We start from the raw sequence: 111,397 nt of genomic DNA on the forward strand, positions 1-111,397 counted from the left end.
ATCAAGGACTGTTTGGAATAAAAGTGTCCCCAAATCCAATTTGTGAGACCTCCGGTGATTCACAGGATTATATTTTTTTAGGGATGTGATGAGACATCTGAACACATTGAACTTGAAACTGTAGGGGACAAACAAAAGCCCTATTGATTTGTTCAAGGAAATGCAGGCTCCAACTGGACATGTGGATTGGGCAGATGGTGACTGGAAACCACTCATTTTCCATTGCTGAGCTGTCTTGTCTTTGATGCATTCGTAGATTTTGAAGAATGCTGCACTATGTTTGGTGGAAAATAAGTTACATTTGTGAGGATTTCCTTCCCTGTATGTGGGGGGAGGGGTGCAGAGGAGAGTTTAGACAACAGGATCCCAAGAGCCCAGGACTGGAGGAGGGAGTCTCTTACCTTAGGCTAGACATGCAGAGCCAGGAATCTGTAAGCCAAAAAGAGCAGAGTAGTAACAGCAGGATCAGAGCCAGCTTTCAGGCCTGAGCCATGCCTGGCAGGTGCCAGACATGGTTGACTGTCCTGCATTCTGTGTAAAAGCCATGGTAGGGTGCAGAGGGCCCAACTGAGTTTAAGGTAAGATGATGGGATGGTCAGGTTGACAAGTGTGTTTTTTTTTCTAATATAATAGCTTTATTGAGATTTAATTCACATACCACTCAATTCATCTGTTTCATAGGTTTTGACTAGTACAGACAGTCTTTTATTTTCACAAACAAACAAAATACAATTTAAAAGACATCTTATGGTTGCCTTGAGAGTACAAATATTGGGCTGTCATTTATTTACTTATACTCTGCCATGACTAAATTATCAAACCCACCACTATCGTGTATCAACATTCAGCTCAGTTAACTGGATCCACCAAGAATTTTTCAGGTAAACAGTATCCCAACCACTTGGGTGGGATGGCCAAGGTCTAGACAAGGTTAAGGTCTTCCTGATGCAGCTGAAGTGTGTTCTCTTTCTTAAAACTAACAAAAGTGAAGCCCTATTGGGAGTCTGTCTTTGGAATCAGCATGAGAAAGGCCCAGACTGAATAGCTCCCACTTCTGCAGTTCATTTTGTTAAATATCAGTGTTCTACTCTCATTGAATCAATCAAAATTGACCAATGATCAACAATAGGCCTATAAATACACACTTTTGCGTAAATACAGTTAAACTTTTTTGTATGCTTTTGTGTTACTGTCCCAACAATCCATATTGTGGAATAGCCGATAAGCCATATTTCACTATCACTATCCATTTATGTGGCCTGTACATAGCTACGTTTATTATTACGCGACCTACAATGGAAAAAACTGTGGACACCCCACTTTAAACAAACTTTCCCAAAATATCAGTTTTCTTGTCTAGATTTGTGATCAGAACTACATGGAAGGTGATTTAAACCTGTAATCTCTGATAAGGGCTTAGAGAACTAGTATTTTATCTCTATTGTTTATTGAAAGAAATCAATTTATTTTGGAAACCAATAGAGGTTGTGGTTGGTATGTTCTCTTATGAAAGTTGAGAAGCTTGACCTCTGGCCTCACCTAAATGGAAGGTCATAGGACCTCTGGAGTAGGCCATGAAACTACTTACAGTGAAGCACGGATCTTCCTCAGAAAGCAGTTTTGACTATTTGCTAACATGTCAAAAAGCACTCTGTTGAGTCCCTGAGTTCCACAATATGGAGCATGGCATTAACTAATAACCTGCCATGGTCATAAAAACCCTCAATACTATTCCAGTTCAGCAAAGGCCACATAAGTGTTATAGGCTCCAGTCAAGGAGGGAGAGTGGGGAATATCATATGAAAGCAAACTTCATCCAGTTGTTGTGGCTCAGTGGTTGAGCGTCAACCCATGACATGGGCATAGGTGATTGTCTAACCACTATGCCATACACCTGAAACTAATACAAAATAATATTTAATGTAAACTCTAATTGAGTAAAAAGATAACATTATCTGTAACATTAAATAAGAACCAAGTTAGAAAACAAGTTCTGACATTAAGTCATAATGAATATTTATGGCTTTTTTTTCTTCAGATAAGCTATACTTGCTTCCTCATTAAAAAAACAACTGTATGAATTTGGAAACCTCATGCTAGGCTGAGTCAAATCTTCACCACCACCCCCTACCATTATAGGTTCTCAGGGCATAATAAACATCCCCTTAATTGCTCTTATTACAGTTATATTTTTGCATTTATGTGCGTGATTATTTGATTATTTGTCTTTCCTACTAGATCATAAACTCCATGAAGGCAAGGACCAAGTCTGTTTTTGCTCACCATTGATCTTCAGCACCTAGTCGAAGACTTGGCACACAATAGGTACTCGATTAATATTTGTGGGACCAATAAATCACTTAGTGAGCCTTTCGTATAGGAAATACATAAAAGTAGGCCAGCTAGTGTTTCTCCTTTTGCTATGGCTTCCAGGAAGCTAAGAATCATATTTAAAGCTTAATCACAACAATTATGTTAATCCACTAGCAATAGCATTTGAATTCTCTTTTGAACCTGATATTTTATTCCTAATTTTTGACCCATAAAGTCTGTTTTGGACTAAGATGTTCTTTGTGTGTATGCATGTGTATGCGTGCAAGCCCTCACGTTCATATGCACATGTGTATGGATACAAAGATAAATCAGTATCTAAATGCAAAGTGTTGAGAGATTGATACAAACAAAGACCTTATTTTAATCAATGACTAATGGTGGTGATGGTGAAGCCAGTATCTCGCAAGGTGTTATTACCATATTTTATCCATCTGTGTCTTAGTTTAGTCCTTTCACAGGGCTTGTGGTTCATCTGTAGAGGACTGCAAGATAGAGACCTTGTTTCTCTAGATTCTGTACCATGTCTATGGGCTGCTGATTAATGTCCTTCAACTCACAGAACTTCTTACCTTTCTTAACCTTACTTTATCTTGTGAAATGTAACACACCCAGAAGAGTTCCTAAAGCATAAAGATATAGCAAAGACCAATATTTATAAAGCAAACACCCATGTGACTACCACCAGGTAGAGAAACAGAGCGCTGATATTTATTGTCTCTACCATATGTTGGACACTGCCTTATGACACATCTGGCATTAACTACTTAACTTTTATTTATTTATTTTTTAATGTTTTTATTGATTTTAGAGAGAGGAAGGGAGAGAGAGAGAAAAAAAAAACATCAATGATGAGAGTGATTGATTGGCTTCCTCCTGTACACCTCACTGGGGATCGAGCCTGAAACCCTGGCAGGCGTCCTGACTGGGAATCGAACTGTGACCTCCTGGTTCATAGGTGGATGCTCAAGCACTGAGCCATGCCGGCCAGACAACTACTTGACTTTTAGTGCGTATCTGTCTAGACTCCCCACTTAAACAGTAAGTACCTTGAGGACGGAAGTCATCCCTTATATTTTTTTATACCTCCCACAGTGCCCAGGGCAGTGCCCTAGGAATAGTAGGTATGCAGTGCATTTTACAGGATTACACATCTTAGATTAACTCTGTGACTCTAGGAAGACCTCTGCGGACTAATTTTGGCAAACAAGAATTGTTTGAGGAAACACAAAATTGTATCATTTGTCTACATCAGTGTGAGTGAATCGGGGGCTAAGGAGACCTAGTATATCATGATGTGGGCAGCAAGCCCAGCCTTCTCTTGAGCTCTGGCTCTTGCCCAATGTGTAAAGCCAGACTAGGGTTATCACAGTAGTCTCCTAACTGGTCTCCCTGTCCCAAGTTTGCCCTCATTCAGCCATACCTTCATGTGGTGGCTCAAGTAATTGGTGTAAATGTAGATCTTGCTGTGTCATGCCACTGCTCAAAAAACCATTCATGCTGTGGTTCTCCAGCTGTGATGTTGCTCAGAACCACCTGGAAAGCTTGTAACAAACCCATACTTCTCCATATGAGTCTGATTTGGCAGGTCCAAGGTGCGGTCTAGGCCTCTGCATTTATAAGAAGTACTATGGGTGAGTCTATTGCAGTTGGTTCAGGCACCATCCATTAAGAAACATGGCTTCACCAGCAGGCGTGTCTCAGTGGTTGAGCATCGATCTATGAACCAGATCACGGTTCGATTCCGGGTCAGGACACATGCCTGGGCTGCGGGCTTGATCCCCAGTAGGGGGTGTACAGGAGGCAGCCGATCAATGACTCTTTCTCATCATTGATGTTTCTATCTCTCTCTCCCTCTCCCTTGGTCTCTCTGAAATCAATACAAACTTATTTAAAAAAAGAAAAGAAAAGAAAGCAAGCTTCAAAGGCTCTTTAGTCCCTAAAGGTTGAAATTTCAGCATCCTTAGCATGGCACACAAGGTCCTTAATGGTGGCCCCTTTTAATGCTGACTCTGTTCCCTCTATGCCACTCCACTCCAATGTCACTGTGACCATCACCATCATTTCTAGCCAGAACTGCTACAATAGTATTCTGACTCCTGAGTTCTAACTGCTTTAATCGCTTTCTGTGTCAATCTATTCCCCAAGCTGGAGCCAGGGTGACCTTTCAAAATTGCAAGTATGTTCCTATCACTCCCCTGCTCAAACCCTTCAGTGGCTCCTTGCCATCTAAGGAACAATTAGTTTCTCCAACTGGTTCAGGTGGTACAGCATTGGGATGCCATGACATAATTGATCTATTAAATCGCATCATGTGAAATGAAAGTCTTTTCAAAAGAACACTTCTACTAGCAGAAAATATGTCTGCATTGTGTGTGTGTGCAGTATAAGATCATAGCCATAAGCACAGATGTCCATGAAAAAATTAACTGTCGAATTAAGCATGATCCATCCTGGGATTGTCTATTTAATATTCATTTGCTACTCGTTCATTTGTTTTGTTGCGTGCTAGCAGATAAGCAGGAGCATCTGTCAAAGATTTAGGGAAAATTTATGGTTAAAATAGAGAAATTTCTACCCATTAACCGATTATTTATTTATTTTTACTGTGAGCATCCATCCCATTTGCACTGGGTATGGTTCCAGAGTGAGCAGGCATTGTCCCTGGAGAGCACGGCTTGAGAACCCCTACTTTGGGACATAAAATCTAAGCTCTTTGGCAGGACCAATGAGACCTTCCAGATCTGAACTCCCCCCCTTTTTTTAAATCTTCATCTGGGGATATTTTCCATTTATTTTTTTTAGAGAGAGTGGAAGGGAGGGAGGGAGGGAGGGAGGAGGAGAGAGAGAGAGGGAGGGAGGGAGGAACATCGGTGTGAGAGAGACACGTGGATTGGTTGCCTCTCGCATGTGCAGGCCGATGCTCTAACCACTGACAACACCAGCCAAGGTGATCTGACTCCATCTTATCTTCCAGCATCATTTACAGCCACTGTGCCCCCTCTAGCACTCTCTCTGGCAGGCCGAGACTTGCAATTCCCTAACTGTTCTCTGTCCTTTTTTTCTGTGATTTTACACATGCTGATCTTGTACTGTCCCGCCCCCTTGCTGGCCAGATAAACCCCTACTCATATACCAAGACTATCCAAATGACTCTGCTTCGAGGTGCCTTCCCTCACCTCTCTGGGTTCCTGCCTCCCCAGGGTCTTGCTCCAGACTGATTATATTGCTTATCACATTACTGGTTGTTTGTGGAGCTATCTGGCAACCGGCCTGGGAACTCTGTCAGGTCACGGTAGGGGTCCTTGTCACCCTTTTTTTTTTTCTGGAGTTCTTTGGCACTTAGCATAGTGGCTAATGTACAGTGGGGGCTCAGGGCATATTTGTGAAATAAAGGAGTAAAACTGCAAAGGAGGCAAAGTTTACCTTTAGAACCCCACAGCTCCCTACAGGGGTCCCCTCTCCACCCTTTTTGCACCCCTTCCCCAGCCCTAGGCACTCCATACCCTTATGCTGCCAGGATCTACCATTACTGTTACAGCCCAGGCTTCAAACTTTTCCCTTGATATCCTGCCAAACCTTATCAGTCCTGTGTCTCATCCCTCCGCGGCTAGATTTCAGATAAACCAGTGGTTCTCAAACCTTAACTTAAATTAGAAACCCCTGGAGGACTTGCTCAAACACAGAGTGCTGGGTCCCAGTCATGGAGGTGCTGATTCAGTAGGCTGGGGGCAGGGCTGAGAATTTGCATTCCTAATAACTTCCCAGGTGCTGCTGCTGCTGCTCCAAAGACCACATTCTGAGAACCACCAGAATAAACAAATGCGAAAGCAAGGGCAGCAGGTAAGTGCACAAAGGAATCCTTAATTCACCTTGATTTAGCCCCTTAACTGGATTTCAGATTCTATCTGCACTGTCTGGATTTGGTTAATCCCAGATCATTTTCCCTCCGCTTCTCCTTGTCCCCCTCCTCCCACTCTTTGGTCTTACTTTTCAGATCATTCTCAGTTTCTTCACTTCAGACCAACTCGACGAATCCTTCTCTTTCCAAAAGAAGCGGTTTTGGGACAAAGCCCTTTCCTGAGCTCTTAGCTCCATTTCACTGCCCTCTTCCCCCTCGCTGCCCCCCCCCTCCAGTCTTAGTACCTCCTACCCCAGCAGTCAGGGTGACCTTCCTAAAGCTTGGCTCCAATTAGGGCCCACTTCCTTTCAGCTGGGGTGGCCATTTCCCCTCCCCGGGGAGTCTGGTTCCACAAACATCAGCATGCTAATGACAGTCACCTGCTGGCTCTGGGAAGTCTGCTGCTTGCTCCAGCTTCCTTAAGGACAGTGGAGTCACTGAAAACACCACATTTACATGCTTCCATTCATTTAGTCATTCAACAAACTTTGATTGAGCACCTGCCAGACACTGTGCTGGGCCCAAGGGACCCCTTGAGGACACATGGAACACGAACACATGTTCTGTTCATGGTAGTGCCCAAGGGTCCACAATGCCTCTTCATGAAGGAGATGTTTTAAAAAATTGATTTTAGAGAGAGAGGAAGAGAGAGGGGGAGAGGGAGAGAAAGAGAGGGGGGGAGGGAGGGAGAGAGAAACATCAATCAGTTGCCTTCTGGATGCATCCTGACCAGGGACAAAACCTGAAACCTGGATATGTGCCCTGACTAGGAATTAAACCGGAGACCTTTCCGTGCACAGGATGATGCTTAACCAACTGAGCCACACCAGCCAGGGCATGAAGTGGATCTTTTGGTCAAACTCATCACGGAAGAAACTGACCACTCATGAGAGTCCTCCTGTCCACTCAGCACCAAAGACTGGGAGACACAAACCCAGTGAGTTTCCAACCTCTTTGTTGAAATAAACATAATCCACATCTCTCAGTTATTGGCCCACTGCATTGAGTGAGATAAGGTATGTGAAGCCCAGAACATAGTGAGCTAAAAACCTCTCTACACATACCCATGCACACTGACATACACACACTGACATATATGCCAATACACACAGTGACATGTACATACTGACACAGAGCAACACACAATACTGCAATACACACCTTTACATACTCACCGATGCACTGAAATTACATGCTGACATACACATTGATACAGACATACTGAAATACACACACACTGGCCAACATGCACCAATACAAACATAGGAGTAAATGCATAGGAGTAAATACACACACATTGACACATACTGAAACAGACACAGCAGACAAGCACACTGACATACAAAGGCACACCTCCTCATACATCAACACCAACCCACACCCCAAGGAAACTGGGAGGCCCAGGCCCCCCAGGGGGGTTGCAGATGCAGGTGGCAGGTCTTGGATTGATGAAAGGGTTGCTGGAGACTTGAATTACACACTTGGTTCTAGCCTGAGAGATCCAGTGTTTCGGAGGAGGAGGACTCCGCGAAGTTCTGAGGGTCCCTAGGGACAGGAGGGCAGAGTGGGGCACACTGGCCGGCTACTAAGGATTCTGCGCTAAGGCGCTGGGCTGAAATCTGTGGAGCTTTGGTTAGCAGGGAGCACTAAAGCGGGAGGGCAGAACACCCGGAGGAAGGCGGGGTTCCCTGGAGCCCAGTACTCCACCAGCCCAGCTCTGCAGACCCTCCCCCACTCTGGGTATCAGCTCTCAGTTCTGGCTTCCAAATGCGTGCTCCTGGTCTCACCACCACCCAACCCCGTGTCCAGAACAGAAGTAGTAACCTCTGGCCCTTCCCGGTCCACGGCGCTCCAGCCTTTGCCAGGGAAGACCAGTCAACTCTGACTCCCCGCCCCCATCCGATCCGGGCCCAGCCTTCCAACGGTTCCTCCTACACAGCCTTCCTACGTCTCTTCTTTCTTTTGTATGCCCACTCCCCCACACGCATCCAAATCCTCTGGCCTCCTGTTCAGGACACGCTTAATCTGTTGCTTCCTGAGTGCCAGGCCCCGAGCTAGGCACTGGGGATGCATTGTGCAGACTGTTCGCTCTCCAGGTGCACTTTGCACTTAAGAAGCTTCCCAAAACAGGGGTGAGAAGCACTGTCCTGGCAGGTGGAATCAAGGGCCAGAAAAGCGCCTCATGTGGCCACCCCATTTCTCTGCAGCCTTTCCTTTCCCACAGGCCCAGGCCACTGGGTTGCCTCCCTTCTCCCTCTCTCCCCCTGGTTCCTGTTTTGCTGCTTTCTTCCCTCCTGCCTCCCCCTCTGCTGCTCCCGCCTTGGGCTGCTGCCGGGTCATCTCCCGTGCCCCCATCCTGGACCCCCTGCGGACCCAGTTTTTTGCCCATAAGCCTGCCTCTCCTCCCTCCGCCCCCCCCCCCCCCCGCGGTCCCACGTGCCTCTCTAGGGTCTGGGTCCCCTTTTGAGACCAGAGCATCTGCCCTTTTGAGGACTGGAGTGTTCCGCCCCTTCGGGTCTCTGGCACGCCAAATCTGTCAGGGTTCGCCAGTCCCAGGGAACTAGCAAGGGGCCACTCCCAGGGGAGAAGGAAGGGGGAATCAGGGCTGGAGAGGTGCCAAGGGTAAAGGAGGGGACCCGCGATGGTGGATGGCCAGGAGGGAAAGGAAATCAGACAGGCACAGCCTCTGCCTTCGGAGGTTCTCCTGGGCTCACCCAAGGTTAGGGGGCCATCAGGGGGCGGGACAGAGCCGCAGGAGGCAGCCCCTCCCCCTCACTCCGGACTATCCCTCTCCACAGAGCTGCTGATCTTCATCCCCAAGCCCCTCCTCTAACTCCCCTTTGGTCTGGGCAAGGCAGGGAGGGGTGGGCGGTCTGAACCTCTGCTCCCAAGCTGACCATCTGGGGCTGGGTGGGGAGAGGAGGCATGGGGCCGGTCTGTGTTAAGTACCTAACAGTGGTGACTCGGCTCCACGGCATGACAGACCACAGTACCCGAGGCTTAGAAATCCCAGGGCAGAAGGGGCGCTTGGTCTCTGGACTGCTGGCCTCGGACTCCGCACGTCACAGCTCAGTTGCAGGGCGGCAGGGCGGCTCCCCCCAGCGTCCCCTTTCTAAGCTCCACTATGGAGCTGCAGGTGCCGCAGCAGCTGCCCCCATCTGGCCTCAGCAACACTCCAGGGCCACGATTGCGGGAGGGGGGGGGGGGCGAGTCAGGTGTGGTGGAGCATCGAGACTCCAGTGGCAGGGGCTTGCATCCCAGCACCCTGATATCTCGGTGGAGAGGAAGAGGGGTCCAGGGGGCTGGGGAGAGAGAGGACTGCAGAGCTCAGCCGCTGAGCTGTGCGCGGGAGGGAGAGGGGCGGGGGCTCCCCTCCAGCCTCCGGGGGTCTGGGGACTCAGGGATGTAAGGCGAGAGCAGGGGGGTGTGACAATTCAGCAGAGGTCGGGACGTACCACGGAACCCAGTGGCGGGGGGGGGGCAGGACGTGGTCACGGAGGGGAGCCCCCGCCCCCCTTCGCAACGGCCAGCGATTGAGGTTGTAGGGAGAACTGGAAGCGCGTGGGTAGGGGGAAGCGGCGTGTTAAATCCGTCCCCTCCCCAGACCTCTCTTCCGAGGGGGTGGGCGTTAGAGGGGAGGTTGGGGTTGGAGCAGCGGCGAGGGGGCTCCTCCCTTGCACCTCCCCCACAGGACTTGGTCGCGCCCGAAGTGTAACACTTTCTCTTTGTCGGAGGAGCTCCACTGTTTCCTGTGCTGGAGCTCCCGTTGCGGCGGCGCCCGTGGCAGCCCTGGCGGACGCAGGAGCGATGGCAGCGACCGACATAGCTCGCCAGGTGGTGAGTGCAGGGCTTGGGTGCCAGCACCCGGACCAGGGGCCTGGGCAGGGCGGGGGGAGACCTGGCCACCGCCGCCGCCCTCGCGAGGAGGGCAGTGGGCAGCATCCAGGTGCCGAGGTGCGGCAGGACTTCTGCTCCCGCGATCAGCGTCTCAGTCCCCCAGCCTGTCCCCAAGAACGCGGCGGCGGCGGGCGGGTGGGAGGCTTGGCCAAGGCTGAGGGCCGGCGGCCGAACTTGAATTGCCCAGTATCTGCAGTGAGCGCCGCCGCTTCCCTCGCTGCAGCCGCTGTCCCGCCAGTGGGGCGTTGCCGAATGAATGGCTGCACGAGCCGCCCAGCCCTCCGCGACTCCGGCACCCTGGCCGGGCTTCTAGAGCGCGGGGCCGCGCCCCTGCGCGCAGCCGCCCTCCGGGACCGGCCTCCTTAGGAAGAGGGGCCCGGGCCTGGGGTTAGCCCCGGGCAGGAGGCGGTGAGCAGTGAGGGGGGCGGGGAGGTGACTGGCGGGGGGAGGGGTCCTCCATATGCATTACATATGTGACTGAGCCTGTGAGTGTGGAGCACTGTGCGCGTCCGAGTGCACGCGCGCGCACTCGTGCCTCCCCGCGGGCGGCGGCACCCCGCTGCCCTCCGACCCTAGATGAGTTGGCCAGTTTCTCTGAGTGTGCTCACCTCAGGCTGTGCGTCCAAACGCCTCTGTGCTTGTGCTGCGTGCCTCTGGGTCCCATTGGCGCGTCTGTGTGGGGTGCAGTCCGCTGGCCTGTAGGTGGCTGGCTGCGTATTTGGGCAGGTTTCTGAGCACCTGACCTGGGCTGTGCGGGCCTCCGGGGGTCTGTGATGGTGTGTGTTCAGCGGAACTGGGCTTGTGTGCCAAAACCTGTGGAGCTGGCTTCTTTCTATGGGGACTCAGGAAAATAACTGTGAGGTTTGCAAAAACGGTGCTGTCTCTCTTTTTGTTGGCAACAGACTCTAGGGGGAAAAAAAAAATCTTCAGTTAAAGAACTAAAGTGTTCCAGCCCGAGATATACACGTAAATCATGTTGAAGTGACCCGAGGCTCCCTGTTTGTTGTTTTAGACCAGAAGTTTGGTTGCAAAGGGAGGGGATGATTCCATTTGGGGGAACAACCTAGCCTTTCTATTCATCCATGGGTTTCTGGAATTTTCAGAAGCCCACAATTACCAGCACCCTGAGGCCAGGAAGGGGAGTGAAATTGAGGTAGGTCAAATCCCATGACACCAAATACTACTTGATGAAAATCTACACACACACACACACACACACACACACACACACATGTTTTAAAACCTGTTTTACTTACTAAGGAAATAGTCTGTGCAAGGCAATTCCAGTGCAAAAAAAAAAAAAAAAAAAATAGCCTCTAGATATTTGGTGTAATTAAAATTGATTTGTTTTTAAAATCTGAATCTGGAATCCATGTGTTTTCTCTTCAGGATGCGTATGCATTTATTCCACCCTCTTGTCCCTGTTTGGAAGGGCAGAGTTATTACTCTGGAACCTCCCCCTAACCCTGCAGACCCCAGCACGGAGCTCTTTATGTACTCATGATGTGGAAGAACTCAGAGTAGATAGGATGCACTGGGATAAGGAAAACTGAGAGAGTTCTCTTTTCCCCAAGCTTGGCACTGTAATATCTATTACTTTAAGTGTTTTGAGGGTTCCCAGAGTGCTTTTCTTCTCCTCGTTTACCTGTATTTTAGACGTGGCATGGCTTAAGTAGAAGAACTAGTCTCCTAGATTACACTTGCCCCATCCTTAGTGACCAAAAAAGGATGCTAATGATTTTTCTTGTCAGCTAATTAATTTGCATTGACCTGTCTAGCTTTCACAAGTCCCCTTGCCTGAATTAGGACTGCAGGGCAGATGTTACACAGGGGAACTTTCTAGAAGGTTGTGTTTCACCTCAGGCACAACACAACGCAGAAATCCCTTTGTTCTGCAGATGGAGGTGGGGGTAGTTTAAGGCCACTCAGTTTGCTTTACATGGTTCCAGTTTGCTCTGGCCGGCCCTGCCGTACTGTGTGATGAAGAACATAATTGTACTCCAGATTCTGAAGCTCAAAGAGCAGCCTGAGCACTTGAGACCTTGTTATCGTGATAAATGGGTTTCTGGGAAAACTGACGTCACTCTCTATGCCCCCCTCCTGCAGCCTGTGAAGCTCTTGATTAATGTGTCATCTGTCTCTCTGCTCTCCTTTGTGTCTGCAAGAAGTTGTAATTCACCAGGGGAAGATGGAATTAACTCAGGAGACCTTGGACGTCTAGTTGCAGCTTGTTTCTTCCAGGGCACACGTATCCAGGGGTTGGGAAGAGAAGACTGGGGAATAAACTTGAGTATGCCTGGCTTAAGAGTTCTGTCTAGTGAGCTCTGAGACATGGCGCCATGCAAGTAGTCCTCTGGTATGTGTGTGTGTGTGTTCGTGTGTCCTTTCCAGAGTCAGTTGAGGGTCACTCTGGCTAGACTAAAACAGGCCCTAGAGTTGTTGGGTAGGGCCCTTATTTGGGCATGCATGCAACTTGCAAGTTCAGTTCTCCTGTACATAATACAATCCCATCCCATCTGAATGAACACTGCGAAGATTCTTCATGACAAAACAATTTCTCTGTTGTTACCCCAGGTGTTTTATTTGATTGACTGCTAAATGTCGCGCACCATGGCTAGCCCTGGTCAACTATATAAAAAAAGGTAGTAAACAGTTCCTGGCTTTGAAGCTTATAGTCTAGTTGGAGAGGCAAATTGTGGACACAATAATTAGAGAACTATAGCAGATTCTTGGGATGGTCCCACCTCCAAGGATACATGACTTGTCCCAGGTAACCTAGCCAGGCACAGTGCATCTGCTGGCTCTTGAGCTGTTTCTTTCAGTGTTTCATTTTGAGTGACAGACTGTAAGTGCTGGCCCATAGAAAGAACCTTGATTCTGGCTTGAAACAATCCAAAATGTGGGAAATGATGCTTTCTTCCAATAGCAGCCAGGCAATGGTCTTTCTCCCTAATGGAAGAGCTTGCAGGGCCTAGCTTTGCCCTAACTGGGGCAAGTGTCTTAGGGCATCTGCCTACAGGTGGCTGCACCCTGGGCTTGCTGTCAAAAGGCACTTCCCCTTGATTCCCTTTGAAGCTCCCTGCCTCAGCCATATCCACCACTTCACACAAAATAATATTTTACCCTGAACAGGGAGAAAAAATCCCAGTATTCACCCACACCTCTGCTGGGGATATAGCACTGAAGAAAATTTACATGGAATCTAAGTCAAGGGTATATGGATGATCATTGTACTATTTCCCAACTTTTCTGTGTTCGAGACTTTTCAAAATAAAAAGTTGGAGGGGAATGACAATACACCCCCCAAATGCACATGGTCCCTTTCCTCAAGGAGTTTACCATCTGGTAGCAGAGGCAGACACCAATAACTATATAATTACCATGGGGTAAGTGCTGCATGGGAGAGCTACTGCCTGCCATGAGAATTCATGACAAGGGGACCTCATCAGCAGTGGGTGGTGTGTGACCAGAAAGGCTTCCTGAGGGCTTCAACTAGGAAAAGGGTAGGTGTGAAGATGGGTGAGATCTCACTTCTGCTACTGGGCTGGGAACATTTCCTTTGTTAATTCACACGCTTCTATTTTCATTCATTTCTTCAACGTGTGTTTATTGGGCAGAGACTCTGCCAGACCCTGTGCCAGGTGCTGGGGATCTAGTGTGGCCAAGGCAAATAGGATGCTGCCCTCCCAGAGCTTCTAGAGGAGAGGCAGGAATGAGCCCCGTTTCCTTTTCCTATCCTAAATCCCGGAAACATATGTTAGCGCTGTTCTTGTTCCAAAACTGCATCACAGCTGAGCGATTTGTCTGTAAAGTACCATGAGATTTTGATCTGCAGTCATGTGCATAGCATTCACTTTGTGGTGTCTCTTCTGTAAATTTTCTGTTAATTGCCGTCTTTGTTATTCAGTACGGCCCCTCCCTTTGTGTGCTGGAAGGGAGCAAAGCCATTGTATTAGCCCGAGCAAAACTAATTAGGAAGCAAAGTCCCCTGGAAAAAGGTATCCGGAATGAAATGGGACTGATTTCTGGACTTGCCTGCGCTCCTGGATTATCAGAGCTGGGGTTTTGTGTTAGCGTGAACAATGGAGTAGGGTTTCTATTGCATGAACATTAAAACCTCATTCAAGAAAGAGAGAAAGAGAAAAGAAAAGGAATCCCACGGATAAGTATAAATGGTTCTTTCAACGCTCTCAAAATACTTCCATCTGTATGATTTCATTTTCCCCAACAGCTTCCTGGACAAGTATTATTGTCTTCTTTATTTTATGGGTACAGGGAGATCAAGTGACTTAGTCCAAAGTGTTATTGCTGGTCAGTGGATAAAACAACAAAACACCTACCAGATGACACAGATTCATTAAAAACCCGTCTGGTCTTTTCATGATGTTTCTAAGAAATAAAAATCCTGCCACGTCCTCTCTTCTCTCTCTTTCACTGCACTTGCCCAGCACACTCATGGGGGTCAGAGGAGAATATACTTGGGTGCTTTGAAGACTCTTGATGTTAAAAAGAATCTCAGCTTAAAACCAGATAGCACAGCCATGGGTTTTTCCTTCTTTTTTTCTCCCATATTGCTTTCAATAAAAATCTTGGAGCCACCAGCTATGTAATGATGGATTATTTTAAGTAACAACTGGAGGGGGGGCGGCAGAATAAATTAGAAACACAGACCCTTCCTCCTCGGTTTGGCAGGAGGAGGCTTCTGCTGCCTCGATTTGGGATTTGAAACCGTGGGTTTCTCTGTTGCCTGCACGGAGGAAGGAGGCCACATGCTCAGGAGGGTGAGACATAATGTTATCCTCTCCTTCAGTGTCTTCTCGTTAGAGGCAGCCATCTGCTGAATTATGCAGTGTGCTCTCAGGCGGCCGGAGTTGGGTCATCCGTTCCACTCACTTAAAGGTGACTGGGGAAAAGATTTGCAGGCCTTCTCAGGGACAGGACTCAGGGCTCAGGTTTCTTCTGCCGGGGCCCTCGCTGACCCCTAATGAAGGCCCTGGGGTAAGAGGAGCAGAACGGCCTTCTCAGCCCTTGATGGCCCTTGATGAGGTGTGAGGTAGCCTTGGGTTTCCTTTCACAGCAGAGGCCCCTAGGTCTGAGCTCTGGCGCTGAGGCAGGAACTAGATTTTTTCAGATCCCCTTTAAATGAGACCAGATGGAGGCAGAGGCAAATTCAGGCTCCCCAGAGGACAGTTGGGCATTCATCCAAAGGCCTGTGAGTAAACCTTTTTTTTTTTTTTTTTTTTGTACATTGGAGATAACAATGTCCAGAACACCTAGAAAACTCGGTTTAAATAGCCTGGCTTGAAGGGAATCTTGTCTGGTATTTGTGGGAAAGTTGATGCACCCTGAGCAGGGGGTCGCCCCTGGACTGCGGTGGAGATATTTTACTTAAGAATTTGGTTTGTTGGGTTAGGTAGCCCTGGGGTTCTTGAGCAGAGCTAGGGGTTGGCCAGGCGAGGCTTAGAGGCTTAGGTTGGAGTCAGAAGGGAGGGAGATGGGAGAGAGAATGCAAAAGTGGAGCAAAAGGCCCTCTGCATCATGTGCTGCCTCCTGTGCCACCCTCCAGCGGGCCACAGCCACCTTGGGGAGCCCATAGGCTTGCGGCTCGTGTTCTGTGAGCCTTCTCCCTCCGACTGAGCATCAAGCCACAAACCCAATGTCCCGGAATTTTAGCAGCATGAAAATCTATATCTGCCCCTTGAGGCAGCTTTTCCATTTGAGAGTGGCAGTCTGCTTGGCAGGGCCCTGGATCCCAGCACCACTCTCCGCCACTAAATCACTCTGCCTCGGGACAAGTCATTTCCTCTCTCTGAGTCTCCGTTTCCCCTTTTGTAAACCGAGCGGATTGGATTAGGTGATTTCTAAGGGCGTTTCCAGCTCAACCATTGTATGGTTCTTATGTTTCCTTGTTTTCCAGCCTAATTTCGTTTAGGTCCTTGCCTGCTCCTGCTTCTGAATGAGGTGACAGAATGTTACTCCACCCCTTCCTTGCTTAGACTCCTTGAGCTGAGTGGAGAGAGATCTGGAGAGAAGGCAAGTCTGGGCTTTTAGCTCAGCAGGGTCTCTATAAGTGGACTAGAAACAAACCCTTCAGATATTGTCTGTCCGTGTACGTGTATATAGCCTTTGTCTTCCTATAAAGGTACATGGCGGCTGAATTCTTGTCTTTTGAGTCCCATTTTAAATGCACAAGGAGAGCTGGCTCTTTAATAGAATCCTGCTGTGGATCCTTTCATAGAATGAAAAGCCACTCTGGAATTGATCTGGTGGATTAAAATCCTGAGTTTCATCTACTGGATTTGCCCCAAATGGGCCTTCTCCCTGTGTGGTGAGGGATGGTCTCCTTTGTGTATCCCCAGGGTCCCTTAAGATGCCCCCTCCATGAACGCCATTTCTGGGCCCCATAAGGGATTGCTGCCAGCTTTTGCAGCTTTATTTCTCCTTGGCAAAGCCCCCAAATTGCTCTCTCCCAGTTCAGGGCATTGCTACTACTGTCGGTTTCCTGGCTTAATCAGCATGAGGGAAATCCTGATATTTGATGTGTGATGCACGTTGGAGGTTGTGTGTTTTTTTTAACCTCTGGGCACTTCTCAGTGTTTTTGTGGTTCTTATGACTGATAATACAGTGGCATCTACGCCCTTGACAACAGTGGAGGCAGCAGATAGGGCTGTCACCCACTTGATTACTTGAAGACTCGCTGCTAGCGTTTCAGGATATGTGATTTTTACTTCTGGTTCTCATGAATATTTATAATAATAAGTTACACTGTATAATAATGTTATGTATATACAATGGTAATATTATGAGGGTAGTAGGGTTTTTTGGATTATTGGTAAAATAAATGTTTTATATTACAGTAAAGCTTCCTGAGAGCTGAGCACGCACCTGAATTTTCTGCTTATCTATATTTAAAGCACCTTTTTGGTTGTAGTTGAAGATTTTGCTACAATATCTGAGGCCAATTTCCTGCCTAGGAAAATATCATCATAGAACTTTTTTTAAAAAAACATTTTTATTCTGATTATAAAAGTGAAATATGCCTACCGTAGAAAATTTGGAAAACACAGAAAAGCAACAACACTTACAGCCCCTCCACCCAAAGTAACCATTGTCACCATCTTGTTGTATTTTTTGAAGCTTTTAAAAATGCATAGAGCCTTGGCCGGTTTGGCTCAGTGGTTAGAGCATCGGCCTGTGGACTGAAGGGTCCCAGGTTCAATTCCAACCAAGGGCACATACCTCAGTTGCAGGTTTGTTCCCCAGCCCCGGTCGGGGTGCCTTCGAGAGGCAACCAATCAATGTCTCTCTCTCACATCGATGTCTCTCTCTCTCTCTCTGTCTCTCTCCCCCTCTCCCTCCCCCTTCCGCCCCTCCCCCTCTCCCTCTCCCTCTGAAAAGCAATGGAAAAAATATCTTCGGGTGAGGATTAAAAAATAAATAAATAAAAATGCATATATACTTTGCCCCCATGATTGGGATGATCCTGTATATCCTGTCTATACAGTTTGTTTTGTTTTGTTTTGTGTGTGTGTTTTGCCTGACAGTATTTGGTAATCATTTCCCCATATTATTAAATATTCTTAGAAAATATTTTTATCAGCTGCTTACTATCCCATCGTGCATCATCAAATTATTCACTGATTTTGATCATTCTGAAGATTTGCAGGGTCTATCAGAGATTGGAGTTCAGGGCTAGGAATAGAGATGGAGAAAGAGAAGGTGCGAGAAAGCCGCCCCCCCCCCCCTTAAGTGACATGTGGGGAGAATCTTATTTCAGTGTTTCTGCCCTTTCCTAACATTTCATGCAAAGGCTAGAGGGGAAGTTTGGGGAAAGCCCGGTCATCGGCAATGAGCTCCAAACTTTTGGCTTTGGTCTCATCCTTCAGAATGACAGCTACTAACCTAGGCACCTCAGTTTTATTTTTATTTTTTTGAATACTTGTTTTTAAATTTAATCTTTTGACTTTTAGGGAGGGAGGGAGGAGAAAAGGAGCGCTCGAGAGAAACATCGATTTGTTGTTCCACTTACTTAAGCATTCATTGGTTGATTCTTATATGTGCCCTGACCCGGGATCGAACCCACAACCTTGGCGTATGGGGACAATGCTCTAACCAGCTGAGCTCCCTGGCCGGGGCAGAGGCACGACAGTTTTAAATGGAGGCAGGAAATTCTCCATTGACACAGATGCACGCTCAGTTCCCAGAGGCCTTGGTACTGCTTGCTTAGCAGACCACAGAGGTCGCAAGACGGGCAGGCGGTGGAGGGGCACAGGGTTCGCCCATGTGGGTGCTTATGGGACTCTTTATTTGCAGAATAACAGCAGTGGGAGAAAGATGCACAGCTGGAACCACCATAATTCATTCTTCATAACATGAACCTTCGACTACTCAATTAAAAAACGAAATTGGTGTGTCCTCGGGGGAGGAGGCGGAAGAGAAAGAGAGCGGTGCTTCTGCCCATGATGTGAAATGTGGTATAACGGATTTCAAAACCGCAAGTGACTGCAGATGAGCAGAAAACAGGAAATGTAATTGGGGAGGGGAGTAGGGCTCTCCCAGGCCTCGGGAGCGCCCTTGCATTTTGCCTGCCTTTTAGCTCCCCTCGGACGCTTACCTCTCCATTGCCCCTGCTGCAGAGCTGAGTGAGAACCCTTTCTTTCTATTAAAAATGTTTTAAAATTACATAGGTTAATGTGCGACCACATTCATGCTGTAAAAGAATCAAACAATAGGGAAGTAGACTCACTAGCCCCCTTAGCAAGCCCCTGTTTCCAGTCCCCTCCCTGAGGTAGCCACAGTTCTTGGTTTGGTGGTGACTTTTCAGTCCCCTTTCCATGCACTCACATACCTTTATGTGCAAATGCACACATATGGGACTTTTTTGCATGGATGGGCTTATACTGTGCTTATTATTCTAGAACTTCTTTTACCTGCATTATAACATGTCTTGGAGATACTCACATCAGCACCTATAGACCTACTTCATTCTAATTAACAGCGGCAGAATATTCCAGAATAGGCTTGTACCATAATATAGTTACATATTTTCCTATTGCTGAACATTTACCTTTCTTCCCTAGTTTTTCAGTATTATAAAAATGGTCACAATGAATTTTCTTGTAGTACATGGATCTTTGTATAGATATATGAGTTTCTGTAGAATAGATTCCGAGCAGAGGTTGCAGGGTTACTGGAGATGGACTGTTTAACATTTTGGTTCTGTGGCCTTTGTCGCATCTCAGTTTCAAGCCTTGAACATGGTCCCACCTGCTACTCAAAATGACAACTTGAGGTTTTAGTGTCAGACATGCTGGGCCAAGTTGCTGGTTCCATCTCCTCTTGTGAACATTTTAATCCAGGGGACGTTCAGTTAATTGCAATCAGAGTAAACGGGGACCACAATCAATCAGGCCGCCTTGTGGAGAAAGAGGAAAGAGATAAGATATCAGAGGTTTAGTGAGGAAGGGGTAAGAAACTTCCAGGGGCTGTTCTCAGATCTGTGTACATTCAGTCCAGTGTCCTGTCCTTTTGACCTTTGCATATTTAGCTCTGAACAATGAGGACTGATATTCATAATGATGACCTTTACATTTTATAAGATTCATCAAAGGAATAGTGAATGGCACTCGCTAGACAGGATTTCCTAGCAGGAACTGTATATACAAATACTACATTTTTGAAGCTTTCTCAAGTACAAGCATTGAGACAAAAAGTTTGCTGCTCAAAACAACAACACATTAACCAGATTCCATGTTCCCTAGTCCCTAGCCTTCCAGTTAATTTAGGTATATTGGACAATGGGTTAAAAAATACCAACAAAATAAGGATTCTAAACGTCACCAGTGACCTTCACCAAATCCAGATCGGCGGTTGTTTCCCTGTCATTCTTCCTGACTTCAACCTTGGCCTCCAGTGATAGAAAACTTTGGGGTCATCTCTTCCTTACCTGATCACTTCTTCCTCTTGGAAGAATCCTCTTCATCTCCCCATTCCCTACTTGTGGGCATTTCCTGCGTTCACTCTTTAGCTCTTTTCTCCCTGTACTAGCTCTTGGGGAACACATCAGTTTCATACCTCTCACTCCTAAATTTATATCCCAGGCCTGAATTCCCCTGGAGCCTACAATCCCGTATTACTAAGTACTTATTGAATTTCTTCCCCTGGATATCTCACATAAAATCAAAACCATCTTATTTTCCTTAATATAGAAAATGCTTTTACAAATTCAGAAGAGAAAAACAAACACCTATTTTTTAAAAAATGGGTAAAGATAAGGGCAGGCAACTCACATAGATATATGCATATACTTTATGTATACACACACACACACATATATATAGTTGAACAATAAAAATAATAATAATATGCAAATTAAATGATATGCCATTTTTCCGTGATTCAATTCACAATAGCTAAAAAGCCTCAGAAACTCAGCGTTGGTCTGTGTATGCATAAACAGGCACTCTTGTATATTGATGGTGGAGAGAGACATTTGGACTATTCTCTCTTGAGTTTCAGTGTGTACCAAAGTCTTTCAAATGTGTGTGCCCTTGGGCCCAGTGGGCTTTAATTCTAGGAACTTAACTTAGGGAAATAATCAGAGATATGGCAATCTGTAAGAACACGAATTATTGTTTATGTTGCTGAAAACTTGGAAGCACACTAGATGTCTAGCAGTGGGAGACTAGTTAAGGAAATCTGGTCAAGTCCTACAATGGAATGCTATGTGATCAATAAAAGTAATATTTTAGAAGTATACTTAATGTTATGTGCTTGTTTGGCCACTATGCTATACACCTGAAACTAATATAAAATAATGTTGAATGTCAACTGTAATTGAAAAATAAATTTTAAAAAGAAATATACTTAATTACTCAAGAAAACATCCACACTATCTCGAGTGTCAGGTTATTAAGTCAGTTTATGAAAAGGATTGTATAGAATTATCTCTATTTTGTAAAAAACAAAAAAGATATACAGACTGGAGGGAAGTCCATTTGAATATTAACAGTGATTATTTCTGGAGAGTAATATGGGTGATTGTGATTGTCTCCTTTATAATTTTCCATGTTCTAAAATATCTACAGTGAACATTGATTGCTTTTATAAAACAAAAACGTGATAAATGTAATTTTTTTTTAGTAGTAGCTTATTTAAAACCAGACTCCAACTTCCCCACTAAACAAACCCCCTTTCCTGCCTTCCCTCTTTCTGGCCATGGTGCCATCAATCCAAGCTCCCAGGCTTAGAATGTTGCAGCCTTAGAGGTCTCATTTCTCCCTCACTCCCTCTGCCCAATCACTCATTGAGTCTCATCCCTTCTTTAGGACATCTCTCGAATTTGTTCTTCCCTCCTGAGTCTCAAGTCAGATCAGTTCACTTCAATAAGCATTTATTGTCACAGTGCCTGGATGCCACTCGGCTAGTTCAACATTATTGGAGTCATGTGCTCATATGTCTTTCTATCCCTACTCTCTCTCCTCCAATCACTTAAGACCCTGCCTCTGGAATGATCTTTCGAAAACGCTCCTTGTATAGCCCTCCCTGCTCAAAACACTCAAAATGCCCTCAAATCTCATGGCCTAGAGAATAGAGCCCTTTCCAGCACTATGCTAGGTGAGAGGGAATAGGTGGGCACATGGGAGGTGCTTGGTAAGTCTGACAATGAAGTAAATCTTTAAGAACAAGGTGTGGTGTTCTCCCCACTGCCCTCCACTGTCTTCAGCTTGAAAATTCCCTTTCCTCGCCTTTTGGCACTTGGACCAGAGGCCTTGGAGCACTTGAAGCTTCATGGTGCTGCATTTGGCGACGGGAAGAGGCATCCAGGGGCGATAAAATATGGCTCAGGAAACCTCAACTCTCAGTTCCTCCCAATTTCTGCTATGTAGGAGGCTCCATCGAGAAAGCATATTGGCTTGTAAGTCTTGTCTCCCTGCAGTGTTGAGGACCAAGAACAAACAGTGGGAAACTTACATCTTTTTGTTTGCTTTGGTAAAAAGAGTAAGGAAAAGGAGGCGAGGGGATATGGAAAAGGTTGAATGTAGAACGAGCCCTGAGTGATGTGGGCCCCTCAGGAAACCCAGCTGTCTTCAGGTGTCCCACTGGGACCCAGAATACTCCAACCTGGGCTGAATGATGGCAGATGGTTGTGTTCCAAGAATACTCCAGTGGGAGTGTGTGGGGGGCGAGATGTGTGAGGGTAATGAACTTGCCAGGTGGCAGTCACTGGCACCTAGCCCTGTCTCTCACTCTTGGAGTATCTGATGGCACCAACGGGAGGGGGATCCTAAGCTGGGTGAAGGGGCTATCTGGGAACCAGTTCTGACAATGTCAGCTGCTGTGAGGCTCCCCCCCCCAGTGCAGCCCATCCTTCTCAGTGTGAAAGTGTACCTTTATGGACCTAATCTTAAAGCAGGTCCAGTCCAGGCTAGGAGCTGCCTGCTAGCAGCCTGGGATGTTGGCGCTGGCCTCCTGGCACTAACCATGTCCTTCTTGGATTACTCTTGGCACCTTTCTGGTTATGGAAATCTTGGTGTTGCCCCACCCAACAGAAACTCTGACTGCTTACCTGGCCCACCCCTCTTGTCTAGCTCAGTGTCTCCAGCTTTCCTTCTCCCCTTTCCCCTCCCTTGCTGCCGTTGGCAGTTAATACATTTTTTTTTAGTACGTGCAGGCCCCTTTTGTCCTTCCCCCTTGCTCCTTGGAAGCCTGCCCCAGTTTGAGGTTCTCCCTGTTTTGTAAAACAATTAACAGTAAGAAGCAAAGGCCCTCTGCTTTCCAGAGCTACAAATGGCTTTGAACCAGAGGAAGCAAGGAGGCAGCTCTCTCTTGCTGGAGTGAGCCGCTGGTGTGCCACGGCGTCCCGCGTGGTATTTGGGGAGTCTGGGTGGAAGGATAACCTCAGTGGAATAAGAACAGCAGCTACTGTTGATGGAATGCTTACCCCACACTCAGAGCTTGAGGAGTATTATCCTCTCTAATCCTCACACCAGTCCTATGAGGTAGTAACCACTAGTTCCCCATGTTGCAGATGGGGACACTGAGAAGTTAAGTAACTTGTCTAAGGTCAGAAGGTGGAGGTAGTGGGACTCTAATTCAGACCTCCCTGAACTCAAAGCTTAGTCTCTTTTTTTTTTTTTCCACTTAAAAAAATGTTCAATTACAGTTTACATTCAATAGTATTCTGTATTAGTTTCAGATGTACAGTAAAGTGGTTGGAAAATCATGTACTTTACAGAGTGGTTCCCCACTGCTTCAAGTGCCCTTCTGGCTCCATACATAGTTATCATGATATTGCTGACTATATTCCCTATGCTGTAATCTACATTTCTGTGACTATTCTGTAACTTGGTACCAACCTGTGCTGCTTAATCCCTTCACCTTTTTCACCCAGTCTCCCAACCCCCCTCCCACCTGACAGCTGTCAGCCTGTTCTCTGTGTTTATGAGTCTGTTTCTGATTTGTTCATGTATTTTGTTCTTTAGATTCCACATATAAGTGAAATCATATGTTATTTGTCTTTCTCTGACTGGCTTATTTCACTTAGCATAATACCCTCTAGGTCCACCCATGCTGTCTTGAGGTAGGATTTCGTTCTTTTTTATGGCTGAGTAGTATTCCATTGTGTATATGTACCGCTGCTCCTTTAACCACTCATCTATGGATGGGCATTTGGGTTGCTTCCATATCTTGTCAAAGCTTAGTCTCTTAACCTCAACATGGTGGCACCATTGTAGATTCCCAAAGTGCCCTAGAGAGAGGAGCCATCGAAATCCCTTTGTAATGTTTCCTGAACATGTATGTACCAGGCATTGTTCTAAGTTTGTTACATGTGTGAGCACATTTGAGTCTCCCAGTCACCTGTAAGATAAGTAATATTATCTCATATGACAGATGGAGAAGGATTTGGAGTCTCCAAGAGGTTATACAGCTTGTAAGTGATTTGAGTTGAGAGTTTACCCAAGTCTGTGAACCTCCGGCGCCAGAGGTCTCATCACCTGGCCCTGCCCTCCCGCCCCTAATAAGACCCTCTGTGGTTTGCTTTGTCTGGAACTCTGGTGATATTCATTATGGAGCCTGGGCGGGTGCTACTTCCTGGCACAGAGATTATTTGAATAGAGAAGTGAAGCCCAGATTGCTTGTAAGCACATTTTCATTTTCTCCCCTTCCTCCCCTTCCAAATTAGGGTGAAGGTTGCCGAACTGTCCCCCTGGCTGGACATGTGGGGTTTGACAGCTTGCCGGACCAGCTGGTGAATAAGTCAGTCAGCCAGGGCTTCTGCTTCAACATCCTGTGTGTGGGTGAGTATTTCCACAGCAGACACTTCTATTACAGAATATGGATGCTTAATGGCTGCATGTGGCTTAGCAGGTAATTAGGTTAAATAGTATGTCATTCTGATCTACTGCAAGAGTGCTTCGCCCCTCTTTCTTCTTTTATCTCTCTGCTTGTTTTTGCAAACACTTGGCTGTAATGACATTTTCCCCTGGTCAGATAAGAATATGGGAGTCATACCTTTCAGGAAACTGAGCTGTGTGACACCCAGTGGAAATTTTGCAAGGGATCTGTCTGGCTCAGCTATTGCTGTCAGGTTCGTTTTGACTGTAGAAAACGAGCCAGGGCAGAACTGGGAGGGAGGGAATGGCTGCAGAAAGGTGCCTGCCCACCAGCTGTGGGCAGTGGTTTGGGTCTGTCTGTTTCCTCTGCAGCCCTGCTGTGCTTGGTGCAGGTGGAGCTCAAGTGCAGTGACCATACAGCCGTATTGCAAAGTTCTTTTATTCCCTTTAAGTATACCTCTGCCTGGGCCTTCAGTCTCAAATGTGGGAACCATATCTTAGTCACCTCTGATATGCTAATCACAGCACACAGAGGGTTCAATAATGTCTGTGAAAGGAACGAATGAGTTAACCCCACAGGAACCACTTACTATGCTTCTCAAATACTTTCCCATATTAGCAGTTTGGGTCCTCACTAGGGCTTTGCGAAGTGAGCACAGTGAGTGGCAATCATATCCTCATTGAACAGATGGAGACCCAGAGACTTGAGGAGGATAAGGGACTTACTTGAGGCAACACAGAATAAGTGGCAGAGCCATGACAAGGACCCGGGTCTGGCTGACCCTTTGTCCCTCCCTCTACTTCTCTAACTGCTGCTAGCTGCCTGTCTTGAGAACACAAAAGCATTCTAGAAACTCAAGCACCAACCAAATATGAGGAACAGAAGTTCCTTGACATTCTTTAAGAATCTCTCCTTAGACCTTAAAAACTCCCAAATTTGCAAACACGATCATAGCATGTAATTTTCACTATACAGTGCAGTAGAGCATACCTACATATTTTCAGTGACCTACCTCCACACCTTAATAATTGTATAATACCACAGTAAAGCCAGTTTTCATGCTGGTTGAAACACCCAAACACTTCTGGTAATTGCCTTTTCTTATTCATGTATAGAGAGTGTGGGAAACTCATTCATGCTGAGGATCATGTTGAGCCATTCCTGAATTGGACATTTTACTCTTTTTATTTTATTTTATTTTTTAAATTGATTTCAGAGAGAGGAAGGGAGAGGGAGAGAGAGATAGAAACATCAATGGTGAGTCATTGATCTGCTGCCTCCTGCATGCCCCCTACTGGGGGTCGAGCCCTAAACCCAGGCATGCACCCTGACCAGGAATTGAACCTTGACCTCCTGGTTCATGGGTCGGTGCTCAACCACTGAGCCACACCGGCTGGGCAACATTTTACTCTTTAATGTAGTCTGTTTTCTAACTACAGTCATTCATCTTCTTGGGCTCTGTTTTCCTTCTCCTCTGTCCCCAGCACTCTTCCATGTCATTTTCTGTGGAATAACTGCATGCTCAAGGGCAAGTGGAAAACAACGTAGTTACTTCTAAATGTGGATGGCAGGCAGTCAGCTAGGCTCGCTCACTAGCTTAATGACTGACTCCCATGTACTAGCTCTGGAACCAATGAAATGAAATTAAGTGCTTCACGGAATTTCCTATCATGAGCCTTAGAGTCCAGATCTAGGCTGTTAATTCATCAAATGCCAGAAATCCTCCGATGGTTATGATTAGAAGAAGGATACAAAATAAATGGAAGTCATGGTGATTGACATCAAGATGAAATGCTATTGCTTCGAATAGGGGCACTGCCAAATCTCTCCAATCTCTGGCTGATGGCCAACTTATTTTACATAATATTTGATTACGGAATATGTCTGAACAAACATACTAGATTCTCTTGGCATTCCTCCCAGAGCTCTGCGTGACCTATACTGAAGTTGAGGAGATGAGAAGTGAAACGACAGGATCACACCAAGCAACCTTTCAGCCAATTGGGTGGGCTAGTAAAGCTTCAGGTGGCGGGTGGGGGGTGGGGGGGTGGGCATGGAAATCAGAATAGCTCTCTGAGGGCGGGCTTGTAGGGTAATTGGACATGTGAGTCCCAGGCTCCCTGCGGCCCAGAGGAAGAGACAGCCGAGCTCATGGCAAAGTGAGTGGGAGAAATAGTAAACCCCTATCCTTGAGTTCCCACCCAGGCATTGTACAGCTATGACTGCTTCAGTGTGCGCCTGCGGGGGTGGCCTGGCTCAACCGCCTGGGACAGACCCCACAAGAGGGGAGGGGTAGGAAGGAGACCCTCCTCTCCAAGCATTCACCCTGTCTCTTTCTGTCCCATCCTGTCAAGTTTCAGAAAATGGCTGTCCTAACAGCTACCCTCTTAGCCCTGCAGGCACAACTTTTTGATGCACCAGCCTGGACTGGGTTAATTTCATTCGTCATCCCTGATCCAAAAGAGCCTACAACTCATGCATTCTGCTCTCTGACTGTGCTTGTGACCCTGTCATTGCTCAGAGAACCCACAATTTGGGCCAAGGTCACGAGCAGCTTAGAGTGGCTCTAAGGCTGCAATCTCAGCCCAGCCACAGGGCTAGGTGCTGCTGCTGACTTGGCGGAGGGTTTGTAGCTTGGCTGCTGAAGGTGATCTTTTCTCTCCCAGGACTTTCAGTGACCATGCTTTCATGCCTGCCTACCGCCTGTGCATAACTGTCAGGTTTACTCCCTTAATGACTGTTTGGGCATAGAATATGTTCCCCCAAAGGATTTTCTTTTCTTTTCTAATAAGGCATTTTAAGTGTAAAATTATGGTAGCACTAGCTGCCATTATTAACAGAGACCAAGGCTATTTTTAGCACAGTATTATTTATCTTCGTGCTGGGCTGCCGAGCATAGGCCCAAGCCCAGCAGAGTGGGTACCCGACATGTACTACATGTACATGTGTGGTGTGTTCACATGTGCATGTTGGGGTTGGGAGAGAGAATTTTTATGAATCCAGAGCCCAATTTATATGTCAGGGTACCAGTAAACGACACCTACAATGATTGTTTTTATTTTTTATTTATTTTTTTGTTAATCCTCACTGGAGGATATTTTTTCCATTGATTCTTTTTAGAGGGCGGGGGGAGAGGGAGAAAAGCATTGATGTGTGAGAGAGACACATCGATTGGTTGCCTCCTACATGTGCCCTGGGGCCGGGGGAACAAACCCGAAACCCAGGTACGTGCCCTTGACTGGAATTGAACCCGTGTGACTCTTCAGTCCACAGGCCGACGCTCTAACCACTGAGGCACGCCAGCCAGGGCTACAATGATCGTTTTTGGAGGGCTAAGCACATGGGTGTGAGCATATTATGACTCCTCTTCAATAGATTCTCTAGGATTGACAATAATTACTGAGTAGGGTGAGGTTCCCCTCCCCCCATAAAAATATCTACTGGTCCCTTAGCTTTGGAATTTGCTAGGATCCCATTATCCTAGCTACAGTACAGGAGGCCTCAGAGGAGCCACCAGAGCCAGCAGTACAAATGTTCTGCTAGGAAAGAGCCCCAAAGAGACTCAGACCACCGAATGTGCCAGCAACAGTAATGCCTGCGAGAAACACAAAGAGTCATAATGATAATATTTACTTTGAGGCTGCTCAGGATTCCAGGCGCAACTGGGCCTGGTTGAACTGGGGAAAAGCATAGAAGAGAAGCAGGATTGAGGCTCACTGAAGTAGGAGGGGAAGGGCAGCTAGCATTCTACCAAGGTCAGGGGTCGATTGCGAAAGGCTGCTGCTCACCTAAGCCTGGCTGCCAGCAGCGGTCACCCTCACAGTCTGCGCTCAGGGGAAACTTGCCACGGTGGGCAGCATTTGCCCATTTCCATAGTGTCGTTCTTGCCGCCATAGCTGCTTTTTGCTGCCAACCTGACGTCACTGCACACGGGCTTGGGAAGAGCTGCAGGAAGCTGGGCGAGCCAGTTCCAGCACAGCACTTTGCTCTGCAAGATCAGGAAGGAGACGGAGCAAGGTCACCGAGCCAGGCATGACCTTGTCCCTGTCCAAAGGCTCCCTGGCCAACTGGAGTTCCTGGAGAGTTTCCTTTCGGGCACCTCCCTTTGGAACTCAGAGCCGTTTCTCTTGCTTTATTCCACCATTCGGAGCTGGAAGGGACTTTAGCTCCATGTGACTGTGAGCTCTGTGGGAACAGGGATTGGGGCTGTCTTGTTCATTGCTGTATCCCCGGCCCCTAAAACTCTGCCTGGCTCCTGTTAGAGGCTTTGTAAATATTTGTTCAGTGACCGAATGAGCCAACATATCATGCCTATGGGATGCGCCAGAGCATATTGGTTATAAGCATGGGCTCCAGTGCCAAACTGCCTCGATTCACGTGCCAGCTCTGCCACTTACTACTTTGTAACCCTGGACCAGTTGCTTTTTTTACACTGTATAGATGAGGAAGGTAAGGTGCAGAGAGGTTGAGAATGCGGGAAAATGCTCACAGCTAGGGAGTAGCTTGGTTAATCCATCTGTAAATTAAGGACAAATAGTATCTACCTCTTAGGCTCATTTGGGGGATTAAATAAGGAAATATGAAGTATTAACAGCAGTGCCTGGCTCATAATGAGTGCTCCATAGATGATAGCTATTATTATTACTACTCTAACCTGCTCGTTTTATGGAGGAGGAGACTGGGGCCCAGAGAACGGGAAGGGCTCTGCTCAGGCCACACAGTCATTTAGTGATAATGTCGCTGGGACTCTGTATTTCATCACTGACAGGAACTTCACTGCACAGGTGCCAGAGGGTACAAATATCAACAGCAAATGAGGAAAAGGGCTAACTAAGCTTTTTTTTTTTTTTGGTTACAGTGTTGTTTTTTAACATTTTTTAAAAATTGATTTTAGAGAGAGGAAGGTGGAGAGAGAGAAACATCAATCGGTTGCCCCCTGCACATACCCCAACCAGGGATTGAACCCCCAACCTGGGCATGTGTCCTGACCAGGGATTGAACTGGCCACCTTTTGGTGCACAGAATGATGCTCCAGCCAACTGAGCCACACCAGCCAGGGCTATTACAGTGGTTTTGAACTCAGGGTACAGAGGTCAACATCGGACTATCCCAGGGAGTATAGTTTGAAAAAGCATATTTCATAGTACGTGCTTTAAATCAAAATTCTTTTTTTAAAATCTGGTGTTTCCAGAATACTATCTGCAGTGAGTTGAAATCCTCTTGACTGGTGGTGATGACTTAAAAAGGGTTAAGAAACTGCTCCACTATGAGGAGGGAGGAGGAGAGAGAAATTGACCCCTAGGGACTCCTCAGGTTTCCTGCTGGAATCTAATTGCCAATCCCCACCTTCCTGCAGGGCTGTGGAATCTGCTGAGCTGATCTGAATTAGGCTCCATGTGCCCTCCCTCCCACTCAGTACTGGGCGCAGGGCAGCATGGGAGGGGACAGCATCCTAGGCTCAGGCTGAGCCTGTGCCAGCCATTGAGAGAGAGGGCCCCCCTCCCCCCCCCCACCCCCAGGCTCCATATTGACAGGAAGGCACATGGGAGCACTCAATAGCCATGGGACGAGCTCACTTGATGTTCTGCACTTTTCTTGTGTTGCATTTATCACGATTCCCTAGATACCTGTGGGTCCTTTTCTTCCAGACATTCGTCATTGGGCATCTAGTTTCCGCAGCCCTTTTGTGCTGGCAGGCATTCGGGTGGTCATTTTCCCTGCTGCCACTCCCTGCTGCCCTGCCCTGCCCTGCCTGCTGGCCTCTATTTCTTCAGCTGTGCAAACAGGGTGGGCCCCTCACTCTGGGTAGTCCTCCTGATGCCTGTGCGAGCCTGAGCTGGGCACTTTCCAGAGTACAGGAAGCTGTCCCCTCCCTTGCTCTCTGAGAATGCTTAGGATCAGAGAACCAGGGAGGCAGCTCTGGGTGCTGGGGAGGCAGGGCCTACCACTCTAGGCTTTCAGCAAAGAGCTCAGGGAACAGAGGAGGGGGTGGAGATGGGAGTGTACAAAGAGAGGCTAAAATGTAGTTTGAACCTCAGCGCCCAGAGGGAAGGGAAGTTAGGGTGTGGCAGCCACCCTTGTGTTTCCACCTCAGAGGTGCTGGCCCCATTTTCAGTTAGCTGCACCCCCACCTTGGGCAGGGAGGGGGTGATACATTCCGTTGCTTGGCCAAGTCTGTCACCTCCCATTGCAAAGGCCTCATCTCACCACATTTTTCTTGGGACCCAAATGCTTCCTGTTCCTTTAGGGAGGAACAAAGGGGCCTCTTCTGGGAGATTCTTTGCTGCTAAGAGGTACAGCAGACCCTGGCTGGAAACCTGATCTGTGCGCAGAACCATTTTCCTGCACCCTGACAATCAAGCCCATTAGTCAGACCTGGCTATGAAATTGGGCAGGGGCCGGGTAGCTGGCTGAATTGAATGTTCTCCTTGTTCTCTGTCTCTCACCACACACAGAAGCTCTCATCAACAGACAGTTTAAAAAGCACCTCCTGCACTCATAGGTCATTTCTTGGGAGAAAACAGTCATGGAAGATCCAAAGCTGGACACACCCAGAGGGTGGAGGGGAGATGGACCATTTGCACTTAAGCCACGGGCAGCTCTGACTCTAGGCCTGGACCGCTTTGTAGATACATGAGGTCAGTCACTAGAGGGGATTTGCCAGGTGAGGATTTGCCCAGTGAAAACCCGCTCTTGACTGTAAAGACAGTCAATGCTCACATCTCAAGGGTTGGGGGGGGGGGGGAGAAGAAGGGCTGATGAGAGCAGAATGGCAGGGTAGTCTAGGTATTCAAAAGGCAGTCCAGCCCTGGCCTGTTTGGCTCAGTGGTTAGAGCATTGGCCCGAGGGCTGAAGGGTCCCGGGTTTGATTCTAGCCGAGGGCACTTACCTCGGTTGCAGGTTCAGTCCTCTGTCCTGGTCAGGGCGCATGCGGGAGACAACCAATCGATGTGTCTCTCTCACATCAATGTCTCTCTCTCTTTCCCCCTCTCTTCCTTCTACTCTCTCTGAAGAGCAATGGAAAAAATATCCTCAGGTGAGGATTAAAAAAATAAAAAGGGAATCCTAGGTAATTAACTACTGAATCTTGTATTCCTGAATTGCTTGGGGTGGGGTGGGGAGCCAAATACAGTTTGGATCCAAGGAGATTGTAAGCAGCTATAGTGCCCAGCCCAGTTGGTGGCCTCCCATCTGATACCTGCCTAACTCCCGTGCCACCAGCTTCCCTCCAATGTTCTCATTTCCTGAACACCCCTTGGCTTATGGCAGTGGCTTGACCTCCCTCAGATCTTCCAGAAATAACCTCCCCAAACCTTCACCCCCACAGCCCTTCCCCCACTTGTCTCCTTGGTGTGAAAGTTAAGACTTTTGAAATTCCAATGGTTTAATTTATGAGTACCCTGCAGCCTGTTAGTTAAACAAACAAATGACTGCTTTGTTTGAAATTTAAGGGGAGGAATAATTTGTGGCCTGCTAAATTCCCTGCCCATTAGCTAAAAATGGTCTCACTGACTGCTCAACCCCAGGGGAGGAGAAGCCTGAGGGCCACACAGTCTCCCCACTGGGACACACATTGGGGCATCTGCAGAGCGCTGTCTGGTCCTGGCAGGAAGGTGACATGGGGACTGAGGGGATATTTATTCGATGAGGGACTGCTGTCCCTCTCTTTTAAAGTTTAAAATAAGCTTTTTAATTTTTAAAATAACAAAAGCTGTACGTGTTCCTCGTAGAAAAGTTGGAAAATACAGAAAAGCATAAAGAAAGAAATGAAAATCACATAACCCCACCACCCAGACATAACCATTGGTAAGAATATGTTGTATTTCCTCCCAGTCTTTTTCTAGGCATAACTACCTCTCCATCATTGCCTAGAACAGTTTCTTTTTCTAACTATAAAAGCAATGTGTACTCAATGTTCACATAACAGAAAAATGAGGAATAAAAGGAAAATTACCCCAATTCCGCTATCCTGAGATGACTGCTGCTAATATGTTGGTGTAGTTCCTTTGAGGTTTTTTTCCCTTAACTGAGATCAAACAGTCCATTATAGTTCTATGTGCTCTTCACTTAGTGTCTTATCAGGTACACTTTCCCGTGTCAATGAATTTGCATCCAAAACATGATGTGGAATGGCTTCACGGTCCCTGTGTGAATGGACCATAATTTATCCTTTCGCTTTTCAGGAGAGACAGGTTTGGGCAAGTCCACCCTCATGGACACCCTGTTCAACACCAAGTTCGAGGGGGAGCCCGCCACCCACACACAGCCAGGTGTCCAGCTTCGGTCCAATACCTATGACCTCCAAGAGAGCAACGTGGGGCTAAAGCTCACAATCGTTAGCACAGTGGGCTTTGGGGACCAGATCAACAAGGAGGACAGGTAAGGAAGGGGGTGGGGTGGGGAGGCTGGTGGGAGGCTGCGGCGAATAGCTCACGGTGGCGTTCTTGGAGAGACCCCAGATGTCATGGTCTTGCCTAGAGCTCCACTGGGAATGGTGTAGGCAGGTAGCAGATCCCTTATTAGCGCCACCTCCACCCAGGGTCCCTGTCTACAGCAACTGTTCTACTCCACACATTTTGCCAAAAGAAGGGTGCCTTTCTGGTATGCACCGGTAAGGTCTCCGTTCCATTTGGCAGGCATTTACTGAGCATTTACCCGCCTTGTGTCAGGTACCGCTGTGCCCTGACTGTCTGAAAAAAAATGACCTTGTCTCTGCCCTTGAGGCACTCCCGGGGAAGACTGATTTTAAACAAATCAGTTCTGTTGAGTGATATGCTCTGTAAAGGACAGGGTACAAGGTAAAGGACAAATTACAATGAGAACATGAAGGAGAGAACAGTCAATTCCATGCGGGGGAGGTCAGGGAAACCTTCACAGAGGAGGTGGCCCATGTGCTGGCCCTTGAAGAATGAACTGTTTTACCAGACAGACAAGGGCAAGGAGGGAAGGGCATTCCAGGCAAATGTAACTGCTTGTACAAAGGCAAAGAGATATGGAAGATTGTGGCATATTCTAGGGAACTGAAGCTTGCTCTGTTTGGCCAGACCAGAGGCAGAGTGACTGACTGTGAAGCTAATGAAACTTAAACTTTGGGGGCCTCACTTACATAAGCCCCTTTCGAGGCCCTGTAACTAATTTTTAGTCATAATGTTATATTATCTTTCTTGGAGGGCCCTTCAAATTGTATAAGCTTAAGACTACACAAAGCCTGGGTTTGTTCCTGAGCTAGTGCTTGGAGTAAGCTGCGGGGAAACTAAAGGAGATGAGCCTGAAGAGGTAGCAGGAGCCAACTCCTGGAGGGATCAGAGAACAAGCAGATGTGGAGCCACTGAAAGGTTTTAAGAAGTAGAATGAGCCCAGCCGGCGTGGCTCAATGGTTGATCATAGACCAGGTCACGGTTCAATTCCTGGTTGGGGCACATGCCTGGGTTGTGGGCTCGATCCCCCAGTAGGGGGCATGCAGGAGGCAGCAGATCACTGACTCTCTTCATTGATGTTTCTTTTTTTTTTTTTTTTTTAAATATATCTTTATTGATTTCAGAGAGAGGAAAGGAGAGGGAGAGGGAGAGATAGAAACATCAATGATGAGAGAGTCATTGATCAAGCCCGCGACCGGGAATCGAACCCCGATCGCCTGGATTCTAGGTCGACGCTCAACCGCTGAGCCACGCCCGGCTGGGCTTCATTGATGTTTCTATCGCTCTCTCTCCCCCTCTCCCTTCCTCTCTGAAATCAATAAAAACATTAAAAAAAAAAAAAAAAAAAGTAGAATGATGTCATCTAATTGGCTTTTGAAGAAGGTACTTTGAGGTAGACTGGAGCGTAAGAAGATCCATTAGGAGACTGTTGGACCAATTGGACGAGGCCAGAGATAAATCAGGTGTTGAGACAGGGACGAGGAGACGGATTTGATAAATATTGAGTAGTAGGGAGAATCAACAGAACTTGGAGTGGGGTTGTGAAGGCAAAGAATCTAAAATGAGGCCCAGATCTCCAGCTTTGGAGAGTAGACAAATGGTGGCAGCATTCAGTAAGAGAGGACAGCTTTTAAAGGAACCAGCTCTGTTTTGGACATGTTGAGTTTGAGTTGTGTATGGACCACGAAGAGACATGATGACCTTCAGCACTACGCAGCTGAATATACAGGGTTAGAGGTCAGGGAAGGGTCTGGGCTGGGAATAGAGATTTGGGTTAACAAAGTATGGGTGATATGTTCCACCCATGGACACATGTAAGTTCACCTAGGGATCAGAATTGAGCGAGATGAACACTAGGCTGAAGATAAAAACCTTAGGGTGTTAAGTCAGCAGATGGAGGAAAAGACATCCTAAAAGAGGCAGTTCAAGAATAAGCAGAGAGGTAGGAGGAGGTCCGAGGTGTTGAGAATGCTGTGTGAATGAGGGGTGGGGAGAGCTCAGAGATGAGGCTGCGATGTGGGCTGGGGCCAGGGATGGGGAGGGGATCAGACACCATCTGCATTTAACTGGAAGTCACATGGTTATCACACGTGCTATCACAAGGCCATTCACCATTTTGAGCAGTCTCTGCTCATTCTTTGAGGACTCCCTTGCATTTTAGATGGATTGTGTCCCAAATTCTCCTGTTTCTCCCTTAAAGTTACAACAGTCATATTCATTTCTTTACAATGAATAAATATATTTAGCTTCTTAAAAATTGAACTGATTTTTGTTTTCCATTTGAAATTCTAAACAAAGGACACCTCTGCTTTTTATAGGCTTGTTTTCTGTGCGAATCTTATTTGGTTGAGAATGAATTAGACCCTCTGGAAAGGGGAGATTTGGGTCACAATATGAGTGTTTAATCTCAGCTGCGCTTCACTCGGGATCTCGGTCAAGTTTCTATCAGTTCTCAATAATACACATTTAGCACATCTAACATTGGAAAATGCCTCGATGATGGTTTGGGGGCATGGAACTGATACAGCCCCTTAGAGGCTAATCCACTCCCATTACATTTGTAACATCCGTATGGTTTTTCCTGATTATAATAAATATGATACATACTCATACAAAATCAGACACGCTAGTCTCCCTTACCTGTGGTTTCGCTTCCTGCGGTTTCAGTTGCCTGCAGTCAGCCATGATCTGAAAATATGAAATAGGAAATTCCAGAAATAAACAGTTCATGTTTTCAATTGCACACCATTCTGAGTAGCGTGATGGAATCTTGGCATCATTCCGCTGTGTCCCACGCGGGTCACAGCCTCCCGTTGTCCGGGGTAACCGTGCTGTGTATGCGACCCTCCCATGCGATCAAATCGACCCTCACGGTATCGCAGTGCTTGTGTTCAGGTCGCCCTTATTTTACTTAATAACGGTCCCCAGACACAAGAGTAGGGATGCTGGCAATTCGGATATGCCGAAGAGAAGCCTTAACGTGCTTTCTTTAAGTGAAAAGGTGAGTACAGTATAGACAGTGCAATAACATATTTAGAGAGAGAGGGACATCACATTGACATAACTTTTATTACAGCATACTGTTAATTTTAATTTTTAAAAAAAAATATATCTTTATTGATTTCAGAGAGAGGAAAGGAGAGGGAGAGAGAGAGATAGAAACATCAATGATGAGAGAGACATTGATCGGCTGCCTCCTGCACGCCCCCCCAAACTGGGGATCGAACCCACAACCCGGGCCTGTGCCCTGACCGGGAATCGAACCCCGATCGCTTGGATCCTAGGTTGACGCTCAACCGCTGAGCCATGCCCAGCCAGGCTTAATTTTTTTTGTTATCCTCACCAGAGGATATTTTTTTCCATTCCTTTTCAGAGAGAATGGAAGGAAGAGAGAGAGAGAGATTGGTTGCCTCCCGCACGCGCCCCACCCAGGGCTGGGGATGGAGCCTGCAACCGAGGTACGAGGTACGTGTCCTTGACTAGGATCAAACCCGAGACCCTTCAGTCTGTGGGCTGACGCTCTGACCACTGCGCCAAACCGGCTGGGGCCAGTATACTGTCATAATTGTTCTATTTTATTATCAGTTACTCTTGTTAATCTCTCACTGTGCCCAATTTATAAATTAAACTTTATCCCAGGTGTGTATGTATAGGAAAAACATAGCACATTCAGGGGTCATCCTATCTGTGGTTTTGGGCATCCCCTGGGGGTTTTGGACCATATTCCCTGTGGATAAGGGGGATCCTGTAAGAGAAACTCAAATAAGTAGGAACGAAAAGCCTCCCTGAAACTAGGCTGGGGAGCAGAGGTTGAGTAAGCTCCAGGGATTTGTAATAAAGAAAAACCCAGTGTTTCCTCCATACTGACAAGGCCATTTGGGCGTAGATAGGTCAGTGCAGCTGCATGGAAATGGCATCAGAATGCCTGCCTTCCCCGGGTACACCGCTAACCTGAGGGGAGCAGTGATGGATGCCATCATTCATTTTCCCTGGAATAAGCCGCCCTAGAAAAGATGCTGGAGCAAAAGGAACCCAAGAGGGAGACAGAAGGACTGGCTGGAAAGGGGCAGACTTAGGAACTAAGCTTTGGTCTCACTCAGGCAGACCTAGGTTCAAATCCCATCTTGCCACTTTTTTAGCCCAGGGATCTTGGACAAGTGTTTTGTGCCAGTCTCAGCACCAGTCTTGTGGCTGGATTGGCCTTTGTGGTTCTTATTATGATTGGAAGACACCCTTGGCATCAACCACCAGGAAACTTGGAGGGAGGGAGGTTTATTATTCACAGGTCTTGGAGAGCACAGGGAGGGAAAGAGAGCACATGGGCCTGGGGTTCTGCTTTGATTGGGGTTGAGGGTGCGAGGCTAAGGTTTTGTGGGCTCAGTGTTTATTGGTGGATATAAAACATAAGAGCAGGGCCCTGGCTGGTTTTGCTCAGTGGTTAGATCTTTGGCTTGCAAACTTAAGAGTCAGTCCTGGGTTCGATTCTGGCCAAGGGCATGTACTTTGGTTGTAGACTCAATCCCCAGCCCCAGTTGGGGCACCTGTGGGAGGCAACCAATCTCTCTCCCCTCCCCTTCCACTCTCTCTGAAAAGCAATGGAAAAAATATCCCCTGGTGAGGATTTAAAAACAAACAAACGTAAGAGCAGGAATTTAAAGTGCAGAAAGAGAAGAAAACTAGTGGTCTAAAAGTTCAGTTTTGGAAATCAACCAAGATCCCTAAAACAAAGGAGCTTGAGGTGGGGAGGCCATCCTGGCTCTTTATCTTTAAGTGGCTGGAGACCTGTTTACTCAGATAGCGGACTTTGAAGTGGCTGCCTTGGCAATCAAAGCTTAAGTCAGGCACTTGCATTATAAAAATGGAAAACAACTGTCAGGGCTTACTGTACTACAAGACACAAATTCTCCATGCCTCAGTGTTCTCACCTGTAAAGTGGGAATGATGATAAAACTACTATCTACCCTAGAGGGTTGTGGTGAGGCATAGTGGACAAGTACGGCATTTGAAAAGCTTCAACAGTGCCTGGCACAGAGTAACTAATGAGCAGAAGATATTGTTATGATCATGACTTTTATTGATGGAAGAATCAAGGGAGTGTTGTATCATGTACCATATGGGAGGAAATGATGAATGGTGTCCAGGAAGATAAAGAATGAAAAATATCCATTGGGTTTGGCAATAAGAAGGTCATTAACACATTTAGGAATAATAATTCCAGGGAAATTGTGGGTAGAAGCTAGATTGCCTTAAGTGGATGGGAGATAAGGAAGTAAAGGCATCAGAATAGCAAAAAGAGTAATAGAACAGAAAAGCGATTCCAAGATCAAAGTCATGTTTATATGGGAATTTAGCATAAGTAAGCCATCAGGGGAAGAATTGACTATTCAAGAAAATGTGCTGGGAAAATAGGCCATGCATTAGGGAAAAATAAGACGAGACCCTCCTACACAAACATCGTTCACAAAAATAGATTCCAGTTGGATTAAAAACAAGTTCTAAAAATATAAGGAGAAAATATAAGGGAATGTTTTTATAACTTTAGGAGTATAGAAGGCTTTTCTAATCGTAACACAAAATCCAAAAATTGTAGAAGAAAAGAGTGACAAATTGAAATTCATTAAAACAAAAACCCTTTTGTATATTGAAAGACACCATAAACAAAAGTAAAAGCAAACTACAGATGGGGAGAAAATATTTGCAACTTGTATAACAGACAAAGGATTTTTCTACAATGTAAAAAAGCTTCTATAATTCAATGAGAAATAAACCTGTCATTGACAGAAGGAAAATATAAATGACCAATCAACATATGAAATAATGCTCATTTGACTTCACCATTGATTAGGGAAATGCAAAATGAAACACTGAAAAATTTTTTATCCATCAGATTTGCGAAAATTAAAGATAAAAACATATCCATTAATACCAGGTAATATTATTCATTTTGCTGGGAGTGTAAATCGATGCGGCTCTTTGGGGGGCAAATTTGGCAGTATCTATTAAAATGTAAAATGCGAATACCTTGTGATCCAGCAGTTCCACTTTTAGGTTGGGGTAGTGTGAGTCTGATGGCCCCAATTTTGTTGGTAAAATAGGAGGTAAGACCATCTTGTGAGAGTGAAGGGGTTATGAATAAGTTTTGGAGCTTGAAGAAAGTAGTAAAAGTTTGGAATGGTCCATGAAGGTAATGGGAAGGGAGCCAATGAAAGCTGAGTAAAGGGATTGTCATGTTGCTCTAAAGGCCCATATGAGGTTGGAGGCCATGAATTTGTAGTGGTGCCAAGACCCACAGTTTTGTGATTGCTTCTAGCCAACTGCAGCAGCAGTGGTGTAGGAGCAGAAAGAGCAGATCCTGACATTTAGTCAGCACAGCAGTTTTGCTAGGCAAGTAGGATAGAAGGCAGGGGTACAATGGGAATGAGGGTGTTGGTAAAAAAGTGGTTCAGGTCATCAGTTATGGGGTTGAGCCTGGGCTGAGAAGGAGATGAGGCCAGGAAGAGGCTGATATCCTGTGAGATAAAGGAGAGGTTAAAGTACCAGAGGACTCTACGGGGTGAAAAATCAGGCTTAGGAGGACTGAAGGCAAAAGAGAGCTGGAAAAATGTGAGGTTGTGGTCAGATAGTGTGGGCTGCCCGAGAGAGGATGTCTTGGATGAAACCGGTTTGGCCAGTGGTAAGGCGTGTAGGCAGCTGAAGTAGAGAGAGCTAAAGGTTATGAAGTTGAGGCAGTCAGGGAATAAAGAGGTTGAAGGCTGATGGGTTGTCCAAAGCACATTGCAGTCACCCAGAATGGGGAGAAACACTATGGGGTCAGGTGCCACCAGAAGAGAATGGAGGAGGTCTCACATGAAGGAAGGGCTTTATATTCAGGCAGAAGGGTGACAGTCTAAAAGTGGCTCTGGGGCACCCTGTGAATGCCTACCCCACTGACCCCAGCGTACACCAATTGTGGGAAAATGAGACTCCTACACTGAAGAGGGCTTCCAAGTATTGGCGTCCTCAGGGTTGTGGTGTCCCCAGGGAAGAATGAGGTTTCCATTAAGGCAAAGAGGTAGACAAGTTCTATAAAGAGGCAGATGACATAAGCCAGCACTTCTCAAACCTTCATGCTGCACCGAATGAAGCCTTGGAGGCGTTTAATAAAATGCAGATTCTGGTCTGTAGGTCTGGGTTGGGCACTGGATGGAGATTTTGCATTTCTAACAGGCTCTCGGGTGACACTAGTGCTACTGGTCCAAGGATCACACTCTCCTACTCCGAGTGGCAAAAGAGCAGGCATTTTCATTTATCATTGTACAGGGGTTTCTGAGGGCACAGTGGAAATGTTTATGAAGGAAGACATCTGCAGGGGGACGAGTCCGTGGAGGGTAGAGCAGAACAGGGATGAGTGTAGAGGTGACTGGAAGGATGGTGATAGAGTGAATTAGCTGTCGTCACTTTTGGCATTGTTCCGGTAGACCTGGCCTTGTGGCGTCTTGGCTTTGGTGCCTGAGATGGTGGTGTTCAGGTACAGTGTCTGTGACCAGATCTTGTAGGTTTCCAGCAGGGAACCTCTGATGGCTGTGTTGGCAGAGGGCTGGCACATGGGGGAGGAAGGACAGATACTAGGATGATTTCCAGGTGTCTAGGAAGTGTGATAGGAAGACGGTGATAAGTGAGGCCATGGGAATGAGACCACCCAGGGGCAATGTGCATGTAATGTGTAGAAGGACAACAGAAGATGGTCCAGGGTGGAACCACAGAAACAGGCCAAGAATTTAAGGGAAGGCAAGAGAGAAAGAAGAGATACAGAGGTAGGATATAATGGTGGCAGTGAAGCCAGAGGACAGTGTTTCAGGAAGGGACTGCTCACCATTATCAAGAAAGATGAAAACTGAAGTGTTCACTGAGAGATAAAATTATTATTTTTCTATAATGTGTTTGTTTAGCAAACCCAAGGTAATCAAGTGAAAAACAATTCCAATGAACAATTGTTCAGTAAGGTAGCCAATTTCAAAATAAACATGCAGAAAGCCATAGACTTTTTAAAAATATGTTTTTATTGATTTCAGAGAGAGAGGAAGGGAAAGGGATAGAGAGAAAGAAACATCGATGAGAGAGAGGCATCGATCGGCTGCCTCCTTCATGCCCCCTACTGGGGATCGAGCCCGAAACCCGGGCATGTGCCCTGACTGGGAATCAAACCGGGGACCTCTTGGTTCATGGGTTGACACTCAACCACTGAGCCATGCCGGCCTGGCAAAAGCCATAAACTTTTCATCATCCAACAATAACCAATTAGAAAACATTACGGTCATGAAATCTTGGGTACTGCTAAAATTACTGTAGAGTGTTGCCAATGTTTGTACCTGAAGAAAATGCTAGACTTTAGTTAGAGTTTAGTGAAAGAGATGTGTGCTTTTTCCTGTCCAAATTCATGTTTAAGAATTCCTGCCCTAAAAAGTAAAAGATAAACAGTAGTGATGAGGAGGGGTATAGGAAGCTGGAGCTGGGTTTTGTAGTAGATGGAAGAGATCATAGTAAGCCAGGAAAGAACTAGTCAGAAGAAAACTCCCTTTCCTCCCTCATACCCTTGGAACTTGGGTGTGAAAGAAGTAGCAATTTCCAGTTGAGAAGGATATGAGAGAAGCAACGTGTTTGAGGAGACAGGTATTACTTAGGCAGGGGTAGGGAACCTTTTTTCTGCCAAGGGCCATTTGGATATTAATAACATAATTTGCGGGCCATACAAAATTATCAGTTTAAAAATTAGCCATGAAAAAAGCTTCTAGATTTATTGAATTTCAAGTCCTGCCTGTGGTTGCATTGGCAGGGCCAGATCAAATGATTTCGAGGGCCATATATGGCCCGTGGGCCAGACTTAGAGGAAGGAAGCATTTTGTGTCACCTATGGGAGTACAGGATTTTGTTTACCGTGGACTGGAGTCTATTGAGCACAACAGAGTGGGGTGGGAGAGATGGCCACTGTGGGAAGATGAGCCACTGGGGAACCGGGGTGGAAGCCTTACTCTATTCCAAATTCCATGCTGGACCCTGAGGAGACAAAGATGAGCCACTTATTTAGGATTAGACTGAACCAGATCCTGTTGGTTGGTGGGCTAGTTTGGCTGGTCTGATTCATACACCCCTTTAGAGACCCTTAGAGCCAGAGGTAGCAGCAGAAAAATAGGCCCAGGGTATCACTAGAGATTCTAGGGGGGCGGGGGGCTAAAAATGCACATTTTCTTTCCTTTTTTGATCCCTTTTATAGAGCAAAATACTGAAGTAAAAAAAAAGTTTTGTAATGGAGAAAAAAATGAATCATGCCACGATTAGATCATTCAAACCAGCCAATCATCCACAAACTAATCAGATAAGTCTAAGGGATGCACCCCCCACCCTGACTCCTAATTCTTCAGGAACCTTCTAAAGATCTCTGCAACCAAGAGCTTCTTTGATGCTATGACCCTTCAGAACAATGTTCGGCTCAGGGATCAAAGGAAGAAAGAAAGGACTATATTTTTAGATTTTTTTTCTGGGGCTCCAGAGGTACTCTGCACCTGAATCTCTCCTCTGCATGTACTTCCCAGAACCTAGGATTCTGTGATTCTTTCTTTAAAAGCTATTTTCCCTTCTCTAAAAGGGGGATCGTTCAAAAATGCTCAGGTTGAGGGCTGCTGCAGGTAGGAGGCACTGGCTGGGTCCTGTTCCTCCTTTGATCAGGTTCCCTTCTGGCAGTGGCATCTGCAGACTCACTGCCCCCGGCCTCTTCTAGCCCCAGATGGAGAAGCAGCAGATAGACAGGGAGATGAGAACAGGCGGAGCTGAGGTGAAGCTGACCCAGGTAGAGTAGAAAGAGGCTCCCGGGGCTGCAGGAAAGGCTTGGGGGAGAGGTGAGAAGCTTCCTAGGACAGGGAGGAGCCAGGACTGTTTGTTGTCCATGAAGTCGTGGCCAGACCTGAGGGCCGCAGAGAGGGGCTGTGTGTGGTGGAGACTCAGTGAGCTCGGGTGTGTGGGTATACCTGTGAAGGCTGTGGTGGGGGGAGTACCTTTATCAAATTTTGCCCAAATAGATTTTTATTTATTTTATTTTTTGTTAATCCTCACTTGAGGATATTTTTTCCATTGCTTTCAGAGAGAGAGGAAAGAATGGAGGAAAGGAGGGGGGAGAGAGAGAGAGAGAGAGAGAAACATCAATGTGAGAGAGACACATGGATTGGTTGCCTCTGGCACATGCCCCAATCAGGGGCAGGGAGTGAACCCGCAACCCAGGTACATGCCCTTGACCGGGAATTGAACCCAAGACCCTTTGCTACATGGGCCAACACTAACCACACTGGCCAGGGCTTGCCCAAGTAGATTTTAAAGTCACAACCTTGGAGGAAATGAGAACTGGAAAAATATCTGGACCTTAGGGGAGCCAAGTGAGAGCGTCACTGAACCTTGCAAGACTGAGTGGAACCCAGAGTGTTCTGACAGGATTCCCCAGCACTGGGGTCACAGAGAGGTCCTGGCCACCCCTGGGTATCTCGCACAGAGGGGATTTCTGGCATAATTGGAGGAAGTGGCCATTCAACTGGGCCCTGAGGTCTGGGAGGGCAGGGTTGGGAAGAGAAGAGAGAAACGGGCATTCCAGAGTAAAGGCGCATAGGTGGATGTAAGTTTGGCTCATGTGGGGACCAAGGAGGTGACCAGCTGGATGGGATTGGAAGCACACTGAGGGGAGATGGAGAAATCCAGCTAGATGGGAAGAGTCAGATTACGAAGGACATTTTAAACTTCTACAAGGGACTGTATCAAACCCCCCATTTTTTTGCCCTGGCCAGTGTGGCTCAGTGGTTAAAGCATTGGCCTGAACACGTGGGTTCCATTCCGGGTCAAGGGCACATACCTGGATTGCAGGTTTGATCCCCAACCCAGCTGGGATTCGTTTGGGAGGCATCCAGTCGATGTGTCTCTCTCACATTGATGTTTCTCTCTTTCCCTCTCCTCCCTCCCTTCCACTTTCTCTAAAAATCAATGGGAAAAATATCCCCGAGTGAGGGTTAACCAACCAACCATCCAACACACAAACAACAAAAAAACAAAACAAACAAAAACATTTTTGAAGTGGCTGGGCCGTTGCCCTACTCTCCCCTGCAGCTACAAGCCCATCGTGGAATTCATCGATGCCCAATTCGAAGCCTACCTGCAGGAGGAGCTGAAGATCCGCAGGGTCCTGCACACCTACCACGACTCCCGCATCCACGCCTGCTTGTACTTCATTGCCCCCACGGGCCATTCCCTGAAGTCTCTGGACCTAGTGACAATGAAGAAGCTGGATAGCAAGGTACGGAGCCAGGGGCGAGAGCAGGGGGAGGCCGGGCAAACTGGATCACTCTTACCGGTCTCGTGCGAAGTAGAGGCCAGCTTCCAGGAGAGGTTTTATGGCCTCTTCATTCTATCCTCCATTCCCCCTTCCTCCATAAGGATGGTGCTATAGATCCAGAACCTGTGCCCAGTACTCTGTTTTCCCAGCACGGGGTGCAGGTTTGCCCTGAGCCGTCTCTCTGGCCTGCTCCCTCCTGGGCACAAGGGTGCACGCAAGCAGGATAGCTGTCCTGGTCTCGGGGCGCGGGCTTTGGCAATGGAAAGGTGTTTTTACTTTGTCCCCATGTTAACTGTACTAAAATCAAACATGCAAACTTGACTTTGAAAGTTCTTCTTGTTATTAATACTGATTTTTATAACGGCAGCTGACATCTGTTAAACTGTCATGTGTCACCATTGTGCTGACTGCTTCACGGATCATCTCATGGAATCCTCACACGAACCCTATGAGGCAAACACTGCCATTGGTCCCCATTTTACGGAGGAGAAAACTGAGGCTCTGAGAGGTTAAGTGACTTGCCCATTGTCATTAAGCTGGTTGTTGGCAGAGTCTAGATTCAAATTCAGATCTGTGGCATCTCCATACCCGAGAAAGATGGCCGTGGGAATCAGGCATGTCCTGCTTTAAGAGAAAATGAAAAATGCAAATCCCACTCCAGGTGTAAATTAGTGATTCGTCACGTTAAAGGATTATTTGCTGTACAAAAGAATTGACCATGGAATTCTTTGAAAAACCTAATTACTAGTACATTTCCCCCTAATATTTTATAGGTGCCTGGCACTGTGGTGAGCATTTTATATGCATTGTTTTATTTTACCTTTCTAGTTATTCAATGTGGTAGATACTGTTACTATTCCCATTTTACACATGAGGAAATGGAGGCACAGAGAGTCAAACATCTTGCTCAATGTTAGCTTATAATGGGTCTGGTATTCAGGCTGAGCTCTTTCTGACTCCAAGGTGTGTTTTTTTGTTTGTTTTACAAAAATCTAATTTATATGCAGTTATTCAGTAGCATGGCCACTATAAAAACTGAATTTCAGCTATAATCAGAACAGAAGCAATTTTTCATTTTTCACAGCAATGAGCTCACCGCCCACGAGTAAAAGGCTGCTCTGGAAATGTGGCCATGCCTTGTGTGCCGCGTATAGGGCAGCAGAGAGCCACGGGCTAGTGGCCTGGTGAGTGGGCAGGTTAAGTAAGCAGCCTTTGGCATATGTCTGTAGTGTGTGGGTGGAGATGTGATGAAAAGTGATGAAGCGAATTGGCTCTGCCTGCTCTTCCCCCCTTGGCAAGGGCTTTGGCCCCCAACCCTCCCAGAAAAGACTTCAAGAGAGGTACCTCCAAGGTCCAGTCTTTCCCTGACCTTTCACCTGAAGCTCTGTGTGATACTAGTCTTTAGAGGTGCTCCTGAGGCAATGTGCAAAGGAGGCAGAATTTGTCTTCGAAGCCTAAAGCTTCCAAGCCCCCATTTCAGAGCTCTTCTCAGGGCCCCAGCACGAGCCATTGCCACCCCATTGGAGGCTGCTGGCAGGAATGACTGCTCTCCATGTGACCCTGAGCTTGGGCGCACTCTGTCTCACTAACCCATGTGCATTTCAAGTTTCTTTACCTTCCAGCACTAAAAGCCTTGTCCCTTCTTAAAGGAATTTCAGGGATCGGGGTTCAGGTGGCTTGAATTTGGAGGTGATATTAAACCTTCCTTCTGCTGTTTGAAATTGGGCACTTATGCTTGCTTTCTTTATGCAGAAATGAACCCCGAGACTCAGGCGCATAACTCTTTTTGAATATGTCTCAGATCAGATTGGTAACAGAGGGTCTTCACCTAACTGGGTTGGTTCATAGGTGTTCGCTGCCAGAAGGAGGGCCAGGTGTGCATCTTCACTGAGCTCCGCCCTGCCATCCCCCTTGTGGGTCTCCATCACCCTGGCTGGGGCTGGCATGCACTGGATGGCCTGGGACAGTTTACTGTTAGCAAGAAGTGGCTAGCTCTCCCCTTGTCAACCACAGATTTCAAACTGTCATCTTTCTGCTGCAAATCACCAGAGCAGTGACCTTGATATTAAGCCATCACACAGCTTATCAATTTGGATCTGAGCTGGTAGACAGCTCATGGTTAAGACTGTGGACTTACGAATAAGGCTACATTTGGATTTGGATCCCAGTCCTGCTACTTACCTGCTCTGGGGCCTTGAACAAGTTGTTTAACCTCTCTATGCCTCAGTTTCTCATTGGTAAAATAGTGGTAATGATACCTCCTGAGAGGGTTATTGTCGGGATTGTGTAAATCCGTGTAAAGCACTCACTTCAGCAGCCAACACTTTGTAAGCACTCATTGTCACTGATTATATTATTTGGCTACAGAGGTGGCCAGTCCTAGACCATTGGGCTGAGCTGCTCTCTCTGGCAGCTGGTGGAAGTCCTAAACCGTGCTGCTCTCAGTTGCGGATTACCAACAATGTTCCCACTTTGCTCCCCCCTTCCCTAGGTGAACATCATCCCCATCATTGCCAAATCCGATGCCATTTCTAAGAGTGAGCTAACCAAGTTCAAAATCAAAATCACCAGTGAGCTTGTCAGCAACGGGGTCCAGATCTACCAGTTTCCTACAGATGACGAGTCAGTGGCAGAGATCAACGGAACCATGAATGTGAGTGGGAGCACAGGGTTTCAACGTGCTGGCCATGTGCTTATTGTTACTAATATTATTCCACCAAATTGCCGTCAGACATCTTCACCATCTATTTTAGTGTAATCAGTTTATGGTTATCTGAGTCTCAGGTATTTTTTGAGAGAGAATCCAGAACGAGACAGCTCCTCTTTCCTAGCAGTGGCTCCTTCTAAGCCTCAGAGGTGCAGAGATTAATAGCCAGAGACTGAAGGAGGGAAAGGCTGACTCCAAGAAGAGTCTGGAGGGGGGGATTCAGACCTCTCCTTCCACCCTCCTCTTTAATGCTGCTCTGGTCTGAGCCAGGCAGCCCCCAAGGGACTCCTGGAGAGGTAAACATTCTTTGTCTCTGACCAAAACAATACCATGACAATTGATGCTGTGAAAGAAGAAAAGGCTAGCCTGGCTGGTGTGGCTCAGTGGTTGAGCATCAACCTATGAATCAGGAGATCTCAGTTCTTTTCCCGGTCAGGGCACATGCCTGGGTTTTGGGCTCGATCCCCAGCAGGGGGCCTGCAGGAGGCAGCTGATCAATGATGACTCTCTCTTCATTGATGTTCTATGTCTCTCTCTCCCTCTCCCTTCATCTCTCTGAAACCAATGAAAAAAATATATATTTTAAGGAAGAAGAAAACGCTAAAAATGTTGACTGCTTTGGAGACTCAGGGATGATCTTTGCTCAGATAATCAGCCCTCTACCCCTGGGAGGAAAAATGATATATAGTCTCCAGTTTTCCCGGTTACTAGAAAGATGTTATTTCCTAAGTCTCAGCATTATGCCTTGATTTATTAAGTGTCAATGAATTTGGAAAAAAGCAGCTTGCCATCTCGCCTCTCCTCCCCCACTCTCCCCTACTAGGGGGGTGAGTAATGAAGAAGGCAGACAGTCAAACATCGCCTCATGCTTCTTTACAATGTGTTGATGCTGTTGCTGTGAAATCTTCAATGTTATGATTTCAAGGAGACAGCTAATAGCTTGCAGAAAGCCTCTGCTTTGGGAACAGATTTCTTTTTTCTCTACTGAGAGGCATCAGTTTTTCCTAATGACATAATGCCTGGGTATAGCCAAACTCAGGAAAGCCTTGTAATAAAGGCCATTTTTAGAAACTTTCCTGCTGCCTCTGCGTGGTAAGTTATCATTAGAGCATCAGCTGCCACCTCCGATGAATTGGCCAACAAATTAGCATAGCAGGGCAGCAAGTTATTTTCTCTTCTGACTTCCTACTTATCAATACACCCGAGATATGTTTGTTATTAGAAGTCCCTCGTCGTCTTTGACAAATCTGACCCAAGAGGATGGCTGTGTGGATTGTGGTAGGTGGAGTTACACCTCTGACCAGTCATGAGGATTCAAATACAAATGAAAAGATTAGCGCTTACTTTCTCAAGAAGTCAGGATGTTTGAATGGAAACCAGGCTCTGTCGCAGTGAGAAAACCTGAAAGGGTGCTTAGCCTGCAGGAAAATGGGGGCCCAGAGAGAAGCGTCATCTGGTGTCACTGGCACTGATGTCTAGAAGCGCCTGTCACCTCAGCACATAGGGCCCCATAGATATCTTCAAACTTGGATTGCCTAAGTCACTGGGCAACTTTCAGGCTTGTGGTTTTGCTCTGCTAAGAATGGAGAGGGGCTTAGAGTTCTCAGAAATCTATCTCATGGTGTCACACAAAACTACATCTCACTACATTGTGGATCGGGACTGACAATCATTTTGGCTTCTCTCAGCTTAGCTCTGCCCTCCTGTTTGAACCTAGAGCAGGCACAGCCAAGGTTGGAAACTTCCTGTGCTGTGAAGCAGCAGTTCTCAACCACACTGTTTGGGCTATGAAGGTGTTTGGGGTCCTTTCTTTTTTATTTATTTATTTTTTTATAATTTTTTAAAAATATGTTTTATTGATTTCAGAGCAAGGAAGGGAGAAGGAGAAAGAGATAGAAACATCAATGATGAGAGCCATTGATCGCCTGCCTCCTGCACGCCCCCTACTGGGGATCGAGCCCACAACCCAGGCATGTGCCTGACTGGGAATCGAACCGTGACCTCCTGGTTCATAGGTCGACGCTCAACCACTGAGCTAAGCCAGCGGGACTGGGGTCCTTTCTTACAATTGTCCAAAGCTTGCCAGTATTTCACTTTGAAAAACTTTAAATATTTTTATTTTTTTAAAATTAAAATATAGTTGAGCCCGGCCTGAATGGCTCAGTGATTGAGCGTCTACCTATGGACCTGGAGGTCACAGTTTGATTCCTAGTCAGGGCACATGCCGGGGTTGTGGGCTCAGTCCCCAGTGGGGGACATGCAGGAAGCAGCTGATCAATGACTGTCTCATCATTGATGTTTCTCTCTCTCTCTCTCTCCCTCTCCCTCTCTCTGAAATCAATAAAAACATATTTTTTAAAAAGTACAGTTGACGTACAATTTTATATTAATTTCAGGTATATAACATACACAGCAATTTGACGTATTCCTTATGATGTAATCACCTCCATAAGTTTAGTAACCATCTGTCACCATACAAAATTATTACAATAATATTATTTTTCTCGTGCTGTACATTACATTCCCATGACTCATTACTTTTTTTTTTTTTTTTTTTTAATAACTGGAGGTTTAGTGGATTTAGGGTTATCCCTATAACAACATCACTCAGCATCTGTTCCTTGGCGTTCCACCATGCTTTTCTGAGTTGGAAAGAAAGGGGTGGCTTCCAGCTAGTGTGCCTGGAATTGGGCATGCCTGTGGGAGGGGCGCATGCATGTGAACGCTATGGGGTTATGTGTCTTGTGATGGGGGACAGGATGAGGAGTTGCTGCTATAAAATATATACATGGTATTGCTTAGCGTGCCCACCACCATTACAACTGTCAGAACTCCCCAGGGTCTTCGGACAAGCCGTGGTACACGAAGCTGCATCATCAGAGACCTGGGCTTGGGTGGTAGGAGGAATGGGTGCTGGTCTTTCAGTTCTGGGTTTGACTCCAGCCCCACAGCCCCATCCACCCCAGCCAATTACCATGGGAACTGGATTGGAAGAAGTGGAAGAAGCCTCTTGTGGTAATGAGGTCTCAGCCTCCCCCTTGACCTATGGGTGGCTCTGGAAACCCTGATTTCAGATTGAGGGAGCAAGACAAGGGAGCGAGAGATCTTGTGGCATGCTGCTTTCAACCCCAGTTCTGACAACTCTCAAGGTTGTAGGCTTTCATACTAAAAATTGCTGTGTTGTTCAAATTCAGTGTTGTTCTTTGCGTGGCTCAAACCGTGGCCAAGGACCAGGAAATAGGCCCAGTTACTTTACTTGGCTCACTTGATTGGCCACCTGTGAGGTCTTGGGTTTGACCCCCATAAAGGCATTTGGTCACATGGGTGACCTATAGGGTCACAGGGAGACCCACAGGCACAAGCCTGTTCCTTCTCCTAAGGCAGCAGTGCCATTTCTGTTGTTTGCACACACTTTTGTGGGAATCACCAAGGGTTGACTTGAGTGTCAGGAAACGCTCTTGCTCAGTCGCCAGTAGGCGCCTGAAGTGGGGGTGAGCATAAGCAGCAGCACCACCCAGAAATGCTGTCCACCCTGGGAGGAAGCCACTCCCAGTTGGGATATTGTCCGACAAGGAGAAAAGGGCCCTGACAGTCTGGATTTTACCTGGCTGAGGGGAACGATCATCTGCTCTCCCAAAGTGGAACCAGAATAGAATCATTCGTGCCAGTTGGAGCATCAAACACTTTCAGATGTGCCAAGAGGAATTTAAGGTAGACATGAGACAGGCAAGGTAGTGAATCTGGGACTAGACTCACAAGATGAAGCTTGAGGCTATCTCTTGGTAAAGTTTTCGGGGACTGGGGCATCTGACCTCTGGGGGCACCTCATCAGAAGTCTTCTGGGTGAGGGAGCTCCATGGACTCCCCTTAGGTGTCTGTAGCTGTTTTAGCAGCAGCACTCTCTTGCATCCATCAGAGTCTCCTCCCTGGGCCCACACATACCAAGTGTCACCCCTGGGAGTGTGATGGGTGTACCTTCTCTCTGCTCTTCAGTCCCTCAAGAGCAGCAGAAAGAGGGCCAGAGCCTGGCCCCAGGATTCCCTGCCCTTCAAGGTTAGCTGACTTCCAGCAAATGCCAGTTTAGTCAGGAGGCAGCGCGCAGGCGGCCCTGGGTGACCGGGGGAGGCTGGCATGCGAAGCACTGAGAGTTAGGGACTCAGGCAACTCATTTAACCTTTCTGTTTGCCAACTCCCTCAAATCAACGTGTGGGGTTGGTAATAACTGCCCTGTGAGACTGTTGTGAGAATCCAGCGCAGTCCTCCTGGGAGCGCTGGGAAATGATATCCTTGCATATGCTTATCAGAACAGACTTGGATGCCAGTTGCAGAGGAGTGGGCCGTGGGAGGTCCCCGGAGCCCTGTGGAGCTGCCCGGGCGGGGGCTGTGCATTTTCGAAGGGGGAGGGGTAAAATAACAGCAGTTTAAAGAAGAGGGGAAACAAGTGACCCTGTTATTCTACTTAACAATGTCCTTTGGAGATAAAAAATCGTAGGCCCAAGGGAATACTGACATTTTTTGTTCTTTTATTCTCTTCTTGTTGGTTTTTTTTTCTTTCTCTTGAGCCTGGAGAAATACCTCCCACTTCACACAGCCTCCTCCATCACTTTCAGTTGCGAGCCTGGGATAAGCCCAGTGCTGTTTCTCTTTCTCACCTCCTCCCTCAGTCTAGCCCTCCGCCGTTGCTGCCCTTGGCTCTTTTGTATCCTGTGGTCAAAGCTTTGGGGTGTCTGCAGGAAGGACAGCATTTTCCCAGAAACTGTTTGGGGGTGGATTTGAGGCTCCCAACCTGTCTTGGGTTCCTCAGTGGGAATGAATTGTACCCAGATGACCCCCTGGCAGAGCCAGCTGGCAGAGGTCAGAAATATCTGGCCTTGGGCAGGGTTTTCGAGATTTCGGTGACTCCCTGATGCCCCATGTTTCCATGCCCGATGACCCCTCATTCATTCATTTCCCTACCAGGACTGATGAAACATTTCCCAACTCCATCCCTTGCCTACCTTCCATATCTGTAACCTTCTCCTTCCCTCTTTCCTTCTTTCCTATGTCCCCGTTTCAGCAGGGTGGGAAGGGGCGACCTGAGATGATACTCAGAGAGGATGAGGGAGAGCCACTCCAGCTGCATGGCCAGGCAGCTCGGGAGATTAGCAGATGTCCTGGAGCTGAGCTCCCGATTAAGTCCTGGGTTTTTCCACTCTGAAGAACATTCTTGGGGTGCAGAGCTAGAAGAGAATGGACAGGAAGGATTAGCTGTGAGATCAATGCACAGATTAAATAAACAGAAAACATTTCCCACAGGTTTCCCAGAATTGAACTGCCTCTTAAAATCTGACCCTGCATCCTAGCCAGTGTTGCTCAGTGGTTAGAGCGTTGACCTGTGGACTGAAGGGTCCTGGGTTTGATCCCAGCCAAGGGCACGTACCTTGATTGCAGGCTAGTCCCCTGCCCTGGTCGGGGTGCGTGCAGGAGGCAACCAGTCGATGTGTCTCTCTCACATCAGTGTATCTCTCTCCCACTCTCCCTTCCACACTCTCTGAAAAGCATTGGAAAAATATCCTTGGGTGAGGATTTAAAAAAAAAATCTGACCCTATACAACCAGTTCATCGTAGGGTTTGGAATGCTCACCTCATCTGCTGCTCTAACCCTGCAATGGCTGAGGCAGACCAGCAGGGGTGGGCTTTAAAGTCAGGAAGATCTGGATTCCGCCCCTTGCTGCTTGCTAGTAAGTCACTTAGCCCTTCTGGGCCTCAGTTTCCTCTTCTATAAAATGGGATAATAAAAATACCTACCTCATCCGGCTGGGCGTGGCTCAGCAGATGAGCATCGACCTAGGATCCAGGAGATTGCAGTTTGATTCCCAGTCAGAGCACATGCCCAGGTTGCAGGCTCGATCCCCAGTCAGGGGCATGCAGAAGGCAGCCAATCAATGACGACTCTCTCATCATTGATGTTTCAACTCTCTCTCCCTCTCCCTTCCTCTCTCTGAAATTGATAAAAATATATATTTTTTAAAAAAACGTACCTTACGAACTTTTGTAAAAATTCAATGAGATAATGCAACGTAGAGCACCCAGTGTAGAGTACATAGAGTTGAGTTGCTGCTGCTAATCTCAGTTCTGTAGCTACAATACTATTCCCATGATTGCTACTGCCTACTGTGTGAGGCCTGCTTTGACTTCCCACAAAGTTATCTGCTCTCTCCTTTGTGTTCTTCCAGCCCTTGAACCTCTGTTTGTAATCTGGACCTCACTGTGTTATCATTGTTGGCATGTCTCTCCCCTCCCAGGCTGTGCACTCTCCATGGGCAGGCTCTGAACTTTTTTAATGTTGGATTCTTTTTAATGCCTAGCACATAGCAGGACTCGGTAAATATTTACAGAATGGAAGAAGGAGCCAATGGGTCAAAATATCTGCGATGGAGGCCTGTTTCTCCAAGCAGGCTAAGAAAGCTCCAGTGCACTTTTTACTTGTCCTCGTAAAGTCCTTTCAGGGAAAGCCCGGCTCAGAATCACCTGGTTTGTAAACAGTATTTATTCAGTGATTCCATTTGACCAGTGGTCACTAAGCACTTATAACCTGGCCAGCTCCCTGCAGAAGGGGCTCTTTCCCAGGCCCCACATGCCGACTGGGGGCAGCTGCCTCTTCTCTGACCCCCAGAGCCTTCATTCGCCACACCCTGCTCCTCGTTAACCCCCACAAGCACCAAGCTCAGACCCCTGTTTATACTTGGTCTTTCTTTCCTCTCTACCATCCCCATGGCCTTGCCACTGCTATTCAAGGAGTATTTATGAAGCACCTACTATGTGCAGGGCACCAGAGGATACGTTTGAGCCCTTGCTCATATTCTGTCTTACATGATCTGGGGTATGTATATCCAGCTTCCCCAACAAGATTGTAAGCTAGAGGGTGAGGGCATGTGTCTTCTACTTCTTTTGTGTCCCTTACAGCACCTGAGACAGAACCCAGCACAGTCATGGGCATGCGGATAAGTACTTATGGCTTGACTTCTAGGCTCAAGGGTTCAGTGTGAGCTCTTCCTCCAGGGAAGGACGAGAATGAGGAGCATACAGCTCAGCAGGGTGGTTTCGGTATATACCTATGTCCAGGGCTCTAGCACTCTGGGGAAGGGGGGGGCAGTGATCCCAGTACCCCTGTTCCCTGTGAGCCTCTCAATCCACACGCAGCCACCCTCATCCCACTCAGCCACCTTCCAAGGCTCTTCCCCTCAGCAACTGTGAATACTGAAGAGCTAGCTCATCTGTGTATCTGTTTACAATTCTGCTGATTTTCTGTCTTTGTCTGCTCCCTATGCATCGGGGCCATGTCATTGTTACCTTTTATCGTGAATCTCTGGACATCAAAAGTCTGGACTAGGCCTTATCCCCAGGCAGCTCGAGAGCTTAAGAATTGCCTCTTGATGTGGACGATAGTGAGGGGCACTGCAGTGTGAGGGTCCTAAGCCCAGGAGATGAGCAGCAGTTGCATTGTGGGAGCTCCGCCCTTCCCCTGGAGTTCTGAGCTTCGTTTGCCTTCTGTTTCAGGCCCACCTGCCTTTTGCTGTCATCGGCAGCACAGAAGAACTGAAGATAGGGAACAAGATGATGAAGGCCCGACAGTACCCTTGGGGCACGGTGCAGGGTGAGTGAGTCTCCAGGAGACAGGGAGAAGGGAGCCCCTTCTGTCTGTCTCTTTGCCTGTCCCCAACCACCGGGTGACCAGTCCCTAACTTGTCCCCAGTCTCTACTCTTTCAGCTTGGGCCTCAAACAGACGCAGGAGTTGCCAGCAGGCAAATTCTGGCTCTTGGATTCTCTGCCATGAGTAGGCTCTCTGTCTCCAATGGAGAAAGCATTCCTAAAACCAAAACAAATGTGCCTGGTGCAAGGTGGGAAGGAGTGTGTAAGAGAGCATGTGTACTTGCTCGAGTGCACCAGGAGACAGACGACAATATCCAAATCAGTGTTCATAATAGTGAGTAATTAGAAACAACTCAGATATCTATTAAAAATAAATTGGATGGCCCTGGCCTGTATGGCTTAGTTGGTTGGGCGTCGTCCCTTGCACTGAAAGGTTGCTGGTTTGAATCCCTGTTAGGGCACTTGCGTGGGTTTTGGGCTCGATCCCAGTAGGGGGCGTGCAGGAGGCAGCCATTCAATGTTTCACTCTTATGTCCATGTTTCTCTCCCTCTCCCTTCCTCTCTAAAATTCAATAAAAATAATATATTGGATGAATTGCAAAATGTTCATGTAACGGGATATTATACTGCAGCGAAAATGAATGGATTATAGTTACATCTGCATGAATGCATCTCAGAAACGTTGAGCTAAATAAGTCCTAGAAGAATACATGTTGTATGATTCCATTTACATGAATTTCAATAGAACTAAACAAGATATATATCTTTAGGAATTCATATGTAAGTGGTAAAACTATAAAGAAAAACAAAGAAATGAATGATAAACCCAAAAGTCGGGTTAAGTGTGGTGGGGAAGGAGGGGCATGAGCTCAGAAAGGGCCATAAAGGGAGCTTCTAAGGTGCTGGTCATATTTCACTGGGGCCGTGGATATATTGGTATTCTTTTTTTTTGTTAATGATGGAGAATACTCTCTTTTTTATGTTTTTATTGATTTCAGAGAGAGGAAGGGAGAGGGGGAGAGAGATAGAAACATCAATGATAAGAGAGTCATTGATCCGCTGCCTCCTGCACGCCCCCTACTGGGGATGGAGCCCGCAACCTGGGCAAGTGCCCTGACCGGGAATCAAACCGTGACCTCCAGGTCCACAGGTCGGTGCTCAATCACTGAGCCACGCCTGCCAGGCATTTTTCCTCTGCTTTAGATAACCTGGATTGGAATCCTAACCCTACAATTAACTAGCTACATAACCTTGCCTAACCTCATTGAGACCTTGAAAAAACTATTCCCTCACCTGATAAATTCCGATTCTTCCTTCAAGAGTCCTCTTAGCGGTTGCCTCTCTGGTGAAGCCTTCACTCTCCCATGAGTTCTTAGGCTCCCTCTTCTGGGCTTCCACTGCACCTTAGCTATATACCATTATTTTCACAATGTTTGCATTGTATTGTATTTGTCTATTTGCATCTGTTGTCCCACTAAACTGCCGAGGGCAAGATCCCGTGTCTTGTTTCTGAATTCCCAGTGCCTCATACAATTCTGGGAGCAGAGATTCCACAAATATTTATTGGGCAGGTGGCGAACATGCATGTGCCACTGTCCTAAAAGTGGTGCTGGGCAAGCTTTCCTGTGCGTGTCTGATTGGCGAGTTGGGGTCGAGGTGCTACTAAATGTCTTCGTAGATTTTTTTATAGTATCGCAGTTTTCCATTGCTCTCATCATTGTCACTTTTCATCTGCCTTATCAGTAGAAAAACAAATCAGGTGGCAAATTCGCAGGCTCTATATACAGATTGAAAGGCCATGGCGCTGCATGACATTTCGCTTCTCATTTTACTGTTTCTGCTTCTCCTGGCCTTCCTTTCAATACACTTTCTATCCCCCACCCCCTGCTATGCAGTTGAAAACGAGGCCCACTGTGACTTCGTGAAGCTGCGGGAGATGCTGATTCGGGTGAACATGGAGGACCTCCGGGAACAGACCCACAGCCGGCACTACGAGCTGTACCGCCGCTGTAAGCTGGAGGAGATGGGCTTCAAGGACACTGACCCCGACAGCAAACCCTTCAGGTATCTCTCACGCCAACTCAGCCCAGCCAACCCAGGGGGTGTGGAAGCTTTACCCTGGAGCATCCACGGGGGAGTGAGAGACAGGTGCTGAGACCAGGAGCATCAGGACTCAGTGATTTGCCAGTTTTACCTGCCAGCCCCTCTCTGCCTTCCCAGGGGAGGTGTGGCCAGGCAGGCTTGGCAAGCACTGGGCCACGGAGGAGGCCCAGAGGCCTAGCAAGGCCGATAGTCTCACTGCTATGAGTATGCACACACAGCAGCTGCAGCCAGCTCTACGAGAGGGGCCCTGAGCTGCGGCCTTTTTCCCCAGCTGCGGCCTTTTTCCCCAGTGGGCAGTTTGTGCCTGCTGCATGCCCCACTTTCTTCATCAGGTGTCCAGTGTGTTCTTTACCTTCCTGTGCATCATCAAAAGCAGACGGGATCAGGTAGCAGTCATTGTACATGCACTGGAGAACTTGAGGCTCTCCATTCACTGTCAAGTGCAGGTTTTGTTTTAACCACAGAATGTTAATAGTCATTGACATACTTCTTAAATCAGAGTCTAAGATGCTTCCAGAGAAGAGGGATGTTTTTGAAAGCAGTTTACTCTGCTGATAGGAGCAATGTGCCAAGTATAAGTGCTTGATCTGTATGCACGATGTCTGACATAAGCCCCACATTTTATTTTTATTTTTTAAAATATGTTTATTGATTTCAGAGAGAGGAAGGGAGAGGGAGAGAGAGAGAAGCCTCAATGATGAGAGTCATTGATCTGCTGCCTCCTGCACACCCCTTACTGGAGATCAAGCCTGAAACCCGAGCATGTAGCCTGACCAGGAATTGAACTGTGACCTCCTGGTTCATGGGTTGATGCTCAACCACTAAGTCACACCGGCTGGGCTCATCAAGTGTTTATTGCAATCGTTTATTAATGTGGTCAGTTTCAGAGCCCGGACCTGGGAGCTGAGTAGAGTCGGAGGACCCAGAGTAAAAAGAGAAAAGATCCAGCTTCCGGTCCCAGTTCTACCTCTAACTAGCTGTGTGGTCTTGAGCAAGTCACCTCACCTCTCTGGGCTTGTTTCCTTACCTGTAAAATGAGAGTATAGAAGCAGCTGTTCTAAGTCACTCTCAGTTCTCAATATCGCTCCAGTTCAGCTGCCCCATCACCCTCAAGCAGTCCTGTGATTCTGCTGTCACGCGCCAGGCCAGCTGCCCACAGTTTTGTGGTTCTGTTTTTGCGCCTCTCCCAAAATCGGGGACAGGAGGATGGGGGGACCCAGGGAGGATCATTGGGGCCAGTTTTCATCAAATAAGAGCCATTCCAAAGGCGAGGGAATTAACCTGACAATGTTTGCAGTTTACAGGAGACGTATGAGGCCAAAAGGAATGAGTTCCTAGGAGAGCTCCAGAAAAAAGAAGAGGAGATGAGACAGATGTTCGTCCAGAGAGTCAAAGAGAAAGAAGCTGAACTGAAAGAGGCAGAAAAAGAGGTAAATGGGAGCCTAGGTGTTAGGCAGGAAGGGAAAGGAGGCTGAGCTTAGGCATGGCAGGGGCTTCTGCCCTGAGAGCACAGCCAGCCAGAGCCTTGCAGCCTCCAGGAAGGAATCGGGCCCGGCGTCTGTCTGTAGCCCTGCCTTGGCTGGCACAGAGGGGGCTGCGAGAAGTGTGTGGCTTCTTGATCCCTCATTCCCCAAAGCCAGATGTTTTCTCATTCTGTGTTACTTGATTCTCCAGGGCAGGGGTGCAGAATGTCCGGCCTGCTAACCGTATACTGCCCGTGAAATCATTTGGTCTGGCCCTGCCAAGGCAACTACAGGCAGGGCTCAAAATTCAATAAATTTAGGAGCCTTTTTTCACAGCTAATTTTTAAGTTGATAATTTTATATGACCTACGAATGATATTGTAAATATCCAAATGGCCCTTAGCAGAAAAAAGGTTCCCCACCCCTGCTCTAGGGCAGTGCTGTCCATACGCTAGCCACTAGCCACATGCGGCTATTTAAACATAAATACAGTTTAAAACTCACTTTCTCAGGGACATTTCAAATGCTCAGTCCTCATGTGACTAGTGGCTATCGCATTGGACAGCACAGATAGAGAACATTTCTATCTCCGCACAATTCTATTGGGCAGCACTGCTCAAGAGTCAAGACCTAATGTAGCCCCTTGAGGTCAGGTGCCAACTGATTCTTGGCTGTCCTGCCCCATCCCAGCTGCTCCCTGATGGCCACAGGGAAAGATGGTCCCAGGCAGTCCTTGGTACCTTGTTGAAACCTGAAGCAGTAACAGCTGGGGCATTCTCCTAGTCATTTGAACATTTCTGTTCCATTTCATGGTGGCATTAAAGAAACATCTGTGCAGCTCTAGCGAGTTCTTAAACTAAGGTTTGATGGTACCCTTGGGGTTCTCATTACTGAAGCCATGCCTAATAGAGTGCAGTTAGTCCCCTAACTGTTGTTGTGTGTCCCAGGTCCCCCTACCAATGCACCCAGTGCTGCCCGATTAAAGTGGCCTCAACTACAGTTTTGGTCACTTCAACAACTGCTTCACTTCTCTGGGTCTTGAAGCCGATGATGAAGGGAAGCACTTAATCACTTCCCAAGTCTCTTTCCCCGTAATCTGCTGTGATTCTCTAGGGTTATCACCAAAGCCCAGGACAAGGGTGTTGATTTTATTTTATTTTTTTTTATTTTATTTTATTATTTTATTTTATTTTTGAATATGTTTTTATTGATTTCAGAGAGAGGAAGAAAGAGGGAGAGAGAGAGAGATATCAATGATGAGAGAGTCATTGATCGGCTGCCTCCTGCCTGGCCCCTGCTGGGGATCGAGCCCGCAACCCGGGCCTGTGCCCTGATCAGGAATTGAACCACAATCTCCTGGATCGTAGGTCGATGCTCATCCATGCTGGCCGGGCTGTGGTAACTCTTTTAAATGAAATGTTTGATTAAGCAGAACACACCATTCTGACCATATTCAGGAGCAGACACTTGGAGGTAAAATGCAGGACAAGGGGACTATCCAGAACATGGTGCCCTTTGGTGCCACCATTGCTGTCGCGAGCAGAAATGTCTCCTAAGGTCCCAGGGTGCTTGCAGGGCTGCAACCCTGTCGGACCGTCCCCGGTCGCCCTGGGCTCAGGTTAGCTGTGGGCTGCTGACGGGGGACTCCCCCCAAACGCCCCGTGCTTTCTTGCCAGCTGCACGAGAAGTTTGACCGTCTGAAGAAACTGCACCAGGACGAGAAGAAGAAGCTGGAGGACAAGAAGAAATCCCTGGATGACGAAGTGAACGCTTTCAAACAGAGAAAGACGGCGGCCGAGCTGCTCCAGTCCCAGGGCTCCCAGGCTGGCGGCTCTCAGACTCTGAAAAGGGACAAAGAGAAGAAAAAGTAAGTGTAGGGGGGGGCTCTGGGGTGGTGGCTTCTTTCTGCTCCTGCTCATCCCCTCAGGGTGGGGTCTGGGCGCCGAGGGGGCGAGGGATGGTGAGCAGAGGTGAGCTGCGGGCTGTTAGACCAGTTTGGGTACCCGTAACCGGTCTCGGTGTCCCCGCGGGATCTTCAGATTCCCTGAATTTGAGGAATTGAGAGTAGGCCCCAGAAGCCCAGCCTCTCTGTTTGGTTGCTTAGGAATGTCCTGCAGACTCAGGTAGGAGGAGAGGGAGGGAAAGGAGAAGAAAGGCAAAAGGAATGTGAGAGGGTAGAAAGAAGAAGGGAGGAAACAGTGAGCGCTGCAAAGTCATAAGGAAGTGAACAAAAAGGAGGGCAGGTGGAGGGCAGTGGGAGAGAGGGTCTTCGCAGGAGCCTTTCGCATGCTCTTTCTCCCCAAGAGGTCGGAGCTGATGGGGCTTCCAGGCCTGCTTGCGCATCCCATCCGGAGGTGTTCACCTCTCGGTGCCTGCAGGCCGGCCTCTCTCTGCCTCAGTTCTCCCTGGTTGCAGCCAGCAGAGTTTCATTGCTGCTGCTGAAGGCTGGAGCCCAGTTCTGATTTCTCACCCCTTTGCTGTCCATCCTGTTGACCGCTTAGTTGTTCCTGGCCTGAGGTACAACTAAAAACTTGGTGGGGAACCCTCAGATGCTGGTATACTCTGGATGCGCCATCCTCAACCTGGGGAATGATTTGACAATCTATCTCCCTCCCCTGGTATTTGGTAAGGTGGGGTAGCATGGGCTCCTGGTTACCATGTGGGCCGATTATCCTGACCCAACCCATTCCTCATCCCAGAACCAGAGAAGAGAAAAGCATTTCTGACGGGACCTATTCATAGCAGGAAAAAACCCAGTGGTCCCTTGGGCTCGGAAGTCGTTTGTGCAATGTGACTCAGAAGCCCTCAGATGGAGTGTTAGGCAATGTCCTTATTAAAGGGGTCTGAGGATCTGAAAGATGTCCATGGTCGTTGCCCTCTATTCTTAGCCATGTGTGTTCCTGACTCAGCTATTGGATTTTTTAAAAAATATGGCTTTATTGACTTTTTTTTGAGAGAGAGAGGAAGGGAGAGGGAGACAGAGAGAGAAACATCGATGTGAGAGAGAAACATCGATCGGTTGCCTCTTGTAGGCGCCCCTACCGACCGGGGATAGAACCGGAAACCTGGGTACGTATCCTGACGGGGAACTGAACCTGTGACCTTTTGGTGTGCAGGACGACACTCCAACCAACTGAACCACACTGGCCAGGGCTCAACTATTGGATATTTGCCAGGAGGAAACATCTTCCTTTCCTCTGTGCCTGGCTCATCACTTAGGAATAAAATAGTGACTTTTGTACAGTATTAAAATATTTTGAAGGCACTCAGTTTTGCAATTCTATTATTCTTTATTCGTAAGTATAATTTGAACATTTTCACGTTAGTCTAAAGATTTTTGTTAGTGAACCATAACACTGTATGTCAAATTCACTGACTAACAAACTCTTTTTGGTATTACTTAATGGATAAAGTTCAACTGGCCAGATAAAGTCTCTTGGGAAACACTATATTAACCAATCTGTCGTAGTGTGTCAGTTGCGCCAGCAGGAATGGATTCCTATTTTTAAGATCAGAAAAGTCTAAATTTGTCTTCCAGTCTAACCTGCTGCCTTCATAGCCCTGCGGTATTTGTTAACTCAATCCCTGGGGTAGTTTCACAGCCTGCTTGCAGGAATTAGAAGATCCATTTGTTCGGACCCACTGACAGACGCTAAACTATAAATATTCTCTATTCTGATGTTAGTGGAAGTTCCTCCCACACCAGGTTTTCTCCCAGTTGCCTCAAATTACTGGACCTCCCCCGACCCCAGACAGAAGACCCTCTTTACAGTCCTCAGGAAGATTTGGGGCTGGTGACGGTGCCCTTTTCTAATTCGAAATGGGTAAAAACCTTAGTGCCTGTGCCCCTCGTATTAGCAATAAGGGCCTGACCCAATAGACTGTCCTCTTTTCATACTTCCAGATGGGTAAGTGGCCCCAGGCCTGGGCTTCTTGCATAATCCCTTAAACAGTTAGCTGGCTTCTGAAAGACCCTTCATGAGGCCTATGTCACTCCGGTCCCATAGTGATGATGGCAGTGGTGGGGTATGAGGGTGCAAGTGGCGATGGTAACACTTCTTGAGAGATGGTGGTTGGATGTAATAGGGTCACATATTTAGAATTTCATTTGGCTTCCCTTAAGGAGGCTAAGGAATAGTACCCGTGTTGCAGGGCTCGCTCCCAGCCCACCCTCCCCACGTGCCCTCCTGCTCCTCCTAATCTCCTTTGACCTCTAACTCTTCATTGTTGGTGTGAACTCATAATATTTGGTTTCTCCTCAAGCTCACTCCACCTTCATCAGCTCTTACTGTTTTACAGTTAACTCTGCTGTTTGCTGCATGCTGCATGAAACCCAGGGTCCTGGTAAGCTTTATTAACTCTAAATAGAACTGGCAGTGGCTCCTAGAACACATCTCCCCAGATCCCACCCCCACCAACACACATATCCGACCGTAAAAGAAGCTGCCTCATTGTCCCAGCTGGTTTCCTCTTGTGACTTAGACTATTAAGAAAGAGTCTGGTGTGGTTTCAAGTGTACATGTGGAATGTTTGCCTGCCTGATTAAAAGTGGGATATTTTCAGACTTCTGCTAGAACAGCTGGGTAGCAAGGATGGATCAATATTTGAGGTTCCCTTTTGGCCTTTTTTTCTTTTTTTGTTAATCTCCCGAGGATATTTTTTCCACTGATTTTTTTAGAGAGAGTGGAAGGGAGGAGGAGAGACAGTGAGAGAGATACATCGATTTGTAGCCTCCTGTACACCCCTGACCGGGGCTGGGAAAGGAGCCTGCACCCAAGGTATGCCCTTGACCGGGAATCGAACCTGAGATCCTTCAGTCCGCAGGCTGACACTCTAACCACTGAGCCACACTGGCTAAGGCTTGGCCTTTTTTTTTTCTTAAAGAGCCTTAATCATTGCTTTCCAAATTAACTAGACTGTAGTGAGGAGGGAAACCGTTGGGTTCAGCAGCCCTGTCCTGCATTTGTCACAGTGGCATTGTCCTCCAGGTTTGGGAATGTTCCAAGCTAACAGAAACTGGCTTCTCTGTTTCCCTCTGGTGGCTGTTTCTTATCCAGAGGGTTCAAGTTCTCAAATTTCTTTTGGCTATGTAACCCCCCCCAAACCATAATGAAAGTGGAAGAAACTGAAGAGCTCTCAGATATTACAGAAAGTTCCTTACATTTAATTCTACAAGTACCAGTTTCATGAACACCTACCTTTGGTAAGATGGGTTCCTGAGCACTACATGTTGCATCTACGGAAGAGAATAAGCAGGCCCTGGCATCAAGTGATTTATAGGATGATTATAGCAATGATTAAGCACCTCCTGTCTGTTCTTCTAGACTCAGGTAGTAGATAGGGAGGGAACTTAAATATGTCTAATTTAACACAATTAAGCTTATTACTGTTTTTTAAACTTTACCATAGAAACTTTTAAACATGAACAAAAGAAGAGAGGGATAGCACAGTGCAGCCCCAGGTACCCACAACCCAGCCCCCACACAACTGTCAACACAGGGCCAATCCTGTTTCGTCTATTACTCCAAATCTGCTGGATTATTATAAAGCAAATGCCACATTATTTAATCTGCAAATATATTAGCATGTATCTTTAAGAGATAACGACTGTTTAAAACACACACACACACACACACACACACAAAGACCATAACCACAGTGCCACCATTATCATACCTACAAAATTAACAGTTCATTAACATAAAATTCCTAGTCAGTGTTCAGGATACCCCAGCTGTCTCATAAAGCCCTTTATATTTGGTTTGTTTGGATCAGGGAATATAAAACATTGAGAGGGCTTGCTTCTCCCCACTCACCAATATAGTTTATGATTTAAATGGCGAGTCGGCTGTTCATCACCAAACTGATTGCCGCAGCTATTGCCCTGGGGACTTCGGGCAGCTGGCAAAACATCCTATTTTCAAGCAAGTCCCAAAGAGGAAGTCCATAGAGGCTTCTGAAACATAAGGCCATGAAATTGGGCCAAAGGAAACAACCCTAAAAGAACAATGAAAAGATTTATTGTCTAGCTTAAAGGCAAGTCTTTAGAGCCCCTGCTAGTTGACTGGAATTAAACAGCAGGTTTCCATTCAGGAAGACTATCACTTCCCAGAGTGTCTGTCCTCTGCTGCGGTCCCAGTGCCTTGAAAAGTGTCTGACACCTGTAGAAGCTCAGTTCACATGTATCTTCTTTGTTCCCCCCTTTTCTTTTCCTTTTTTAAAATGTTTTTATTGACTTCAGAGAGAGGAAGGAAGACGGAGAGATAGAAACATCAATGATGTCATTGATGGGCTGCCTCCTGCATGCCCCCTACTGGGTATCGAGCCTGCAACCTGAGCATGTGCCCTGACCAAGAATCAAACTGTGACCTCTTGGATCATGGGTCGAAGCTCAACCGCTGAGCCATGCCAGCCGGTCTGTTGCCCCATTTTCAATGAGGAGAGTAGAAAAGATGTATTCTGGTCAGTTAGATTTCAGTTAATGAAACTGAATTAATACGGTTTGACACAACCTGGTTCAGATTTCCCTGAGTGAACCATTGTTAGTGGCCATTACTAAAATGAATTCTAGCAAAACTATAATTAACGCCTTACTTTATAAGTGAGAGGTAATTAGCAAACAGCGTGAACAGCCAACCTCAACCCAAGTAGGTTGTTTTTCCTGGCAGGCTTCTCCCCAGACCACAAAAGCAGTTCCAAAGCAAATAGGGCAGAGAGGCTTTGGCTCCCCGGGATCCGAAAGCAGCAAAGGCAGCCTGTCCGCTCCCCGAAGCCATCATTCATAGGGTGGATCGCAAAGGCCACCTCTCATTAAATAGAGTGCGGCTTACTGTTCCTCACTGTTCCTGAAATTGCTTGAGGCACTGCTTGTAGTTGTCTGAAACTGTAGGGAAATCATTCTTCTGTGACTTGTACACAGTTGTATATATCTCAGTGGTTACTGACCCCTGACTCTTGGGGGGTGCACAGTATATGGAAGAGTGTACACGTATCAAAATATGTCAGCCTCCCTGTGAAGCCCAGAACATAGGCTAAGAGTGCTGTTTAGGTTTCCCTTCCCCTAGGAAGTAAACAAAGAATAATGTGAGGGAGGAGCATTCATATAAAACATTCTAATACTTTTCAAAGTGCTTTTCCCCATAATATTTCATTTTTGCCTTACAACAATCCTGTGAGGTAGGGAAAGAATAGTCTTCAGTTGACAAAATGAGTACATGGAGGAGCAGGGAATTTAAGAGACTTGACCAAGGATCACACAGTGAGTTAGTCGCAGAATGGAGCAAGAATGTAGAACTCCTAATTTTGGTATAAATTGCCATTCACATGTGCGCGCGTGCGTGTGTGTGTGTGTGTGTGGTGTGGAGGTGTATGGATGTATTCACTCTGAGGAAGTGACTGTACAAACATAGTCACATATGCACATGCTTTTAACTACCTCTTCCAAATATCTAATAGTCTTTTTCTTTTTTAAGTATGGTTTTGGGTGGGGGGTTTTTTGTTTCAAAGAGAGGAAGGGACAGGGAGAGAGAGATAAACATCAATGATGAGAGAGAGTCATTGATCTGCTGCCTCCTGCATGCACACCCCCTGCTGGGGATTGAGCCTGCAACCCGGGCATGTGCCCCGACCAGGAATCGAACCGTGACCTCCTGGTTCATGGGTCGACGCTCAACCACTGAGCCATGCCGGCCAGGCCCCAAATATCTAATAGTCTTTAATGAGATAAATGTATCCTTCAGGTAAAAAAACAGGCTTAGATCCACAGCCAAGGCACTCTCAGGGACACTATGGTGTGATTAAACAGCCAAAGGTTTCAGGCTCTTATTCTGGCCGTGTCTTTTTCTTTGTGATCTGGGCAAGACAGTCAATCTCCCTGTGTTTCTCAGTCTCCTCATATGTCATATGGGGATGGATACTACTTGCCCTGTTTATGTCACAAGGATGAAGTTTAAATGAAAGAAAGGTCAGAGTGCTATGTGACTGCAAACCAGTAATGGGTTTCCGCAGTTCAGGTTTTCAGGTAACTGGTCTGAAGCAGACACTTTTCAAACAGCTCTTGCCCCAGGGTGCCACTTAGCTGACTGGGTTTCCCAATGGGACAAGACAGCCAACAGCTGAGGGCCTGGTGCTCTGTGCAGGGGCCCAAGAGCACCTGGAGATCTGCTGAAGGTATTCCCGCACAGGGTGTCTGGGTTGGGGCATCAGTCAGGACCTGGGAATTAATAAGAGAGAGAACATATTCTTGAGACTGTTGGGAATTATTTTGCCAGCTAATCCCATTACTGCTGCCACTCAGAGGTGTGTGTAGGTATATGAGCAAGAAAGCATGTTCAGGAGCCAATGCAAGATAGGACCTTAAGACCACCTAACGTAGCCGTATATTCTAATGTATCCATTAGTCATCATGACAAACAGTTTTCTTCTAACATTTTTTTGGTACATTAATCTATCCATCCATTAACCCAACTTCTCTTTTCATTTTCAGTTTGGGCTTCCTGTAGACACCCTTTTCCTGCACAACAGAGCTGGGCTTCCCTCTCTTTAATTATCCCTTAACACGACTGGGGGCACACAACCTGTGTCCTCTCCTCTCTTCCTGCCAAAGTATATAGAAAGAAGCCTGAGAGTCTAAGGATGGTGTCTGGCCCCTGGTCAAGAAGCCAGCAGTCATGTGGCTTAGATACGCATCGCGCTTCCCTCTCCCCCCGCCCCTCCCAGTGCCCCCAGCCATCCACTCCCCATCTCCCATCTTTGCCCGAGTGTAACATGTTCAAGGGTCCCATCTGCTACTCTCCACCACGGGTTTCCCAGTTCAAAGTCTGACGGTTGCTCCCTTCCCCGAGGTATTTGCATCCACTGTGGCTGGGTAAGCACCAGTCCAGCAGGACCGTCCCCCTTAGTCCCTAGTCACTGGGCTTCCCTGAGCACCCACTACCTCCCAGCAGAACCCTAGTTCCTTCTCAGAGGGCTCCAGAAGGAGCTCCTTTGCTGCCTTTTCCTTATGGCCTCCCAGCTCAGCCCTTTCCAGTTTTGATTCGCTCAGAGTAACTGTACTCCAGCTGTGTTAAAAACCTAGAATAAGTTTATCTACACCAACCCCCCCGCCCCAGAAAACACGACTGCTGAAGAAAATAGCATAAATTTCCTCTCTCTCAAACTCTGGGTACCCCACAGATGCAGAAAGGGAAATAAACCTGAATATTATTACCTGCCTAGTGTCTTGAATGATAGGCTTAAGGAATTCTGAGGCGTGTCGGCATCTCCTATGTAATCTCCCTTAGGGCTCCACACCATCCCCAAAAGACAGGGCCAGTAGCGGCTATAATAACGCCATGTCACAAACTGCCAAACTGAGTGGTCAAAGAATCAATGTTTTCAGTTTTGCTTTGATGAGTCTTCCTGTCTCTCTGGTGAATGTGATGCTAAATTTTAATCTGCATTTTGCATGTTCCCTTCCCCCCAATAAGTAGAGGTGAGATTATCATCTGGAGAGAAGTGTTATTCTATTCCTTGAAAGGTCCCTAACTTTATCTCCAGTCTAAGGATTTGATGTTTTATAAATATTCCAGGCCCAATTCTGATAATGGGGGCCATCCCATAATGCCTTTGGGAAACCCTTTGAAGTAGGAGCGCCCCATTGTCAGGCACAGTGGCCTTCGGTGTTTGGCCAGTGAGAGAGTGAGAGCTGGAGGTGAGCTGGCAATTCTCTGTGGCTAACACGCCCTTTCTCTGCCCTTCCTTTGCAGTAACCCATGGCTGTGTACTGAATAGTATTCCCCGCTACAGCTGGACTGGACTCCATTTAGCCCTTTAAGCCAAGGTTCCTATTTTAACTGACAGCTTTCCTCCGGGTGCCAGGAAGCTGGGTCCCCTGTCCCTGCCATGTTCTTCCACTTCAAGCCCCACCTCTTTTGACTTCTGCCTCCCAGTCTCACTGGCACTGATCATGAACTTCTTTTTTATTTTTTGAGAGTTTTTTTGTTTTGTTTGTTTAGTTACTTTCTTTCGAAACAAGGCTATGCCAAATAATTCAGGCCTTTTTGAAGAGTTGAGAATGGGAAGAGGGTTTCTCTCTTCAATAATAGATAATAATGGGAAGGGAAAAGTAGAAAAAATGAAAAGTAAGTGAATGCACACTCTTTACCTTTTCTTGTTGGTAAAGCAATGGCGCAGTTTTGATGTGTATTGTTTGGTGAGTCGCTGATTTGTTGGTGGCCACAGGCAAGTATGAAGGGATTACTGCCAAAGCTTAAGCTACTTTCTTGAAAAATCCAAGTCTCATAGTAGAGCATTTTAGGAGACTATGCTTGGCAGTTTAAAAAGACAAAAAGAACTTGGATACTCAGCCAGTGGCTCAGAGAAATGATAAGTTAGGGCTGTCAGGTCTTCTGGGGAAAGGTATCTTATTTGCAGCTTTGATGTTTCCAGTCCAGTTTCACAGCTGCTTCCCACAAATCCCAAACTTAAAATAACCAACTGGTCTCCATCCCCCCTGGGTAATTATTTGCATCACAAATATAGCCCCCTCATTTGCATTTGTTTACACATCAGTACTTAAGGCTCAAGGAGCTCTGAAAACTTCCCAAGTTTTAGAGCCACGCAGCCTGAGAGAACTTCAGAGACTAGGCAGGAATTTTGGATGAAGGGAGAAATTTTGGTTCGCAAGACAGACATGACCCACTTTTTTCTTAAGAGAAAACTGAGGCCTGGAGAAGTGAAGGGACTTGCCAGAGGTCCCTGTGCTGTTTTGTGGCAGAAGCCAGACCCAAACTCAGCGTCTTCTGACTCCCAATCCATTTCACAAAGGGCTTTAATCTGCTCACGATCCCGGAGACAGGGTCTTTTGATGCTCAGAGAAACTGAATAGTTAGTATTAGAGGGCCTTGGAGGTATTTTTCCCATAGAAAAATAGCCAAGGGTGGGTGGGTAGGGGCAGGCAAAGCAAAAGACTCCAGAGCAGCTGTGAACGGAGTGCTTCTGCGGACAGTAGGGGTCACCAGCACCTGTTAGCTGCTCAGCTTTCCTGGAAGTCTGGAATGGGGCCCAGGCATTCGTATGTTTAACAGGCACCCTAGACAAAGTTTGGTAAAAGAAAATCTAAACTGTGAGCGAGCATAAGGCCTTTAGAAAATCCACCAACACTATGAAAAGAATTAAAATAGTCATTTTATTGGGTAGTTTTCTTTCTTTTTTTATTTTATTACGTTTATTGGGGTGACATTTGCTAATGGTAGTTTTCTCACTGTGGACAGAAAGGTGGTTTTTTTCTTTCCATGAAAAGGCTTTCTAATGAGTACAATCGTTGCTATTTTTAAAAAAAATAACCTAACTACTCTGTTTACTTCTGGTGAAGCAAAACCAGTCATTAGAAATGGTCTGTGCTCTTATTTTTGCAGACTGGAATGGAATGGCTTTCCCAAAAAATCCCCACGTGCACACACACACACCTCATTTCTCTTAAGCCACAAAGTTCGCTGCAGTGCAGATCACTTTTGTTTTTTGTTTCCTATTTTAATCATCCGGCGTTCCCATGTGGCTGTTAATATGAGCTTGTTTTTAATTAAAACAAGAAGCTGTAAAACGGCGTGTGGTGTCCTTAAAGCCTTCTCAGCAGATTTCCCGGTGGCGACAGTCCGCCAGTGACCCCGTTTCTAACCTGTCTTCTGCAAGTGTAATCTGTCCTGCTTCACACTGCCCCCTCCCCTGGCCCTGTCTTACTTTGAACGTCCTTCTTCTTTGGCTAATTTCATGTTTTCTTTCTCTTTCTCTCGCCCTCTCCAGCTTTTTTTAATCTTGTCTTCAGCAGCTGCACTAAATCTAAAGGAGAAGACTGCCATTAGAGAAGAGTTAGGGTTCCACATTGTCTCAAACCAGAAACCAACCAATCCCCTCGCCCCCAAAGTGTGCGTGCGCGCACACACACACACACACACACACCACACTCAGCAAGTGTTCATGTGTCCCTGTGTCCAGGCAAGAAGCTCTCTCCTGACTTACATGGTATTTTAAATGGAAGTGTCTTGTCCTAACCTAACAAGGCAGGAAAAGAACCGTCAGAGCTGGAGAGTGGACCAAGTGTAACCTCAGAGGGACAACTGCAGGACGACTCACCCAAGTGTAAGTGACTGGGGCAGAAGACCTCAGCCATGGGTGTGGAAGTGCTGTTCACAAGTTTTCGTTTGGGTTTCTCATTTTTCTTTTTAAACATGAAACCTCCGGTTCGGTGGGCTGATGGTCTTCGGCCACTATTAAACATTTCTGAGCATGGAAGAGAAAGTCAAGCGACATTTGTATCTCCAGCACTCTCAGACCTGCAGACCCCCACCAAGGGGGAAATGGATCCGCTAACACTAGTGGAGAAAGTAAAGGTGGGAGGGGTTTTAAGCTTAGTGAGAGCGAAATTAATCCATTCAACCTTCCAGGGCTAGTTGGGGTTTTGAGAGAGGTTTCTGCTCAACCTGGGATCTGGCTGGAGAGCTCTGATGTTGACAAATCTGCCTTGAATTCGTTGGTTTAACTTGCATCAAAATACCATGTGAGTGTGCTCCTTCCCACATATCCCCATAACCATCGCCATCCCGCTGTCCAGTGTCTCTTGAGAGAGAGCCTCTTTGCATGTTTTCTGGAATCTGTGTGTGTGTTTTCCTTTCTCCTTTGTTCTTTTTGCTCAAAGGTGTGACCAGTCACTGCCCCTCTGGGGCTTTCATTCGCCAGGAGAAACATCCCAAAACCAGCACTGTTTAGCTTGATACCTTTCTAATGTCCATGTCAATTTTCAATAAAACTCAAAGAAATGCTCAGCGGCTGTGTGATCTGATCTTAAACCATTAGGTGATGCGGCCCATCACGGTTTGCTTTAGGAGTGGGTGGCTGCCTTACAAGTGGATGATTTGAGGGGCTCAGGGAGGCACCCTCAGCCCATTTGCAAACTTCCTAGGTGGGCTGCTGTGCCCCCTCCTTCCTTCATCTGAGCTTGAAATTCCCACGGGGGTGGGATGGGGGTGGATGGGAATCCTCTACCTTTCCTCTATTGGCATGGATTTAACTGATCCGTTGAGCTCATTATCTAGGATAACAGATGGAGGAAGTGGAGTGCCAGATCCCACAAAACAGTCTGCTGGCCATCCAGTTGGGGTTTCCTTTCCTTCGCCAGATGCTGGGAGTAGCAGAGTGGTCCATATCCTCTTGGTACCCAGCCTGAAGGAAATGACACTGGCCTGCGTCTGCACAACTTGCACACTAGGGGGCAGCCGAGTGAGACAACGATAGCCTGTGACGTCACTGAGTAGCCACAGACACCGAGGTGTGGAAAAATACAGGCTCTGCAGCAGGACAGCCTTGCTAGCCACCTGCGCTGTGGGCAAACTGTGTTTAAAACTTCCCTGTGAAAGAAGACTGTCAGTAACTCTCTTGCAGGATGATTGTGAAGACTACATGAGCTCGTGTAAATTAAAGACCTGGATGTTCCATAAACGGTACCCTTTATTAAGAATGGAGTTTCCCCTTTGCTAGAAGTATCTTAGGTTCCTGTAATCCACTGTTTCTAAACTTCAGCACTACTGACATCTGAGGACAGATGATTCTTTGCTGTAGGGACCTGTGCTTTGTAGTATGTTTAACAGCATCTCTTCTCACTAGATGTCAGTAGTACCTCACCCCACACCCAGTTGTGACAACCAAAAAATGTCTCCTGGCAGTGCCAAGTGTCTCCTGGAGGGCAAAACAGCCCCCTGTTGAGAATCACTGCTCTAAGCCAGGGGTCAGCAAACTTTCTGTAAAAGGCCAGCTGGTAAATATTTTAGGCTTTGCAGGCCATGTGGTCTCTGCAACTATTCAACCGTTAATACAGCACAAAAGCAGTCATAGATAGTATGTATGTAAAAGGATGAGTGTGGTTGTGTGCCAGTAAGACTTTGCTTACAGATGCTGAATTTTTTTTTTTTTTAAGAAGTTTATTGATTTTTAGAGGGAGAGGGGGAGAGAGAAATACCAATGTGGGAACACAACATTGATCAGCTGCCTCCTGCATGTGCCCTTGACCCGAAATCAACCAGCAACCTCCTGGTGCACGGAATGGCGGCTCAACCACTGAGCCACACTGGCCATGGCTACGGACACTGCAATTTGACACTCGCATGCAAATTTCATTTTCACATGTCCTGAATTATTATTTTGATTCTTTCCAACCATTAAAAAGTGTAAAAAACATTCTTAGCATGACGGTCATACAAATACAGGCAGTAGGACCAGATCTGGCCTGCAGGCCATAGTTTGCTTGCCCCACCTCTAATGCATTTTAGTGCCTGTTGATGTATCATCAGACTAAAGGTGTTAGAAGCAACTGGCCGGTCAAAAGAAATCAGAAATGAAGACAAGTGGCTGAAGTTTTAATGTAAGTTGGGGGTGGGGAATGGGTTTGACTAAAATTTGCACACAGCTCTGGGAGAGCATAGGTGGGAAGTAGGGGCCTGCTGTGTCGATGAGATCCTGCTCCTGGGTCACTGAGCAGGTGAGAATGCCAACTACTTCTAGGGAGAGGACTGGGCCTCTAATGCCCTCAAAAAGACCAAGCAACCAGGGCTCCTGTTTAAGCACTGAGGTTAAGCAGTGTCCTCTCCTGTCTGAAATGCCCCCACTTCAGGAGATTCACCCCTTACTGAAAGGACAGTTTTCGTGCAAGACCATTCTTTTAAAACATGGGTACCCCTTCAAAGAGTTGTGCATTTGAACATTAGTTTTCCAACCTACACCTACCTTCCATCGGTGTTCATCCAAGTCCACTACTTCTTAGCTTGTTTGGCTTGAGCTTTAGAAAGTCCCTGCTCTGGGCTCAATACCTATAACAAATTATATGTATGTTATATATAGGATTAGGAACAAACTCCTTACCTTGGTTTTGAGCTTAATCAAATTATTCTTTCATCAAATGGTAAGGGTATGTTTAACACCTCCTATGGGTTTGGCCCAGTGCCCTACGCTACGGGGGATACTTTGCATGAGATGTAGTTAGATGCTGCTTTTGAGGAACTTAGAGACTGGCCCCATCTTAACTAACTCAACTATATTTTCCAATACTTCCTAATACCCGGTCTCCTTCCAGTACACTCAGTCTCTGCACAGGCCTTTCCCTGCGTTACGCAAATGATTTGTTGACTTTGAACTATCCTCTACTGATTTAAATCCTGCCTTCGAGGCTCAGGCCCTACTTTCCCCTTGACCAGCCTTTCTTGGCCCCATCCACTATTCTGATCTCTTCCCTATTTCTGAATTTCTTAGTTGAACTTTTATAATCTGCATTCTCTTTCAGGGACTTCCCTCCTCAATAGATGTTAAGCTTCCTACGGGTAGGAACATCATTTATAGCTATTCAGAGGGCCCAGTACAGTGCTGAACACACAACAAAAAGTGATTAAGAGGTAGCTAGACTGAGATGCTTCACCAATGTAGGGAACTATTGCACTTTACTAGCATTTAATTTTGAAATTAAATTACAAGAATAGTGCAAAGTATACCCACATACTCTTGGCCCAGATTCACCACTTGATAGCATTTTGCACCATTTGCTTTATCATTTGTACCCGTTCTCTCTCTTGATAATACATAGGTATATGTGTGCATATATATATATATCTGGATAGATGGATGTACATATTTTTTCTGAACCATTTGAAGGTAATTTACATGTATCATGGCCCTTTACCCCTAAATATTCCAGTGGGTGTTTCCTACTAATAAGGATATTCTCTTACATAACCCCAGCCAGTGATCAACTTCAGTAATTTTAACATTGTTACACTACTTTAATCTATTGAATAATATGCTTTATAGCTTTTTTTTTTTTTTTTTGCTATATAGGATTTGGTCTAGGATCACCCATTGTGTCCCGTCTCTAGTTTCCTTTCATCTGCAACAGCCTTTCTTTGTCTTCTATGACATTGATATTTTTGAAGCCCCATTTAAATAATAGATTGTTCTCATTTGGGTCAACGTGTTGCCCAACTTCTCCACTATGTAATTACTGTTTTTTTTTCTCTTTTTTTGCTACTAACAAACAATCTGTGGGGAGAAGCTGTAAGTCCATACAAATATCCTACTCTTCATCAAAAGTTTCCCCCTAGATTTAGCATCTATTGATAATTCTTGCTTGAACCAATCTACAAAATGATGATTTTCCAACTCCAGCACTCCCTTCATATATAACAGTCGGCACATGATATTCTATTGTAAGCAAAGGCTCTTCCTTTCCCCCATTATTTATCAACTTAGTATCATTGTTGACTTATGGTTTCATACTTTTTCAATGGTTCTTTACTGTCCTTAATAATTCTGGTGCTCAGATTACCAAGATTTGGCCAGTGGGAGCTCCTAGCTATTGCTTTTAATCCGTTAGTAAACACTCCTCAAGAGGATATTGTAGTGTGGACTATTTTGGTCAAGAACTGGTGATCTAATTTCTGGGATAGTTTATAGGGGTGGTGCTTAACCAGCCTCCAAGTTTTCCTCCTTTGATCACTCACTGACTCCCCCCATAGGAAAGGGCAGGGAGAGAAGCTCAGATCTGTCAGTGTGTGAGAGTGTGTGTGTGTGTGTACTGTAGTGTAAAAAGACAGTGGCAGGAGTCTGTTTCAGAACAAAGATGGCAGAGGGGAGGAGGACGGATGACTACAGGAGGTTTCTGGATTGTTTTAGGATTGCAATTGATGCCTTTATGTATCTATCTTCAACCATTTTTCAGACAATCTACTTCTGCTTAGGCGCAGGGGTGGGGAGCCTTTTTTCTGCCAAGGGCCATTTGGATATTTATAACTTCATTCGCAGGCCATACAAAATTATCAACTTAAAAATTAGCCTGCTATATTTGGTCAAACATTTAATTGAATTTGTTGAATTTTGAGTCCTGCCTGCAGTTGCCTTGGCAGGGCCAGACCAAATGATTTTGCGGGCCGTACATGGCCTGCCGGCCAGACCTTTCCCACCCCTGGCTTAGGAGGGGGTTCAATTCCTGTTCACTGAGAAATCTGTGGCTTGTGAGAAGGGAATGGGCTGAGATAGGTTGGCTGAAGGATTTTTTGATCAGAAGGATTTGCGAAATAAAGCCATGGAAAATCATGCAAATTTTTTGTTTTGCTTTCTAGAGATGAAATTGTATATTCCATAGTGGAAATTTCAAATGGAGTCCAGTTTTGGCTGTTCCAAAATAAATGGCCTCTAACATCAGTTTCATTGCCTTTCATTTTGTAATCCAAGTTCAAAAGTCAGATTGCAATTATTTGTTCCTAAATGATGAACAAGTTTTCATCCAAGCTGAGAAGATGTAGCTTTTATTTTCTCAAATCTTTTTCTAGGAAAGACGTGTATTGATGGCAATGCTGTTGTTGATGAAGGTTGGCAGCTTAGGCTGAAATTAATCTAACGGTAAAATAACAAATCATCTTAAAATGTACTCCAAGAAAATGAATTTCACAAGATTGGGACAATGGGAAGAGCCTCCACTCATTCAGTCAGTCATTTAACTCAAGAAATATCTATGGAGTGCCCACAGTAGCCAGGCATAGTTGCTAAAAGCAAGACAGGTGAGTTCCTTGTTCTCATGGAGCTGACACTGGGCAGGGGGCAAACTTTTAAAAAGATTTCAAAAGGTGATATATGCTGTGAAGAAATTAAAAAGCAACAACAGGGCAATGCAATGGCAAATGGCTGGAGAAGCACTGGATGAGGAGCCAAGTGACCCAGATTATGATCTCAGCTTTGCTACAGTATCTACAGTCTTCAACAAATCATTTCACCTCTCCAGCCTTAATTTTTTTCACTCATACAACAATGACTTGAATTTATGATCTTTAAGCTTCCTACTCATTGTTTTGATTTCATGGTTCAAAGAACACTATTACTTCAATCAACATGAATTCCTACCATAGAGTCAAAGACAAAACACTCACTAGGAAATGGGCAAGATGGACATGGAAATAAATCATTATGAAACAGTGTGAAAAGTGATGTTCTGCTTTTCTCAGTTCAATATGCCCCTACACGTGTCATATAATGAAAAATATGTAATTAAAAAGTTAGACAGGGGTGCCCAGCCTGCGTGGCTCAGTGCTTCAGCACCAGCCTACGGACCCGGAGGTCAGCATTCAATTCCTGGTCAGGGCACATGCCTGGGTTGCAGGCTCCATCCCCGGTGGGGGGAGTGGAGGAGGCAGCTGATTGGTGATTTTCTCTCATCATTGATGTTTCTATCTCTCTCTCCCTCTCCATTCCTCTCTCTGAAATCAATAAAAAATTTATATAAAAAGTTAGGGCAATGGGTCAAAGCCACTTCCTCCAATGGTCCTGCTGCCAGTGGGACATTGAGTTTCATGCAGGGCTATTTCTCCTGCATAATTGTAATCAGTTCTAAGAGGACAGAGAAAACTCAGTTTCTTTTTCTTTCTTTTTTAAAAAAATATATCTTTATTGATTTCAGAGAGAGGAAAGGAGAGGGGGAGAGAGAGAGAGAAACATCAATGATGAGCGAGTCATTGATCAAGCCCACAACCTGGGCATGTGCCCTGACCGGGAATCGAACCCCGATCGCCTGGATCCTAGGTCGACACTCAACCGCTGAGCCACGCCCGGCCGGGCATTTTTTCCTTTTTCTACTATACAGGGTGGGGCAAAAGTAGGTTTATAGTTGTGAGTATGAGAAATACAGTTTATTCTTTTTTTTTTTTTAATCCTCACTAGAGGATACTTTTTCCATTGCTTTTCAGAGAGAGTGGAAGAGAGAGAGACAGAGAGAGAAACATCAATGTGAGAGAGACATATCAAGTGGTTGCCTCCTGCACTCACCCCAACCCACCGAGGCCTGAGATTCAGCCCGCAAGGGACATACATGCCCTTGGCTGGAACCAAATCCACGACCCTTCAGTTCTGCCAAAGCTCTAACCACTAAGCCAAACCAGCTAGGGCACACCGAGTTTATTCTTGTATTATTATTTATTAATTATTGTATTATTTTCCATATAAACAATGTAAACCTACTTTTGTCCCACCTGTATTGAGCACACAACAGGTGCTATGTAAATTCCAGTTGACAGACACTCACTGACAAATTACTTTAATAACAGGCTGGCAGACAGGGATTGAGAGAACTGACTGGAGCACTGGTAGAGCCATATGTTCAGCTATACAGTGATTTTGCCATATGTTGCTGTGCAGCTTTTAAGCCTCTTTTTGGGGGAGGGGCCTTTTGTATTTTGTAATATTTTGCACATTTTAAATTGCTACAGAAAATGCAAGATTACTTGCAATCATGATTAGAACTGTGTAAGCACGGTGGCTTTATTTGTCAGCAATTGGAATGCACTACACACATAAAAGTGGCTGACTTGAGAAGTGGCGCTGTGGATGATTTTCTTTGCAAGTATTTCATCTTTCCTACGTTTTCACAATAATACACAAAGCTAACGGTGCATGACGCACATAGCTTTTCACACTGTCCTCTGTAGAAAAGGAACCTCGGAGTGCTGACATTTTAAAAAGGTGTAAAATCCATTCTGAACCTCAGTCCCTCCCAAAAAACACCCCGCTGTCACTGCTCAAAACCCAGCGAAAAGCGTCAGGGAGCCATTGCTGCAATAATCACCTGAGTCGTCTTCCAGGGACTTAATGGAAACAGGTTCCAGAAACTCTGAGAACCTTCCAAAAACTCCTTCCCGGAGTCCCCTCCCTCCGCCAGTCTCCGTAGTGCGTCAAAGGCCCGTAATCATCATAGAAGGGAAAATTGTACATCACGCGATATTTGGCGGCGGGATTTGGAAGTTAGGGATGAGCCGCAGCGCATGCGCGCTGGCTTACAACCGGCGGGCTGCACGCGGGGAGGTAGGCTGGAACCCAGAGGGGGGGAGCAGAGGGAGCCGGTCTCTTTCCCCCTCCTCCCCGCGCAGAGCGTGGGTCTGCGGGTGGCTGAAAGTGAGGAGCGCGGGGCCTGGCTCGGCGTCCCGGCGCGCGTGTGACTGCAGCGGGCGTCCTCCGGCCCCTCCACGAGTTGGAGGAGTGCAGCCGGCGTGCGCCCCGGCGTCGGGACGTGAGCTCCGTTTCCTCTTTAACATTCGCCCTCCATGCGCACACCCTAGTCCCCTGAGAGTTGGTCTTCGCGCCACGGCGCGCCCCTCCTCACCTGGCCCCTCCCACCGGTCCGGGGTCCCGCTTGCTCGCTCCAGGTCGGTAGTCGGCGGCTTCATCCCTGGTGGCCCTGCTTGGGGGCGGAGAAGATGGCTGGCGGACGTCTGCTGTTGGGGGGCGACTTCCTGTCGCCTCCGCCGCTGCCGCCCCTCCCGCCGCCGCCGCTGCCGCCCCTCCCGCCGCCCCCGCCCGAGCCAGTGCTGGAGCAGTGGCGCTATAGCCACGAAAGTGACTGGCAGTGGGCTCTGCGACGCAGCTTCATCTGTCGGCACCTGCACAGCTATCCCGGGGCTGCCCTCGACCAGCTTCTTGCGCTCTCCGCCGCCTGGACCAACCACGTTTTCCTGGGCTGCAGGTGAGGAAGGTGCGCGGGTCGGGTCGGGTCGGGTTAAAGGACCGGGGTAGGGGGTCGGCGATGGGGTTCGGGTTGGGTTAAGGGACCGAGATAGGGAATCCGTCCGTGATGGGGATTGGGATAGAGACTGGGGCATGATGGGGATGAGGGTTTAGAGGCTGGAGGTGCTGGAGGACACCGTTGGCTGGGGAGGGGGTTGGCCGAGTGAGGTGGCAGGGGATAACATAACTGCTAGAAGGGTGCGGGAGTCGCGGGAGCAGCCCCTCCAGGACCAGGGTTGGAGATAGAGGTGTGCCTGGAAGAGGAACCATCACCATTGTAGAGGTGGTCATTGTGGCGATGGTTCTGGAGGGCGTGGGAAATGACGAATAGCAGAACCTCGGACCTGCGTAGGACCTTCCAAGGATGCGGTATCCGCAGAGAATATCCTACAGTCGGGGATTGTAGGGGGCCATGGGGGTGGGGACGCTGCTGTTCTAATCCTAGTCTCCTCCTGACCGCTGTCTTTCCATCCCCATTAAATAAAACAACAGCTCTCCAGCTGGGTTTTACTGTCTCCTCCTGAGGAGGCGGTTTGTATGAGGTGTCTCAGCCGCAGGGTCCGCTTTGCTTGTAGATTTGCGCATAATTTGTGTAGACGCAAACAAAGAAATGGATATATCTACTATAAAAATGGATTGCCCTCCTTTCACCTTAATTGTAATCAGAAGGATTAATATTTGGCCTCGGGTGAGGTTTTAGGGGTGTGTGAGTGTTTGCCCCTCCCCCCTTTTCTAAAACCTGGTGCGAATTCTGAACAGGCCTCTTTGAAAGCTCTCTGCATTTGATGGAGACTGGAGACTGCAGTATGGTTACAACGCATTCTTTTTTTTAACAAGACTACTTGGACCCCTGTACTTAAGAACCCCTCAGTCAGTCTTACATTAGACTGATAATGTCTTTGATAGACTGAGAGGCTTTTTTTTTTTTTTTTTTTTTTTTTTTGGACACTTGCCTCACAGTGAATTTTTTATTAGGAAGGATGAGAAATTCTGGAAAATTATCACATCAGATTCAGCCAATTCAGGTCCAAGAATGGCTAACAGATACTGAAAAATAGGATTGTCCACTCCTACCCTTAATTGTTAAACACAGTATTCAGGATGATGCTTTGCTTTTGCTCTCATCACAGAAATTAATATATATATATTTTATCTTCTCTAGGTTAGTGTAATTTCTGTCTCCAGAGATAATGATTATTTCACTGGAGGAACTGGTTACAACTGGGGAAGCCTCAGTTATTAATCAAGTCAGAAAAATCTAATTGACCTTCATTTAATAATGCTGTTCTTACAGTTCAAAAGGTACCTTTATCATAGATCTTAATATCACAGAAGGCTATGGGGAATCAGAATCCTGAAAAAATATCTTACATGGTAGGATAATAACCATCCTTTGTGTTAATCTTACCTTCCCACTAGAATGTAAGCTCCTTTGGGGAAAGGGTTTATGCTTTCTTGTTCACACCTTTTTAAAAAAAATTTTATCCTCACCCAAGGAGTGAGGATATTTTTTCCATTGATTTTTAGAGAGCATGGAAGGGAGGGAGAAGGGCGGGGAGAGAGAGAGTACAGAGAGAAACATCCATGTGACAGAGATATGACAGAGACACATTTATTGGTTGCTTCTCACACACACCCTGACCAGGGACGGGGATCGGACCTGCAACCCAGGTACGTGCCCTTGACTGGGAATTGAACCCTGGACCCTCTGATGTGCAGGCCGATGCTCTAACCAGTGAGCAAGCCAGCCAGGTCTCATTCACACCTTTATTCTCAGCGCCTAGAAGAGTGCCTTCTGCATAATAGCTGCTCAATAAATATGAGTGGAGCAAATGGATGAATATAGCTTTATAATGTACAAAATATTTAAAAATTTATGTATCTCACTTAATACAGCAGCCTTGGGAATTAGGTGGTGTCTCGTTTTTACAGCTAAATCAATGGAGGCCAAGAAGTTAAGTGACTCTTCCAAGGTCCCATAGTCTTCTGATACTCTTTCCACTGAGATGCAGTTGCTATATTTGGGAAGGATGGACCAGGTGTGAAAGCAAGTAATTGACACAAATCACATCATTATTATACTTCAGGATTTCATTCCAAGAACGGCAATCTTATATATAAGTAGGGTATTAAAAAACACAAGCCAGGCCAATGGTGGTCAGTGTTAAAAGCTCAAGCTCCCAGGGCATTTTATATGTGTGTGTGTGTGTATGTGTGTGTGTGCGCGCGTGTGCACTCGCCAAAGCACATTTGTGTATAGTATATATACTATAGTATATAGTGTAGTATATATACTACATTGTAGTTAAGTCAATTTAGTCAATAAAAGTTGCCATAATGTTATCAAATAGCATAACAGAAAAGTAATGCTTGAATTATATCTAGTTGAGATATAGGAGAAAGAAGAGGCAATAAAGAATGGTGGAAGGCAGGAACCAAGTGCAGTCTTCCACTTTAGTCAGGCTTTATGTTAGCTGTCAACTTCAGGTGGGAAAATCTATAGACTTGTTAATGTTGATGTTGGCGGAGCTCTTGTTTTCTGGTCTATTTTGTGACAGAAGACTCCTCTCAGGGGAACTGCAAAATACACAGTGAAACAACCTATTCTAAAAAATATGTATGTTTTTATTAATTTCAGAGAGGAAGGGAGAGAGAGAGCGATAGAAACATCAATGATAAGAGAGAATCATCCATCAGCTGCTTCCTGCACGCCCCCTACAGGGGAACAAGCCGTCACCTCCTGGGTCAGGGGTCGATGCTCAACCACTGAGTCACACCAGCGGGTGAAACAGCCTATTCTAAACTTCAGGGTCCATCCCGTGACTTTTAGAACAGATTGTAAACAATAGCAAGAAGGGAACTTGTTGCACATTTTTTCTCCTTCTAGCAGGACTTACTGTGTTCTGTTTCAGTTCTGAAGTAACTCCTTGGTCAAGGATAGATTTGAAAATTCCCTGATCAAAAGACCAAGCCAGGAAGGGCTCAGATGTGCAGGAAGGCAAACCATGTTTCATTCCTTTTGGTGGTAGTGTTGGTTTTCAAGGAACAAGTTTGAATACTGTATGTATCTTAATTCTCTAACCGTGGTTCTCAAACTTAAGCAGACATCAGAATCATCAGCCAGACTTGTTAAAACACAGATTGCTGGGCTCTATCCCTGGGGTTTCTGATTTAGTAGGTCTGAGGTGAAGTCCCAAAATTTCAGAATTTGCATTTCTAACAAGTTCTCAGGTAATGCTGCTAATCAAGTGATGCCATCCAGAGATTACACTATTAGAACCACTGCTTCATAACAAAGGATAAGATAAAGCAATTTTTTCCAATCTGCTTTTTCATCATTTTCCATCATAGTCCAGGCAACCAGGAAGCTCATATAGCTGAAATTATTTCTCTTCACTTTTTTATTTGTTTGTTTCATAAAAGTAAGTAATCTGTCAAGAATTCTTTTCTGCAAGCAATTTCTAAAATATATCTTGTGGCTAATGAAAAGTTAGTTTAGTCTTCTAGTCAACTACATCTATAGCACTTACATAATTATTCATAGGAATGCCTAGGGATCTGTGCAATTTTTACTTAAAATTGTAGATAGATAGATAGATAGATAGATAGATAGATAGATAGATAGATAGATAGATAGATTTAATAAAGCAGAATGTTTGGTTAACTGGAGCATTCAGTTTTCCAGTCATTCTTCATCACTAGGCTTAGAATCAGAATCCTGGCCTATTGATCTTTGATGCAATATTAATTAATCAGGAAAATATATCTTAAAATGAAACCAGCTTTGCCACCTTGATTATTTGTCCCTTCTCTTCCTTGTTGATGTGTGTCAGATACTTGCAAGGCAGATGGCAGTGGGCTCATGTTGTAAAACTAACTGCACACAGTAGATAGAGGGCATCAGTCACCAGCTAATGAAGCGTGAGTGGGAACTTTCAAAAGATTTATCAATAATCTGACTGTGTTATTCACTTATGTTAGGAATAGTTTTGAATAAATAATTTTATACTTAGCAATCTTAATCTTTGCTGAGTTTTCAAACCTCAGCTGTTTTACTTGGACTTAGTAGACCCAGTTTAATATATTTAAAATTTTCTGAAAGCATCTATTACTGAATATTTCTTAAACTTCAGGTGCCATTGTATATCATAAATATGCACCTACATGTACCTGTTTTTGTTTAAGAATGTAAGATTCATGAACTCAGATATCTTTGTCTGTTAGAAATCATCTTTTTATGTGCTATGCATGGTGGGACAGTTGAATGGCATCCTGATTTCCAAAAGCTTGGTACATAATAAGCTACCTTTGAAAGCCCTAAATACCTGCTGGAGATTTTTGGTTTTCTTTTGTAAGTATTTACAACCAAATGGGTAAATTAACAGAGTTACATATATAATATTCATCATCTTAAAATTACTGTATTATACTTGCCTTAATGATATTTTTCATCACCATCCCTCCAAAGATAGAATACTGAATCTCATGTGGTAATGACATGGAGAAAAAGCTTATGATAAATTAAGAACCAAAAAAACCCTCACCAGACTGCAAATCAACATAGATGAGTTGATAGTGATGGGGGGAGGGGAGTAGTATGGAAAACACAGAAAAAGGAATAAAACGTAAACCCCAAAATGTTAGTGAAATTATCAGTGGTTGGTTTGTAGGTGCTTTTCTTGGTGTATTCTCCAAAACTTCTGGAGCAAAGATGTTACTTTTAAATCCACTACAAAAAATACACTATAGAAAACAGAGTACTGAAAGTTTTCTTGTTTTGGCTCATTTCAAATTTGTGGAACTGCTTCTTTATCCCTGAATAGCTACTCTGGAGAATTTTAGAAGTGGGAATGAAATGCTAGTGGTCTAAGACTCTAGATTGCTATTTGCATTGTTCTTAGAATAGTCAAGTGTTAAGACACTATAAGGCCTTCTCCATTATTGTTTGAGCTAGCTGGGTTTCTTCAGTATTAGGACTTCCTAATAAAGGACTGGGAAGCTGCCCGTGCTGGCAGCCTACACAAAGGTTTATTTTTGTAGCCTATGGGTGATGTTGAATTTCGTGGCAAGTGTACTGAATAGGGAACAGTAGATATAATCATTAACAGTGCTGCAGGAAACCTGAGAGAAAAGTGAGTGTGGAGTGAGCTGCAGATGCTTCATTCATGCACACTGGATTATGACATGCTTGCCATTTACAGTTTTATACCCTGTTTGGAATCAGGCTATAATTGAAGGTCTGGAGAATTTTGACTGCAATTCAAGGTGAGTGGCTTGGTTGTAGTACCAATTTTGGTAGCAAAAGTGTCATTACCAGTTTAGGATTTGTAGACTGCTATCTCATTTTCTTAAATATATTTTTAATTGATTTTTAGAGAGAGAGGAAGGGAGAGAGAGATAGAAACATCAATGTGAGAGAAACATCATCAATCGGCTGCCTCCTACATGCCCCCCACTGGAGATCGGGCCCGTAACCCAGGCATATGCCCTGACCAGGAATCAAACCAGTGACCTCTTGGTGCATGGGACGACGCTCAGCCCCTGAGCCACAGCAGCCGGGCTGCTGTCTCATTTTCATAATCTCTTGTTTCATCTCATACCTTGGAAATTAAACTTGCAAATCTGATTGGAAGTGATATGTAGAACATATGACATTTTAGGCCATGCTTTCCGATGTTTGGATAAGAGTAAATGAAAGTACTCTTGGCATTTAAATACTGGTATTAGCAGCAGCAGCAATGATCAGTTTGAAGTGCAGATCACAACTGGGCCTGCTTCTGGTAAGCTGTCAGTGAAGGCCACCATGTCTTGACTTCTCCGCTTCACAAGGAAAGACATCTGATGGTTGTGGAAACTTTCGTTATCTTCCTTCAAGTTCAGAATCTACTTATGTAAAGGTGTGATAGTTACTTGTTTTCAGAACTTTCTTCCCAAATGCCACCAGGGGTATCTTTTTTCATCTTAGGCTGGGAAAGGCTGGTGGTAGGAAGGGTGTGTAGATCCCTGTGATAACAAAAACTTCACTTGAGCCCATATTTGTTCCTCTGCAGTAAAATGATACCCTGTCAAGCAGCCAACCTACTGCTTAAGAAGCCCTTTTTAAAAATGTGTGTTTTTAAGCTCTTTATTATGGAAAAATCAAACACATACAAAGGTAGGAAAATTTAATGAGCACCCATCACTAGACTTCAGCAGCCTGTCATGCTATCCTACTTGTTTCATATATTTTGCCCCCAGTTGTTTGTTTGTTTTTCTGTGGGAGATAGTCTATATTAAAGAAAATCTTGACATCATTTCCCCTGTGAATACTTCAGTATGTATCTGTACCAGATAAGAATTTTTAAAAATAGAGTCATGATACCTTTATTCACGCTTAACAAAATTAATAATTTCTTAAAATCATCTAGTGCCTAGTCATGTTTAGTTTTTTTCCATTTTTCTCAAACTGTCTTTTTGCAGTCAGCTTGTTTGATTCATGATCCAAACAAGGTCCACACATTGTATCTGATTATCTGTCTCCTTTAACCTATAAACAGTTCCCCTCTCCTTTTATTTTCATGTTATTTATTTGATGAAGAAATTGGGTTGTCACATAGTGTTTCCTTCATTCTGGATTTGGCTGGCTAGATTTTTTTTTTTAATCCTCACCCAAGGATATGTTTTTATTGATTTTTAGAGAGGAAAGGAGAGAAAGAGAGAGAAACATCGATGTGAGAGAAACATCGGTTGGTTGCCTCCTGTACGCATTCTGACTGGAGATCAAACCCGCAACCTAGGTATGTGCCCTGACTGGGAATCAAACTGGCAACCTTTTGGTGTATGGGACAACACTCCAACCAACTGAGCCACTCGGCCAGGGCTGGCCTGCTAGGTTCTTGTCGTGGTGTTTAACATGTTTCTGGGAGTTAGAGGCTTGATTAGTTTCAGGTTCAATTATTTGGTGGGCAAGAACACTTTTATAGATCGTTCTTTGTCCTGTCGTGTGATACGGACATCAGGGGACACATGTCTGCTTGTCCCATTTTTCATGATATTAAAAAGTTCCCTGTCAACTTTTTAACTGAAATTTTTATTGAGATAATTGTAGAGTCACATGCAGTTGTACAAAAGAATACAAAGAGCTGCCCTGTACTCTTTACCCAGTTCCCCCAGTGATAACATTTTGCAAAATTATTATGTAATATCATAACCAGGATAATGACATTGTTAGAATCTACTGATTTTACTCATATTTCCCCAGTCTTACTAGTACTCCTGTGTGTGTGTTCTATAATTTTATCACATGTGTAGGTTTGTGTATCCATTACCACAGTCAAGATATTGAGCAGTTCCAATACCAAAAGGATCCCTCACATTTTATAACCATATCCAATTCCCTCCCACTCATACACAAGATTGCGTATGTCAATAGTTTGTTCCTTTTTGTTGCTGAGTAGTGTTCCATTGTATGTGTATACCAGAGTTTAACCACTTACCTGTTGAAGGACATCTGTGCTGATTGCAGATTTTGACTGTTACAAATACAGCTGCTGTGAACATTCATGTACAGGTTTTTGCATGAACATACGTTTCCATTTCTCTGAGATAAATGCCCAAGAGTGTAATTGGTAGATTTTGTGGTAATTACACACTTAATTTTATAAGAAACTTCCAAGTTGTTTTTCAGTGTGGCGATACTATTTTACATTCCCCCCAGCGATGTATAAATGATCCAGATTCTCTGCATCCCTGCCAGCATTTGGTAGTGTCACTATTTTTTATTTTAGCCATTGTGATAAGTGTATAGTCATATCTCATTGTGGTTTTAAATTGCATTTCTCGGGTGACTAATGACATCAAACATCTTTTCAATGTGCTTATATGCAGTCTGTATTTCCTTTTTGGTGAAATGTTCTCTTCATGTCTTTTGTCTTTTCATCCACTTCACAGGGTCTTTTGAGAGCAAAAGTTTTTTATTTTGATGAAGTGCATTTTATTAGCTCTTCCTCTTTTTAAAAAATATGATTTTATTGATTTTAGAGAGAGGAAGTGAGAGGGAGAGATAGAAACATCAATGATGAAAGAGAGTCATTGATGGACTGCCTCTTGCATGCCCCAACTGGGGATCAAGCCCCCAACTCAGCATGTGTCCTGACTGGGAATCGAACCCGCACCTCCTGGTTCATAGGTCAGTGCTCAACCACTGAGCCACACCGGTGGGGCTTGAATTAATTTTTGTATAAAATTTGAGGTGTAGGTTGAGGTTTTGTTTGTTGCCTGTGGATGCCCACTTGTTCCAGCACCAATTGTTGAAAAGGCTGTCCTTCCTCCATTCAATTGCTTTTGTAACTTTGTCAGCAATCAGTTGAGCATGTTTGTGCGGGTCTATTTCTGGGCTCTTCCCCATCAGCTTAAGGACCTAATAGGCTTAGCAGCCATTGATGATCATTTATTTTGTATTATGAGTTGCAAAGTGGTAGTAGCCTGTCTAATTTCTACACTTATTAGCTGGGCTGCTTCTGTAAAAGAGATTTTCTTCATCAACTCTTTAGTTGCTCTGAGATATAATTTGTATGGAAAATGCCAGATAAATACTTACTTTCTTCCTTAATATTACCCATTTTTGGAATAATGACTTGATTTCCTACCATCCTCCAAAGGTGACCAGTAATGAGTTTGTAACTATCTTTTTGAGCTAATGGATTTTTAACGTACTTGATGTGTCTCAATCCACTGCTGTTATTGTTCTTATTGATATTCAAGCTGGCTTACTTTGCCAGTGGGAGGCTATTCAAGTTGGCTTCAGAGTCCATTTGACACAATTCCCAAAGTCTTTCACAGCTTCCTTGTTTTCAGACACAAGAATATCTTCCAGGTTCATCTTATGTATTTCTTGCCCCGGACTTGGAATCAGTCATTTCTTTAAGGACTCTGATTTTTTTTCATGGGAAATGATAGAGATCACAATCTGGATGTTAACAACCCAGCAGCTCTTAACACACTTAGTACTTTTATAAATATAAAAATGTCATTATTTGCATATGATAGAAAAGAGTCATGAGTTTATATGGGTACTTTCAATTCAAACAAAGATAAGGTCTTAGCTTAAATTTCTTTTTTTTAAAGAACTTTAAATTTTATTTCTCAATTATAGTTTACATTCAGTATTATTTTGTATTAGTTTCAGGTGTTCAGCAAAGTGGTTAGACCATCATATACTTTACAAAGTGTTCCCCCCAATATTTCTAGTGCCCACCTGGCACCATACATAGTTATTGCATTTCCTATTCTGTACTTTACATCCCTGTGACTATTTTGTATCAACCAATTTGTACTTCTTAATCCCTTCACCTCTTTAACCCAGTCCCCAAACCCCCCTCTCTTCTGGCAACCAATAGTCTGTTCTCTGTGTCTATGAGTCTCTTTCAATTTTGTGTGTTCCTTCATTTTTTTCTTTATATTCCACCTATAAGTAAAATCATATTGTATTTGTCTTTCTCTGTCTGACTTATGTCACTTAGCATAATATCCTCTAGGTCCATCCATGCTGTCACAAATGGTAAGATTTTTTTCTTTTTATGGCTGAATAATATTCCTGTGTGTGTGTGTGTACCACTACTTTTTTTTTTTTTTAATCCTCACCCTAGGGTATTTTTTCCATTGCTTTTCAGAGAGAGTAGGAGACAGAGGGGAAGTGGGGGGGGGGGGATGAGAAACAGAGAAACCTTGATGTGAGAGAGAGACACATTGATTGGTTGTCTCCCGCACTTGCCCCGACTGGGACCAGGGATTGAGCCTACAACCGAGATATGTGCCCTTGACCAGAATCAAACCCAAGACCCTTCAGTCTGCAGGCTGGTGCTCTAACCACTGAGCCAAACCGGCTAGGGCTATACCACCACTTTTTTACCCACTCTTCTACTGATGGGCACTTGGGCTGCTTCCAAATCTTGATTCTTATAAATAATGCTGCAGTGAACATAGGGGTGCATATATTCTTTCAAATTAGTGTTTTGGGTTTCTTCCGATGTATATCCAGAAGTGGAATTGCTGGGTCATGAGGCACTTACATTTAAATTTTTGAGGTCGTTTTCATACTGTTTTCCACAGTGCCTGCACCAGCTTGCATTCCCACCAACAGTGCACAAGGATTCCCTTTTCTCCACATCCCCACCAACACTTGTTGTTTGTGGATTTATTGATGATATTGGGCTTAAATTTCTTGGTTTTATGTTTGTATGTCCCATAATGACTAACATAATTACTCATTTGATGGTAAGTATTTTAGGGCAGATTCTTTAGTTTTACAGCCAAGATACTCTGTTGAAAAAGTCCTGTGGGAACAGTTATAAAATTGGCTCATTTAGAAGCTTTTTAAAAAACTACATTTTTATCTGTTTTAATGTTAGATTATATTAATTTAAATAGGTACAGCCCACGCTTGATGGAAAAAATTCTCCAAATGGCTGAAGGTATTGATATTGGGGAGATGCCTTCATACGATCTGATGCTGTCCAAACCTTCCAAAGGTCAAAAACGTCACCACTCAACATATGATGGTGAGTATACTTGTTGCTGGAAGGTGCGGTTTGAAGAAATGACATGGCCTTTTTTTTTTTAAAAACTATGTGGGTGTGGTATAACATTGGTAACATTGGATCTTCCACAAATGTAAAAGAATTTTAACTTTTAGCTATGTACAGTTGGGTTTTGTTTTTTGGTTTGTTTGTTTTTTTGGTGTTTTTTTGTTTTGTTTTTTTGAGGATGCTAAATAGAGCTGAAGACTAAGAATATTGAAGTCACACTATAATGCTATCCTTGAAGTCCATGGTCATGAACCTCCCTCTAAATAGAAAAACCTTATACTCTGTTCATTTGAGCATCTAAGTAACTGAATCCTCTTGGATGGGTCCAAGATGGACCAGCTTTCTACCGAACAGTGTTATAGGGAGGAAGCTCTAGTGTCTGGTATGGCCTCAGCAGAGTTCTTCCATAGCTTTAAATTCGATATCCCTCATAAATCATTAGTTTCCAGCTGTTGCTTGCTCTAGAAATAAAATATAGTGAACACTCTTTTGTGCAGAACAGGCCAGAACTAAAATTTTGAAGTTGAAAGCGTTCAGGATCTTTTGATAATTATTTTTATTTGATTTTGGGTCACAGCTATGTAAAGCACCATCACAGAGTCACTCACCTCTAATATGAAAGAGAAGCTTTGTAAATGCCTCTGGTCAGCATCCCTGTTGCAGTAGAGCCCTTTGTTCCATTAAGAAGGGAGCTTTTCAGCACAGGTGGCATGAGATTAGACTAGAACAACTTCTTACTCGGTGTACTTCCCCTGTGCTTTAGCTCATTAGATGCAAAAGGATCTACCGTTCATGCATGGTGGTGCCCTGCATACTTGATTCAGTGGCATATTTTCTATTCAGTCCCTTCCCTTACACATGGAAGGACAGGAAACGTCCCTCCTTAGGCCAGAAACTTACATTGATATTCGAATCCCTCCACCTAAATGACCTGAAGTTTTTTTTTTATAGGAAATATCTTGTACCAACAACACAGTTTGCAAATAATGTGGTTGGTACTATTTTCCTGCTTGGTTCTTTGAAAAATATTCCCTTTTTAATGAATTGTAAATTTCACTCATTCTATAGGTCAAAATCCTCCTAAAAAGCAAGCCGGTTCCAAATTCCATGTGAGACCTCGTTTTGAGCCTGTACATTTTGTAGCTAGTAGTTCAAAAGATGAAAGACAGGAAGATCCTTATGGCCCTCAAACAAAAGAGGTAAATGAACAAACACGTTGTGCCAGCGCGCCGAGAAACATCTACCAAGATTATACTCAAGACTCTTTCAGTGTACAAGATGGGAATTCTCAGTATTGCGATTCATCAGGATTTATTTTCACAAAAGAGCAGCCTGTAACAGCCAAAATGTATTTTGACCGTGGGAACCATGTCCCAAGCAGCACACCACAGCAGGCAAAATCGCAGTCAGCTCCTGAACCTTCACTGTCACAGACATTTCCTGAGTCAGTGGTAGCTGAGAAGCAGTATTTTATTGAAAAATTAACAGCGACTATCTGGAACAACCTTTCTAATCCAGAGATGACTTCCGGATCTGATAAAATTAATTACACATACATGTTAACTCGTTGTATTCAGGCATGTAAGACAAATCCTGAGTATATATATGCTCCTTTAAAAGAAATCCCCCCTGCTGACATCCCCAAAAATAAAAAACTTCTAACAGATGGTTACGCTTGTGAAGTTAGATGCCAAAATATCTACTTAACTACAGGTTATGCTGGCAGCAAGAATGGGTCCAGGGATCGCGCTACTGAGCTAGCTGTAAAACTCTTGCAGAAGCGCATTGAAGTTAGGGTTATCCGGCGGAAATTCAAGCACACGTTTGGAGAGGACCTTGTGGTGTGTCAGATTGGCATGCCTTCATATGAATTTCCCCCAGCTCTGAAGCCACCAGAAGAGCTGGTGGTGCTGGCTAAAGATGCCTCTGGGCAGCCGATTTATAATGCTTCCGCCAAACACTGGACCAATTTTGTCCTTACCGAAAATGCAAACGATGCTATTGGCATCCTTAACAATTCTGCCTCATACAACAAAATGTCAGTTGAATACAAATATGAGATGATGCCAAATCGTACATGGCGTTGTCGAGTATTTTTGCAAGATCATTGCTTAGCTGAAGGTTATGGAACCAAGAAAACAAGTAAACATGCAGCTGCTGATGAGGCTCTGAAAATCCTTCAAAAAACACAACCCACTTACCCATCTGTCAAAAGTTCACAGTGCCAAACAGGCTCTTCACCCAGGGGATCTGGCAAGAAGAAAGATATAAAGGATCTCGTAGTTTACGAGAATTCTTCGAATCCTGTGTGCACGCTCAACGACACAGCTCAGTTTAACCGAATGACAGTTGAATACGTCTATGAAAGAATGACAGGCCTCCGATGGAAGTGCAAGGTGATTCTGGAGAGTGAAGTCATTGCAGAAGCAGTTGGGGTGAAGAAAACTGTCAAATATGAAGCTGCTGGGGAAGCTGTGAAAACCCTCAAGAAGACCCAGCCGACCGTCATTAACAACTTGAAGAAGGGAGCTATCGAAGATGTGATTTCAAGAAACGAAATTCAAGGCCGCTCGGCAGAGGAGGCCTACAAGCAACAAATCAAAGAAGATAACATAGGGAATCAGCTGCTGAGAAAGATGGGTTGGACGGGTGGCGGTTTAGGTAAATCTGGAGAGGGCATTCGGGAGCCAATTTCTGTCAAAGAGCAGCATAAGCGGGAAGGGCTTGGGCTTGATGTAGAGAGGGTCAATAAGATTGCCAAGAGAGATATTGAGCAGATCATCAGAAACTACGCCCGCTCAGAGAGTCACACGGATTTGACTTTCTCTACAGAGCTGACTAATGACGAGCGCAAGCAAATTCATCAGATCGCCCAGAAGTATGGGCTGAAGAGTAAGTCTCATGGGGTAGGCCATGATAGGTACCTGGTGGTAGGTCGAAAAAGACGGAAGGAAGACCTACTAGATCAGCTCAAACAGGAAGGCCAAGTGGGGCATTACGAGCTTGTGATGCCTCAAGCAAATTGAGATCTTACTAATTTATTTTCTCAGTGCCTGATGAGGCATATCTGTGAATTAAAGAAATGCTACATGTTCCAGTTGCAGAGTATATTCATTCTTAAGATGTTTCACCTTGTTCATTTCATATAGTGCTTTATTAGATATCGGAACCTGAAAAATTCCGTCCACTTGTATTAGCTTAACCCAGCAGATGATATTGTGCAGTTACCGTTTGTGTCTTTGATATTGCTGTGTCCCTCAGAGTTTCATAGTTTGTACAAAGCAAGAGCGCAGATCCAAATGGAATTTCACCCTTAGAAAGAAATTCCCATTTTGAAGGGCATAGCACAGCAATCCGCAACAATATGTGACATTGATATTAACTACAATAAAACTGCAGTCTTAATTCCAGACTTAAAATGTCAGATCATTTTGTATTATCTATTTTCATCTTTGTGTGAAGCCAGTTATAGAATGTTTAACAGTAACTTGTGCTGTACGTGTAAATGTCCTTATCAACTAAATGATGTAAAACTTTCTTAAAGTAAATTTAGTGTTCGCTTATTTATAACTTCTGCCATGTGGTTTCATGTGGTTTTCAGAATATTGGAAGTGATGTACTGTACCTTGTGATATATCAATTTTAACAAATTCTAGTCTTCATGCTGAGAGAGCACTACTTGAGAGAGCACTTGAAAAGTTTCAGAGTCTTTGGTTTACTCGGAAGAAAGGAAGCTGGAACTGTTTGTTCGTGGTGCCTTGCAGGGACTCACATCACAGCACCTCCCCATCGTAGCTTTCACTCGGTTTGGATGCGTGGCACATCCAAGGCGGCCAGAGCTGTGGGAGAGCTGAGTAAAAGACTGAAGATACACTGGTGCTTTGATGAAAAGGTCAGTTGGCTGGTCCCTCTCTCAGAAAGCTTACTAAGCTCCAAAAGCCAACTTTGTAACATATTTAAAACAGCTATTTTCGCTTATCTGGAATGTAAAAAGAAAGTATATAAAAAGAGTGTGTGCGCTTCCTGAATAAAAAGGAGCCCAAGTTGATCGAAATGGTGGCGTGCTTATTTCTGGGCAGCAGCCTCATAGTGACACTTTGGGCCTTTGGAGAGGGGAAGTGATGTTTGCACAAAGTATTTCAACACCAGAGCACGTGTGGATGAACGTGACTTAGCAAGTAGGGATGGCTCACCAGTCACCCAATCATGTTTTTCCTATGGACCAATCTGCTGGCTGCAACCCAGTCTCAGGCTGTTTAATTTCATGTGATTTTGTTTTTGTATCTCAGATAAATCAGGTACTAATATTCACACAGTTAATATTCAGAAATGATTATTAATGCTGATAGTTAAACACCTCCAATGAAATATTTAGAACAATGAGGTTTAAAGTGTCTTAAAACATTTAGCACCATGCTTGACATGTAAAATGATCCACAATAAACAGAAATTTCCTTTCCTCTCTTTTCTTTATATTTTACATTAAGAAGCTGTCCATTGTAGGTAAATCAGTATTTTAAAAGTATAAAGGGATTAACTTTTATACCTGGGTCTCTCTAACTTTCAGTCACCTACAGTGATTAACACAGGTGTGATACTTGCTTTCCAGTAACTCGCCTACAGTGTGTGGCCTCTCCTAATGGTAGAAAGAGAAGTGAGGTGTGCATTTTTATTTGGCACTTAATGTTTTAACAATGGCAAAGAGAGCTAAGCTAAAATGTTTTTATAATTTTTTTTTTTTTTTTAACTTAATGAGGCTCATACCAACCTTGAGAAGCTATGGTTCAATTAGTGAGTTAGAAAGATCATCCTTCAGTTCTCAAATAAGGGTAGCTTTGGGGATTAAAGAATGTAAAAACTCATTTCTCTTTCCATTTCTTTCCTCTTCCCAAAATGAGTTTTTGGGGGAGGGAGGAGTAGGGAACTGTTACATATAAATCTGGTTTATTTAATAAGTTCACCAGAACAGAATCTTAATGCCATTATAGTTAAGGCTCCCAAGTATTGGGCCAAGTACATACTTGGTTCTGGATTTGAGGCTCCAGATTTCCCAACTTCTTAGAGCAGCTTTGCATTGATGTGGAAATAGGGTGAAGTCACTTAACTCTGAAAACAGTGTGCTGAGAAATGGGTTTGGCAAGAATGAGCTGCTGACAACCTTGCTGTTCCGTTTTGTCCCCTATTGGTTCCTGTATTTTCCCTTTGAAATCGTTGTTTTTAACCCAGTAACCTTGCACAGTACCTGAACCATTTCAAATTTTATTTGAGTTACTTAAATGTTATACTAAGAAACTGTTTTTAGTTGTACACACACACACATTGAGTTTCACAGATGTTAGATTTTTTTCCTCCCTTTTGACTGCAAAATAAATGAAAATTTTATGCATTCTGTTGGGATATTTTTTTAGTAGTATACAATGTATCACTTTACTGTGAATAATCCCTGAAGGTGGAGATCAGTCCTAAATAAAGGGCTCTAATTACTCCTTGTGTTCCTCATACCCCCTTTCCCACCTCAACAGGTGCAGAATTGAAGACTCAAGTTCAGATCTGTCATTTGAAAAGGGACCTCACATAACCTGTTTTACCTTTATTATTGTTATAATTATATGCAGGCAGCCTGAGGCATTTGTAAAAATAGATTGTAAAGAAAAAAAAAAGGCAAATTAGCATTAAATGTCAAATGAATGGTTTCTGGTACCTTTTACCATGGGTATGATGCTTTGGGAAGTCAACTTCTTGACTGTTGTAAGGTTTTGAAAGGATTATTCCATGAAAGAGATTTGGAAATAGTGTTTCTTAGCAGGTATACAGAAAAAAAAAAAAAATACACCTTCACATTCCGGATCTCACCTTAATTTTTTTAAGTGTGATTAGCAGTGTCAATAAGGTACCCAGCCACAATAGGATAAAAAAGTACATGTAAAGCTAATGTATCAGGTGGAGACCAATTTAATGTGTTTCTCTTTGAAGCAGAAATGGACAAAACATTAAGCACAATTTAAGGATGTTGCTCCGAAGTGAACAAACCAATTAATGTGGTCAGTGTAGAATGAACTCTGCCACACTGAGCCTCCTTTAAGTGCCTTGTCTTAATGGATGAATGGGAACAAGACATAAGGATTTAATTTTATGTTGTCCCCCACCACCAAACAGAGGTAAGGTTCCACAAAGTCACTGTCATTATCTATTTAAAAAGAAATAGGCCCTAGCCAGTTTGCTCAGTGGTTAGAGCATCGGCCCATGGACTGAAGGGTCCCAGGTTTGATTCCGGCCAAGGGAACGTACCTCAGATGCAGGTTCGATCCCCCAGCCCAGGTCGGGGTGTGTGCAGGAGGCAACCAATTGATGTGTCTCTATCACATCGGTGTTTCTCTCCCTTCCACTCTCTGAAAAGCAATGGAAAAAATATCCTCAGTGAGGATTAAAAAAAAAAATAGGTTGCTTCTCAGAAGAGTTTTGTTTAAGCAAGGTAACTTGATTGAGGATACCTGTACTCCCAAACTTTACACAGGACAGAAAATACCATCTTAGAATAGTTTGGTACTGTTTGCTTTTAAGCGAGGGCTTTTTAAAAGAGGTGAATGTCAGAATCAACAAGTTAGGTGCTGGTCTCTGAGGGTGCTGGTAAATATCCAGGTTTCTTTATTCTCCCCCCTTACCCATTTCATTATTTAGATTGATTATAATAATATTAATGCTGAAGTAGCTTTGTTTTATTTAAGTTTTATATCCTGTTAAAATGTTTTTTAAAAAGCATTAATAGTTATGACTGAAAAGAGTTTCCTCTCCAACAGTATTATTTTCCCTCTTTCAGAATCTGTATTTTTGCCTTTACCAGGTTTATTTCAAGGGGGGAAATGAGTAGGTGTGTGATTCCAATAATACTAAAAGTTCATACTGTTTAAATATAATTATACCTTGACTACAAAATTTTAAGGTTATTTTTATTTACAAGTTTTGAAAAATGTACATTTTTTACATGGGTTACTTGTGCAGTTAGATTTAGAAGAGTGATAAACGCACACAAGGTGACAATGGAACATTTAGACAAAACATTTACAAGCCTTGTCCCACACTGCTACTTAAAGGTACTGTCTATTTAAACATATAAATACTCAAAGATTGCAAACGTGGACTTGAAGGTTCTTAGAACACTGAAAGGGAAGAAGAAACTAAAGCATGCAGCATGAACTCAGGATTTGCATGGAAAATAGTTTGCCACAGATATGCTCCTTTCATTAGGTTAATTAAAAGTTGAAAAACTGAGGGGAGATTAAAGATTAAAGGATCACCTACCTTCCCCACATTAAAAACATGAGTTTCCATTCCTCTGCTCCCACACCTCTTTAAAAAGCAAAACCCCAGAAGACTTCCAGTACAGTCGTCCCTAGGTATCCATCAGTACACGCACAACCACCAGAGGCTTAACTACCTAGTAAACATCAGCGACAACATACCACCACCACCCCCGAATATTTTCAATTTGTGGTTGGTTGAATCTGTGAGTGTGGAACCTGTGGATACAGAAGGCCGACTGTAGCCTGAAACTTCACATGGGTGTGCCCAGTGACTCTCTTGCAAGGAGAGGATGTGTCAGTTACTACAATTGCTGAATTCCTTTGGCTGAGCCCTTTCACATTCTCCTTCCTACCGATAAAAACCACCTCGTAGCCCCACCAGCGTAGCTCAGCAGTTGAGCATCAACCTACGATCGAGGTTTGATTCCCGGTCAGGGCACATGCCCGGGTTGCAGGCTCTATCCCCAGCAGGAGGCAGCCGATCAATGACTCTAATCATTGATGTTTCTCTCTCTCTCCCTCTCCCTTTCTCTGAAGTCAATAAAGACATGTTTGTTTTTCTAAAAAAAAAATTCACCGTGTAATTCATATTGGTTAGATCTTAGAAACATAGCATTTTTAACTTTCATCTCTCAAAATGGATGTCTATATGGACACTTCCCTGTTTTCTATAGGCCATATTCCAAACATTCCCTTCTAAGTCCAACATGAGTGTTTTAGCCAGGATGAAGCACTTCAGCAATCATTTTGTTAAAAATCACATCCTGGTCATCAAGCCATCAAGCTATGACTTGTATAACAATTCATTTAAAACACTTGGTGTAAAGAACGGTAACAAAATACTGCCCCAGAGCTGGAGATGAGATGCAACAGAAAAGGAATGAAGCATTAGCAAGTTTTGCACGTAACCCAGGTACAGTACATTTGATCTCATAGAGGGTGTTTCTGATGCTCGAGAAGATAGAAGGGGTAGGAAAAGCTTGGCGAGGGAAGATGGAAACAGAATAACTATTTTGCTTTTAATGAAGTAAATGTAATGACACTGAGGAACAGGAAGGTGACAAACATCAATATGTATGTTTCATATGCCCGGCCTCTTCTGCTGCTGCACCCGAGTCAACAATCACGCCAGCTCTGTTCTACTATCGCAGAAACACGTTTTTCATATTCCCGCTTGTTCTCCTGATACAGCTGAGCGGCCTGGCTGTTTGCTGGGCTATTGGGATTGGGCTCATCCAATAGAGACTAGAAAGACAATTTGTAAAAGGTCAGTTCCTAGATGCGACATACATATATATGTATGTATGTGTGTGTGTGTGTATATATTTAAGACAGCCAATTGAATTGTTCTAAATAACAGCTGAATTTACTCTCAGCATACTAATCTAGACTTACACTAATCTGCTAGTAGCTGGGCAAAAATATGTATATTCTGTTGGCTTAGGTCCTAATGACCTACTTTTTACCTTAAGTTATGACTTTCAAAAACAATTCAGTTGCTAATACAGATATATAAAAAAGCCCATAGTTAGTCACATGAAGGAAAAACTCACTTGTATTGATGTTAAAATGGAAGACACATCGTAAGTTGGACTCCAGCGGTTCTGAAGTATGTCCAGACATATACTACCGTCTGCATAGACTAAGGGCAGAGAAGTATGCGTGTTAAACATAACAAAACCATCATGGTTTTAACAGCATAGTTAAGACAGAGATAGTCAAGAATACTTTGCTTCTGAGGTTTAACAAGATTTCCTAAGCTATTCCTTGGTTACTTTCCTAACGAGTCTTAAGCATTACTAGTGAAACAATCAGGATAGGAGAATGTCAAATGTAATCAGTATAAAACTGGGAGATACTTAGTGATCCTTCTGAAAAGAGTGCGCCATTATCCAGGAAACCGTAAACATTTTCTAATAGGGTCCCTAGCCATCCTGTGAGAAATTCATTCCATCAAATTTGTAAACTCTATCTCCTATATGAAATGACAATCCAATATCCTAGAAAATATTAACCTGGATAAAAGGCAAGTTGTTCTAGGCTTACTACTAGGGAAAAAAAGAAAATGTTAAGTTAGAATCATCTGTGGTGCTTTTCCCATATACTACTGTATACCTGGCCCTTGACCACAGAATCTGATGTCCAGTAGGTCTGGACTGGGGCTAGACCATCTGTACTTGTTAAGTGTTCTATGGTAACTCTGATCTACACCCAAAGTTGAAAACTATTGTCTTAAACCAGGGGTAGGGAACCTTTTTTCTGCCAAGGGCCATTTGGATATTTATAACATAATTCGCGGGCCATACAAAATTATCAGCTTAAAAATTAGCTATGAAAAAAGCTCCTAGATTTATTGAATTTCGAGGCCCACCTGTGGTTGCCTTGGCAGGGCCAGACCAAATGATTTTGCTGGCGGTATATGGCCCACAGGCCAGACATTCCCCACCCCTGTCTTAAACACTAGTGAAAAAATTACAACACAAGACTACCCAATCTGGCCTAGCATTAAAAGGAAACCTCAAGAGCATCCTGATTTTTATTTAATAAGTAAATGATAAAGATAATCAAAATCAGGAGACTCTCAGACTCCAAGCAAAGGCAAAGCAGCTCCCCTGCTTTCATTCTAGGATTATAGCTGAAGACGGCAACAGAGCACCATGAGCACGTTCAGTTTTCAGGAAACAGCAGGATGCCTAAATACTCAGGTACCACAGACAAATCCCTAGGAATGCAGAATACCTCCCTAACAAACGGTGCAGTGGTTTAAAATACTGTAGTAAAAGTGATACTTGCCATTTGGATGAAACATCTTAGAGACAAATCTAACCGTAGGTGGTTTATTTGGATATTCCTCAGTGAATTCTATTATAAGCTTAAATGTTCCTGTAGTTAGAAAAGACAAGTTTAAGAAAACATAGTTATCGCTTTGTTCAGTAGTATTTTGTTTTCAATGCTATGTTTTGTGACTTTTTTTTTAAGTGTTAAATGAAATACTGCAAAGATATAGGGAGACCGGCTAAAAGATACATCTCCAGAAATTGCTCTAAAAATGGACAGGTATTGTCCAGCCAGTGTGGCTCAGCGGTTGAGCAGAGACCCATGAACCAGGAGATCACAGTTTGATTCCGTCAAGGCACATGCCCAGGTTTCGGGCTCGATCCCCAGTAGGGGGTGTGCAGGAGGCAGCCGATCAATGACTCTCATCCGATCAATGACTCTCATCATTGATGCTTCTCTCTCTCTCCCTCTCCCTTCCTCTCTCTGAAATCAATAAAAACATGTTTTTAAAAAATGGACAAGTATTGTAAGAACCACCACGCAAAGGTGATTTGTTTTGTTTTGACATTATTTTCTGTCAAACTTAAAAACAGTCATCTTTAACTCAAAATTACTACCTGAACACTGTGCATTTTGAAGGCATCTTTAAAATGACAAGAAACTAGCCCCGCCAGGCGTGGCTCAGCAGTTGAGCGTCGACCTGGGATCCAGGCGATCAGGGTTCGATTCCCGGTCAGGGCACATGCCCAGGTTGCGGGCTCGATCAATGACTCTCTCATCATTGATGTTTCTACCTCTCTCTCCCCCTCTCCTTTCCTCTGTCTGAAATCAATGGAGATATATTTAAAATAAAATAAAATAAAATAAAATAAAATAAAATAAAATAAAATAAAATAATAAAATGACAAGAAACTAGAGCCAAAATTTGGCCTTCTTTCTTTAGAAAACTGGAAGACCTTAAAGGCCTGTTTGAATCAGCTGCCATATTAAGCTCTCCAGAGAGTTTAAGTAGACTGGAGAGAATGGGGTTAAAAGGGTTCAAAAAGCTAGAAACACAAATAATCAAATTATTTTTAAAATAGAAGGCAACAGGCATAAAAGTGTTCACTGGTTCCTTTTCATATATAATGGCAACTCTATAATGAAAATGTAATTGAATGTAAACCAGAAAAAAAGTCACAGTCCTTCTCAAAACCCTTGAGTATGATTCACAAAGTACTTCACTATAAAATCAACTCAATCATTCACACTAATGGAGGGAATTAATGGCAGAAATAATTTTAAAAGTGCATTAGATTACGTTCGTGTCTCCAGAAAATTTATCTTTCTAATGATGTTAGTTTAGGCCACTACTGAAAAGAATTTATTTTTCTTGAACATGTGTCAACTAAGATAGCAGGAGGCCCTAAAGCATACTAGGTTACAGACTTATAAGGAAAGGACAAACTAGATCTCATTCAAGACTTGTAGGATGATGAGATTGAGGAAATTATTTCCTTCAAAATGTTATTTTTAATTTGGTTTAATAAATTCAAGAAAACAGTTGGGCAACTATTTTTCCCTGACTGAAATCTCTTCAAGTAAACTTGTGGAATCAGTTACTATCTGGTATAAGGTGATGCATATTCTACTGTATTACTCAGGTACATGAAATAAATCACTTATTCTATCTAATACAATAGGTCACACTTCAGATAAGAATGTAATTCGTTACTGATTCCTTCAGAGTAGGCAATTTATTTTCTTCTGGCTTCCATCAATAGGTTTATTACCACTTAAGTAAGAAAAGACTACAATCGTTCAACTGCTAATTGTTTCAAAGAATAGTACCAACAAGTTTAGTTTCTACCAGCAAGCTCATAGGAAACAACTTGCTAACAAAGTTGCCCTTCGTATGAACATATCACAAGGTTTCAGACTAATTTAAAATGCAACAAATAGAGACATACCCAAAAGGCTGCTGCTCCCTAAGAACAGAGTAAAATATTCTGGACTGGACAAACATGCTCTAGTCCATCAGAACATACTTCACAGTTATCACCACCTGGACATAAATCTCCCTCTTTTTGAGGAAGAAAGCATATTCTTCCTTTCAGTACTACTGATGTTATAATATGCAAGAAAAAGTGGGCATCAGCGTTAGAGTTCAAAACTTTGAGCTGCTGTACGTATCTCAAGTGTAAACACATTTGGCTCGATGCTGAAATCTGATTAAATTACAGGTGAGAGATTTATCATTAAGGAATTGCTCTAAAATTGGGCAGATTTCATAGCACATGGCACTCTCAGGTACTTTAAATTAAAACAACCATTAAATATAATACCTAAATGTAGTAAAGCAACACACAAGGCAGGCATAAGTGGAACTCTGCAGGCACACAGACCTAGGCTCAAATCCTGGCTTTGCTACTTACTAGTTGTGAAACCTGGGGAAGCCACTCAACCTGGCTAAACCTCAAGTTCCTCATCTGTAAAATGGAGTTAATGATAGTACCCACCACATAACATTGTTGTAAAGTTTACATGAGGGAAATATGCAGTGATACAAAATAAGTGCTCTATAAATAATAGTAATTTTAAACTTCAAAACCCAAACTTCACTATTAGTACAAAATATACAATTAATGGATTCAAATATTAAATAGTACTTTATTTCTGAACTACATCAAACACTCACAGTTAATGCCAGTTGAGTACCTATGTTGGTGGCTCTCAAAACCCTTGACTTGAGCTTTCTGTCCAATACTTGCCCAGAAGTTCAACAAGGTGCTTACCTAGCTAGCTACCCAAGAGTCAAGCCTTTTAAAGCAGTTCATTTAATATCTTGAGAGGTGAAACAACCTGTTTATGTCTACCTGAATATAAATTAGGACTTACCCAAATCTTATTCAAAGTATGTATTTAAAAGGGGATATTTCATATTTCTAGCCACATTAAACGATCAGAACCTCTTTAGTATAACCCCCAGTGCAGTTTTTGAGATGCAAAACAAATGTTAAAGAAATTTAAAATCCTAGAACTAATATTACACAATTGAGGCTAGAGCTTATCCTCTGAATATTTAGATGGCGAGGCTTTAAAATAACTGAAAACTTAAACCTGACCATAGTACAATCTGTACTGATTTGGTTCAAGTCCCTGAGGAGGCCAAAATATTGTAAGGAAAGTATCAATTAGTCCATCCATACATAGGAACCAGGAAAACTACATAAATGTATTAAATGACTGGTGTATGGCAATAGGGAGTGATATGGTTAAACTAACAAGTTTATGTTCTGCTAAAGACATTCACAAATTCAAAATTTTGAAAATATTGTGTTGGCCAAAGAAAACACCTCTGTAGACATTTTCTGCCATTTTGCCATTAGATTGTGACCCCTGAAAAGAAAGCAAAGTAAAAAAAGATAAAGAACTTATGGACACAGAGAACAGTGTAGTGATTGCAGGGGGAGGGTGGTGGGTGGAGGTAGGAGAGGGGATGGGGGGGATAAATGGTGATGGAAAAAATAAAATAAAGAGAAAAAAAGAAAAGTACATGTACTTAAAACATTTTTTGATGACTAAAAATTTTAATTTTTAAGATAACACCCAAATACTCTATCATAGGATTTATTTACCTTAAAAACATTCTTAGTTGCTTTTAAGTCATTCATTTTTTTAAAAAAAATCTTACACCCAAATTCTTAAGAATACATCTATTATGAAAAGCAAATACTAGTATCTTCCTGTGTCTATTAACAATTTTTAGATAATGTGGAGAATGCTTTATTCCAGAGCGTTTGTATTCAGCATCTCCCCCCACCCCCCAAATACTCTGATGAGGAAGCAGTGCCCCTCAGTGCTCTGGTAGTGTAAGCTCTTGGAAACATTTTTCTCTTACTTCAAGTGTGTGAAGTTAAATCAGAGTTGTTTTTCTCAAGATTTCATCTGTATAACTAGGGCCTGGCTATTCCAGAAACTTCCATTACCAATGGTTTACCAGGAAGCAGCAAAAATAGTTTTGGGACTGTTAATCTATAGAATACATTGGAAACAGAGCAAAATCAACCATGCCACTTGTCCCTAATCAGTCTTTTCCAGTAAATTCCCTAATCATAAAGGAGGGGTTTTAACAAATGGTCACATTTTTTTGTAGCCATAGTCAGTGTTCTAGACACTGAGGAAACATTCTTGGATAGCAGACTATTCAATAGAATGAATCAGAAAAGAGTCCTGTCATTTAGTCTGAGTAATTCCTTTCAGTAATGCCAGGATGGAGATACACATCATCAAAAACAGAGTCATTAATGTCAAGAGGGAAAGTCCAGGTAGATAATGGATTCCATAAGTACCTTTTCAATTCATAGCACTTAAAACAAGAGAAAGGACCCTTGAAATATTTAAGTAGCCAACCCCCAGCAAAGTGATGTACTATTAATAAAGCTGTGCCCAGCATAAAGAAGTCTAAGTGAAATCAGGAAGGGGAAAAAAGAAACCAATGAAAACGGAGCCTGCTAAAGCTAAAGCAAATACACAGCTAATCTGCACATAAAGCTTAGGTAGGAAGAACTAGCACCAATGCAGTAGAGCAAAATTAAGTCTTGCTGTGGATCAGTTCAAATGATTTACTGCACCAAAGTAGCGTGCCTTTAGGATCCCTCTCTCCTGCTGTCATTTCTTTTCATTGCAGCACTGAAGAGCACTGATATTTACCCAAGGAATGAAGGTAGACAGTAAGCTAAAAGTTTTCAGGTGACTCTCTGTAGCCTCCTAGGGGAATCTGAGTATTTGAGACAAATTATAGAATTGGTTGATCTTGACCTACCTTGTGGACTAGTAGCACCAAAAAGTGATCCAAACTGTCAACATAAGTATGTACTCAGAAGCTTGCAACGTTTTTGTTCCTACCTTCAAACTGAGGTGTGTGTGTGTGTGTGTGTGTGTGAGAGAGAGAGAGAGAGAGAGAGAGAGAGAGAGAGAGAGAGAGAATCAAATGCTACATGACTAAAGGAAGGTAAGTCATTGAGAAAGAATAAGAGAAAGATCCTTTTCTTTTTAAAAATACGTCAAATATTAAAGATGTCAAACAGTAGTTCAAACACTTTTAATCATCTTTCAAATGAATTAAACTTTCAAAAAACTACACACACAACTGAGTGCACATAAAACTGTATCACTGTCAATTTCCAATTTGTGATATTGTAATGTAGTCATTCAAGATGTTACCAATGAAGGGGGTGGGGAAGTGTGTGAAGGAAACATAATCTGTCTGTATTATTTATTACAACTGCACATGAATCTGTATTTACCTCAAAATGGAAAGTTTTTTTAAAAAAATCTTTAAAAAGCAATTAATATGTGTGTTTTTTAAAGTCAAATTTAAATTTCTGAAAACTCATTTAAAAATAAGAAGCAATATTACACTCAAACTGGGCATTAAAAAACATTTTAGAGCAAGCAGTGAAGCTGTCAGGCATTCAATGCCAGATTGTAGAAACCAGATAGTTGTGTTTAAGAGATGTTTGCATCCATTCAACATCCAAGAAACATATTAAGCACCTGCTGTACACAGTTCCTGCCTTGTGGTAGAAAGCTAACCAGATGGTCTCTGGGGGTCTCTAAGTCTACCGGCAAGTGGTTGGGTTGATACCAACTCAGTATCTTGATGGGGGGCTGAATTTGGCAGATCACAGCGCCGACCTCAAGAGTGTTTAACATAGGTGCTGTGAAGCTCCTTTAAAAAAGTGACTTCCTTACTGAGGTTTCTCTTATAGAAGCAAACAAGAAAAACGGTGAATTCTAGTGAAGGAGACAATAGCCAGAACAACCTGCTACATACTGGATTCCACTCAGGCCTTTAGTAGGCAGAGGCTAGGGAGAAGCGGGTTCCTAAGAGGCACTTCCAAGGAGGACTAGGAACCCTTTCCCCAGATGATGAGGCTCCTGAAAGGTGTGTGTAAAGAAATTCTCTTACCATCCTCAAACGGGGTCCCTTCGGGCCTGAAATACAGAGAAAAACAGTCAGTTCCCGCTTCAGGGGTTCCTCACTCCCTGGTTCATTTTACGAGATGGCTATTCCGGGCTCTGCCAAGTCCTGTCAGCTCCACCTCCGGTAAAGCCCGGGTTCCCGGGTTGGATAATTCACTCCGAATAGGTGTTTCGGGCTCAGAAACCGAGTGCAGGCCGCCGAGCCTAACCGCCGCCACTCCCCGCCCCGCCCCCCTGAGAACCCCAAACGGTTCCCCCGGCAGCGGGAAGCGAGCTAATCGAGGCACAGGCTCCGGAGAGGCGCCTAGGCCCGGCCAGACCCCAACACTGTCCCTCTCCCACTCCGCTTTCGTCAGGGGCCGGTCTCAGGGAGCCAAGAAGAGCCACCTAGCATCTCCCATGGGTCGCCAACGCCCGGAACGCAGACTCACCCAAAAATGACCGCGTTCCACACCATTATGTTGTTCTCGGACGGAGCCCCACTGACTCCGGCGGGAGGATCCTCCTGTAACCTTTACAGAAACACACAGGGGCGCCGTTAGCGGGCCGCCCCCCCCGCCCCAGGGCCGCCCCGGGACCCGCCCTGATCCCGCTGCCAGCCCCCGGCCGCCGCCGTCCCTGTCGGTTACCTCTTGAAGTCCCGCATGAGGCGCCGCCGAGCCGGGGTAGACATGTCTCGAGCGGGGTCAGGGCTGGGGCATACACCGGGATCGCGGCTCCCCGCCGAGGGTAAGGAGGCCGACGCGGCTGAGGGAGCCGGGGAAGCCGGGGAGGAAGCGCCCAGAGGCACCGCACTGCCCCTACGGAGTCGAGGGTCGGTCTGGCGCCGGCTAAGCACCACCCCAGAGTAGACAGGGGCTGAACCAACCTGGAAGGAGGGGGGGGGGACGTTGAACGCTGAGGGCCGGACAGGCTGTACCAATACCGGGGGGGGGGGGAACAAGGAAAGTTGCTTAGGTCATTAAAGCCCAGCCCAAGCCACGCGGGCCCAGGCAGTCGGAAGCTGGGACCGAAGGCTGCGGTTCACCGGGATCGGGTGGTGGCATGGGCTCCATCCCCACCTGTCAAGTCTAAGAAAATCCTGGGAAGCTTTTTCTTCGTGGTTTTTTCTTTCTTTCTTTCTTTTTCTTTTTCTGTTTCTTTTTCTTTCCTTCTTTCTTTTTATAAAGACCAGATCACTTAAAGTGCGCCGGGTGGCTGGGGGGAGGACTGGGCGGAGCCAGCTCCAAAGGTCCTCGGAAAGCGGGAACAATGCCTGCACATCCTCTGGGGACACAGGACACTGGGCAGGGGCTGCGTGTGACCCGTTAACAAGAGGAAATCGGCCTCGACTATGACAGGGCGCTGTGGGTCCCTTTTCTGTGGGATGAATGGGATGGGTTTGGGTCCCAACACTTAGGCCAAGGATCACCCCAAAGCAGAATGAGGTGCTGGTGTGTGTCCTGGAGAAAACGAATGAGAGCTTTAAGGCAAGAGTGAGGTTTCAGCTCTGGGCACTCACAATTTGGTTCTGGAACCACATTTTCCCTGGGCAGTTCAACGAGCCAAGCGGCTGCTATATGTTCAGGAGAATCCAAGGCCTGAGAATGTCCGGCTGCGGAGACCTGCGAGGGCAGCGGGCCTGGACTAACGGTGATGGGAAGATGCGTGAAAAAGCTGCAGGTTGCAGGGAAGAGTCACAGGATGCGGACCTGCAAAAGCAGTAACAGTTTTAAAGAAAACATTTTAAAGGTCAACCCCAAATAACTTAGAAGGTAGGCAAAATACTCATTTAGGAATTTGTGAGGCCCTGGCCGGGTAGCTCAGTAGGTTAGAGCGTCGTCCCCATATGCTAACATTGCCTGTTCGATCTCCCGTCGGGGCACATACAAGAAGCAACTAATGAATGCATAAATGAGTGGAATGACAAATCGATGTTTCTTCTCTCTCTCTCTTCGCCCCTTTCAAATCAATACATATAAACACTTTTTTTTTTTTTTTTAAAGAATGTTTTAAAATATGAGAAAATTAGGCCTGGGTTAGGTCCTGGAGAGTTTTGAATGCCAAACTAATGGATTTCTTGGAAAGCGGATGAGCAGAGAAGTGACTTGATTACAATTGTGCTAATCAAAGATTGGCCCCAGGAGAACAGCTAGGACATTCATGAAGCATTCTAGGTAAGAGATACTGAAAAGGCAGTGACAATAAAAATGGAAAGGAGGGGAAGAATGGAAAGGACATGGCACCAGAGTGACTGTTGGGGCAAGACAGAGGGAGAGTCAACAATGGCTGCAGTTCTAAGCCCAAAGGCAACTGGAGGTTTGAAGGTGCCACAAACACAATTTGAAAATAGACGGGGGAGGGGTACTTTTGGGAGAGGGAATTTGGGGACTTACTGAGTTCATGGGAATGATGAGACATACACATGAAGATGTCCACGAGATATCAGATGTGCAGAGATTTGTTTCTAACATGGGAAGTACTTGACAATGGTAGTAATTCGAGCTGCTACTTAACAACAGGTACCTTTCATGCCAAGGATTTATATCTCCCATTAACTCCAAAATATCAGTTAAGGCAAGTCTCCCTATAACCTCACATTATGCCTGTGGTGTGAAGGGGGTATAAAAATAAATTTTAAAATCCTCTTCCTCTAATCTAGAAACTTGGACTAATACACACATATGAAATCAACAAAAGCAAGATCTACAAAAGCAAATGCATTCATTTTCTACTGCTGCTTAACAAATTACCACAAGCTGTTGGCCAAGTTCAGTTCTTTGCGGCTAGAAAACTAAGGCCTCCATTTTCTCACTGCCTGCCAGCCAAGGACCATTCTCAGCTCCTAGAGGTTTCCCACATTGCTTGCCATGTGGCCTATTCCATCTTCAAAGTCAACAGAGAATTTTTCTCCCATCAAATCTCTCACACTCTGAATGTCTTTCTTCAGAAAGAGCCCAGTTCACTTTAAAGGTTTATCTGATTAGGTCAGGCTCACCCCGGATAAGCTCCTCTCTTAAAATGATCTGAGCCTGGCTGGCGTGGCTCAGTGGTTGAGTGTCGACTTATAAACCAGGAGGTCACCGTTGGATTCCTGGTCAGGGCACATGCCCGGGGTTGTGGGCTCAGTCCCCAGTGGGGGTGTGCAGGAGGCGGCCGATCAATGACTCTCTCACCATTGATGTTTCTATTTCTCTCTCCCTCTCCCTTCCTCTCTCTGAAATCAATAGAAAAATTTAAATCATCTGATTTGGGGTCTTAATTACATCTGCAAAATTCCTTCACAGGAGAGTCTAGATTAGTGCCTGATTGAGTAACTGAAAGAAGGTGTGTGTACATCAATAGCCAGGAATCTTGAAGGAGAGGGTGGCATTGGAGAATTCTGCCTACCTGAGGAGCAGCAGGATATATAGCAGAAGCATGTGAATCCACAAATGATGAGGGACTGCACAGCAGGGGACGCATGGTTTTGCTGTGGTTAGAACAAGCTCCCTGGAATAGATCTATTTCAACTTTATTTCAAAAGAGATGAAAGCAGCGCTTGGGAGAGGAGTCAAGTAGTTTCTAGGAGGGCCCCAGCATGAACAAGGACATGGAGCTAAATCATGTTCTGAGGATAGTGGGCAGATTAACCTTTAAAAGACGGCATTTAAAAGACAGCATCATACAAACTCCATATATTTTCCAGGATCAACTGTACAAATAATGGTTTCTTTCCTTTTGCCTGTAAAAAAGAACGGAAATTCTCAGGTTCCTGAGTATTTAACATGGCTAACAGAGAATGGGGAGGCCTCTGCTTGGAAAAGTCAGGGCAACGGAAGTTGGTTAAATGGCTTCAAATGCAAGGATGAGGAATTTAGGCCTGATAGGCAGCTTTCATAGGTGTTTGAGCCTAAAAGAGATGTGTTGAAAACCTCCTGCTGAGAAGTTGGCATATCGTGTACGAGAGAGTAGGAAAGAGACTGGCAAGCTCCTGACACTGGATATAAATGTCTGAAAGTCATCAAAGCCTAGAGATGTATTTGAGTTTGTTGTGGGCTTGTCTGTTTTCTGAACTCCCTTTGCTCTTCCTTCCATGGGCTACATAACCAAGAAAACTCAGGAGCATGAACCAAAGCAGTTAGGAAGCCCCATGGCAGCAGGGAATGGGGACAGCACCCTGACTGCACAGTGCAGTTGCACTGCGGGAACACAGAGCCCCCCATTCCTCATCAGAAGCACGGTTGTCATAGCAAAGAGGCAACACAGCAGAGTATTCTCCAGCACAGATGATCATCAGGCTAGAACACACCAACGACGGCAGAGTTGGCCAAGCAGTCCTTCCACCTCCTTCCCACCTCTGCATCTTGAAGAAATAACCTCTTCAAAGCCAAGCGTCCCTCTTGCCTCAAAGCAGGGATCAGAAACCAGAAATCCTTTTCAGTTTAAAGTGTGCTGGCAATGCAGCTTCAGGGACGATAAATACTATTCCAAAATGTCCATAGGCAAGGATTTGAGAATGTTCCTCAAAGGAGGACTGTGAAATATGGGAGTATATGACCAGGGAAATTGTAGAAGTTCATTTATGCAGCTTTCAAAATGCAGACTAGATTGTGATTTTGCTGAACTATTTTGGGTTGGAAGGGCAGACCGGATAAACCACCATTTCCTGCCTAGGAGGCTGTGAGTTTGTATTTCTGTTAGCCAGCGAAGGCAAGGAATTTTATTTGCCTCTAGTTTTCACTTTTGTTGGTAAAACGTAGTACAAATGGCAACCAAGAAAACAGAAAATGAAACACAAGGTCTGCCTCGACTCCAATAATCTCAGAAGACAAGTCAAGGAAATCACATAGGAAACAAGTTGTCACAGTGTGGCTTTTGGCAATGAAAGTAGTAATATGGCCCTGGCCGGTGTGTCTCAGTTGGTTGAGAGTTGCCTGGCGCACCAAAAGGTCACAGGGTTCCATTCCTGGTCAGGGCACATGCCTGGGTTTCAGGCTCGATCCCCAGTAGGGGGCGTGCAGGAGGCAGCCAATCAGTGTTTCTCTCACATCAATGTTTCTCTCTCCCCCTCTCCTTTTCTCTCTCTCTCTAAAAAAAAAAAAAAAAAAAATCAATAAAAACATTTTAAAAATTAGTACTATGTGATTCATTTATAGCCCCTAGGACATAGGGAGAGAAAGGGAGAGAGAGCAGAGAGAGAGATAGAGAGAGGAGGGAGAGGGAGGGGAGGGGAAGGAAGGGGAGTGGAGGAGTGAGAGGAGAAAGAAAAGGTGAAGCTTAGTGGAATGGGGAAGTTGGGGCATGAACATAGGATTTTACTACCAGCTGAATTGTTGAATCAAGAGAAACAAAGGCATGGTATGGTAGCCTGAATAATGCTCCCCTTCCCCTCCTCAAGACCTCCATATCCTAATCTCTGGAACCTGTGAATACATTACCTTAAATTGGCAAAACGGACTTTGGAGATGTGGTTAAATTTAAGAATCTTGAGATGGGGAGATTATCCAGGATTAAAACTGGTGGGCCTGATGTAATCACGTGGGTCCTCATAAGAGGGAAGGAGGAGTCCAAATTCAGAGAGGAGGCCATGTGAGGATGGAAGCGGAGACTGGAGTGATACAGCCACCATCTGAGGAGCCCAGGGATGGGGGCAGCCTCTAGAAGCTGGAAGAGGCAAAGAATGGGCTCTCCCCTGGAGGCTCTAGGAGCAACCAGCCCTGCTAACATCTTGACTTTGGACCAGCAAGATTGATTTTGGACTGCTGATCTCCAGAATTGTGAGATAACACATTTATGTTTCTTAAGCCACTAGGTAGTTTGTTACAGTAGCAATAGGAAACTACTACACATGGCTACAGTGTTGCACATGGGAATTCAATCAAACCGGCTACATCCACCGAATCAAGCCTGCCATCTTTTTCCCTACAGCCTGCAAGCTATATTTTTAAATGGTGGGAAATGATCAAAAGAAGAAGAATATGTAATACTATTTCATGACACATAAAGACAATATGATATTTAAATGTCAATGACTGCTTTTGTGCTACAACGGCAGGGTTGAGTAGCTGTGACAGAGAACGCATGTGGTCCTCTCATCACTTCACACTCTTGGTTGGTCCACTACAA

General features: G+C 44.9%; 3 protein-coding genes across 13 annotated transcripts; 2 read left to right on the forward strand and 1 right to left on the reverse strand.

Moving 5' to 3' along the window:
• The first annotated feature begins 9,639 nt into the window (after window positions 1-9,639).
• SEPTIN6 (septin 6) lies at window positions 9,640-75,354 on the forward strand. Of its 11 annotated transcripts, none has more exons than XM_081126391.1 (11): window positions 9,752-10,069; window positions 24,316-24,430; window positions 32,651-32,846; window positions 44,006-44,192; window positions 46,723-46,884; window positions 54,478-54,574; window positions 56,467-56,635; window positions 57,972-58,104; window positions 59,814-60,004; window positions 62,437-62,481; window positions 66,623-67,832. In XM_081126391.1, the coding sequence occupies exons 1-10, from the start codon at window positions 10,040-10,042 to the stop codon at window positions 62,438-62,440; spliced, it is 1,284 nt and encodes a 427-aa protein (XP_080982517.1). In that variant the 5' UTR covers window positions 9,752-10,039; the 3' UTR covers window positions 62,441-62,481; window positions 66,623-67,832. The 11 variants fall into 11 exon arrangements, with proteins under 11 accessions (XP_080982508.1, XP_080982509.1, XP_080982517.1 ...); XM_081126390.1 differs by lacking the exon at window positions 66,623-67,832 and adding an exon at window positions 67,884-70,937 and having other exon boundaries at window positions 9,917-10,069; XM_081126386.1 differs by lacking the exons at window positions 62,437-62,481; window positions 66,623-67,832 and adding exons at window positions 67,884-67,957; window positions 69,919-70,937 and having other exon boundaries at window positions 9,917-10,069.
• A 2,604-nt stretch (window positions 75,355-77,958) lies between these two features.
• Window positions 77,959-93,312, forward strand: NKRF (NFKB repressing factor). The gene is made up of 3 exons (XM_081126377.1): window positions 77,959-78,658; window positions 89,107-89,237; window positions 90,333-93,312. The coding sequence occupies exons 1-3, from the start codon at window positions 78,393-78,395 to the stop codon at window positions 92,288-92,290; spliced, it is 2,355 nt and encodes a 784-aa protein (XP_080982503.1). The 5' UTR covers window positions 77,959-78,392; the 3' UTR covers window positions 92,291-93,312.
• Window positions 93,313-97,570: 4,258 nt separating this feature from the next.
• UBE2A (ubiquitin conjugating enzyme E2 A) lies at window positions 97,571-106,172 on the reverse strand. Its single transcript, XM_081126426.1, has 6 exons — window positions 105,940-106,172; window positions 105,742-105,822; window positions 105,297-105,322; window positions 99,359-99,448; window positions 98,119-98,207; window positions 97,571-97,810 (listed from the first exon to the last, which is right to left on the reverse strand). The coding sequence occupies exons 1-6, from the start codon at window positions 105,981-105,983 to the stop codon at window positions 97,682-97,684; spliced, it is 459 nt and encodes a 152-aa protein (XP_080982552.1). The 5' UTR covers window positions 105,984-106,172; the 3' UTR covers window positions 97,571-97,681.
• Window positions 106,173-111,397: the final 5,225 nt, after the last annotated feature.

The sequence above is a fragment of the Miniopterus schreibersii genome, assembly GCF_964146895.1.
Source record: "Miniopterus schreibersii genome assembly, chromosome: X".
Taxonomy (NCBI): Eukaryota; Metazoa; Chordata; class Mammalia; order Chiroptera; family Miniopteridae; genus Miniopterus; species Miniopterus schreibersii.

Bases quoted from the DNA above. Each gene is read 5' to 3' on its own strand.
- UBE2A (XM_081126426.1), bottom strand. From the start codon at position 105,983: ATGTCTACCCCGGCTCGGCGGCGCCTCATGCGGGACTTCAAGAG. The intron at 105,323-105,741 runs GTGAGTCTGCGT...TCTGTATTTCAG, and splicing joins TGGAACGCGGTCATTTTTGG to GCCCGAAGGGACCCCGTTTG. The intron at 97,811-98,118 runs GTGAGTTTTTCC...TTGTCTTTCTAG, and splicing joins CCATTTTAACATCAATACAA to TCTCTATTGGATGAGCCCAA.
- NKRF (XM_081126377.1), top strand. From the start codon at position 78,393: ATGGCTGGCGGACGTCTGCTGTTGGGGGGCGACTTCCTGTCGCCTCCG. The intron at 78,659-89,106 runs GTGAGGAAGGTG...TAATTTAAATAG, and splicing joins CACGTTTTCCTGGGCTGCAG to GTACAGCCCACGCTTGATGG. The intron at 89,238-90,332 runs GTGAGTATACTT...CTCATTCTATAG, and splicing joins TCACCACTCAACATATGATG to GTCAAAATCCTCCTAAAAAG.
- SEPTIN6 (XM_081126382.1), top strand. From the start codon at position 10,040: ATGGCAGCGACCGACATAGCTCGCCAGGTG. The intron at 24,431-32,650 runs GTGAGTATTTCC...TTCGCTTTTCAG, and splicing joins CTTCAACATCCTGTGTGTGG to GAGAGACAGGTTTGGGCAAG. The intron at 44,193-46,722 runs GTACGGAGCCAG...CCCCTTCCCTAG, and splicing joins TGAAGAAGCTGGATAGCAAG to GTGAACATCATCCCCATCAT.